At 43.8% G+C, this 144,179-nt stretch overlaps 4 protein-coding genes, 1 long non-coding RNA gene and 2 other non-coding genes across 14 annotated transcripts in view; 2 read left to right on the plus strand and 5 right to left on the minus strand.

Annotated features, from left to right (window-relative positions):
* Window positions 1-17,063: 17,063 nt before the first annotated feature.
* LOC139551743 (permeability factor 2-like) lies at window positions 17,064-18,211 on the minus strand. The gene is made up of 4 exons (XM_071363053.1): window positions 18,105-18,211; window positions 17,748-17,865; window positions 17,593-17,670; window positions 17,064-17,494 (listed from the first exon to the last, which is right to left on the minus strand). The coding sequence occupies exons 1-4, from the start codon at window positions 18,169-18,171 to the stop codon at window positions 17,407-17,409; spliced, it is 351 nt and encodes a 116-aa protein (XP_071219154.1). The 5' UTR covers window positions 18,172-18,211; the 3' UTR covers window positions 17,064-17,406.
* Window positions 18,212-21,544: 3,333 nt separating this feature from the next.
* LOC139551740 (large ribosomal subunit protein eL37-like) lies at window positions 21,545-30,444 on the minus strand. Its single transcript, XM_071363049.1, has 4 exons — window positions 30,102-30,444; window positions 29,267-29,402; window positions 24,210-24,294; window positions 21,545-21,656 (listed from the first exon to the last, which is right to left on the minus strand). Exons 1-4 carry the CDS (start codon window positions 30,102-30,104, stop codon window positions 21,587-21,589), a joined length of 294 nt encoding a protein of 97 aa, XP_071219150.1. The 5' UTR covers window positions 30,105-30,444; the 3' UTR covers window positions 21,545-21,586.
* Window positions 28,312-28,390, minus strand: LOC139552920 (small nucleolar RNA SNORD72). Its single transcript, XR_011670579.1, has one exon. It is a non-coding gene; the product is annotated as a small nucleolar RNA SNORD72 (small nucleolar RNA).
* On the minus strand, window positions 29,476-29,554 carry LOC139552919 (small nucleolar RNA SNORD72). The gene has a single exon (XR_011670578.1). It is a non-coding gene; the product is annotated as a small nucleolar RNA SNORD72 (small nucleolar RNA).
* Window positions 30,445-43,909: 13,465 nt separating the features above from the next.
* On the plus strand, window positions 43,910-64,815 carry LOC139551731 (alpha-2,8-sialyltransferase 8E-like). 5 transcript variants are annotated; one of them, XM_071363031.1, is made up of 10 exons: window positions 43,910-44,739; window positions 49,704-49,814; window positions 50,748-50,855; window positions 51,201-51,296; window positions 58,905-58,997; window positions 60,249-60,335; window positions 61,127-61,271; window positions 61,451-61,563; window positions 61,740-61,832; window positions 62,178-64,815. In XM_071363031.1, the coding sequence occupies exons 1-10, from the start codon at window positions 44,594-44,596 to the stop codon at window positions 62,638-62,640; spliced, it is 1,455 nt and encodes a 484-aa protein (XP_071219132.1). In that variant the 5' UTR covers window positions 43,910-44,593; the 3' UTR covers window positions 62,641-64,815. The 5 variants fall into 5 exon arrangements, with proteins under 5 accessions (XP_071219132.1, XP_071219134.1, XP_071219135.1 ...); XM_071363033.1 differs by lacking the exon at window positions 51,201-51,296; XM_071363034.1 differs by lacking the exon at window positions 49,704-49,814 and having other exon boundaries at window positions 43,914-44,739.
* A 3,447-nt stretch (window positions 64,816-68,262) lies between these two features.
* On the plus strand, window positions 68,263-90,333 carry LOC139551744 (uncharacterized). The gene is made up of 3 exons (XR_011670312.1): window positions 68,263-69,134; window positions 89,122-89,312; window positions 90,212-90,333. It is a non-coding gene; the product is annotated as an uncharacterized lncRNA (long non-coding RNA).
* A 47,960-nt stretch (window positions 90,334-138,293) lies between these two features.
* LOC139551733 (E3 ubiquitin-protein ligase ARK2C-like) overlaps window positions 138,294-144,179 on the minus strand; it is a 16,418-nt gene continuing 10,532 nt past the window's right edge. For 2 of the 4 annotated variants that reach the window (XM_071363037.1, XM_071363039.1), the window contains 5 exons: window positions 143,688-143,820; window positions 143,276-143,380; window positions 142,982-143,077; window positions 142,510-142,613; window positions 138,294-142,282 (listed from right to left, as the gene is read on the minus strand). In XM_071363037.1, the coding sequence (XP_071219138.1) occupies window positions 142,165-142,282; window positions 142,510-142,613; window positions 142,982-143,077; window positions 143,276-143,380; window positions 143,688-143,820 (556 nt within the window). In that variant the 3' untranslated portion in view covers window positions 138,294-142,164. The remainder of the gene's footprint in view (window positions 142,283-142,509; window positions 142,614-142,981; window positions 143,078-143,275; window positions 143,381-143,687; window positions 143,821-144,179) is intronic. The other 2 variants (XM_071363040.1, XM_071363038.1) reach the window with 2 other exon arrangements.

Raw genomic sequence — 144,179 nt, forward strand, 5'->3', positions numbered from 1 at the left:
TGCTTTGGCAAAGTGGGTGGGGTTATATCCTGCCTGTTTGGCCCTGTCCGGGGGTATCATCGGACGGGGTCACAGTGTCTCCTGACCCCTCCTGTCTCAGCCTCCAGTATTTATGCTGCAGTAGTTTGTGTCGGGGGGCTCGGGTCAGTCTGTTATATCTGGAGTATTTCTCCTGTCTTATCCGGTGTCCTGTGTGAATTTAAGTATGCTCTCTCTAATTCTCTCTTTCTTTCTTTCTTTCTCTCTCTCGGAGGACCATGCCTCAGGACTACCTGGCCTGATGACTCCTTGCTGTCCCCAGTCCACCTGGCCGTGCTGCTGCTCCAGTTTCAACTGTTTTGCCTGCGGCTATAGAACCCTGACCTGTTCACCGGACGTGCTACCTGTCACAGACCTGCTGTTTTCAACTCTCTAGAGACAGCAGGAGCGGTAGAGATACTCTCAATGACCGGCTATGAAAAGCCAACTGACATTTACTCCTGTTGCACCCTCGACAACTACTGTGATTATTATTATTTGGCCATGCTGGTCATTTATGAACATTTGAACATCTTGGCCATGTTCTCTATTAATCTCCACCCGGCACAGCCAGAAGAGGACTGGCCGCCCCTCATAGCCTGGTTCCTCTGTAGGTTTCTTCCTAGGTTTTGGCCTTTCTAGGGAGTTTTTCCTAGCCTCCGTGCTTCTACACCTGCATTGCTTGCTGTTTGGGGTTTTAGGCTGGGTTTCTGTACAGCACTTTGAGATATCAGCCGATCTAAGAAGGGCTATATAAATACATTTGATTTGATTTGAAATTTGATTTGACTTAGTTTTACTAGCATTTGGAGGCCACGGAAGGAGTGTTGTATGGCATTCAAGCTCGTTTGGAGGTTAGTTAGCAGAATGGTGTATACAGAATGGTGTCGTCTCCGAAGAGGTGGTTCAGATAATCACCAGCAGCAAGAGCGACATCATTGATATATACAGAGAAGAGAGTCGGCCCGAGAATTGAACCCTGTGGCACAGCCAATGGAGACTGCCAGAGGTCCGGACAACAGGCCCTCCGATTTGACACACTGAACTCTATTTAAGAAGTAGTTGGTGAACCAGGCGAGGCAGTCATTTGAGAAGCCAAGGCTATTGAGTCTGCCGATAAGAATGCGGTGATTGACTGAGTTGAAAGCCTTGGCCAGGTCGATGAAGACGGCTGCACAGTACTGTCTTTTATCGATGGCGGTTATGATATTGTTTAGGACCTTGAGCGTGGCTGAGGTGCACCCATGACCAGCTCGGAAACCAGATTGCATAGTGCAGAAGGTACGGTGGGATTCGAAATGGACGGTGATCTGTTTATTAACTTTGCTTTTGAAGATGATAGAAAGGCAGGGTAGGATGGATATAGGTCTATAACAGTTTGGGTCTAGAGTGTCTCCCCCTTTGAAGAGGGGGATGACCACGGCAGCTTTCTAATCTTTGGAGATCTCAGACGATACGAAAGAGAGATTGAATAGGCTAATAATAGGGGTTGCAACAATTTTGCCGGATCATTTTAGAAAGAGAGGGTCCAGATTGTCTAGCCCAGCTGATTTGTAGGGATCCAGATTTTGCAGTTCTTTCAGAACATCATGTCTAGATTTGGGTGAAGGAGAAGCGGGGGGGTTTGGGCAAGTTGCTGCAAGGGGTGCTGAGATGTTGGCCAGGGTAGGGGTAGCCAGATGGAAAGCATGGCCAGCCGTGGAAAAATGCTTATTGAAATGATCGATTATCGTAGATTTATCGGTGGTGACAGTGTTTCCTATCCTCAGTGCAGTGGGCAGCTGGGAGGAAGTGCTCTAATTCTCCATGGACTTTACAGTGTCCCAAAACTTTTTGGAATTAGTGCTACAGGAAGCAAATTTCTGTTTGAAAAAGCTAGCCTTAGCTTTCCTAACTGACTGAGTATATTGGTTCCTGACTTCCCTGAAAAGTTGCATATCGCGGGGGCTATTCGATGCTAATGCAGAACGCCACAGGATGTTTTGTGCTGGTCAAGGGCAGTCAAGTCTGGGGTGAACCATCTGTTCTTAGTTCTACATTTGTTGAATGGGGCATGCTTATTTAAAATGGAGAGGAAAGCACTTTTGAAGAGCATCCAGGCATCCTCTACTGACGGGATGAGGTCAATATCCTTCCAGGATACCCGGGCCAGGTCGATTAGAAAGGCCTGCTCGCTGAAGTGTTTTAGGGAGCGTTTGACAGTGATGAGGGGGGGTCGTTTGACCGCGGTCCCAGTACGCATGCAGGCAATGAGGCAGTGATCGCTGAGATCCTGGTTGAAGACAGCAGAGGTGTATTTAGAGGGCAGGTTGGTCAGGATGATATCTAAGGATTTAGGGTTGTACCTGGTAGGTTCCTTGATAATTTGTGTGAGATTGAGGGAATCTAGCTTAGATTGTAGGACGGTCGAGGTGTTAAGCATGTCCCAGTTTAGGTCACCTAACAGTACGAGCTCTGAAGATAGATGGGGGGGCGATCAATTCACATATGGTGTCCAGGGCACAACTGGGGGCTGAGGGGGTCTACAGCAAGCGGCAACGGTGAGAGATTTGTTTATGGAAAGGTGGATTTTTAAAAGTAGAAGCTTGAATTGTTTGGGCACAGACCTGGATAGTATGACAGATCTATGCAGGCCATCTCTGCAGTAGATTGCAACTCCGCCCCCTTTGGCAGTTCTATCTTGTCGGAAAATGTTAGAGTTAGGGATGGAAATTTCAGGATTTTTGGTGGCCTTCCTAAGCCAGGATTCAGACACGGCTAGGACATCCAGGTTGGCGGAGTGTGCTAAAGCAGTGAATAAAACAAACTTAGAGAGGCGGCTTCTAATGTTAACATGCATGAAACCAATGCTTTTACAGTTACAGAAGTCAACAAATGAGAGCGCCTGGGGAATGGGAGTGATGCTGGGGGAAAAGGGTTAATGTCTACATCACCAGAGGAACAAAGGAGGAGTAGGATAAGAGTACGGCTAAAAGCTAAAATAACTGGTCGTCTAGTGCGCTCGGAAAAGAGAGTAAAAGGAGCAGGTTTCTGGCCGCGGAAACATAGATTCAAGGCACAATGTACATACAAGGGTATGGTAGGATGTGAGTACAGTGGAGGTAATTCTAGGCATTGAGTGACGATGAGAGAGGTTTTGTCTCTAGAGGCACCATTTAAGCCAGGTGCGGTCACCGCATGTGAGGGGGGTGGAACATAAGGGCTAGCTAAGGCATATTGAGCAGGGCTGGAGGCTCTACAGTGAAATAAGACAAAAATTACTAACCAAAACAGCAATAGACAAGGCATATTGACATAGATGGGACTTCATCAACTCCAGGTGTGCTGTCCAGAGGAGGTTGGTTGCACCTTATTTGTGGAGAACGACTCATGGTAGTGACAGGACCGGAATTAGTGGAATGGGCTCAAATACATCAAACACATGGTTTCCAGGTGTTTGATGGCATTCTATTTGCTCCGTTCCAGCCATTATTATAAGCCGTTCTTGCCTCTGCTGCCTCCTTTGGTGCTGTCATGTGCCTTTTTCTAAGGAGTGGCTTCTGTCTGGCCACTCTCCCATAAAGCGCAGTTTGGTGAAGTGCTGTAGAGCCTGTTGTCCTTCTGGCAGGTCTCAGCCAAGTTCTGTCAGAGTGGTCATTGGGTTATTGGTCACCACCCTGACAAAGGTCCTTCTTGCCCGGTTGCTCAGTTTGGTCGAACGGCCAGCTCTAGGCAGAGAGCTGGGTAGTTCCATATTTTTTTCAATTTCCCAATGATGGAGACCACTGTGCTCAAAGAAACTTTCAACACTCTAGAAATTGTTTTATTCGTGATCAAAAATATGCAAAAATATAAAAAATCAGACAGGTGGCAAATACTTTTTCACAGCACTGTATATGCCTTGTCACAATTCTATCTCGGAGAGCTATGCACTGTTCCTTGGACTTGATGGTATATTAACATGTAAAGTGTTGGTCCCATTTTTCATGGGCTGAAATAAAAGATCCCAGAAAATGTCCATAACGCACAAAAAGCTTATTTCTCTCACATTTTGTGCACACATTTGTTTTCATCCTTGTTAGTTAGCATTTCTCATTTGCCAAGATAATCCATCCACCTGACAGGTGTGGCATATCAAAAAACAGATTAAACAGCAGACCACATGTAACCACGCCAGCCTGGCTTCTTCACCTGCGGGATCATCTGAGGAGGGGGAGGGGGGTGCTGTGGAGTATTTCTGCCTTTAATAAAGCACTTTTGGGGGGAAAAACTCATTCTGATTGGCTGGGACTGGCTCCCAAGTGGGTGGACCCATGCCCTTCCAGGCCCAAACATGGCTGTGCCCCTGAACAGTCTTGTGAAATCCATAGATTAGGGCCGAATTTCTTTCTATGAACTCAGTAAAATCTTTAAAATTGTGTTTATATTTTTGTTCAGTATAGTTTCTGCTGTCAACAGTGGGACCTTATATAGACACGTGTGTTTCTTTCTAAATCATGTCCAAACAATTGACTTGGCCACAGGTGGACTCCAGTCAAGTTGTAGCGATATCTTAAGGATGATCAAAGGAAATTGGATGTACCTGATCTCAATTTGGAGTGCCATAGCAAAGTTGTGTGAATATTTACACTACCGTTCAAAAGTTTGGGGTCACTTAGAAATGTCCTTGTTTTTGAAAGAAGGCCTGCTTCCCGGAGTCACCTCTTCATTGTTGACGTCAAGACTGGTGTTTTGCGGGTACTATTTAATGAAGCTGCCAGTTGAGGACTTGTGAGCCGTCTGTTTCTCAAACTAGACACTCTAATGTACTTGTCCTCTTGCTCAGTTGTGCACCGGGGCCTCCCACTCCTCTTTCTATTCTGGTTAGAGACAGTTTGCACTGTTCTGTGAAGGGAGTAGTATACAGCGTTGTATGAGATCTTCCATTTCTTGGCAATTTCTCGCATAGAATAGCCTTCTTTTCTCAGAACAAAGATGGACTGACGAGTTTCGGAAGAAAATTCTTTGTTTCTGGCCATTTTGAGCCTGTAATCGAACCCACAAATGCTGATGCTCCAGATACTCAACTAGTCTAAAGAAGACCAGTTTTATTGCTTCTTTAATCAGAACAACAGTTTTCAGCTGTGCTAACATAATTGCAAAAGGTTTTTTTTAATGACCAATTAGCATTTTAAAATGATAAACTTGGATTAGCTAACACAATGTGCCATTCACATGTCGATCTGGAATAGTTGCTTATAATGGGCCTCTGTACGCCTATGTAGATATTCCAGTAAACATCAGATGTTTCCAGCTACAATAGTCATTTACAACATTAACAATGTCTACACTGTATTTCTGATCAATTTTATGTTATTTTAATGGACAAAACAATTGTTTTTCTTTCAAAAACAAGGACATTTCTAAGTGACCCCAAACTTTTGAACGGTAGTGTATGTAAATGAGATATTTCTGTATTTAATTTTCAATACATTTGCAAGCATTTCTAAAAACATGTTTTCACTTTGTCATCAGGGGGTATTGTGTGTAAATGGGTGAAAGAAAAAAATCGATTTAATCCATTTTGATTTCAGGCTGTAACACAACAAAATGTGGAATACGTCTAGGGGTATGAATACTTTCTGAAGGCACTTTAATTGGAGTATATTAATGTTGTAGATTAGACAATATATTGTGTTTCTTAAACAGAGGGGCAGATGGAGCCAAGTAGTTAGTGGCTAGTCTTGCAAATGTATTTTGTGTGATGAGTAATTTGTGTAGGTAGGAAGCATACGTACTGGCCCAGACAATATTGCAGTAAATAAGATATGGGTAAATTAAGCTGTAGTACAGAGTTAGGAAGCAAGCCTGATGAACCAAACCACACATTCTTCTGATGATATCAATGGACTTCATCACTTTGCGGCAGACAAAGTGAATATGATCTTTTCAGGACAACTTTTCATCAACTAGAACACAGAGGAATCTAGTGGATGAAACCTGGTCCATTTCATTCCCACTAATTGAGATTCTGGCTCTTTTAAAATATGTATTTGTTTTACAATATTTCCTATTCTTAGCAGTGAATGCAATGAAGTTAGATTTTTTTTTAAACACTTTAAAGATAATTTGTTCATCTGGAACCATTCAGAAAATTTGGCCATGCCTGAGTTGGCTTTATTGATTATTGAATCGAAATTCTTGTGTGATAAAATCAAGTTGGTATCATAGGCAAAACAGCAAGGTCATTGATATAGATTAGAAATAACAAAGGTTCAAGGATCGAACCCCGTGGAATGCCACAGGATACACCACATGAACAAAAGTATGTGGACATGTAGCGGCCTCTATATGTATCACAGGAGAATCAAGAAATGAAGAGTGACACGGCTGTCTTTTTGGTTTTATGTCGATCTGGAATAGTATTATGAAAAGATAGGACAGGAACACATTAGTCTCCAATGCAAGTTGTTCTACACAGGAGCATGAAGAAACGTAAAACACATCTCCTGTCTCACATCCCCAATACATTGCTAGGTGCTTTCAGTGTTGACAGTATTAAAATACAAACAGGTTACAACATGAAAACGCCTTTATCCCATTCAGGCCTTAGAGGGCTAAAACTACATCTCCCATAATGCAACGCTAGCATCAGTCGGCAACTCAGCTAAACGTTTGCATCACAGAAAGGCATGCTAGCTAGCAACAGCAATATTTTTTAGCACTCTGTAAACTATATCAATAACAATAAAACTGTGAAAGTTACATGTTTCAATAGTCTCACACTCCCTTATAACAATATCTACCACATTAACCTTGATGTTTTATTTATTTCACGTTATGGACTTCTACAAAGGAGTAATCCACAACACTTTCCTTTCTCTCAATGTTTTTTCGGACTAACATGCTGACCAGACTGGACACGTCGCGTGCGCGAGTGTCGCAAAATTAATTTAGAAATCCATGTTATTCAATTATTGCACCCACACTGCTCGCGCACGCCAACGATCGCGCTGCAAGTCCTGCCTCTCCCATCTCCTCATTGGTTTATAGAAGCAGGTACCCACGTGGGTGATTGAAAGACGAACTACAATGAAAGTTTAGATGCGATCACCATATAAGTTAAACGATGAAAATGCCTTGAAGGAGTAGAGATGACTAGAAACGATTCCGTTGGCCGTTTTATGTGTGGATTAATTGTTGGAGTAGCGGTCCTTGTGCATTTCAGGTAAAATAACAACTCAATGTTTATATCCCAGGACAAATTATCTAGCAACAGCACGCTAGCTAAATAGGACAAATTAATGTTAGCTAGCAAGTGCAAGCTAACTAGCTAAATTGCCATACATGTTTAATGCTTTTTGACCTGTCCCCAAATTAATGTCATTGGTTCAGAGCTTGTTTTGATATTTTAACCTGCGTGTCGTGATCGCGTTTGGTGTGGGTGGACAAAATAAATGTATGCACGATGGCGCACGCGCGCAGCCGGTTTGGGTTCCGTGTGAGGAGAACGGGACTTACTGGTAGTACCAGGGTGTTAGTAGGTGACGTAAGCACCCAGATTAAATAAAATACATTTAATGAAATGAAACCCGAAGATGTTAACATCATTCAGCTACTGTAGCTGCCTACTTAACATCAACAGGCAGCACTAATTAAAAATAGATACCAACAATTAAAAATAGATACCAAAAGTAAAGTTCCTGGCGATCATAGCGATCTGACTCCCCCATTTTCTCTGAACTTGGAATATTCCTGTTCGCGGGCTTGGGCCACTGACCCTTAACCTAGTTGTTCTGCGTTGTGTACTATTCTAATAATTTGAAGTTTGATGGAATACCGATTTTAACTCTCCTACAGACACGTGTTTGTCAAACATCTCAATCCAAAATCATGGGCCTTAATATGGAGTTTGTTTCCACCGTTTGCTGCTATAACAGCCTCCACTCTTCTGGGAAGGCTTTCCACTAGATGTTGAAACATTGCTGCAGGGACTTGCTTCCATTCAGCCACGAGCATACGTGATGTTGGGCGATTAGGCCTTGCTCGCAGTCGGCATTCCAATTCATCCCAAAGGTGTTCGATGGGGTTGAGGTCACGGCTCTGTGCAGGCAAGTCAAGTTCTTCCACACCGATCTCGACAAACCATTTCTGTATGGACCTCGTTTTGTGCACCGGGGCATTGTCATGCTAAAAGAGGAAAAGGCTTTCACTTAACTGTTGCCACAAAGTTGGAAGCACAGAATCGTCTAGAACATGCCTGGGCAAAGGCCGGCATACGGCCCCCGACCTGGTTCAATACGGTCCGCGGAATCATGCTCAGATCACATAAAGAATTTGCAATAGTAAAGTTTTTTTTAATGTATTTGTTATTCAAATTAAAAGCCCAACGAATACTCACCTTTTTGTAATGATTTAACTCCCACCGCTTGTGGGACATTTTTTTTTGAAGGCACGTATAAATAACAACGAGGACAGACAGTGACTGACAGGCTGACACACACGTCACAGTTACAAATAGTAGCTAGCTAGAAATTGAGTTTTTCAAAGATTTAAAAGAAAAGGAAAGTAGACAATTGAATGTAGGGCGTTCCAGCAAGAGTGGACATCGAAATATTTATTTATTGAGGTATCAGGGAAAGCTGTGTGCTTAGCGTGCAAAGAGAGCATCGCTGTCTTGAACGGCCACAACTTGTCCCGACACTTCCAGACTAAGCATGCAGAGAAATGTAGGAATATGTCTTCTGAGTAGAGGGCAAGTGCATCGAAAGAGTTGCTTTCTCAGGTGCAATAGCAGCAAGGACTTTTCACAAAGCTGTATTCAACAAACAACGGAATTGTGAGAGCTAGCTACTGTATGTACTATCCCACAAAATTGCTAAACATAGCAAGCCATTCGCTGAGGGCGAATTCATGAAAGAATGTTTAATTGACATGCGGCAATACTTTCCCCCGACAAGAAAGATCTGTTTGAAAATGTTTCCCTGTCAAGACAAACAGTGACACGGCATGTGGAGGACATCGCAGAGAATATGGAACAACAGTTGAAAGACAAGGTAAAGGATTTGACCTATTTCTCCTTGGCCCTGGATGAGAGCAGTGATGCACGTGACACGGCGCAGTTGTTAATATTCTTACGAGGCATAACCCCAGACTTTGAAATTACGGAGGAGCTTGCTTCAGTGCAGTCAGTGCACAACCACAGGGAAAGATTTATTGGAGGAGGTTAATAAGTGTGTGGCAAAGCTGGGACTGAGTTTTGAGTTTATCCAGTGTGACCACTGATGGGTGCCCAAACTTGGCAGGGAAAAACATTTGCCTTTTGAAAAGGATACAAGATCAAGTAGCTGAGCTGAACCCAGATCAGAAAATTATTGTATTAATTGTATTATTCATAATTAATTGTATTATTCATCAGGAGGTGCTCTGTAAATGTGTTCTGAAAATAGCCATGTTGTGGATACAGTCACTGAAGTGGTAAACTTCATAAGAGCAAAATATTTCAACCACAGGCAGTTTGTCTCACTGTTGGAAGAGACAGCGTCGGGTAATGCAGATCTCCCCTACCACACAAACGTGAGATGCCTGAGTTTGGGGAAGGCGCTTAAAAAGGCGTGGCACCTGAAGTCGGAGATTGCTGAGTTTTTGCAAATAAAAGGAAAATATGGAAAATGTGGATTTCCCTCAACTGCAAGATAAATAATGGTTGGCTGATTTTGCCTTCCCTATGGACATCATGGCCCCCATGAATGAACTGAATTCCAAACTACAAGGGAAGGGCCTTTTTGCATATCAGATGTACAGCCTTGTCAAAGCCTTCAAGGGAAAAGTACTCCTCCTGACCCGGCAAGTAGAAGCCAACAATCTCACCCGCCTCCCGACACTACTAGTCTGTTCCCTATCAGATGACCAGCGGGAGAAGTATGGAGTTTTGAGCGGTGAGTTTTCTCGTCATTTTGAGGATTTCAAAGTGTTGTAAAATGACATGCTGTTGGTTTCCTCTCCTTTCACTTTCAATGTGGATAACGCTCCCACTGACCTGCAACTTGAGCTTATCGATCTTCAGTCGGATGCAGTGTTTGGAGAACTATTCAAAACAATGTCACTGACGAGTTTCTATGCATCTCTCGATGAACAAAACCTTCCAAAGATTAGGAGTCATGCTCAGAAGATGTTTGTACTGTTTGGGTCAAGCTATGTATGTGAACAGACATTTTCAGTGATGAAATAGAACAAGTCAAGGCACAGACTCTCACGTCAGCAATCCTGTGGTCAGAAACTATACCTGACTTCACTGCTCTTGTCAATGCCCATCAGAGACTTCACTCCTCACACTGATTGAGTAGTTTAAATGTAATGTTGAGCTCTCTCTTTTTCTTATGTTTTTTTGTCCTTGGTGCTGAATGCACAGTGTACTTTTCCCTCCTATAACTATTCACACCCCCAAAGTCAATACTTTGTAGAGCCACCTTTTTGCAGCAATTACAGCTGCATGTCTCTTGGAGTATGTCTCTATTAGCTTGGCACATCTAGCCACTGGGATTTTTTCCCATTCTTCAAGGCAAAACTGCTCCAGCTCCTTCAAGTTGGATGGGTTCCGCTGGTGTACAGCAATCTTTAAGTCATACTACAGATTATCATTTGGATTGAGGTCTGGGCTTTGACTAGGCCATTCCACGACATTTAAATATTTCCCCTTAAACCACTTCAGTGTTGCATCCGCAGTATGCTGGGGGCTTATTGTCCAGCTTGAAGGTGAACCTCCATCCCAGTCTCAAATCTCTGGAAGACTGAAACAGGTTTCCCTCGAGAATTTCCCTGTATTTAGCACCATCCATCATTCCTTCAAATCTGACCAGTTTCCCAGTCGCTGCCGATGGAAAAACAGCACGATGCTGCCACCACCATGCTTCACTGTGAGGATGGTGTTCTCAGGGTGATGAGAGGTGTTGTGTTTGCGCCAGACATGGCGTTTTCCTTGATGGCCAAAAAGCTCAATTTTAGTCTCATCTGACCAGAGTACCTTCTTCTATATGTTTGGGGAGTCTCCCACATGCCTTTTGGTGAACACCAAACATGTTTGCTTATTTTTTTCTGGACACTCTTCTGTAAAGCCCAGCTCTGTGGATTGTACGGCTTAAAGTGGTCCTATGGACAGATAGTCCAATCTCTGCTGTGGAGCTTTGCAGCTCCTTCAGGGTTATCTTTGGTCTCTTTTTTTGTTGCCTCTGATTAATACCCTCCTTGCCTGGTCCGTGAGTTTTGGTGGGCGGCCCTCTCTTAGCAGGTTTGTTGTGGTGCCATATTCTTTCCATTTTTTAGTAATGGATTTAATGGTGCTCTGGGATGTTCAAAGTTTCTAATATTTTTTATAACCCGACCCTGATCTGTACTTCTCCACAACTTTGTACCTGACCTGTTTGGAGAGTTCCTTGGTCTTCATGGTGCCGCTTGCTTGGTGGTGCCCCTTGCTTAGTGGTGTTGCAGACTCTGGGGCCCTTCAGAACAGGTGTATATGTACTGAGGTCATATGGCAGATCATGTGACACTTAGATTGCACACAGGTGGACTTTATTTAACTAACTATGTGACTTCTGAAGGTAATTGGTTGCACCAGATCTTATTTAGGGCTTCATAGCAAAGGGGGTGAATACATATGCACGCACCACTTTTCCGTAAAACAAATGTATACGTTTTTTTGAAACAAGTTATTTTTTTCATTTCACTTTACCAATTTGGACTATTTTTGTGTATGTCCATTACATGAAATCCAAATAAAAATCAATTTCAATTACAGTTTGTAATGCAACAAAATAGGAAAAACTCCAAGGGGGTGAATACTTTTGCAAGGTACTCTATGTAGCTAGCTAGCTAGCTAGCTAGGGATAGCATGCTAGCTGGCAAATCTTTATTGACGTTTATCAACTCCACTTTGAAATTCCCACACCCTTCGTTATTCTTCAGAGGTGGAACATAAACTAAGAATCAGTAGCTAGGTTTCTATACAGTTGGCGACAGATTATCATGCGAATATTCTAAAATATGCACATTTTCCCAACATTGGTGTTTCCACCGAACTCACTTGTTGCCGATTAAAACTCATTGCGTGATGACGTAGTGCACACATTTTATTTTTTGCTTAAGTTTTCATGTATCAAATAAAAATTGTTCAATGTGTTGCCATTGCATTTTCAACTCTACCGATAGTTTTGTCAAAGACTGTTGTGTTAAATAGCAAATGTGCCTACTCTGGTCTTGGCATGTGCACTCTAGCCAACAGTTTGCAGATACAGTGCGGGTAGGCTGTGCAGGGGTTGGTGTTTGACAGCAACTTGGAATCGAAGGATCACCGGAACCACAGTGTAATCAGTGGGATCTCTTATATAAAGCACTTAAAATAAAATGTATTATTATGATTATTATAATGTGTTTGTTTGTTTCTGATGATACTGGAGAGGTCTGTGTACAGAGAGCTAATAATGTACCTGTCACGCCCTGACCTGAGATATCTGGGTTTTTTTAATATTTTGGTTAGGTCAGGGTGTGACTAGGGTGGATTACGCTAGTTTTTGTATTGTCTAGGGGTTTTGTATTGTCTGGGGTTTTTGTATTGTCTGGGGTTTTTGTATTGTCTAGGGGTTTTGTATTGTCTGGGTTTTTTGTATGTCTAGGGTTTTGTAGGTATTTGTATGTTTATGGTGGCCTGATATGGTCCCAATCAGAGGCAGCTGTTTATCATTGTCTCTGATTGGGGATCATATTTAGGTAGCCATTTCCCCTTTGGTGTTTGTGGGTTCTTATTCTATGTTTAGTTGCCTGTCTGCACTATTTCATATAGCTTCACGTTTCATTCGTTTTGTTGTTTTGTTAGTTTGTTCAGTGTTCTTTATTTATTAAAGAAGAATGTACGCATACCACGCTGCACCTTGGTCCGATCTTTATGACAAACGTGACAGTACCATGCTAGGGAGGTGAAGACATTTTCCTGCCCCCCATGTCAGAACGAATCTCAGCCTTAACTAGTCATAACTAGTGCTTATAATTCTTCTATATATTTATATACAGTAGAGATTATGTTTTAACATTGTGAGGTTTCTAGCTGAAGATGGTTGAAGGCACCAGAGTTATAGCCTCTCACTTTGCCAGAAATTCACACGATCTACCACACAGTCCTTTTTGTTTTGTTTTGCCAGTGTTAGAGTGTTGTAATGTTTTCAAAGTTGAATGGTCATTCAATAAACTATGTACGTTAACTGTGTAATTGACTATTTTTTACAGTGTAATATGTTTGTTGTAGGCTACGTAATACGATTTTTGAGGTGTTGGACAAGAGTAAATATTAAGTTTATTAGTGCTGTTTTATAGCAGTACAAAATGCTAATTCTGGTAAATAGACAGTCACGCAAAATATATATATATTTTTCTGTCATACATAAAGCATTCCTTTAAAATGAGCACTTTTTCGGGATCATAAATCCGGAAGTCGGCTTGATATAAACACCGTGGGTCAGTGCGGGAACTGCAGGTATCAATGGACTAACCAATGGCAGGCACCAATGGGTGGTTCCTGATGTCAAGGAACTCCCACATCAAGAAACTGCCCGGATTGCGGTCTGCAATTACACCATATTGTGTTTACTTATCAGGCTAACATTTATTGGGATGAGTCGTGTCCTGGAGGCAGCACTAGGCGATTTCCGCTAGATAGGCGAGTTGCAATGTCAAAATTGGCTATATTGTAAAAATTCATGAAAACAAAAAGCTTTTTGGTATTCATTTAAACCCTGTAACTATTTTAAAGTCACCATTTGCCTCATGGTGAAATCCCTGATTGATTTCCTTCCTCTCCAGCAACTGAGTTAAGAAGGATGCCTGTATCTTTTGTAGTGACTGGGGCTATTGATACACCATCCAAAGTGTAATTAATAACTTCACCAGGCTCAAAGGGATATTCAATGTCTGCTTTGTTTTTGTTCTTCTTTGCTAGGCCCTGGAAAACCTCCCTGGCCTTTGTGGTTGAATCTGTGTTTGACATTCACTGCTCAACTGAGGGACCTTTCAGATTATTCTATGTGTGGGGTACAGAGAGGATGTAGTCATTATAAAATCATGTTAAACACTGTTATTGCACACAGAGTGCGTCCATGCATTTTATTATGTGACTTGTTCAGCATTTAGGCTTGTCCTATCAATGGGGTTGAATACTTATTTACTCAAGACATTCCAGATTTAATTTTGTATTAATTTGTAAACATGTTGAAAAACATAATTCCAATTTGACATTATGGGGTATTGTGTGTAGGCCAGTGACAAAACAATCTATATTTAATCCATTTTAAATTCAGGCTTGAATACTTTCTGAAGACACTGAATACTAACAGCATAATAACTGGTTACAAAGTGGCGGAAATGTCCTTTAACATTACTACTGGGAGTAGAGTCATACCATTACTCCATTCAATTATCAGATATTCTTATAATAGAATGGCCATATCTATTGTCCACAAAATGACATGGACAAACACATTATATGTGCATTCATTATCTATGGCCACAAAATGACATGTACAAACACATTATATGTGCATTCATTTCAAGAAGAAGAAAAAAACATCTAGAAAGTGATAACTTTCAAATATAAAAGTGTTATAGTATTTTGACAACATTGTTTTAGTAGGCCTAGTGCACTTTTAGAAAAAGAGCTCGATAAATACTCATTCAATGGCAAACATCAACCAGCTTACAATACATGACAAATAACAACATTTACTAACATTACTAGTGATTAACACGGAATAAAAATATAAATGCAACAATTTCAAAGATTTAACAGAGTGACAGATCATAGAAGTAAATTAGTCAATTTAAATAAATAAATGAAGCCCTAATCTATGAATGTACAGCCAAACACGATGGGGATTCCCAGGGAGCCAGGCCGGTTTTGCTTTTGTTATAGAGGAATTTCCCATTTCTTAGAAATCTCACGTCTGAGAGTAAGAATGTGTGGCGTGAGAAAGTTACTCCTGTTTTTCTGTCCAACATGATCCATGCCTAGCCAGTGGCTGGTCTAGTGCTGCCGCCCCCGGACTTCATATGCCTCTGAAGGCAGCGGTTCGATCCCTGGTCTTGCACTCATTTTCTGTGCCAAATCCCTCTCATCTGTCTACCATACATGTTTAGGAACAACTGATCTAGGGGCCCTCTCAGCAGACTTGGGGGTGATGTTCAGTCCCCATATTTTTATATATATTTTTTCCCCCCTCCATGATATTACCAATGGGGACACCTGGGGATTTCCCAGAGGGGTAATAACACTGAGAGCATCCTGGAAAGGTTCATGATTTTAGAATTGTGTCAGACAAGAGGAAAGGGTATTTTCTTTAAGTCAAGATTTGGAGTGCTTTCTTTCCTCTAGTCCAATGAGGAAGTGTGATATATTCTGACCTGAGGATGTGACTGAGGACTGTCTGTCCCACAAGGTCACAGATTTCCCTTGTTGACAAAATAAACTCTCCCAAGTTAGGAGTAAAGTTTTCCATCACCACCACACACAGTTTGTGCTGAGTTATTTCCTGTTTATGATCCAGACTACACTATGCCTAAAACAGTTGCATTCAGAGTACTGATAACTATTGTACTAATAACAATCAAACTTTGGAAAACAGTGTTATACTTTAAGAAAATCCTCTGTGCGTTATTGTGGTGGTGCGTGTAACATGTACAGGTTTGATGACAAATCCAACTTCAACAGCAGTTTAAACAAGTAGATTAATGAGATGGTTGTCTTCATAATTATTATGTATCAGTAGATCAAAAAATGAGTCACTTGATTGAATCAGGCTGTTGATTGTGGCCCGTGGAATGTTGTCCCACTCATCTTCAATGGCTGTGCGAAGTTGCTCGATATTGGCGGGAACTGGAAAATGCAGTCGTAAACGTCAATCAAGAGCATCCAAAACATGCTCAATGGGTGACATGTCTGGTGAGTATGCAGGCCATTGAAGAATTGGAACATACATTTTCAGCTTCCAAGAATTGTGTACAGATCTTTGCAACATGGGGCCGTGCATTATCGTGCTGAAACAGGAGGTGATGGCGGCAGATGAATGGTACCAGAATGAGCCTCAGGATCTCGTCACGGTATCTCTGTGCATTCATTTTCTGTAGCTTATACCTGCCCATACCATAATCCCACCACCACCATGGGGCACTCTGTTCACACTGTTGACATCAGCAAAACGCTAGCCCACACAACGCCACACAATGCCTGGTAGTTGAAACTGGGATTCATCCACGAAGTGGCCATCGAAGGTGAGCATTTGCCCACTGAAGTCGGTAGTTTGGTGCAGAAATTCTTAGGTTGTGCAAACCCACAGTTTTATCAGCTGTAAGGGTGGCTCGTCTCAGACCATCCCGCAGGTGAAAAAGCCGGATGTGGAGGTCCTGGGCTGGCATGGTTACACGTGGTCTGCAGTTGTGAGGCCGGTTGGACGTACTTTCAAATTCTCTAAAATGATTTGAGGCGGCTTATGGTAGAGAAATTAACATAAAATATTCTGGCAACAGCTCTAGTGGCCATTCCTGCAGTCAGCATGCCAATTGCACGCTCCCTCAAAATTGAGACATCTGTGGCATTGTGTTATGTGACAAAACTGCTCATTTTAGAGTGGCCTTTTATTGTTCCCAGCACAAGGTGCACCTGTGTAATGATTGTGCTGTTTAATCACAGATTTCCCTTGTTAACAAAATAATCTCCCCCAAGTTAGGAGTTAAGTTTTCCATCACCACCACACACAGTTTGTGCTTAGTTATTTCCTATTTCCTGCTGTTTAATCAGCTTCTTGATATGCCACACCTGTCAGGTGGATGGATTGTCATGGAAAAGGAGAAATGCTCACTAACAGGGATGAAAAATGTTTGCTCAAAATTTGAGAGAAATACGTTTTTTGTGCATTTGGAAATATTTGGGAATCTTTTATTTCAGCTCATGAAACATGGTACCAAGACTTTACGTTGCATTTATATTGCTGTTCAGTATAGAACTATACAACTTTCTATCTATAGGATTAATGCAAGTACACAACAGCTGTTATGATATGGGTGATTTGTAACAGATTTATTGCCCCAGAGCAAGAGCGTGCTTCATTATTTTCTGAAGTGAGGCTAAACATAGACACATAAATAAAGTAATGATATAACTCACACAAACATTCACTGCCATAAACACATTTAAAACACATGTCCATAAACAATCGTGAGAACCATTGAGGTAAGTCTCTGTGACAACATCTTGGCCGTTCTCCTGTTTACATGGGAATGGAACGCATGGACACATTGTGTACTATGAGTGTCCAGAACGTATTCCGGGAAGGAACCACCTCCACTCCCAGTCTCCAGCTCGACCAATACACACTTGTAGGTGTGAGGCTTTCATCTATTTTCTAATTCTGTACCAACTCTGGGATTATAATTATTTTTGTTTTTCCTTCCCAGTCCTCCTTTTCGCTTCTGTTGCTCCCTCCAGTCTGAAATGCAAGTAAGGAACTTTTACTTTAGGAAAAAAATGGTCTATTGGAAGTTACATTGAGGAAAGGTTTGATGGGGAAATTGTTTAACCTTTTTCTCATCAGGAATCGTTTTCCTAGCTTGGCCTCTGGGTTCAGACATTTTTTCTTACCATTCTTCATTGTGGCACTACAAAAAATATATATATATTTTTAGTCTCACTTCCATACTATTTGAGTGTAAATACAATTATTTGTAATACTCACATCATTTCTGTCTTTGCACAGAATACAGAATTTGGGTACACCTCTAACTTCTGGATGCGCTTTATCATCACAGACTGCAGTAGTTTTCCCCTGCATAGACATTTCTCAGATCTTCCACCTATTGATTTGAAGGAACAGCAGATAAGATATAGTGCTATTACAACAAAAACTAAAGGTAATTGTTATTACTAGCTTTCAACATCTGAATCTGCTATTGACTTATCAAGTTATCCACATCGACACTGAAAAATGTGCCTATGATACATATTAAATAACATAATGGTAAGAATGTATTAAATTAACATATAAAATGGGATATATAGAAAAGCCCTCTTACAATTGAAGAAGGCTACTTACCAGGGGAATGAGCAAGTCCAGCTCCGAAGACTGTGACACAAAGCAGGATGAAAGTTGCTGTCTTCATGTTTGTTTGAAGTGTGTGCTGCTGCTGAGAGCAGGTCAGATGTCTTTTATGAGTGGCTAGTGGTTTCACTTTCCATTTTAAGCTCAACTAATGACCTCTATACAATCAGTTTTCTTCCACATCCTGCAGGGAAATCCCCAGCAAATAGCAACATTTCCTTTTTTTAAAATAATGTCAGCTCTGTGGCTGTCCAGTTCATTTCCATTGATTGAAGCAGTCAGAAAGAGGGGATGAAGCAGTTTATGCCAACAACAAATCTAAACATGTTCAACCCAATGCTGCAAAACATGGTTACATAGAGCAAGGGTTTTCAAACCTCTTCTCAGGGACTCCCAGCCATCCCATATATTTGAACTACCCCGCTCTAGCACAAGTGATTCAACTTGTCATCAATCCCTGGGGCTACAATAAAATTGTGAAACATCTGTGGGTCCAAGAGGAGAGGTTTGAAAACCACTGTTGGATTCTAGCTTGAAATATACTTATTCATGTTACCATACAAGAAGTTATTGATTACTTTACATGTATAAGGAATGTTAGGGGTCAAGAGAACTCAGGATAAGACCCAGATGCAGACAGGTAGAGTCACAGATGTTTATTGACCGAAACAGGAGGCAGGCAGAAGACAATAGTACGCAAGTATAAACACCATGGGACCGCGCAGCCGTCATACCGCTCAGGAAGGAGACGCGTTCTGTCTCCTAGAGATGAATGTACTTTGGTGCGAAAAGTGCAAATCAATCCAAGAACAACAGCAAAGGACCTTGTGAAGATGCTGGAGGAAACAGGTACAAAAGTATCTATATCCACAGTAAAACGAGTCATATATCGACATAACCTGAAAGGCCACTCAGCAAGGAAGAAGCAACTGCTCCAAAACCGCCATAAAAAAGCCAGACTACGGTTTGCATGGGGACAAAGATTGTACATTTTGGAGAAATGTCATCTGGTCTGATGAAACAAAAATAGAACTGTTACTGACCATTGTTATGTTTGGAGGAAAAAGAGGGAGGCTTGCAAGCCAAAGAACACCATCCCAACAGTCAGGGTCAGGCCTACAAACCTGACTCAGTTACACCAGCTCTGTCAGGAGAAATGGGCCAAAATTCACCCAACTTATTGTGGGAAACTTGTGGAAGGCTACCCGAAATGTTTGACCCAATTTAAACAATTTAAAGGCAATGCTGCTAAATACAAATTGAGTGTATGTAAACTTCTGACCCACTGGGAATGTGATGAAAGAAATAAAAGCTGAAATAAATCATTATCTCTACTATTATAATGACATTTGACATTCTTAAAATAAAGTGGTGATCCTAACTGACCTAAGACAGGGAATTTTTACTAGGATTAAATGTCAGGAATTGTGAAAAACTGAGTTTAAATGTATTTGGCTAAGGTGTATGTAAACTTCCGACTTCAACTGTATGTACTATTCTTCTGCGTTTAACAATGTTCAAAGTTTACCCCCGAATCCAACAACTCTTATCAAATGTGCAGCTAAGATTGTTAAAGAGTTCATGGATGGTTAATGTAACACTGAAGAAATGGAGAAGACAACTTTAACCAACAGCACATTTATTGACGTGAACCCAAAGTGTGTCTAGGATGAGCTGGAGGCAGCCACTGCAGCACGCCTGGACTTGCACATTTGTGGCCTGCTGGAGGTCATTTTGCAGGGCTCTGGCAGTGCACCTCCTTGCACAAAGGCGGAGGTAGCGGTCCTGCTGCTGGGTTGTTGCCCTCCTACGGCCTCCTGATGTACTGGCCTGTCTCCTGGTAGCGCCTCCATGCTCTGGACACTACGCTGACAGACACAGCAAACCTTTTTGCCACAGCTCGCATTGATGTGCCATCCTGGATGAACTGCACTACCTGAGCCACTTGTGTGGGTTGTAGACTCCGTCTCATGCTACCACTAGAGTGAGAGCACCGCCAGCATTCAAAAGTGACCAAAACATCAGCCAGGAAGCATAGGAACTGAGAAGTGGTCTGTGGTCACCACCTGCAGAATCACTCCTTTTTTGGGGGTGTCTTGCTAATTGCCTATAATTTCCACCTTTTGTCTATTCCATTTGCACAACAGCATGTGAAATTTATTGTCAATCAGTGTTGCTTCCTAAGTGGACAGTTTGATTTCATAGAAGTGTGATTGACTTAGAGTTACATTGTGTTGTTTAAGTGTTCCCTTTATTTTTTTGAGCAGTGTATATCCCTCTCATCTGTCTACCATACATGTTTAAGAACAACTGATCTAGGGGCCCTCTCAGCAGACTTGGGGGTGATGTTCAGTCCCCATATTATTATTTTTATTAATTTTTTGGGCCCCCATATTACCAAGGGGGACACCTGGGAATTTCCCAGAGGGGTAATAACACAGACCATCCTTGAAGGTTCATGATTTTAGAATTGTGTCAGACAAGAGGAAAGGGTATTTTCAAGTCAAGATTTGGAGTGCTTTCTTTCCTCTAGTCCAGCTTTTCTTAAAGTATGGGTCGAGACCCAAAGTCGGTCGCGGACTTGTTAATGGTGGGTCGCGATGTGTCAGAGTAAATGTATAATGCACAACAAAGTTGATATCTGTTAAAATATGTTATTGTTGAATATGTATGTTCCCGAGGGAGGCAAAGGGCAACAGTCTAGTATCAGTTCATGATAAGAAAGACCAGTTGCTGAGGAATCAGGACCATGAGGGATGTGGAGTTCAACTCGAGATAAGGTCAACAGATGAAGAGAAGACATTGCTGGGAGGGGGGGCCAGAGACCCACCCCGAAGTCCATCCGATTATAGCCCTCACACATTTCCACACCTTTGAGGGTCCTAGATTTAGGCAGGGCCATGACAATACCAGTAAGATGAACCTACAGTGTTTCGGACTAACAGAGAACAATGTCTATCTTAGACATACAAGAAGATAACTATGCCTTGTCGGAAGGTATATATATGGGCTTGTATGTTGTCTTTGCAGCTGCATGACCCAGTGGGTGAATAAACTTGGTTTGAGTTTTACTCTATTCAGAACCTAACACCACGGACGGAGCACTTGATTCAGTAATACATATTTGTTCTATTATTGCCATCTCAATCTTGATTGTACACTGCACCACCGAAACATCTTTACATAACCTTTTGAGAATTCTGTGGGGTGGGATTATGTCTCATCCATACCATTTCTATGGCTGTTTTGGGCAATGTCAAGAGCTGATCAAAAACAGTGGTACTGAATGCTTGCACTAACTTAAAAACCTGACAGAAACACTTAATTTGTCTCTTCATTTAAAATCCAGGTAGAATAAATAACAAGATTCAATTTGGAATTGTTAAAGAGTTCATGGATGGTTAATGTAACACTGAAGAAACGGAGAAGACAACTTTAACCAACAGCACATTTATTGACGTGAACCCATAGTGTGTCTAGGACGAGCTGGAGGCAGCCACTGCAGCACGCCTGGGCTTGGGGGTGGTCCCTTCCCGGAATCCATTCCTGAAAAGGATGAGAAAAGAAAATAAGACATCTGTACATCACATAGAAGACTCAAATAGTAACCTTATTGCTCACCTACGCTATTATGCAACTTTTCATTCAGTCACTAAGAGTCTCTTTACCAGGTCGTGGTGCTATTTGTACCCAGCCCTGTGGAAGTCTGTTGGATGCATGTACACAACCACTGAACAAACTAAGTAATAGATGGCAATAAGCAGACATAGCAGAATAAATTGTTTTATATGGGACCTAGGTCACAACTGATGGCAGAGTGACGCTCGCCTCAGTTCAGTGATTAATATGTTTTTACTAAGACATTTACTTGTTGTCAAACTAATTTCCTCAAGCATTATTTCCAAGCAACAGCTTTAACGGAGCACAGGCTGATAGTGGCTTATTGGGCTACACAACCAGACAGGAGCAAAGAGTGATTCACACATAGCAGAGTAGTGTTGCACGGTCTACTGAAACTTCCGTACTTTTTCGATACGAGAACATGAAAAACGGTTCGGTGCTAGAATTTGTTACTTTCGGTACTTCTTTCAGATGTGTCGCATGTCATAAGGATTGAGAGGATCAAGTCTGTCTGGTAATTTGTCTGAATGTTCTCAAGGGGGCAGTAGTAAGCTAGCCAGGCTACTTGCACATGCAGCTGACAAAGTGCAAGCTACTTATTAAGAAGCAAGCGAGAGAGAAAAATGCATGGCTTCTAACAAAAACATACCTCCACGCCATCAGTTTGTTGACAAGACTTGGGAATACTTTGCTCATATTAAATAGTTTTTCCTCTACTCAATACCCCATAATGACAAAAATAGCACACATATGACAAAAAACAGAAATAGTATAATAGTCAGAGTCCTTTAGGTGCCTTTTGGCAAACTCCAAGTGGGCTGTCACATGCCTTTTACTGAGGAGTGGCTTCCGTCTGGCCACTCTAACAAAGGCTTGATTGGTGGAGTGCTGCAGAGATGGTTGTCCTTCTGGAAGGTTCTCCCATCTCCACAGAGGAACTCCAGAGCTGTCAGAGTGACCATCAGGCTCTTGGTCACCTCACCTCTCTGACCAAGGCCCTTCTACCCCGATTGCTCCAAACTTCTTCCATTTAAGAATGTAGGAGGCTAGTGATCTTGGGGACCCTCAACGCTGCAGACATTTTTTGGTACCCTTACCCAGATCTGTTCCTCGAGCTCCACGGACAATTCCTTCGACCTCATGGCTTGGTTTTAGCTCTGACATGCACAGTCAACTGTGGGACCTTATATAGACAGGTTTGTGCCTTTCCAAATCATGTGTAATTAATTACATTTACCACAGGTGGACTCCAATTAAGTTGTAGAAACATCAAGGATTATCAATAGAAACAGGATGCACGAGCTCAATTTAGAGTATCATAGCAAAACGTCTGAATACCTTTGTAAATAAGGTATTTAAAAAATACAAATACCTGTTTTCAGTTAGTCATTATTGGGTATTGTATGTAGATTGCTGAGGATTTTTTATTTATTTAACCCAATTTAAAAGGCTGTAATGTAACAAAATGTGGGAAAAGTCAAGGGGTCTGAATACTTTCCGAAGGCACTTTATATTCAGCATGACATTCATGTGAGCGTTATAATAGAATTATAACCAAAAAGTCATTTGAGTTGCACTCATAACTATGACAGCAATATATTTAGACTGCCAGCCAGCAACCCTGGGTGGAGCATTGTACCCTGAGAGTTGAAATGCACTCTGGGAATCGTAGTACGCTGTGTTAAATCCATTGTATTTCTATGGCGTGAAGACTATTGCAATAAAGAAGCTTCAGAAATGAACTTATAAAAACAATACATTCAATTATTTAGCTGTAATTAAAAAGCATAGGTCAACCGGATATTATGGCTATAGCCATAATCTATAGATGAACAAATTAAATGTGTATCAAATTACATTTGAATTCAGTTGACATAACAGTAAAATGATTTTGTATGCCGAGTCCTAGATTTGGTTTTGCATAAGGAAAATGTAAGTTATTCAATAGGGTGTTTTATTTTTTTGATAGAAATTGAATATAGAACAGAAGAGGTTCTATTTGTTATTTTATTTGTTCTACCAGATAACATATTGCGCAAAAAAATGTGAAGCCCAGTGGTTGTTTTGTGACTAGCTAACTCTTTCTGCCATGGTATCGAGTATCGTGATACTAAACCTGGTATCGAAGTTAAAAATTCTGGTACCGTGACAACACTACAGCAGAGCATCAACCACCACAAATGTACTCTCATTTTAAAATGACCTGCATGTCCTTCACATTTGATTAACTCAGGCCCATGAGACCCACAATCCTGCAGGTTTACATTTTTCCCTGCACTAATGTTACCGATTGGCTGGAGTGCACCATGGTCGCCACCTTCAGTGGACAAGAAACAGGAGAAAACTCTTTGAAAAAGGGGAGAGCGTCCCACCTGAACTTGGCAAAAAACATTTTGCCATGTGCCCTACCAGACAACCCTGGCTTTTCAATGGCAAATATCAGCAGGACTGTATACCTTGGCTTTACACTGTGCTCACCTGAATCTGCGGTAGACAACCCTCAGATGTCTCAGGCGACCGGTCCCAGTGGTGCTCCTCCTCTTGGCCTTAGCGCTCCAGTTGTCTACAGAAAGAGACGACAGGTCAATACACACAAAGGGAAACTGCAGAAAGAAATATCACAAAGCAGGATCAATGGCTATCATCAGCGAACATTCCAAAAATATCCTTCACTTAATTTGCAGATCCTTGACAATAGAGCACCATTGAATTAGTGGAAGCCAAGACTTCAGGGCAGGCCTGGTTTTAGCTATACGTGTTAGTCTCGTAAGGGACAATTATAGCATTTTAGTAAACCCTAACTCTTTTCCCAATCTTGACCTAATTCTCCTAGCCTGCCACGAGTCATTTTTCTTTTTTTGGACTGCATATGTACAGTTGAAGTCGGAAGTTTACATACACTTAGGTTGGAGTCATTAAAACTAGGTTTTCAACCACTCCACAAATTTCTTGTTAACAAACTATAGTTTTGGCAAGTCGGTTAGGACATCTACTTTGTGCATTAATTTTTCCAACATTTGTATATGGACAGATTATTTCACTTACAATTTACTGTATCACAATTCCAGTGGGTCAGAAGTTTATATACACTAAGTTGACTGTGCCTTTAAACAGCTTGGAAAATTCTAGAAAATTATGTCATGGCTTTAGAAACTTCTGATTGGCTAATTGACATAATTTGAGTCAATTGGAGGTGTACCTGTGGATGTATTTCAAGGCCTACCTTCAAACTCAGTGCATCTTTGCTTGACATCATGAGAAAATCTAAAGAAATCGGCCAAGACCTCATAAAAAAAATTGGAGACCTCCACAAGTGGCCACACTACAAACTGACTGTTACTTTTGATTTCCACATGTCTGTGGAACTTGCTCAGTTTATGTCTCAGTTGTTGAATCGTATGTTCATACAAATATTTACACATGTTAAGTTTTCTGAAAATAAACACAGTTGACAGTGAGGACGTTTCTTTTTTTTGCTGAGTTTAACTATTAAGTTGGGTCCAGCCCAAAGCTTGCACTAGCGAACTTTCAACACTGTATAAAATATTCTGGGCCCTCAGAGTTTCAGGCTATTTACACAAGGGATAAGAAGCAGTGCTGACTAGGGCAGGAGCTGAGTACCGGCACCTCAAATGTTCTACTGCTTGAGCTCCTGTTCCTCATATTGAATATTAGCTCAAAAGTATTGTGGAGCTCTTGCACCGGTACTCAAAATGAGTACCGGAACCTATTTCTGTCCAAGTCCAGCATTGATAAGAAGTATGACGTTTCCACTGGATCAGAGCATGACATTTTTCGATTTCACGCAGAGTGGTAAGCTGGAAAGATTTTTCAAATATATTGAGGAACTATTGTCATTCTCAATTTCTTTGTTTGCGGTGAAGAAAACATTACTTTGAGAAGCTCTCCAGGCCATTAGTGGTGTTGCGTTAAGCCAATTAGAATTACCTACAGATCCCCCAAATGTGCACAGTTATATGCCTGCATTTGCACGCAGACCAGGTAGCCTATAAGCCTACTTCTGAGTGCTCGTCCTTAACAGGCTCCAAACAAAAGACAATGGCTAAATTGACAAAATTCATAAATGGAATGAAATAAACCAAAACTTATTGCATTGCAGCATAGGTTGTGCACTCTTCAAATAATGTGTCCACTCAGACAATGAGAAAGGGGAACATCTGGGAGGAGCATGGCTATGTGGTACAAGAGCTCAATATGGCCTCTGCTTGCCTATGGAGGCTTCGCTTTTGCATCACACCCTCCAGCCTCTGGAAAAAAAAACATTGGCCGACCAACAGCCTAATGACCAAACAATCGACCAATTGGGGTCAGCCCTACCAAATGGCAACATTTATAAGCCTACATTTGCGCGCAGGTCAGATAGCCTAGGCCTAGTTCTATGCGTAATCAGGTGCGTGTCCTTACTCAAGATTGACAGGAGTGCTCCAAAACAAAAGACAATGAACAAATTGACAACTCGTAAATGGAATGAAATCAACCAAAACGTGTTCCTCACAAGAGTAGACTAGGTTGTGCGCTCTGCAAACAACATATCCACTCCTACAATGACAATGGTAAAACTAATAATAATATAGTGAATGCATTAACAGAAGTTACCATAACTAAAACATTGTAGATAAGAAATTATGGAAATGAACAGTATATGTACTACTGGTGTGCCGCCTTCGCAACGGAATAGTCCACTCAGACAGGTGTGAATCAGACAGATGTCTTGTGTGCACTAACATACATATACACTGCCCCAAAAAATTAAAGGGAACACTTAAACAACACAATGTAACTCCAAGTCAATCACACTTCTGTGAAATCAAACTGTCCACTTAGGAAGCAACACTGATTGACAATAAATTTCACATGCTGTTGTGTAAATGGAATAGACAAAAGGTGGAAATTATAGGCAATTAGCAAGACACCCCCAATAAAGGAATGGTTCTGCAGGTGGTGACCACAGACCACTTCTCAGTTCCTATGCTTCCTGGCTGATGTTTTGGTCACTTTTGAATGCTGGCGGTGCTCTCACTCTAGTGGTAGCATGAGACGGAGTCTACAACCCACACAAGTGGCTCAGGTAGTGCAGCTCACCCAGGATGGCACATCAATGCGAGCTGTGGCAAGAAGGTTTGCTGTGTCTGTCAGCGTAGTGTCCAAAGCATGGAGGCGCTACCAGGAGACAGGCCAGTACATCAGGAGACGTGGAGGAGGCCGTAGGAGGGCAACAACCCAGCAACAGGACCACTACCTCCGCCTTTGTGCAAGAAGGAGCACTGCCAGAGCCCTGCAAAATGACCTCCAGCAGGCCACAAATGCGCATGTGCCTGCTCAAACGGTCAGAAACAGACTCCATGAGGGTGGTTTGAGGGCCCGACGTCCACAGGTGGGGGTTGTGCTTACAGCCCAACACCGTGCAGAACGTTTGGCATTTGCCAGAGAACACCAAGAGTGGCAAATTCGCCACTGGCGCCCTGTGCTCTTCACAGATGAAAGCAGGTTCACACTGAGCACATGTGACAGACGTGAAAGTCTGGAGACGCCGTGGAGAACGTTCTGCTGCCTACAACATCCTCCAGCATGACCAGTTTGGCGGTGGGTCAGTCATGGTGTGGGGTGGCATTTCTTTGGGGGGGCCGCACAGCCCTCCATGGGCTCGCCAGAGGTAGCCTGACTGCCATTAGTTACCGAGATGAGATCCTCAGACCCCTTGTGAGACCATATGCTGGTGCGGTTGGCCCTGGGTTCCTCCTAATGCAAGACAATGCTAGACCTCATGTGGCTGGAGTGTGTCAGCAGTTCCTGCAAGAGGAAGGCATTGATGCTATGGACTGGCCCGCCCGTTCCCCAGACCTGAATCCAATTGAGCACATCTGGGACATCATGTCCCGCTCCATCCACCAACGCCACGTTGCACCACAGACTGTCCAGGAGTTGGCGGATGCTTTAGTCCAGGTCTGGGAGGAGATCCCTCAGGAGACCATTCGCCTCCTCATCAGGAGCATGCCCAGGCGTTGTAGGGAGGTCATACAGGCACGTGGAGGCCACACACACTACTGAGCCTCATTTTGACTTGTTTTAAGGACATTACATCAAAGTTGGATCAGCCTGTAGTGTGGTTTTCCACTTTATTTTGAGTGTGACTCCAAATCCAGACCTTCATGGGTTGATAAATTTGATTTCCATTGATAATTTGTGTGATTTTGTTGTCAGCACATCCAACTATGTAAAGAAAAAAGTATTTAATAAGAATAGTTTATTCATTCAGATCTAGGATGTGTTATTTTAGTGTTCCCTTTATTTTTTTGAGCAGTGTATATATATATAACAAGATCTTTGAAAATTAACAATTCATCGAAATAATAGCCAGACAGTCGGGAGAATCAAATTCCCAAAATGATGCATTCAGGAGTATTTTTGTCACGGCATGCAGCCTCCATTGATTTTGTTATGTTCGAATCACCCAGATAGCACAAGCCACTATGATACAAACCCTGGGACAACAGATGTGGGGACAAAAAAAAATCTTTGCCTAATTTGTCATCCAATGTGCATGCATGGAGAGTTGGGGGTCTTGTCTCAGTCACAAAGTAAGAATCACTGAAATTCATATGTTCAGACATTTGTATTGAAAACATCATTGACAAGACACTGGGTGATAAACACGAACTGACTCATGCTGCACTGTCAAACAATCAAAAACAAGTCACCAAGGCAAGCAGTAAAGCAAACAAAGTGAAAGACAAGGCAGCGACAAACCTCAGTATTCAATATTGAGACAGAATACCCACAGGTCTGTGACATCTTGGTGATAATATAGTAGCGATGTGCCGTTCGTAAACCATGAATTATCTTTGAACGACTTTACTGACACGACTAATACTCGCCTCTCCGGCTCAGGAGACAAACTGTATCGTGTGCTCATGGAAAAATAGATCATGTATAAAGAAAAACGCATGTTTAGAACTGATAATTGATTGCATGGTGAAAGAATGAATGCTATTGATTGATTATTGAGTGCTAGATGACACAGCTTTGTAAAAACCAGAACATGCCTCTGCTCAACACTTGAACATGAGAATTAATCATGGGGGGTTGCTGCAGTTCGCAAACGATATTGTGCTAATCTCCCTGTCAAGCCGACGGCCTTCCGCCGGACACAACTAGACCTTGTTTCAAAGCTATCAATAAATAATCGTATTTGTATTAGTAGCCTCAAAGCACAGTTTTATAAGTCTCAGTCACAAATGACAGCTACAATAAGCCCCTATGGAGAACGAGAGGTGTGTAGAATCCTGATTCTTTCCAGTTTTTAGTTCATTGTTAGCAGTTAGGGGTCCTGCGTGCTCTGGGCATTACTGAATCAAATGAACGAAATGAGTTGAAAGATTTGTTCTTTTGCCTGAACGAGTTGAAAAGATCTGGAGTCAAGTAAAAAGTACCGAACATCCCATCACTACAATACAGCAGTTTCAATTAATGGATAAACTGAATTATCGATCTCAAAGAATGGCATGGGCACTTACAACTTCTCTTGCGCTTCTCGGGGTAGCCACACTTCCCGCAGGACGACTTCTGCAGATGGTAAGCCTTGGAACCGCAGCGACGGCATAGAGCATGAGTCTTATTACGCCGCTTTCCGAAGGACGATGTCCCCTTCGTCTGAAACACACAAGGACCAAAATTTAGCCAAATAGATCGTTGTCATTCGGTTTGAATGCATGGAGAGGTTGGGATCTTGTCTCAGTCAATAAGTAATAATCACTGAAATTCATATGTTCAGACATTTGTATTGAAAACATCATTGACAAGACAACGGCCCATGGATAATTCATAGGAGAGAATGAGTTATTTGTTATACATCTGATTGCATGTTTAGGTAATTAAGCTGCACTACTAACGTTTCTATCCAACTTCCTGGTAACTTCGCTAGCTAGCTAGCGGTAACGTTAGCTAGTTAGCTAGCTAGACAAGTGGCATAATAGACTAACACTTCCAACTAGCAACATTTCACCAAAACAACTCATACCTAGTTAATTGGAGGGAATTAGCTACACAAAGAAAAGCGAGGATGTTGTAGTTTGTAGAGTGGCTTATTTACCTTGAGCAAACTAGCTAGCTAACCCCAAAACATACACAACAGACCAATGCCTCCATTGCTAGATAACGTTAGTTAACGAACGTTAGTTAGCCAAGTTGTTTACCGGCTTTTCTACACCATCTAACGTTTCACCAAAAACAATATCAGTGAGAACCCATTATCATTGATTATAAGTCGTAAACCACTACGATTTCTTAAAAAATAAAATTATAAATAAATAGATGTTGTAAGATCCATCTCTGACAAATTTTTTCACTCACCATTTTCTTACTGTGGGTGGGTGGAAAGAGACCGGAAAAGGCCTTGGTGTTGCGGTAAATCAGAACCGAGGTTGTTCCGGTGTAACAGTAAAATAATCCCCTTTAATTAGGACAAGCATTTCACTCCATGAGTAGCCTACTAAGTAGCCCGCTACCAACTAAGGGTGTAAACATTCATTTATGTACAAAAAAAACGACTAACTGTTGTTTTATTTATGACTGGCAGGGCCTGTTTGAATACTTTAAAATGCATAATTCCTTCTCTGCCTTCACCCATCAAATCATGTTGGATCAGTGATTACTCCAAAGAATGGAAGGATATAATTGAAAAGTATTCTATCTTGGCTACTTCCATAGCTTGCTTCTGAAATGGATATGAATGCACCGGTTTCTTCCTTAGCCTATCAAGATAATGCATTCACAACGTTTCAATGAGTCTATACAAGGCCTAGGCCCACCACATGAACACCATCAAAAATATGCTTTCAAAGACTTTACACAGGTAGAGTTGCATCCAAGACAATCAATTTCAATGTGTCAATCAGTCATATTTTTTTATTTAACTAGGCAAGTCAGTCAAGAACAAATTCTTATTTACAATGATGGCCTACACCGGAAAAACCCAGACAACACTGGACCAATTGTGTGCCGCCCTATGGGACTCCCAATCACTGCCTGTTGTGATACAGCCTGGATTCAAACCAGGGTATCTGTAGTGACACCTCTAGCACTGAGATGCAGTGCCTTAGACCGCTGCGCCACTCGGGAGCCCAGTCATACTATTATCATCTGCTACATTGGCTGCATTTACAGAGGCAGCACAATTCTGATCTTTTTGTCATTAACTGGTCTTTTGACCAATCAGATCAGCTCTGAAAAGGTCTGATGTGAAAATATCTGATGTGATTGGTCAAAAGACCAATTAGTGGAAAAAGATCAGATTTGGGCTGCCTGTGTAAATGCATTGCTTTTGAGTGTAATATTATTTTTAGCCACAAGATGTTAACATTCAGCTGCTGGTGGCTAAGGGACAATGATCTAAAGCAGCTTCATCTCCTGTCTGTTTTCTTTCATCTGAAACCAACTTCATTAAATAACTGTGCAGTTTAAGCTCGTTCCTGCTTGGTAGCCGACATATTGCTATTCCCAGATTTGTAAAGAGGAAGGTGTGAGGACAAGGACAGGAATCCACTTTAGACAAATTGAGATGGACTCACTGAGGATGAGGATGTGATGTGGACTATGAGTTGACTTTATTTCGTCTATTCAAGTTTTTCATTCGCAATTTAAAAAAATATATTTCTAACTTTTATACATTGTATACATATGAAGGGCCACAGGTAGTCTAGTGGTTAAGAGCGTTACGCCAGTAATCAAAAAGGTCACTGGTTCAAATCCCTGAGCCATCTTGGTGTAAAATCCGCTGACGTACCCTAGCAAGGCACTTACCCCTAATTGTTCCAGGGTTGCCGTCAATAATGACTGACCACACTCTCAGGGTGAGTTGGGATTTGCAAAAAACACATTTCCATTTCACACTTGTACTTGCAGTAAAAAAGGGCACATATAAGCACCCCTATTTGACATTATGTTCCCCAGAGAATAAACAGAATAAACATGTATCCTGGAAGGCCCAGTGAAGTCAAAATTCTGTTTTTCTGTTTTGTATTGTACAACAGCTAATGAAACATTGTAAAAGTGTGATTTTTTTATCAGTGTTATTTCCTGATAGTTGCTGGTTGAAAATACAATTTACACAGGACCTTCTAATCAGGAGGCTTTGCATGGGTGGACTTTTGGTTTGCCTGGTGACATCACCAGGCGGTATAGTTTAATAGACCAATAACAGAGAGTTCCAAACCTCTCTGCCAATAACATCTAGTTTTCAGGTTACATATCCCTCCCATTAGGTCCCTCCAATTAGGTCCCTCACTCAGACCACTCCCAGACAGTCCTAGCAAAATTATTGCTTGAGAAAGCTATTTTTGTTGCTTTTTGACCATTTTAATGGAAAACTATTGCAGTAAGTTACTTAACTGTTACCCAGAAATGATTTGATTGAACCCCTGGACACTTCCCCCACTGGGTACAGACATCAATTCAACATCTATTCCACATTGGTTCAACGCAACTTCATTGAAATGATGTGAAAACAACGTTGATTCAACCAATATGTGCCCAGTGGGCCCGTTTTACACTGTGTATTTAAATACTGTATCACCAACAGTTCATTCTAATATTTCTACTACTGTACATTGTATTTTAGTGACACTGTTTATACACACACACCACATATTTACAGTTGAAGTCGCTAGTTTACATACACCACATTTAAACTCGGTTTTTCACAACATTTAATCCTAGTAAAAATTCCCTGTCTTAGTGTCACGACTTCCGCCGAAGTCGGCCCTTCTCCTTGTTCGGGTGGTGTTCGGCGGTCGACGTCACCGGCTTTCTAGTCACCATCGATCTATTTTTCAGTTTCGTTTTGTTTTGTCTGTTTATACACACTTGGTTTCAATTCCCCTATCATGTTCCCTATTTAACCCTCTGGCTTTCATTTCTGTTTTGTCCGTGATTGTTTGTGCGTTAGGTGTTGTGATGACTACGTGTGTGTTTATGATTATTTCCATTTGTGGAACTTCTGCATATATTTTGAGTAAAACACTGTGGTTTCACTCAACACCTGTGTCCTGCGCTTGACTCCGATACTTCTCCGCACACAACCCTGACAGAATCACGGACCATCTTCAAATGGAGTCAGCAGGCGCCGCCAGCCCTTCTCTCCCAGTAGGAGAGCAGGTTCAGCAGCACGCGAACATGTTGCATAGTTTAGGGACAGCCATGGATCGCGTGCTGCAAACAATGGACAGATGGGAGAGAGGAGGTCTCCCAGTAAATCATACCCCAGCACCTCCACCCGCACCTCTACCTACACCACCGTCCATCCCTCCATCGTATGGACCCAGTGGGATTCGGCTCTCGCTCCCAGGAGCATACGACGGAACAGCAGCCGGGTGCCAGGGGTTTCTCCTACAGCTGGAGCTCTACCTGGCCTCTGTTCATCCGTCCCCTTCGGGACACGAGAGGGTGGGCGCCCTCATCTCCTGTCTGACTGGTAAAACCCTGGAGTGGGCCAACGCCATCTGGGGAAGAGAAGGATCTACCCGGGATAACTATGATGACTTCTCTCGCCGCTTCCGGGCAGTCTTTGATCATCCACCTGAAGGGAGAGCGGCGGGAGAGCGATTATTCCATCTAAGACAGGGGATGAGGAGCGCTCAAGAATTCGCCCTGGACTTCCGTACTCTGGCCGCTGGTGCGGGATGGAATGAGCGGGCCCTGATCGATCATTACAGGTGTAGTCTACGAGAAGACGTTCGTAGGGAGCTAGCCTGCAGGGACACCACTCTCAACCTGGACCAGCTGGTGGATTTATCTATCCGGCTGGATAACCTGTTGGCCTCCCGCGGGCGTCTAGATCGGGGTCCGCCCATTCCATTACCCAGCTCCTTGGATCCAACCCCTATGGAGTTGGGAGGGGCTGATAGGAGGGAGACCGGAGGGGGAACCACTCCATGTACCAGCTGTGGACGCAGAGGGCACACTGCTGTCCGGTGCTGGGGTGTTTCTCCTGGAAGTCGAGGTAGCAGGCTGGTGGGTCGTCTCAGGTGAGTAGGCACAGAACTCACCCAGAGCCTTCTGTTGCCCTCATGTGGTTACCTATAGAATTTCCTGAGTTTTCCCCGCATCCCCAGCATAAGGCGCTAGTAGATTCAGGCGCAGCTGGGAACTTTATTGACCGCTCTTTGGCTCATAGCTTAGGGATTCCTATTATTCCTGTTGATGTTCCCTTCCCTGTACATGCCTTAGATAGTCGTCCTTTGGGGTCGGGGCTGGTTGGGGAGGTCACAGCGCCCATCGCTATGAGAACGCAGGGGGATCACGAGGAGAGAATTAGTCTCTTCCTGATCGACTCTCCTGCGTTTCCTGTTGTGTTGGGTCTTCCCTGGTTGGCCTCTCATGATCCGATTATTTCGTGGCAACAGAGGGCTCTCAAGGGATGGTCCTGTCAGTGTTCAGGGAGGTGTGTAGGTGTTTCCTTAGGTGCCACTACGGTGGAAAGTCCAAACCCGGTTTCCACCATGCACATTCCTCCCGAATATGCCGATTTGGCACTCGCCTTCTGTAAAAAGAAGGCGACTCAATTACCACCCCATCGACCGGGGGATTGTGCGATAGATCTCTTGGTAGACGCTAAACTTCCCAGGAGTCACGTGTATCCTCTGTCACAGGAGGAGACGGTGGCTATGGAGACATATGTCACCGAATCTCTGGGACAGGGATACATTCGGCCTTCCATCTCACCTGTCTCCTCGAGTTTCTTTTTTGTGAAGAAGAAGGATGGAGGTTTGCGCCCGTGTATTGATTATCGCGGATTAAATAAGATCACGGTAAAATACAGTTACCCGCTACCACTTATAGCCAGTATGACCGAGTCATTACACGGGGCTCGCTTCTTCACAAAATTGGACCTCAGGAGCGCTTACAACCTGGTGCGTATCAAGGGGGGAGATGAGTGGAAGACAGCATTTAGCACCACTTCTGGGCATTATGAGTACCGAGTCATGCCGTACGGGTTAATGAATGCTCCATCAGTCTTCCAATCCTTTGTGGATGAGATCTTCAGGGACCTGCACGGGCAGGGTGTAGTGGTGTATATAGATGACATTCTAATATACTCCGCTACACGCGCCGAGCATGTGTCCCTAGTGCGCAGGGTGCTTGGTCGACTGTTGGAGCATGACCTGTACGTCAAGGCGGAGAAATGTCTGTTCTTCCAACAGTCCATCTCCTTCCTAGGGTACCGCTTTTCAGCGTCAGGGGTAGAGATGGAGAATGACCGCATGTCGGCCGTGCGTAATTGGCCAACTCCAACCACGGTAAAGGAAGTGCAGCGGTTTTTAGGGTTTGCCAACTACTACCGGAGATTTATCCGGGGTTTTGGTCAGGTAGCGGCTCCCATTACCTCACTGCTGAAGGGAGGACCGGTGCGACTGCAGTGGACAGCTGGGGCGGACCGGGCGTTTGGTCACCTGAAGGCTCTGTTTACCTCAGCTCCCGTGCTGGCTCATCCTGATCCTTCCTTAGCATTCATAGTCGAGGTGGACGCGTCCGAGGCAGGGATAGGGGCTGTGCTGTCTCAGAGCTCGGGTACGCCACTAAAACTCCGCCCCTGTGCGTTCTTTTCGAAGAAGCTCAGCCCGGCGGAGCGAAACTATGATGTGGGGAACCGGGAGTTGCTGGCTGTTGTCATGGCTCTGAAAGCGTGGAGACATTGGCTTGAGGGGGCTAGACACCCTTTTCTCATTTGGACTGACCACCGCAATCTGGAGTACATCCGGGCGGCGAGGAGAATGAACCCTCGCCAGGCAAGGTGGGCCATGTTTTTCACCCGTTTTGATTTCACCCTTTCCTACAAACCAGGTTCCCAGAACGTTAAGGCAGACGCACTGTCCCGGCTGTATGATACAGAGGAGAGGTCCTCAGATCCCACTCCCATAATTCCAGCTTCTCGCCTGGTGGCACCGGTGGTATGGGAGGTGGACGCGGACATCGAACGGGCGTCACGTTCAGAGCCCATTCCACCTGACTGTCCAGCTGGGCGTATGTACGTTCCGTTTGATGTCCGCGATCGTTTGATCTGTTGGGCTCATACGTCACCCTCCTCTGGTCATCCTGGTATCGGTCGGACGGTGCGCTGCCTTGCTGGGAAGTACTGGTGGCCCACTTTAGCTAAGGACGTGAGGGTTTATGTTTCCTCCTGTTCGGTATGTGCACAGTGCAAGGCACCTAGACATCTGCCCAGAGGGAAATTACAACCCCTTCCCGTTCCACAACGACCGTGGTCACACCTATCGGTCGATTTTGTGACGGATCTTCCCCCGTCGCAGGGTAAAACCACGATCCTGGTAGTTGTGGATCGGTTTTCTAAGTCCTGCCGTCTCCTTCCTTTGCCCGGTCTCCCTACGGCTCTACAAACTGCGGAGGCTCTGTTCACCCACGTATTCCGGCACTACGGGGTGCCTGAGGATATAGTTTCTGATCGGGGTCCCCAATTTACGTCTAGAGTCTGGAGGGCGTTTATGGAACGCCTGGGGATCTCGGTCAGCCTTACCTCAGGTTTCCACCCCGAGAGCAACGGGCAGGTGGAAAGAGTCAACCAGGATGTGGGTAGGTTTCTGAGGTCCTATTGCCAGGACCGGCCGGGGGAGTGGGCAGCTTACATCCCCTGGGCGTAGATGGCCCAAAACTCCCTCCGCCACTCCTCTACCAACCTATCACCATTTCAGTGTGTGCTAGGTTACCAGCCGGTCCTGGCACCATGGCATCAGAGCCAGATTGAGGCTCCTGCGGTGGATGAATGGTTTCGGCACTCAGAGGAGACTTGGAACGCTGCCCATGTGCGGTTACAGCGGGCCATCAGGAGACAAAAGGCGAGTGCCGACCGCCACCGCAGTGAGGCCCCGGTGTATGCACCGGGGGATCGGGTCTGGCTCTCGACCCGAAACCTACCCCTTCACCTGCCCTGCCGGAAGCTGGGTCCGCGGTTTGTGGGGCCATTCAAAGTCCTGAGGAGACTGAACGAGGGTTGTTATAGGTTACAACTCCCCCCTGATTACCGTATTAATCCCTCGTTCCATGTGTCTCTCCTCAGGCCGGTGGTGGCTGGTCCGCTCCAGCAGTCTGAGGTGCTGGAGGTCCCTCCGCCCCCTCTTGACATCGAGGGGGTCCCGGCGTATATCGTAAGGGCCATCATGGATTCTAGACGTCGGGCGAGGGGCCTTCAGTACCTCGTGGAGTGGGAGGGGTACGGTCCGGAGGGGAGATGCTGGGTACCGGTGGAGGACATTCTAGATCCGTCCATGTTACAGGAGTTTCACCGTCTCCACCCGGATCGCCCTGCACCTCGCCCTCCGGGTCGTCCCCGAGGCCGGTGTCGTCGCGCTGCTGGAGCTGCGCGTCAGGGGAGGGGTACTGTCACGACTTCCGCCGAAGTCGGCCCTTCTCCTTGTTCGGGTGGTGTTCGGCGGTCGACGTCACCGGCTTTCTAGTCACCATCGATCTATTTTTCAGTTTCGTTTTGTTTTGTCTGTTTATACACACCTGGTTTCAATTCCCCCATCATGTTCCCTATTTAACCCTCTGGCTTTTATTTCTGTTTTGTCCGTGATTGTTTGTGCGTTAGGTGTTGTGATGATTACGTGTGTGTTTATGATTATTTCCATTTGTGGAACTTCTGCATATATTTTGAGTAAAACACTGTGGTTTCACTCAACACCTGTGTCCTGCGCTTGACTCCGATACTTCTCCGCACACAACCCTGACACTTAGGTCAGTTAGGATCACCACTTTATTTTAAGAATGAGAAATGTCAGAATAATAGTAGATAGAGAGAATTATTTCTTTCAGCTTTTATTTCTTTCATCACATTCCCAGTCAGAAGTTTACATACACTCAATTAGTATTTGGTAGCATTGCCTTTAAATTGTTTAATTTGGGTCAAACTTCCACAAGCTTCCCACAATAAGTTGGGTGAATTTTGGCCCATTCCTCCTGACAGAGCTGGTGTAACTGAGTCAGGTTTGTAGGCCTCCTTGCTCACACATGCTTTTTCAGTTCTGCCCACAACATTTCTATGGGATTGAGGTCAGGGCTTTGTGATGGCCACTCCAATACCTTGACTTTGTTGTCCTTAAGCCATTTTACCAATATATCCACATAATTTTCCTGCCTCATGATGCCATATATTTTGTGAAGTGCACCAGTCCCTGGTGAATGCTGCCACCCCTGGTGAATGCTGCCACCCCTGTGCTTCACGTGGGATGGTATTCTTCAGCTTGCAAGCCTCCCCCTTTTTCCTCAACACAATGATGGATATTATGGTCAAACAGTTCTATTTTTGTTTCATCAGACCAGAGGACATGTCTCCAAAAAGTACAATCTTTGTCCCCATGTGCAGTTGCAAACCGTAGTCTGGCTTTTTTATGGCGTTTTTGGAGCAGTGGCTTCTTCCTTGCTGAGCGGCCTTTCAGGTTATGTCGATCTATGGCTTCTTGCCATAGATCATCACTGGAGGCTTCGTGCCATGGATCATCACTGGCTTCTTGCCATGGATCATCACTGGAGGCTTCGTGCCATGGATAATCACTGGAGGCTTCTTGCCATGGATCATCACTGGAGGCTTCTTGCCATGGATCATCGCTGGAGGCTTCATGCCATGGATCATCGCTGGAGGCTTCGTGCCATGGATCATCACTGGAGGCTTCGTGCCATGGATCATCACTGGAGGCTTCGTGCCATGGATCATCACTGGAGGCTTCGTGCCATGGATCAAAACTGGAGGCTTCGTGCCATGGATCATCACTGGAGGCTTCGTGCCATGGATCGTCGCTGGAGGCTCCGGACTGGGGATCGTCGCTGGAGGCTCCGGACTGGGAATCGTCTCTGGAGGCTCCGGACTGGGGATCGTCGCTGGAGGCGCCGGACTGAAGGAAGTCACTGGAATGGAGAGAAACACAGGAGGCTTCGTGCCATGGATCATCACTGGAGGCTTCTTGCCATAGATCATCACTGGAGGCTTCGTGCCATGGATCATCACTGGAGGCTTCTTGCCATGGATCATCACTGGAGGCTTCGTGCCATGGATCATCCCTGGAAGCTTCTTGCCATGGATCATCACTGGAGGCTTCGTGCCATGGATCATCGCTGGAGGCTTCGTGCCATGGATCATCACTGGAGGCTTCTTACCATGGATCATCACTGGAGGCTTCGTGCCATGGATCATCACTGGAGGTTTCGTGCCATGGATCATCATTGGAGGCTTCTTACCATGGATCATCACAGGAGGCTTCGTGCCATGGATCATCACTGGAGGCTTCGTGCCATGGATCATCACTGGAGGTTTCGTGCCATGGATCATCACTGGAGGCTTCGTGCCATGGATCGTCGCTGGAGGCTCCGGACTGGGGATCGTCGCTGGAGGCTCCGGAGTGGGGATCGACGCCGGAGGCTCCGGACTTGGGATCATCGCCGGAGGCTCCGGACTGGGGATCGTCTCTGGAGGCTCCGGACTGGGGATTGTCGCTGGCGGCTCCGGACTGAAGGGCGTCACTGGAGTGGAGAGACACACAGGAGGCTTCGTGCCATGGATCATCACTGGAGGCTTTGCGCCATGGATCATCACTGGATGCTTCGTGCCATGGATCATCACTGGAGGCTTCTTGCCATGGATCATCACTGGAGGCTTCGTGCCATGGATCATCACTGGAGGCTTCTTGCCATGGATCATCACTGGAGGCTTCTTGCCATGGATCATCACTGGTGGCTTCTTGCCATGGATCATCACTGGAAGCTTCCTACCATGGATCATCACTGGAGGCTTCGTGCCATTGATCATCACTGGAGGCTTCGTGCCATGGATCATCACTGGTGGCTTCTTGCCATGGATCATCACTGGAAGCTTCCTACCATGGATCATCACTGGAGGCTTCGTGCCATGGATCATCACTGGAGGCTTCGTGCCATTGATCATCACTGGAGGCTTCGTGCCATGGATCGTCGCTGGAGGCTCCAGGCTGGGGATCAAAACTGGAGGCTTCGTGCCATGGATCATCACTGGAGGCTTCGTGCCATGGATCGTCGCTGGAGGCTCCGGACCGGGGATCGTCGCTGGAGGCTCCGGACTGGGGATCGTCGCTGGAGGCTCCGGACTGGGGTTCGTCTCTGGAGGCTCCGGACTGGGGATCGTCGCTGGAGGCGCCGGACTGAAGGAAGTCACTGGAATGGAGAGAAACACAGGAGGCTTCGTGCCATGGATCATCACTGGAGTCTTCTTGCCATAGATCATCACTGGAGGCTTCGTGCCATGGATCATCACTGGAGGCTTCTTGCCATGGATCATCACTGGAGGCTTCGTGCCATGGATCATCCCTGGAAGCTTCTTGCCATGGATCATCACTGTAGGCTTCGTGCCATGGATCATCGCTGGAGGCTTCGTGCCATGGATCATCACTGGAGGCTTCTTACCATGGATCATCACTGGAGGCTTCGTGCCATGGATCATCACTGGAGGCTTCGTGCCATGGATCATCATTGGAGGCTTCTTACCATGGATCATCACAGGAGGCTTCGTGCCATGGATCATCACTGGAGGCTTCGTGCCATGGATCATCACTGGAGGTTTCGTGCCATGGATCATCACTGGAGGCTTCGTGCCATGGATCGTCGCTGGAGGCTCCGGACTGGGGATCGTCGCTGGAGGCTCCGGACTGGGGATTGACGCTGGAGGCTCCGGAGTGGGGATCGACGCTGGAGGCTCCGGACTGGGGATCGTTGCTGGAGGCTCCGGACTGGGGATCGTTTCTGGAGGCTCCGGACTGGGGATCGTCTCTGGAGGCTCCGGACTGGGGATCGTCGCTGGCGGCTCCGGACTGAAGGGCATCACTGGAGTGGAGAGACACACAGGAGGCTTCTTGCCATGGATCATCACTGGAGGCTTCTTGCCATGGATCATCACTGGAGGCTTTGTGCCATGGATCATCACTGGAGGCTTCTTGCCATGGATCATCACTGGAGGCTTCTTGCCATGGATCATCACTGGTGGCTTCTTGCCATGGATCATCACTGGTGGCTTCTTACCATGGATCATCACTGGAGGCTTCGTGCCATGGATCATCACTGGAGGCTTCGTGCCATGGATCGTCGCTGGAGGCTCCGGACTGGGGATCGTCGCTGGAGGCTCCAGACTGGGGATCGACGCTGGAGGCTCCGGACTGGGGATCGTCGCTGGAGGCTCCGGACTGAAGGGCGTCACTGGAATGGAGAGACACACAGGAGGTTTTGCGCCATGGATCATCACTGGAGGCTTTGCGCCATGGATCATCACTGGAGGCTTTGCGCTATGGATCATCACTGGAGGCTTCGTGCCATGGATCATCACTGGAGGCTTCTTGCCATGGATCATCACTGGAGGCTTCGTTTCATGGATCATCACTGGAGGCTTCTTACCATGGATCATCACTGGAGGTTTCGTGCCATGGATCATCACTGGTGGCTTCGTGCCATGGATCATCACTGGAGGCTTCGTGCCATGTATCATCACTGGAGGCTTTGCGCCATGGATCATCACTGGAGGTTTTGCGCCATGGATCATCACTGGAGGCTTTGCGCCATGGATCATCACTGGAGGCTTCGTGCCATGGATCATCACTGGAGGCTTCTTGCCATGGATCATCACTGGAGGCTTCGTGCCATGGATCATCACTGGAGGCTTCTTACCATGGATCATCACTGGAGGCTTCGTGCCATGGATCATCACTGGTGGCTTCGTGCCATGGATCATCACTGGAGGCTTCTTACCATGGATCATCACTGGAGGCTTCGTGCCATGGATCATCACAGGAGGCTTCGTGCCATGGATCATTACTGGAGGCTTCGTGCCATGGATCATCACTGGAGGCTTCGTGCTATGGATCGTCGCTGGAGGCTCCGGGAGGCTCCGGACCGGGGATCGTCGCTGGAGGCTCCGGACCGGGGATCGTCGCTGGAGGCTCCGGACCGGGGATCGGCGCTGGAGGCTCCGGACTGGGGATTGACGCTGGAGGCTACGGACTGGGGATCGACGCTGGAGGCTACGGACTGGGGATCGGCGCTGGAGGCTCCGGACTGGGGATCGGCGCTGGAGGCTCCGGACTGGGGCTTGTCTCTGGAGGCTCCGGACTGGGGATCGTCGCTGGAGGCTCCGGACTGAAGGGCGTCACTGGAATGGAGAGACACACAGGAGGCTTCTTGCCATAGATCATCACTGGAGGCTTCGTGCCATGGATCATCACTGGAGGCTTCTTGCCATGGATCATCACTGGAGGCTTCTTGCCATGGATCATCACTGGAGGCTTCTTGACATGGATCATCACTGGAGGCTTCGTGCCATGTATCATCACTGGAGGCTTCGTGCCATGGATCATCACTGGAGGCTTCTTGCCATTGATCAGCACTGGTGGCTTCGTGCCATGGATCATCACTGGAGGCTTCTTGCCATGGATCATCACTTGAGTGGAGAGACACACAGGAGGCCTGGCTCTGGGAGCAGGCACAGGACTCACCAGGCTGAGGAGACATGCCGGAGGGTTAGGGCTTAGTACAGGCACAGGACTCACCAGGCTGGGGAGACATGCAGGAGGCCTCTTCCTTAGCCGAGGCACCGGATACACTGGGCCATGGAGGCGTACTGGCGGTCTCAAGCGCAGAGCTAGCACAACTCGTCCTGGCTGGATACCCCCTGTAGCCCGGCAAGTGCGGGGAGCTGGAACAGGCCGCACTGGGCTGTGCTGGCGAACCAGGGACACCGTGCGTAGGGCTGGCGCAGGATACCCCGGGCCGAGGAGACACACTGGAGGCCAGATGCGCTGAGCCGGCACCATCCCTCCTGGCTCGATGCCCACTCTTGCCCGGCCGATGTGAGGAGCTGCGATGTAGTGCACCGGGCTATGAGTGCGCACTGGGGACACCGTGCACTTCACCGCATAACATGGTGCCTGCCCGGTCACTCTCTCCCCACGGCAAACACGAGGAGTTGGCTCAGGTCTATGACCTGACTCCGCCAATCCCCCCGTGTGCCCCCCCAAAACATTTCTGTGGTTGCCTCCCGCGCACGCCTCCTCGAGCCAACTCCTCATAGCGTCGCCGCTCCGCCTTAGCTGCCTCCAGCTCCTCTTTAGGATGGCGATACTCTCCCGTCTGTGCCCAGGGTCCCTTGCCGTCCAGAATTTCCTCCCATGTCCAACTCTCCAACAAATGCTGCTCCTTCCTACCACGCTGCTTGGTCCTTTGGTGGTGGGTAGTTCTGTAACGCTCCTCTTCCTGTGAATGACTGGACCAAAGTGCAGCGTGAGACCTGTTCATGATATTTATTAAAATCAGAACACTATAACACAAAATAACAAAGAGGAAAGCGAACAGTTCTGCCTGGTAACTAACAAACCAGAAAACAACTACCCACAAAACACAGGTGGGAAAAGGCTACCTAAGTATGGTTCTCAATCAGAGACAACGATAGACAGCTGCCTCTGATTTTGAACCACACCCGGCCAAACACATAGAAATAGACAACATAGAACAAAAACATAGAATGCCCACCCCAACTCACGCCCTGGCCAACCAAAATAGAGACATAAAAAGGATCTCTAAGGTCAGGTCGTGACACCCCCCTAAATGTGGAGTATGAAATAATTTTTACATAACTAATTTTTGCTATCGTTCGTTTTTTACATCCGTTATTAGACAGTGGCAATGATGATGATTATGAACATGGTCTTTTGCCTGCTAATGCCTGCAATGCAGTGAAGAAAACGATGACAACAATAACGTCTAATGTAACTGGCCCCTCTCACAGTACAACTGGCCCCAGCTTGGCCCTCCCAGTTGAAATGGTCTACAACCACCACTGGCACCGTGGGCAGACAATTAAACCTGTCTGGAGGTGTCTATCTTGTCCTTAGAAGAAGGGAGTTGACCTTGGTTTTGGCTGACCGGAGATGAACCCAACAGGGAGAGAGAAGATACGAGTGATAGAGAAGCTAGAGATTTATAGAAGATATACGGTATATAGAGAGAGATAGAGAAGAGCGAGACACAGATAGATAGATAGATAGATAGATAGATAGATAGATAGATAGATAGATAGATAGATAGATAGATAGATAGATAGATAGATAGATAGATAGATAGATAGATAGATAGATAGATAGATAGATAGATAGATAGATAGATAGAGAGAGAGATAGAGAGAGAGAGCATCAGCGTCTATGGACCAGTCTGCTGTAATAGAAAGAAGAAACTGTTATTATCACCAAACTGTGCGTCACAATTAACGCCATTATGTTTGTCCTGAGAAAAGAGCGATTTCGTAGACTACACCATTCTTTTGACTATTTACGAATTACAGTCATGTTCTTTTTATGAGCTAGCCTATCCAGACCGCTTATGGAACACTGTTAACTGAGACTAGAATATCTGCATTGCCTGCCACTGTCTGTGGAGCCCTACGATCGAGCGCACCACCCAGTCGAGACAGCAACGCATGATCACAAAGAGATGTCAGGCATTTTTGAAGAAACATTTAATGTTTTCTGTACCATCATCAGCCTTGCAAAATACCAGAAGGTAGAAGATTTTTATTTTACAATTAATAATCAAATCACGGTCCGTCCGGAGTCGTAGCCTATTTCCATGCTTTCTATTTATAAGGAGGCAATGCTTCTCAACCAAGACCAATGAGATTTGTGCTGTGGCCGCAGCGAAGTAGATTTGTAAAAATACCGTAAATACATTTGGACAATTGTCTTCTCGAATGCTTTCACGGTAAACTTGTGTGATTGATTCTGAATGGTGCGGCGAGAGAAGGCTAATTCTGGGGTTTTTGGCACCAGCGGATGCTGCGCCGAAGAATGGGATACGCCGACCCTACGTCGGGTAGAGATTTACTCGGCAATAGGTCGCTTTGTTTTATATTCATTTGCGCATTTGGACTGGTTACACTTTTACAGCAGATTCTCTATGGAAAAAACTACATTAAAAGGTAAGCGATGTGAAATACAGTGCCTTCGGAAAGTATTCAGACCTCTTGACTTTTTCCACATTTTTTACCTTACAGCCTTATTCTAAAATGTATAAAATAGTGTTTTCCCCGTCATAAATCCACACACAATACCCCATAATGACAACGCAAAACACAGGTTTTTAGACAGTTTTACTAATTTATTTAAAAAAAATAAAACACTGAAATATCACAGTTTACATAAGTATTCAGACCCTTTATTCAGTACTTTGTTGAAGCACCTTTGGCAGCAATTACAGCTTTGAGCTTTCTTGGGTATGCCGCTACAAGCTTGGCACACCTGTATTTGGGGAGTTTCTCCCATTCTTCTCTGCAGATCCTCTCAAGCTTGGTTAGGTTGGATGGAGAGCGACGCTGCACAGCTATTTTCAGGTCTCTCCAAAGATGTTCGATCTGGTTCAAGTCCGGGCTCTGGCTGGGACACTCAAGGACATTCAGAGACTTGTCCCGAAGCCACTCCTGCATTGTCTTGGCTGTGTGCTTAGAGTAGTTGTCCTGTTTGAAGGCAAACCGTCGCCCCAGTATGAGGTCCTGAGCACTCTGGAGCAGGTTTTCATCAAGGATCTCTCTGTACTTTGCTCCCTTCATCTTTCCCTCGATCCTGACTAGTCTCTCAGTCCTTGCTGCTAAAAAACATCCCCACAGCATGATGCTGCCACCACCATGCTTCACCGTAGGGATGGTGCCAGGTTTCCTCCAGATGTGACGCTTGCCATTCAGGCCAAAGAGTTCAATCTTGGTTTCACCATAAAGGCCTGATTGGTGGAATGCTGCAGAGATGGTTGTCCCTCTGGAAGGTTCACCCATCTCCACAGAGGAACTCTAGAGCTCTGTCAGAGTGACCATCGGGTTCTTGGTCACCTCCCTGACCAAGGCCCTTCTCCCCCGACTGCTCAGTTTGGCCGGGAGGCCAGCTCTAGGAAGTCTTGGTGGTTCCAAACTTCTTCCATTTTAAAAATGATGGAGGCCACTGTGTTTTTGGGGACCTTCAATACTGCAGAAATGTGTTGGTACCCTTCCCCAGATCTGTGCCTCGACACAATCCTGTCTCGGAGCTCTACAGACAATTCCTTTGACCTCATGGCTTGGTCTTTGCTCTGACATGCACTGTCAACAGTGGAACCTTATATAGACAGGTGTGTGCCTTTCCAAATCATGTCCAATCAATTGAATTTACCACAGGTGGACTCCAATCACGTTGTAGAAACATCTCAAGGATGATCAATGGAAACAGGATGTACCTGAGCTCAACTTTGAGTCTCATTGCAAAGGGTTTGAATACTTATGTAAATATAAAAAAATACAAAAAATAACAACCTGTTTTCCCTTTGTCATTATGGGGTATTGTGTGCAGATTGTTGAGGAAAGAAAAGTATTTAATACATTTTAGAATAAGCCTGTAACTTAACAAAATGCTGAAGAAATCAAGGAGTCTGAATACTTTCTGAAGGCACTGTATATATCTTCCACAAATAGCCTATAGGCTCAAATCAAATAAATTGCCATTCATCTGAAGACTCAATTATTATCAATTGCATAATGTTGAAATGTAAGGGACGGCCTGACATTTTTTAAATGTTGTGAATTAAGTGGCTCTGTCATTGTTATAACTGCATTCATACTGTCGTCGTAACTCAGTGTAAATATGGGAGTAGTGGTTGTAGTAAATGCTGCATGGGAGGGGGAGGGGTGCGGGTTAAGCTTGAAAAAGAGCAAATCGGTCTTCCATTTTTCCAGTGGCATACAGCTGTTCATGGTGGTGTACTTCCTTCTTTTTAAAGTGCTTATTAGAATTTCAGTTTCTGTCTTATCTACAGATCATACATCATACATAAATAAGGCTTGGATATCTACTGATATCCTATCTGCTGACATCACACTTTTAAAAAACAACTCAAATCTATCGATGCAGTGTATTGTTCAGTATCTTTCACTTAATATTGATAATTCTACATGTTAATGTCGAAGGGGTTACTGTCCGATTCGATTGTCATTTAGCTACTGTACACTGTGGGCTTCAATGCACACACAGTCATGCTGCTGTTTCAGCATAATGCACTCCTAAGATGTTTCGTAACACCTCTGCAACAGTAATATCTCTATTAATAGGCACTCTACCTTTTCTCATGCAATCTGTTGTTGCTAATAGGACCCATAGTGATACATGCTATTATTAATCACTGGAAGGCTTTGACTTCTGCATTTGACTTCTGCAAGCCCACTGCTTGGGCTACTCTGAGAGGAAATCCTGTGGATTCATGGCATCCACTATCAAATATGTTATGGCTGAAATGGCAAGAATCCAGCCCCAGCAATACCTATATATATCTATCTATCTATCTATCCTGCCCAGCACTCCTAGCACTCTGACTGGGAAAGAGGGGAACGGGCTACAGTCACAGCGAAGCTACTGAGCCAGCCAGTGGGCAACAACGGCAGCCATTTTGCTACACAGTATCTGCACACCTCAGGAGAAAGAGAGCGAGAGAATGAGAGTGTGTTTGAGAGAAAGAGAGAGAGAGCGTGATGGAGAGAGTGAGTGTCTTAAAAATGATGTCACTGTGAGATATTCTTCCCCTCTTCCCCCCACATGCTGAAACCATGACAACAAGCTAAAGTTGTGAATGGGACCAACGGTCCAACCCCTCCCGACCTATGCTACCAAAACGTAGCCCAGTCAAACGCTGCCTAAGGACATGGGTCTCAATCTCATGAGATTCTCTTATGCCCCAAAGGATCTCAGTAAACTATCTCTTGCAAATGACCAGATTCTGTGGGTCTGGAAGAGACTGTACTACAGAAGACACTTAAACTACAATGCAATAATGCCAGTTGTTGAGAGCACTATCTGAGAATAACCAGCATGAAATACATGCACTTTAGTCCTCCATTACTCCAAGATTATTTTAGATTTATTTTTGCAGCTGTAGACAGAATTGGGTCGTGGACTGCCATTTTGATCTTTTTCGTTTTGCAGACTTTGTTTTACCCTCAATGATTTGGGTACACAGTCGTCTGATGATGTCACCATTTTCCAAAGAAGGTCCAGATTATGTTAGACCTTCAAGATAATTCAGGGTGACTATTCAGAGAGTGCACATGTCTGTTAAAAGACATAAGGCACATGTGCTTTGGAGTGGTGTGGTGCTTTTAGCATTCTGACACGTGATAAATCTCTCATTTTGAATTGCCACAGCGTGTATCATATAGCACAGCTGCAGTGACATTAACAAAACACCTCTTAAAGCTCTATGCCAGGGTAGAGATCCGCGAGGCTGTGAAATCACAGGGTAGAAAGGAAGAAGGGCTTATTAAATAATACGGTGACCCACTTTGGAGCAGTGCACATGATCTTCTCTCATCTCCACTTGACTCGGAGAGGGCGATGCCTAAAAATACCCGCAGCAGGCTGGGTAGGCTACAAGTGGCACCAAACAGAGATGATGTTAGAAATCCACTCAGAGATAACAACTAACTTGACTAGATCCATCGATATGTTTTTTTTTTGAGGGGGGGGGGGGCACAATTTTACATTTTTGGATTGAACTCTTGGTTATTATTTAGTTGAAGTAAAACTCCAAAACTGCACCCAGACCTTTAAAAAAAAAAGACTGTTTAGTTGAGCATTCCCGATTCTTGATTCAATTATATAATTGGAACCATAGCATCCGTAGCAGATTATTCTAAAACAAAGCTTAGCTATTAGTATGTTGATTGCCTGCCGACCTTCCCTTAGAGGAGAAAACACCAGGAGGACTGGGACAAATGTCTTCATAGATAATGGACCTGGGAACGTTGATAGTTGAATCTCCGTTGAGTAAGCACTTAAGAAACCTTCACCAGTCGAAATGATTATCCTGAGTGAGTAATGGACATCCTATTAGGATATTATTCATGTTCTACTCTCACAACCATAACTCTGCCTCTGCAGAGTTGCGTTCCACTCCAGACTATAGGCCTTAGAGTGCAATATGGACTGCTGCTAACTCAATCTAATTGGGTCCTTTTCTATTTCGCTGATTTATGTCGTTTGGAATTGTGGTGTAGAATTGAATGGAAGGTCAAAGACTTGTTTCCGCATAATATGATAGTATTGAAATTGACAGGCTGATAATACACGCTAAACAAATTTGACAGGAAGCAATATTGATTTATTGATCAACTCAACAGTAACGGAACAGTAGCTCTTTAATGCCTATAAATAGTCTGCAGAGTGACATCAGCCATATCAACACTGTGCCATGTGACATCAGTAATATTCATTTGGATAATACGGTGGATCAGATAGGTCAGGTTCAGTATTTTTAGAGAGCACATCAGCAGTTTCTTTGTTGGGAAAAGAAAGTGTCACCTTTTTTGAGACAGGGCATCCCTCTAGTTGGATGGTGTGCAGGTGTGCAGTGGCTGCACCCACTGGTTTCTTTAGGAGCATCATGAAGCAGATCCAGAAGCCTAAATCCATGTCCTGTTTTAGCGCACTCCATCCTGACTGCAACAGCCAGGGGCAGAGTGTCATTGAGATTTTTAAGTGGTTCTCTGAGAAGCCAAATGGACGCGCAGTATTGACATGAGGGTCAAAGTAGTGTTTGTTTCATCACATAATGTGTTTATGGAGAGGATTTATGTGCAAGATTATTTTCCAGTACACTGTAGTGATACACTTTGCTGTCCACAATGGTTTAATGGAACAAAGTCACAGGATTATTTGCACAATGGCATGAATGCTCAAATAGGTTTATTTCGATTCATATGTTTTTTTTATGCTTCAAATATGATGATTGAAATCAAACATGTCCCTTTTATACAAATACCATCTTTAAATTATATAATTTTAATTTCTTACAGGTTTGGATATTTGGTTGGGATATTTGGATTTGCCTCATGCAATTTTGACAAAATCTGTTCAATTCACTCATGTTACTCAGGGAGGAGATGGAATCTGTCCCATCCAGTAGGGGTCAGCGTCGTGGCCTGGGAGGGTACAGGTGCTATGCACCTCTCAACGGTGGCCTATATGCTGCTGTTGTCTGTAAACCGTTAAGTATCCCCTCAGTTTGTCTGTTCTCTATGTAACCCGTTAACCAGAATCATTTGGTTCTGATTTATAGAATGTGTTGTGGTTTTTTAGATTGTGCATGAGCATAATGTGCAATAATACCTTATAGGCTAATCTACCGAACTAAGATGTGCTGCATATTGGGCAAAACCCCCTAAAATGGTGAATGATTAGGGGTTTTAGTGAGACAACAACTGAGATTTGACCTGCTTGACCACAGTGAATGGTTTAAGCGAAGCATCTTTATTTCATGTCATAAACAGACGTAGCATATTTACACACTGTTTTAAAACCAAGTGTGTTTTCTGTCCCACTGCTCTTCAGCAGAGATAGAAGTGTGTGTCTGTTTTGCATGCCATTCTCAGATTTGAGGTATCCTTGCCAACCACACCAGATGGCCAGACCCATATACACTTCGTCATTCAGCTGTGTCTGAGCTTGGACTTATTTGTCCCCTTCAGATTTTTAGCTACGGTTTTTTGCTTGTATATTTTTTTCTCTCACAATGTAGCCTATCATCATTCTTTGGTGAGATTGAATATTTGACATACAAGGCACATTTGTCCATTTATTTATTTGCCCCGTCTTCTTTTTATACCCTACTAATTTAGATTTTTTTTTATGGGTGTTTTATTCATGACAAATGTATTACTGAGTTTCAATGTTCGTTTTACAATCTAGATTTGTTATCAACCATGGTGTTATTATCTAGGTTCATTCTAACCATGTTTGGCTTGGTTTGATTTGGTTTACTAAAGCCAAATGCTGATCCCTCTGTATGGTGTGGTGTGTCTCTGTGTGTGTTTGTGCATTGTGTATAAAAGTGTGTGTGTGTGTGTGTTTGACTGACTGTTAGTTCTCAGGTAATTAAAGCACAATAAATCCCAAATAAACTGCCTCATTTTCTTACTAGTGCGCAACAGTTTAGCCGACTCAAAGGAGACGAGACAGGAAATTGGACCGGTCCTGTAAATTTCTTGGATGATGGATCTCTGAAGCCTGCCAGGAATGGGAAGAAAAGGTACATTTCCAATGTGATTGACTGACTGTACAACACCCCTGTGAGAAAGAAAGAGAGATAGCGAGAGAGATAACTTGAGATTCCCTGCTGATAACCCAGCCCCCTGCATGTGTGGCCTGGGCCTTAGAAGCCTCCACTCGCAATGCATAACCAGTATAACCAACAAACTGCTGTACTAACTAACTAGTAAAGAGACGAAGTCAGCAACACACACATAACCATTTTGCTTCTGCTTGTTTTTGCATTTCTGAGGAATCCTAGTTGAGATGTTTGCAGGGGTGATGATGACACAGGAACCACTCACACTGACGTTTAACTCTAACTTACCTGTCTGCATGTTGACAGATGTTTCCGTCAGAATTTTCAGCCAGATTCACAGATCTCCGTAATAGTCACACCCTGCCTAGCCGATATTAAGAAGAAAAAAAAACGCTCTCAAAGGTAGGCCGGTCTGAAGGCATTTTAAGTACTTTTACAGAAACCCAAGAATGCCTCTTTCTTTTCCATTGGTCTGAAAGGATCAAACTCTCATATATTTTCAGTGGTGGTTGCACTGCAGATTTGCTCTTGCATGTTGTTTCATCCCTTCCACCCCCTGCCACCCCGTGACCCTCGAACCCCTCCCCCCCCTCCCCCCTGAGAAGCTGGTTGGACCACGGTTCTCCTGTTGATGCACTGGCTTCTCCTTGTACCGCTGTGTCTCATCCAGCACCCATTTCGCAAACGCCTTTCACCCTCAACCTGTGTGTTCATGCATTCTGCACAGCTCTGAGTGTATGTCATATACATAGTGGACACATCTCTCTGCTCCCCTATCTCCTCTTCTCACATCTGCATTGTATCTCTCTGCGACCGACCTGGATTACCTTTCCTTTTTGTTTTCCTCTCAAGAGAAGACAAAAATATGAAACATTTCCCAGTAGGTCTCTGGCTTCAGTGGGCTGAGGACCTAAAGTCAGTAGGCGTGATAACCCGCTGGTTATTAATAGGCACTCTTCCATCAGGCCATCCCTCGTGGATAGCAGAAAGCCAGTGTGGTACGGGCGATCAAAGGCGACATTCAGAGTCATCCTCTTTCTTCTCTATCTAGGCTACAGTGCTTATTAGGGGTTCATCATTAGAGGTAAACCAAAAGAAGCTAAGAAGCTAATTATTCAATGATAAAGGATAAGAGACATGCTGCTCTAGACCTTTTAAATATTTACAAGCCAATCCAAAATACACCGCATCATCAGGGGGATGTAGACAACCAGTTTCATTGGTCCTTACTAATTTTGATTTTTATCCCACCATCTCGTTCAAATGCATTTTTCTGTCATGTCGTCCATGTTGTCTTTTTGTGTTTTACCTCACCTCATTTGACTTTAACAGCCACATCAATCACGCTTACAACATTAATCCCCCTTTTCACCAACATTCTCCACCTCATCCTATCTCACTGAGATAGCATTTATTCTACAAATTCACTCACTGGCGTGGCACATTGTGAAGGCCGCCATCTTGGATTCAACTGAGCAACACCTCACCCAGCAGACAAAATTTGACACCTGACGTCATAATAACTTCATTTTTTGGTTGTAAACTGGCTTTCTGGTATAGTAGAGGGGACTTCATATAACCAGATTACAACCAGATAAAGGCGACATCAACACGTGATTGGAAATACATTTTGGGGTTGTTATCTTGTCGTATAGCCAGATTACAATCAGATTAAGACACATTTTATGGTTGCTAAAAAGATGTTTAGCCAATGGAACCAGTTTTGCCCGCTGGGCAGCCACTCTTTGCCCATCCAGTAGAGAGTAGGACTCAACATCACCTATTGGGTATCTACTTTAAAATATTTTCCAAATAGAAAGCACCTTCTCAATAGGTATCAGGTATTGGGAGCTTTTAGCTCTCCTCCTATCCTGGTGCCTCTGAGGCTATGCAGTTGGCTGTGGTCCTCAGGCAAGAATCCTCCTGCTCAGGCGCCAGATAGGGCAGCCTTTTCCAAAGCTGGTACGTGGATCAATAACATTATCCATTACAAGCCTATTTAAATACACCTCATGGGAGATTTGACTCCTCTGCCTTGCCTGAGAGGGAGGAAAAGATTTGGGTTAGATTCTGGTGCCGATGATGCTCTCAAAAGGGAGGAGAAGATGCAAAATGTTAGTCCAAAATCCTTTCTGCCCTGCTAAAATGTTCACCATGTTCTCACTTTCTTTAAGTTTCCTTCCCTTCAGATGTCATTGTGTTTTGTCTCAAATATTACACAATCACTACCACCATATCGATCTGATGTTGTTGTTGATTTTCTGTTTTTGGTTTTCTGTCACCATTTTCCTGTATAATGTTTCTTTATTGGTTTAATTATTTATTTCCTTGTCTGAAACCTCTTGTTAAGAAGATGTCCTAGCCTCGCAAGCATGTGAAGGTTGTATTTGTCCAATCGGGATTTTGTCAAATCACATCTGAATCATTCACTGAGCTGTACAATCTTATCGAATAGTTTGAATCTGAGTGAGAATGATGACTGTGTACAGTATGTACCTTATGATTATGTGTATGATTGTGCATGTATGTGGGTATGTATGTGTGTGCATGTCATACCAGATAAGGTAATAAATACAAATGTAGGACCAACAGATTTTCATGTGATCTTCCTTAGTTATATTTCTACATGCAAAGAGATCTGCAGATAAGGGATACTTTTATGGTTATTCCAGACAGGGCCTGATGAACTCAGGCTAACCAGCAAGCAAAATGTGGCACATGAAGTCTAAATGAAGTTATATTCTGGTTGTAAACTGGTTGAGAGTACGTCTTATAACAGGATTACAACCAACTGGTCTTTATTACAACTAGGTAAAGACATATTTTTCGTGACAAGACCAAGACGTCATGGGAAAGATGTCAGATAATAAGATTTTATAATTATATCCAGATAAAGAGGCTTACTTGGTTGCTAAAAAGACATGGGAAAAAGCTTCCTTATACAACCAGTATACAACATGAGGTAACACTTTACTGTAGGTGTCCTTATGCATGCATTCATAAAGCCTTTATAACAGATATATAACACATTATACAATTTGTCATAAGCTGTCATAAGTAGTTTTAAATATTTATGGGTCAAGGCATGAGAAGTTATAAAACCAGTTATAATGTGTGGTAAAAATGACTTTGTGTCCTGTTGTCATATACGCTAATGTCAACTGTTAATAACAACTGATATTACACAGTCTGCAAGACAACTTATGTTATATGTTGTTACATGCTACATTAGAGTCTACATGCCAGACGTTATAACAGGATGCTATGTAATTGACCAACCTCTGTGTCACATTATTACATTGAATGGAATGATGGGCGTCATAACAATGTCATATGCCCTTATAGAGTGTGCACAGACACCTTAAGTAAAGTGACATTAATTTGAGGTGTTAGAAAACAGTTACGAATGTGCTTATACCACAGGATGAGTTGAGAGTACCATAAAGCATTACCATTCAAAGGATCTCCAAGAAACATGGGTAAATGGGAGCACAGATTTTTTTTAATAAAAAAAAAAGCACACATTATAATGCCAACAACTTGTCCAAAATAACGTAAACATTGAAACGAAATGGAAGCAAAAATAATTTTCCAACAGAATCAGCGTTGCTGCGGCACAACAGGATATGTGACAGCTGTGGAAAAAGTCAGATGTGCAGGCTACAGTAACAATGACAGTGTGAGGACAGACTCTGGGAGACGAGAAGCAAGTACAGGGAGGCGTGGGAGCCGGACTAGCCGGCTGAGGCGTGGAAGCTTGACGAGCCGGCTGAGGTGTGGGAGCCTGACGAGCCAACTGAGGCGTGGGAGCCTGGCGAGCCGGCTGAGGCATAACGTGGGATGGGAGCCTGCCGAGCCAACCGAGGCAAGAAAACCTCTCGAGCCAGCTAAGGCATGGAAGCCTCGGTTCCTTCGGCAGGGGCATCCGGACCCGACGTCACCAACCCCCCCCCACAAAAAACCCTCCCTTCTAATATTGGTGTCTGAATTTTGTGAGGACAGACGCTGGGAGATGAGAAGCAAGTACAGGGAGAGAAGAAATAATGGATAAACAGACATGAAACAAAACAAGGACAGTGTCTGGACAAGGGGAACAAAATGACATTAATGCAAAGCTGCCATCAAGGCAAAGGGTGGCTACTTTGAAGAATAAAAAAAAAAGTTTTATTTGTGGGTTACTACGTGATTTCATATGTGTTATTTCATAGTTTCGATGTCTTCACTATTATTCTATAATGTAGAAAATATTAAAAATAAATAAACCCTGGAATGAGTAGGTGTGTCCAAACTTTTGACTGGTACTGTACATATAAATAGCATCAGTTATCCTCAGTGAACAAGTTTCAGATAGATACCATACATGGATACTATAGTATTATTCTATCACATCCAATATTCAGTGCTCTGAATACTATAACAGAGAGATATACATTTGGCTCATCGAGGGGGAAGGGTCAACTAGTCCTTGGGCTTTGTCCTTTGTTTTTGTACCATTTGCCATGCAACTCCAGGTTTCAGAGAGCACAGAAATTAGGGCCAAGCCTACAATATTGCAAAAAATGTGACAAAACAATTAACTTTTTGTGCTGAATACAAAGTGTTATGTTTGGGGCAAATCCAATACAACACATTACCGAGTACCACTCTCCATATTTTCAAGCGTAGTGGTGGCTGCATCATGTTATGAGAGTATGTTTGTCATCGTTAAGGACTGGGGAGTTTTTCAGGGGGAAAAAATAAACAGAATGGAGCTAAGCACAGGCAACATCCTAGAGAAAAACCTGGTCTAGTCTGCTTTCCAAAAGACACTGGGAGATGAATTAATCTTTCAGCAGGACAATGATAACCTAAAACACAAGGCCAAATCTACACTGGAGTTGCTTACCAAGAAGACAGTGAATGTTCCTGAATGGATGAGTTACAGTTTTGACTTAAATCCATTTGAAAATCTAATGGCAAGACCTGAAAATGGTTGTCAAGCAATGATCAACAACCAATTTGACGGCGCTAGAAGAATTTTGAAAATAATAATAGGCAAATGTTGCACAATCCAGGTGTGGAAATCTCTTAGAGACTTATCCAGGAAGTCTCGCAGCTGAAATCGCTGTCAAAGGTGCTTCTACAAAGTATTGACTCAGGGGTTTGAATAGTTATAAATGACATATTTCTGTATATTATTTTCAATACATTTGCAAACATTTCTAAAAAGTTTTGCTTTGTCATTGTGTGGTATTGTGTGTAGATGGGTGATATCCATTTTGGATTCAGGCTGTAACAACAAAATGTGGAATAAATCAAGGGGTTTGAATACTTTCTGAGTATGCAATTACTTTCTGAGAATGCAATTAACTTTTCATCTTAATACATGTTATTTAACTCAAGCTAACTAATGTTGTATTTATCTATGCTATTAGCTGTAGCTAGCTAGTTAGCTAAGTTTTCCACATGATGAGCCAAGAGCTCTTCTCCCATCTTATGTTTCTTTTACGCCTGCTACGTTAGGTTATGTTAATCCCCACCCTTCTTCTGATTTCAGCGATATGATTCGCTGACACAAGTTTGCGGATCCAATGACAAGTTATTGCGGTCTCTTGTGTCAGTGAATCATGTAGCTGAAATCGGAAGAAGGAGGGTGGGACTTACCAACATAAAAACACAGAAGCGAGAAGATCACCTCACAAAGCAATAGCAAAGAACATGGATAACGTTTGCTAGTTAGATTGAGTTAAAAAACATGTATTAAAAACATGCTCTGGAACTTTGCGACAACAAGGTATTTTTTAAACCTCCCGCTTTTGGGCTAGATGTGTGAATGTGTAGTTCATACATCCATAATCTATGAGCAAAATTTTTGTCTTCCCTCAATGAGTCACAAAAATCCCTCGTTTGAAAGCAACTGTTTTTCTGGAAGTTGTGCTGTGCCTTTTTCCCTACATTTTCCTCCACGTGGGCCAGCCCCCTACCAATTCGAGTTCTAGCCAATGAGCTTCAGCCCCTCACCATTTGAGTGACAAGTAGCAAGATGCGTACACAGCAGAGCGAGAGAGAGAGAAATGACGTGGTGCACATATCTGCACATATGTGACGAAGTACGCAATTTTCGGGGACCATTTTTGGCTCGTGAGCACTACTTTCGGGACTACTGGCTAAAAAGTATACAAAAGTACCGGAGAATCTCTTTAAGATTGAAAAGTAATTGCCTCTAAACTAAAGTATATATGAAAGAGAATGTATTGTGTGATGTGCTGCAAAGTAAGATTTATAATTCAGAATTCCCCAACTAGCTAGCTACGTTTAGTACCTCTAGCTCTAGCTAGCTATGCATTGATGGGGGCAGGCAGCACAGTGAGGCCTCTTTTGCTCATGTCGGCCACTAAGGGTATGAATACACATTGTTTGGACTGTGTAGAGCAGGGCTCTCCAACCCTGTTCCTAGTTACCTGACTGACTGACTAACTAGCTAGCTAGCTACCCATTTGTTTTGTAATATAGCTGCTGTCATTATTACTGTAGCCTGCACATCTTCTTTTTTTTCCCATCTGTCCCATTTTTCCACAGCAACATTGATTTTATTGTAAAATTATATTTGCTTCCATTTCGTTTCAACATTTTTGCTATTATAATATGTAATCTTTTAGTACATCTGTGCTCTCATTTGCCCATGTTTCTTGGAGATCCTTTAAATTGTAAAGTTTTATGATACTCTCAACTCATCCTGTGGTATAAGCACATTCACAACTGTTTTCTTTAATTAAATTAATGGAACTTTACTTAAGGTGTCTGTGCACACTCTTATAAGGGCATATGACATGGTTATGGCTCCCAATGTAACAATGTGACACAGAGGTTGGTAAATTACATCACACCCTTTTATAACATCTGGTATGTAGACTCTAATGTAGCAGGCATATGACATAAGTTGTCACCCAGACTGTATAATAGCAGTTGTTATTAACAGTTGACATGCTCTTTAATTACTTGTTACTTTTATTTCTTATTCTTATTTAAAAAAATAAAAAAATAAAAAAATTAAACTGTATTGTTGGTTAGGGGCTTGTAGTAAGTAAGCATTTCACTGTAAGGTCGCATGTGACTAATACAATTTGATTTGATTTGACATGAGAGCATAGGACAACAGAATGAACATTCATGTAAAACACCCATTACTGTATAACCGGTTTTACGCTGTGACTCATAACTATTGAAAACTACTTATGACAGCTTATGAATGCATACATGAGAACACCTACAGTAAAGTGTTACCCAACCGGACTATAATCACATAAAATACCAGTTTTGCCCCCTGTGCTGAGTCTGCCTTGTGCAGTGAGACAGCCGCAGTTACTCCCCATGTTCTCCATTGGCATCATACTGTGCAGCTGTGCGGTTCACTCTATCCAGCATACTGTACATGCCATACAACAGAGACAAACCTTATCTATGATAAAGGTTATGCAGTCTAGGTGCCCCTGCCATCAGGATTTAGTCATGTTTTCTCACAACTTACCACAAGATTTCTACCTCCCCCTTCCCCTTTCTCACTATGTATTTCATGCTATTTTTGTTGTTTGCAAACACAATTTTTTTGTTAAGAAGAATGTCCATGTTAATTGTTGTTCCCCGTGTGAAGTCAACGTTCCCATGTCAAGTCAAAATACATAATGAATGTTATCAGCAACAAGAAAATCTGAAAAAAAAACCCAGAAAAATTATGGTAGCTGGGGACTTAAAAGTGTCCAGGATACATATTGTGGATCCCCAAATCCATAGGAATGATATCACACCTGCCACTCACTCCATAACAATGTCTTCACGTTAAAGATTAATATTCATAATGTATTTTAAAGTAAAGCCACAATTGTATTGGAATAAAGTGTCCCACAATGTATAACATCTTTCCCCAACCCCACTGTGCTATGTGTTTTGTGTCCCAACCTCTTCCTTATTATTGTTGATTATTGTGTAGATCAGATCAGTGCAGCGTGACGCTGACTGTGACTATCCCTCCAGGTATCTGGACTCATACGATGGATCCTACGACTACAACTCCACTGCATGCAAAGAGCTCAGGCAGGAGATTATGGATGTCAAAGTCCTGACCATGTGAGTGTAATCGCCTGTGTTACACTCTTAGAAAAAAAGGTTCTATCTAGAACCTAAAATGGTTCTTTGGCTGTCCCCACAGGAGAACCCTTTGAAGAAATATTTTTGGCTCCGGGTAGAACCCTTTTGGGTTCCATGTAAAACCCTTTCCACAGAGGGTTCTACATGGAACCCAGAAGGGTTCTACCTGGAAACAAAAAGGGTTCTTCAAAGGGTTCTCCTGTGGGGACAGCCGAAGAACCCTTTTGGAACCCTTTTTTCATAGAGTGTACAAATGCAGTGATGGGCAACTATGATACTCGAGGTCCTATGTGCCTTACTGGTTTGTGTTCACTCTTTGAAATGTTGATATTAGATATTGGAGGAAGCAAAGTCTGTGCACTCAGTTCCAACATTCAGGCCCATCCCTTGTCCTATCAACAAACATTTAAATAATGATTTTATAATACAGCAGTAGGAAGCTATAGTGGGAGAAACAGACAAGGGCAAAGATAGATGAGAAAGTGGGCGAGACAGGCCTTGAACCTCTTTTGCCAGGGGGATGTACAGTGCTACCACTAGAACAGACTCTGGCACAGGCTTACATGTTCTTGAGGATGTTTGAGCTATTTATCACACCTGTAAGAGGTGCTTGCTGAGGGACAGTGTGCCAGGCCAGGCAGCAGACAGCGCGACAGACAACAACCACTTGGCTCCGCCAGCAGTTACAGTGCAGTGACTGACTCTCATTACACTACTGCCAGCCCTGGTAGTGCTTTCCCTCCCCGAGCAAATCACATTTTCCAATCATCGAGGGGGAATGTCAGTTCAAGGGGAGCTATTTAGATACCTTCTATTTCTGGCCATCGCCATCTTCTCCTCAAGACGGCGGACGCAAGGCGTCAGTCAGAGGGAGTGCCTGGGCGCAATGCTAAATCCATTGCCACAGCTTCCAGTGCCATTCTCATGTTACACCTCAGCGCGTGTTTAATATTCACATTACAGAGCAGAGTGCTGCAGTGTCATCTCTGTGGTTTTTGTAGCTCCATACAGCCCCCTCCCCGTTTTGAAATATTAAAAAATTGTATCTATCCGTGAAGTTTTCAACCCCCTCATTGTGAGACAGCAGGGATTTTTTTGTGGCCCCCACCCCAATAAATCGGCAGTATATGCAGTATAGGACCATAGGGTATAGGGCTTATTCTTAAACATGCATGGACTCTTCTCTTGTCTGTCTCGGTTTTATGTGGGGTTTCCCTGCCCATCTGCCAGGGTGAAGACGTCGGAGCTGTTTGAGAGATGGAGGAACCTGCAGGTGTGCAAGTGGCAGCAGAACATGGTGGAGACCAACAACTTCAAGTGAGCTTCTAACTGACCTTTAACTTGAACGCATCACAGAGATGGCGTTTCAGGTCACCGTTTTTGCAGTCACGCTGTACATCTCAAAATATATTATTGAGGTTCACGAGACCTTAAACACTTCTTTAGGCATTGTGATATCCGATCATCTGCAGAGCGCGAATGCAAAACAGGAGACTTGGAATGCCACCAGTCTATTAGCACGAGCCTGTTCAGAGGAGCCATTAGTGCTCTTCTATCATATGTAACCGATGTGAAATGGCTATCTAGTTAGTGGTGGTGCGCGCTAATAGCCTTTCAATCGGTGACGTCACATGCTCTGAGACCTTGAAGTAGTGGTTCCCCTTGCTCTGCAAGAGCCGCGGCTTTTGTGGAGCGATGGGTAACGATGCTCCATGGGTGACTGTTGTTGATGTGTGCAGAGGGTCCCTGGTTCGCGCCCGGTTGGGGCGAGGGGACGGACGTAAAGTTAAACTGTTACAGCTAATCACACACATTAGCCTCCCTCTCTTCTGTGGTACTCCCACTCGGTATCGACCATCTCTAACTAGTGTGACTCTGCCCCTATAGTACCAGTCACATTGCTTAGATGTCTCTCTGTATATCAGGGCATCTTTATTATGTGACTAACCAGACTCATAGAGAGATGTTCTACTGCAGGTTTGCAACGTTCTAGTCCTCAGGGACCAGGGCTGCAGTGTTGCTCGTTTTTCGCAACACCCTTGTTCTACTACAGTTTTCTTGGGGGGGGTCTGACAGTAACTCTTCCCTTCTATTGTTCTCTCCAATAGGATGTCTCTGTCGCGGTGTTGTAACGCACCCTCCTTCCTGTTCACGACCAAGAGGAACACTCCAGCAGGCACCAAGCTGAGGTATGAGGTGGACACCAGTGGCATCCTGCCCATCAGTACTGAGGTCTTCAAGATGTTTCCTGACGTGAGTGTTCCAATTATAACAATATACAGTATATCACCCTGTACAACTGACTACCTGTCATCCATGTGTCCTATGCTATGTACCCTACCTCGTACCCTAAGGTGACGGAACTCCACTTTCTCTGGTTATAAAACGGTACCCAATATTTCTGTTTGACTCTGGTTCTGTTTCATTGAAAGGACATGCCGTACTCCAAGTCTCAGTTTAAGAAATGTGCAGTTGTCGGAAACGGAGGAATCATCAAGAACAGCAAATGTGGGAAGGATATTGACTCCGCAGATTTCGTGTTTAGGTACACATCATCTTTATTCTGTCGTGCTACAAACATTCCCAAGCATCACGCTCGGGCTGAGTTATTTTCGACTGCAGATATCAAATGGCAAGATACACTATATAATTACGTTCGCTCTGCTCAGACCTTCTCAGAATCTGCATTGGATAATGTAAATAATTCTCCTTCCTTCAAAGATGCAACATACCACCCATCAACGAGAAGTACTCGGCTGATGTAGGCGCCAAAACGGATCTGGTGACGATTAATCCAAGTATTATAACGGAGAGGTACTGTACGGCTATGTCAACAAAAAACGTGTACTCCCACTGGGCACACACTGGTTGAATCAACTTTGTTTCCACGTCATTTCAATGAAATTACGTTGAACCAATGTGGAATAGACGTTGAATTGACATCTGTGCCCAGGCACGCACACACACACACCATCTAGACCTGAAATCCATTAACGGCAGCAGATACAATGGGCGGGCACTGCACTTAGTCAAATGTAATGTTGTGGCACAGAGCTGCAGCACGTCTGCTCCTTGCAAACACACACGCACACACCAACACACTTACACCTCCTCCCTCTTTATACACACTCTAATCCCTCTCCTCTCCTCCACCACCAGATTCCAGAAGCTAGAGAAGTGGCGGCGACCATTTTACGAGGTTCTTCAGAACTACGAGAACTCGTCAGTGGTCCTACCCGCCTTCTACAACACGCGTAACACTGACGTCTCCTTCCGGGTCAAGTACATGCTGGACGACTTTGACTCCCAGAGGGGTGTGTTCTTCTTCCACCCCCAGTACCTGCTCAACGTCCAGCGCTTCTGGACTGTCCAGGGTGTCCGCGCCAAACGCCTCAGCAGCGGCCTGATGCTAGTCACCGCCGCCATGGAACTGTGCGAGGAGGTCCACCTCTATGGCTTCTGGGCGTTTCCCATGAACCCCTCGGGCATTTTCATCACGCACCATTACTATGACAACGTCAAGCCCCGCCCCGGGTTCCACGCCATGCCCCACGAGATCTTTAACTTCATGCACATGCACACGCGAGGTATCCTCAATGTACACTCAGGACCTTGCACATGATCGTGCACCGGAGCCACGCCCACACTGTAATGCATCGTGGGAAGTCACCATTTACTCCTGTTTTTGTCTCGGTTCTTAATTTATCATCATTTTGCATATCTTAATTTAGATACAATGGTTTTCTTACAGTTGACGAGAGATGGCCTTTTGAGCTCACACCGTATATTTGTGCTTTTTACACTAGCTCCATGTGTTGAAGGCTGCTTGCTTTTATGCCAACACTATAATTTATCTTGATGTGTTTCTTACTCTCTTGCTGAATAAGCAACTCCAATGGCCGCTGGTATCTCTGATTCTGTAGGTTGCTTGTTCTAATGTGAAGTGATCTTTCCTAGTGATGTCGTTTCTGTGAAATCTTAGTGGCTCGGTGGTACTGCTGTACAGAGGTTTGAACTTGACATGTTGCACAACTATTTACACTGAAATAAGGCCACTCTGTGTGTCCCTCTCTTCCTCCTGTACTTTCTCTTTGCCGCTTCCTGTGTTATGATCCCCCCCCCCCCCCCCCGTGCTCTCTTTCTCAGACACTCTGTAGGTGTGGCAGCTTTTATTTATGTCCGTGTAAAAATCCTGAACACTATTGACGTTGAGCGAATCCAAAAGAAAATGTTCAAAGATCCAACTGTTTAACCTTCAGTTGTCCAGCTACATTCAACTGTTTTATATGGGTAAATATTTCTTATAAAACACTGTTAACACTCTTGACCTGAGAGGACCTTTTTCACAGGTCCACTTCCTTCTGTACAACTAACTAGCCAAACACCGGAAGACATCCTTGGATATTTCTGATGTGAAATGGTTGTGTTTTATTTGCTTGCTGTTTTTGGACAAAGGTGAGATGATTCATATTTTATAATTACCACCACCATAGTAGGCCACATAGTCAGAAAAACACTAGTTATTGGGCACTGTTGACCAATCTGATTTCCCTCTGTCATCCATGTCTTAAAACCATGCTGCCTTACGATATAAATGTACAAATCCTCTCTCAGATATGCAGTTCACCCCTGAATTGTGTATCTAATGGACGTTCGTATCAAACAAACTCCTTTTCCCACTGTCTGCTGACTCACCTTAATAACCATGACGAGAAGAGGTTCACTTCTGCTGTTGAAATGACGAAATATAATATAATTCCTGTAAGATATAATGCTATTTGTATACTCATGTGATGCCGTGCATGATTCTACTATAATCTCTGTTCTGTGTGTGCCCGCCACCAACACATGTTTACAACCATCAGCTTCTGCTAAAGCTCACGGATCATTGGGAGAGATGAGTTTAATTCGAATGATATTACGTTTATCATCAATTGCACACAAGGCCCAACCGAAACTTGACTTTCGCTTTTAACCCGACCCTTCTGGATCGGAGAGGTGCAGGGGGCGGCCACATTGGGTACCCAGGGAGCTGTTGTTGTGGGGGGTTAACTGCCTTGCTCAAGGGCAGAACAACCTTTTGGTTACTGACCCAATTCACTTACCGCTAGGCTACCTGAAACCTTATATCAACCTTGAATGGATTTTAAAAGAGGACTGATCGACAGAGGCACTTTTTTTTTTTTTTCAGATGATGGAAAGGAATTACTAATATCGCTTCCTTTTGAAATGATATGATTTTTGTCATCAGTATTATCACCGCATCGTGTCATTTCCCTTTTTGCAATGTGACAAAGTTGTAACCTTGGAAAGCATCATGAATCTCAGCCTTGGAATGCTGTATGTTTGTTTCTAGTAGTATTTGTGGTGTTTAACTGTGCCAGAGTGGAGGAACATGACTGAACTGGAAACATAGGATCATTCTTCTGTACATGCTGTGCAATGCCTTTTGATTTTCGTAACGCCCCAAATTCCCATGATCTTCCATGATCACTCCTAAAGTCTTTGGAGGATTGTTTCTTGGGCTTGTAATTCACAGTCACGCGGGTTGTGTGTAAAAGACACAATGCACAAAATAAGTTATCCGTATGAGCATATTCAAGTTTAGGTCTCAGAATCACAAAAGGTCATCATTTTATAGAGTCAAAAAGAACTAGGTTGAAGAATCAGTCCGAAAATGAAAGGATGGCATTATTAGAGCTTGGATGGAATTATTACAGTTTGAACAAGTGATATGAAACCTACATTCTGGGTCATTCTTTATATTGTGTTTGTAAATAAACATGTTTGGATTTTCTGCTTGTCCTGATCATTTACTTTCTATATATAGATGTCTGATCTACGAAGAAATGTGGATTTGGGTCAGGCATACAACAACCAATCATTTTAGTCCAAACTATACCCACCAATCACCACACAACCCAACAAATCTACTGTACTAACACTGCAAGTGAGAAATTCAGAATAGCACTGCATGGAATTGAATACATTACAGTATTTGGATACTTTTTCAAGTGAGTGAAATTGAACATGACAGGAAAATGCAATATTTCCCAATGAATGACAGTGAATTCAATCTTGTCATCTGAAGTCAAGTATTTTGTCTGCAGCTAATGAGTAAATCGGGGCCATGTTCATTCGGGGACACAACAGAAAGCGTTTCAAAATGTTTTGCAACAGAAACGGAAAATGACAGTCAGTCTTCTTCCGTTTGGTGACTAATGACCACAACCCTATATATGGATGGACCACAACCACATGACCAATTTACCGTCTCGTTTCAGGTCAGCTGGCCTCTGGTTTGTCTGCTCCAATTAGCTCCTTAAGCAAAGCTACTGTCAGCGCCTCAATAATTAAACAGACGGCAGTGTCAGTGTCCTATCCGCTCACTGAATCACTTAAGCAAGGCTGCTACTGCTGCTCTGCAGCCCCTTGAGCCCCTTGAATCCCACTGAGTCACCAGATACCATAGCTTGTATAGGTGAAATAGTAGTACACCCACATTCTCCTGTCATGGCAGTGAAATCTGAGAAAGACCATGTCACTATATATGAGGTATTGGGACCCCAACACAGGTATCATGTATAAAGTAATGTTGGATACATAACACAGATAAATCAATTAAACTCATAGGTGATGTGATAGAATGCAAGCTAAGCACAGGCAAATCCTAGAGGAAAACCTGGTTCAGTCTGATTTACACCAGACACTGGGAGATGAATTCACCTAAAACACAAAGCCAAAGCAAAAGCCAACACAAAGCTAGCAATGATCAACAACCAATTGACAGAGCTTGAAGAATTTTGAAAAATAATTATTGGCAAATGTTGCACAATCCAGGTGTGGAAAGCTCTTAGAGAATTACCCAGAAAGTATCCAGATAGACTCACCGCTGTAATCCCTGCCAAAGGGGATTATAAAATATATTGACTCAGGGCTGTGAAAGATATATTCTTTTTTATTTATTTTTTTAACATTTTTACAAATGTACAAATGTTTCTTACACGGACATTAAAGTATTTTGTGTAGATCGTTGACAAAAAATTGCAATTAAATCAATTTTAATCTCACTTTGTGGCAAAAGTCAAGGTGTAAGAATACTTTCTGAGGGCCTAATGCATTTCACAGGCCTAGCATCTGGGCGCTAAGTCAGAAACTTTTAACCATGCTGAAACCGCTGGACCGTCAGAACCACTAATGGATGTTCAAATGTACCTGGTAGGCCTAAAAAATGTGTCAAAAACATTTCTTGTGCAGCAAGAAAGCATATTTGAACGTGTGTATTTCAGTTTTTCCACACAGGTCTTATATAGGCTACACAATGTATCAAGCTCTGTATAGTCTTCAACGGTAAATTTCTGCCCAAAACACACAAAAGCGCAGGCAGCAGGAGTCACAGCAGTGTTCCCTCAGAATTGATTCAACACAATCAACATGTCTGAATCCTCACCAAGTAAACATAAATGACTGTATCTCTCCCCTTACAGTACCGTTCACAGCACCTCTGTTTTCACTTGTTCTAATCAAGTCCAAATTCAATTCCCGCTGAATGATGTTCTCAAGCTTATTTAACGAGGTGACATGGTCTATAAAGAGAGCAGCGTATTGGTGATTGACCTCATGAAGATTCTGAGAAGTCAGCATGGTTAACAAGAGAAAGAACAGGGGGAAAAATGAAGACATGGGGTAGAGATACAGGTGAGCAGTGAGCACATCCAGGTCGGCAGATGCAGGTGAGCAGTGAGCACATCCAGGTCTGCGGATGCAGGTTGTCACAATGATTATGACGATCAGCAGGTGAGAAGGTATGGATGAAGAGGTAAGTCGTGAAACAAACAATCTCTTTCTTACCTGCTTGTCATGTGATTGGGTATGACGCTTTCTTACGATATAGGCCTACTTGGGGTTGTATTCAAGTGCTAAAATGAGTTAAGATGTGTTCCGATATGTAGCTATTTTTAGATATGCCCTTCTGGTTAACCGCTCAGACAAGACTTGACTATTTGCAGTCATTTGTGTATTGGGTATCAGAGAGTTGATGATAGAGATATGAAAAGTTATATGCCAGAACTCTTCCCCCCTTTCCAATCCCCTTCCTTAAGACCACCTCCCCCTGAGCGCCTCGTGCCTAGATGATCAGGTATCAGGTGCAGATATGTATACATTTGCACATGAATTTGATTACAAAATAATAAATGATCTGAGGTTCCCGTTCTCCTAAAACCTCTCGTCATGAGGTTTTGCTGTACTTTCCATTTGTTTTGCATTCATAGAACAAGGGATATCAACGTACACTACAGTACTAATGGCGATAAGAATTTTATTGAGGATTAGATTATGTATTTCTTTGCCTGTATCCTTGAGTATATATACCACACCTCCTCGTGCCTTATTGCTTAATTATAACACTTTGCTTTATAAGGCATTATGCAACTTGGGCATAATACTCTACGGTTGGCGATATAGATGTTTATGAACAGCTCATAAGGTGTTATTAAATGAGCTTATAATGCATTATAAGGGGTGTTACCCGAAAATACAAAGGGTTGTTAATTAGCATGAAATGCTGTTTCCTTTAGTAAAAAAACAAAAACACATCTGGATTTATACGAGCTGGATTGATTTTAAGTTTTACTTTTACTTTATGGTCGATGGTTGTCAGATACTGTAAGTGTTATTGAGATTCTAGGACATTATATTTTTACATTCCTGCTGATGTATCTTACATACAGTACATACAAACATATCCTAATAAAATGAAACATCCCTATTCTGAACACAGACGTAACTATTTGCTAACAAAGTGGATCAATAGCAGCAGCAACACAAGATAATAATTTATTTGGACAACATGCAAGCTCTGGGCATAAACCTTGGAGCTGGACTCTTAGTTTGTGACTGTAGACTAGCTGCAGGTTTCAGAAGGCCTTGGGACCAATATGAGTTCAATACACACTAGTATGCTCAATCGTGTCCTGCAGTTGTACATGATCATGGATGATATGTGTCCAGGCGTGTTAGGAGGTGATGAGTTGTGTGTGTGTTAGTGTGTGTATGTGTGTGCAAGCGTATCTGTGCGTGTGCGCTTGTGTGTGCGCCTCGGTAAAATCGTGACGCACCTGGCCCGTGAAGCGATCCTGACATGATGAATAATGGAGAACACCGCGCGGGGCAAAGAGGATCTCGGCAAGGCAACCTTTTCCACAAGGCTTTCTCCTGTGGGTCACATGATTCCCGTGGGGCCAGTCATTTTTCATGAGCAGAGCGTGTCGGCGGCCCTGCCCCAGGAGGAGTGCTCCTGGCCAGGCAGAGCTCCATGTGGCCCCAGCCTCCTCCTCAAGCACATCCACACACCTGACAGCCGGCCTGTCCAGTCTAGTGTACCCAGGGGCCCCAACACGGCTCGCTGCCACAGGTCAAATTAATTGTCTGACAGCTCTCGAAACTCAAGGAAGCTCTTATGAAACTGAAGGCCAGGAAAGCGGATGAATAAAAGATGCAGAGGAACGGAGGAAACTGAAGAGGTTGATGACAACGTGGAGGAAAAGGAGCCAAAACCGAAAGGTAAAAGCAAGTTTGATACCAACAGAGACGCCAAGCCAAACGGGGAGAAGAGCCCAGAGGAGTGATTTGAGAGTCAGAGGAGGCACCAGAGGAAGGGAGAGAAAAAAATGGGGAAAGCCACAATAAGGTAAAAGAGAAGAAAAAAAATAAGACAAAGAAAGAAAGCAGGCGATGAAGAGGGGGATGACGAGCAGAACAATAATGACACCACCAAAACCAAACCCAAGAAGAAATCCAAAGAAGAGGACATGACTGATGGAGAAGTTAAAGAAGAGAAGAGGAGAGGAGGAGATGGGGTCCAAAGACAAGAAGTCCAAAGATGGAGGGAAGAAGGGATGAGGAGCCCCTCTTGGAAGATCAGGAGGGAGAAGAAGAAGAAAAAAACATGAAGAAGCAGAAGAAGAAGGGATCGGCTGAAAGAAAGAAAAGACCAAGGCCAAGCAGGTGGACTATGCTGCCACAATGAGCTGATGACCTGCCACATGAACTCATCCGATGGCTATGAGGTTAAGTACCACAGCTGGGGCAAGACAGTATCTCTACATAGTTCAGGTAAGTCTGTAAGGTACTCTAGTTCTAAGCTGCTATCACTCACTGCGATCACTCACACTCACAATCACTGGCCACTTTAATAAATGGATCACCAGTCACTTTATACAATAATGCCACTTTGATAATGTTTACGTATATCTTACATTACTCATATCACATGTATATACTGTATTTTATACCATCTATTGCACCTCGCCTACGCGAGCGTCCAGCCATATACTTACATGTACATATTCTCATTCACCCCTTTAGATTTGTGTGTGTTAGGTAGTTGTTGGGGAATTGTTAGATTACTTGTTGGATATTACTGCACTGTCGGAACTAGAAGCACAAGTATTTCGCTACACTCGCATTAACATCTGCTAACCATGTGTATGTGACAAATAAAATTTGATTTGATTCGCTGTATTCTGAAGTGGGGCTGAGTTGTATTTCTTAAGCCAAGCTGGGCTCTACTGTGTTGTTGTAGGGCCTGTCTGGGGATCCCTCTGTGATTGTCCCTGGATGAAAGCTCAGTGTGTTCCACATGAATGGAGCCCAACAGAGACTTAGAGGCAGACAGGTGCTTGGAGCCCGGCAGGGGCCAGGGCCTAGGTCCAGGGTTAGGAGGAAAGGTTGGCGTAGAACTGGGGCTATGCAGGGGACAGGAACAAGGACTGAGACCAGGCGCACACACAGACACAGACAGACACAGACACACACAGACACACACACACACACACACACACACACACACACACACACACACACACACACACACACACACACACACACACACACACACACACACACACACACACACACACACACACACACACACACACACACACACACCAGAAGTAGAACTCTATCTTCTACACATCTAATCAGGTTCATCAGGTCATACCATTATCACATCTCTTTTTTTACTAATGTATTAGGTCTGATTATGTCAGGTCTCTCTCTGTGATCAGGTTTCATCGTCTCTCTTTCCCAGGTTGCTCTGTCTGATCAAGTTTTTTTTAGGACTCACTTTCTCTCAGGTATTTCTCTCCCACTCTCTCTCTCTCTCTCTCTCTCTCTCTCGTTCTCTCTCTCTGTCTCTCTCTCTCTCTCGTTCTCTCTCTCTCGTTCTCTCTCTCTCTCTCTCTCTCTCTCTGTCTCTCTCTGTCTCTCTCTGTCTCTCTCTGTCTCTCTCTGTCTCTCTCTGTCTCTCTCTCTCTCTCTTTCTCTCTCTCTCTCTCTCTCTCTCTCTCTCTCTCTCTCTCTCTCTCTCTCTCTCTCTCTCTCTCTCTCTCTCTCTCTCTCTCTCTCACACTCACACTCACACAAATCAAATCGTATGTCACCTACACTGAATACAACAGGTGTAGACTTTATTGTGAAATGCTTACCTACGAGTCCTTTCCCAACAATGCAGAGTTAAAAAGCAAGACAACGTGCTAATAAAAATAGAAAATAGTAAGACAATAAATAACAATAACAAGGCTAAGGAGTACCGGTGCTGGGTCAATGTGCAGGGGTACAAGGTAGTTAGATAAAATGCATAGCCATGGGAAGTAGGGTTGATGAAGGTGCTGCAGATGTTCAAGATGTGCTCAATGGTGCAGCTGTAAAACCTTTTGAAGATCTGAGGCGCCACGCCAAATCTTTTCAACCTCCTGAGGGGGGAGATGGCTTTCGCCCCTTCTTCACGACTGTGCTGGTATGACGCACGCACGCACGCACACCCCCCCCCCCTTCTCTGGGATAGTTTTCTCACTTTTCTTTATATTTTACTGAACCTAATGAACTGCTCCTCCATGGACTCGTATCAACTCTTAGGGCTGAGGCAGTGCTGGGGTCCTCCATCCAGAGGAATAGAACAAGGCCCCATTTTGTATCATTTATGAGGCTGTACAATCAAAGTACCCAATGTCATGCAGTATTTACCAGTGACTTCTATTTACAGCTCCTCGTGTTTACCCTGTACATACATTATTAACCATGACCTGCATGTTACATAATTCTGCTGACTGGCTAGAGGGTTTGACCTAAACCCCTTGGTTACATTACCCATTTACTATGTCCTGTACCATCAGTTATTAATGGTGTAGAATAGAAAGAACCCTAATGAAGCCTGCTAAAGGAAGAAGACCCATTGCAGGACATAATATTCCAAAGAAAGTCCTTTGGAGCCTATAACACTACAGGTTCATATTGTTTGCATAAAAAAAGAGCAATGAAATGTAATCACACCAAATTCAAGTCATTATAGAAAGCACTTACACTGAGTTACAGCTTAAGCAGCAAAACCAACAAATCTACTAAATGAAACCTACTTTAGTCACACACATAAACACAAAGTGACAACAGATAAACGTATCTACAGTGACAGCAGACATGTGTCAACTCCCCCCCCCCCCCTCAGACAGACGGGTGTGGTACAAACAAACAAAGCCATATGATACGGATGAGTGCTGAGTGTTCATCTTCCTCCCTGTCTGTTTCATGGTCAGTCAGAGAGAGAGAGAGAGAGAGAGAGAGAGAGAGAGAGAGAGAGAGAGAGAGAGAGAGAGAGAGAGAGAGAGAGAGAGAGAGAGAGAGAGAGAGAGAGAGAGAGAGAGAGAGAGAGATGCACATAAATCCAGCTCTGAAATGAAAAAGAGTCTCAGTTGGCTTGGAGCCAGGCATTGATTCACTCACGGCAGATTCGCTCCCTGGAAGCCCTCTATGGAAGGAAACGTAATGCTCCTAACTGTGCCATCTCTCAATGATTGAATCCTGCCAGTTCTTATGATCTGACTTTTACCCTAGAGATGGATCAGGCCCAATGTTCAGCTGATGCATATATCATATGTCAGCTTTGTAGTATTACTGAAAATAAATACTGGAATATATAACTTACTATAATGAACTACTGACTCACAAAGGGTCAGGGTTATAAAAGGACACACCCCCAATCATGTTCCATATAATCGTATAAACATAATATTGAACTCAAAATGCTCTGTCAATATGTTTTATATTTAGTATTCATTTATTCATATTATTGAATGAGATACGTATATTGTAATTCAGTGACACCTTTCAAGGTATGTATGGCATATGTTTTTAATCCTAATTCATGAACGTACAATGCATGTTTGGGTGTTGCAAATGGGATGTACAATGTGGAATTTGGGCAGAAAATAATGTTTTCTTTGCCAATTGTTAACCCTTTGCATTTCATTCTAATTCTCCAGCACAGAAAATAGGTATTTTTATCTACCTAAGGATGATTATTTATTACAGTATAATTACTTCCTTTGTTGTGTTGCATTGCGGGTATGAGGGCTGTACAGGAGTGCATTCCTGTAACTTTAAACTCACGAGCCTCATATAAACTGACGAAGCGATGCTGTTCTGTCAACTATCAAATCAGTACAATTGTCACAAAAAGCTACTGATCAAATCAAATCAAGTTTATTTTATATAGCCCTTCGTACATCAGCTAATATCTCGAAGTGCTGTACAGAAACCCAGCCTAAAAACCCAAACAGCAAGCAATGCAGGTGTAGAAGCACGGTGGCTAGGAAAAACTCCCTAGAAAGGCCAAAACCTAGGAAGAAACCTAGAGAGGAACCAGGCTATGAGGGGTGGCCAGTCCTCTTCTGGCTGTGCCGGGTGGAGATTATAACAGAACATGGCCAAGATGTTCAAATGTTCATAAATGACCAGCATGGTCAAATAATAATCAGGAGTAGCACGTCCGGTGGACAGGTCAGGGTTCCATAGCCGCAGGCAGAACAGTTGAAACTGGAACAGCAGCAAGGCCAGGTGGACTGGGGACAGCAAGGAGTCATCATGCCCGGTAGTCCTGACGCATGGTTCTAGGGCTCAGGTCCTCCGAGAGAGAGAAAGAAAGAGAGAAGGAGAGAAATAGAGAGAGCATACTTAAATTCACACAGGACACCGGATAAGACAGGAGAAGTACTCCAGATATAACCAACTGACCCTAGCCCCCCGACACATAAACTACTGCAGCATAAATACTGGAGGCTGAGACAGGAGGGGTCAGGAGACACTGTGACCCCATCCGATGATACCCCCGGACAGGGCCAAACAGGAAGGATATAACCCCACCCACTTTGCCAAAGCACAGCCCCCGCACCACTAGAGGGATATCTTCAACCACCAACTTACAATCCTGAGACAAGGCCGAGTATAGCCCACAAAGATCTCCACCACAGCACAAACCAAGGGGGGGTGCCAACCCAGACAGGAAGATCACGTCAGTGACTCAACCCACTCAAGTGACGCACCCCTCCTAGGGACGGCATGAAAGAGCACCAGTAAGCCAGTGACTCAGCCCCTGTAATAGGGTTAGAGGCAGAGAATCCCAGTGGCGAGAGGGGAACCGGCCAGGCAGAGACAGCAAGGGCGGTTCGTTGCTCCAGAGCCTTTCCGTTCACCTTCACACTCCTGGGCCAGACTACACTCAATCATATGACCTACTGAAGAGATAAGTCTGATCACGTTAGCTGGCCTCATAACGTTTACCAGGAGGTAATGGAAATGATATTGCTTGATGGATATGATCCATAACGAGAGGAGGCTAATCTCCTAATGCATTTGATGGAGGCCTGGCTAGAGTACAGAATGCATTCTTCTATACAGCTACATAATGGACACGCAGCGTATCTGGAGCGAGGAGGAACTACGTGACATGGCCGGTCTTCTTTTCAATTAGAGCAAATGAAAAAAGACCACGATGTCATTTCTATATAACACACTTCATCTGTGTTGGTAATATGAGGACCTGCACAGGGACTGTTATCATGCAAGTCGCAGGCTCTCTTTATCACTACACACCCATGGGCACGCAGATAGAGTTACACATATACAATATACTGTCCCTAATCTATAGTACACTTGGCTACACCTTGTCATTCAACCTGACATTCAGGTCATTCTCCCCTTCACATAAGACACATTGACTCAGTATGTAACATATGATATACACAGATGTACATACAGTAGATACTGTATACATAAATACATATGATTTTTTTACACTATATATACAAGAGTATGTGGACACCCCTTCAAATTTGTGGAGTCGGCTATTTCTGCCACAAATTGAGCACACAACCATGCAATCTCCACTGACAAACATTGGCAGTAGAATGGCCTTACTGAAGAGCTCAGTGACTTTTAATGTTGCACCGTCATGGGATGCCACCTTGCCAACAAGTTGGTTGGTGAAATTTTTGCCCTGCTAGAGCTGCCCCGGTTAACTGTACGTGCTGTTATTGTGAAGTGAAAACGTCTAGGAGCAACAACAACTCGGCCGCAAAGTGGTAGGCCACACAAGCGCTGAAGCGCGTAGCGTGTAAAAATCACCGGCCCTCGGTTGCAACACTCAATAGCAAGTTCCAAATTGCCTCTGCAAGCAACGTCAGCACAAGAACTGTTCGTCGGGAGCTTCATGAAATGGGTTTCCATGGCCGAGTAGCCACACACAAGCCTAAGATCACCATGCGCAATGCCAAGCGTCGGCTGGAGTGGAGTAAAGCTCGCCGCCATTGGACTCTTGAGCAGTGGAAACGTATTCTATGGAGTGATGAATCACGCTTCACCATATGGCAGTCTGACAGATGAATCTGGGTTGAGGATGCCAGGAAAATGCTACCTACCCCAATGCATAGTGCCAACTGTAAAGTTTGGTGGAGGAGGAATAATGGCCTGGGGCTGTTTTTCATGGTTCAGGCTAGGCCCCTTAGTTTCAGTGAAGGGAAATCTTAGCGCCACAGCATACAATGACATTCTTGTCAATTCTGTGCTTCAAACTTTGTGGCAACATTTTGGGGAAGGCCCTTTCCTGTTTCAGCAGGACAATGCCCCCGTGCACAAAGCGAGGTCCATACAGAAATCGTTTGTCGAGATCGGTGTGGAAGAACTTGATTGGCCTGCACAGAGCCATGACCTCAACCCCATCAAACACCTTTAGGATGAATTGGAACGCCGACTGCGAGCCAGGCCTAATCGCCCAACATCAGTGCCCGACGTCAGTAATGCTCTTGTGGCTGAATGGAAGCAAGTCCCCGCAGAAATGTTCCTACATCTAGTGGAAAGCCTTCCCAGAAGAGGGGAGGCTGTTATAGCGGCAAATGGGAGACCAACTCTATATTAATGCCCATGATATTGGAATGAGATGTTCGACGAGCAGGTGTCCACATACTTTTGGTCATGTAGTGTGCAGTATATGTCCAAATGTCAATATGTAATTAATTACAAATAGTTGTGACATATAGCTTTAATTATCATTACCATCATTACTACCGAGGATGAGTAAAGTTTCACCTTACTCAGATATAGCCTTTATATGTCCTACTTGTAATACGGAATGATCAATTAACATTTGCATCATGACACATGTAAGTGGTGGCCCTAGTTTTGAACAGGTCTGTGGGATTGGAACAATCAAGGCAGAGAGAAATGCAACATTTTGGAATTCTAATGGAATTGTGGGGATAACTGCTCAAATGGCATGAATTCCAAAGTTTGAGTTGGGGTTGATTTGTTCGGTCAATGTCAGTCCGCCATTTATTTTGAAGGTTCATTTTAGACACAGACAGGGCGAACTTGTTGGACAGTCATTTAGTGGCGGAAATGTTATTGATGCATTTTGCCCCTTTAATTAGGGAGGGCAGCCTTGGAATTGTCACATAGATTTGAATATTGACCATAATTGCCAAAAGGGGAGCATTGAGAGATATGTGTGTCAATGACAATGGCAGGTATATTCTCCATTGTTGGAGTCTATCGTATCTGATTCACCACCTTCCACAGAGACACTAGCCATCTGTCACTGTCAGAGGAGGGGGTAGCCTCATGCCAAAACCCCAGACTGGCTCTGGTCAGGTGTCCGATTCTACCACCCTGTGACAGAGACAACATATTAGGCCTCTATCCGAAGCCCACTGAATCAGATACTGAATAGTATTGTCTTTCAGGTAACACCTAATTTGATCGTTCTTATGACATTTATATGCAGTGGCATAAATATGACATAAGACTTGTTATGAGGTGTCATGTCCAATACATTCAAGTTCACTCATGCCAAAGAAAGTGTTACCATTGATATTTAAGAGAGGACAACAGCATATTGGGATTCTGCCACTCTACCAATCTGGCATGAGACCATCATTGTGCCACACACTAAGCTGATCTATCAGAAGCTCTAATTTACCAGATCTATCTTTATCCCTATTTATCTTGTAGCCCGTCTCTCCCCTTTTGCTCATACTATCTATCTCTTCTCACGTTACGGAAGCCGAACGGCATTTGAAAAAAAAATGAAGACAGACGTGTTCCAGATCAGAACACACAACGTGGGGCCATCGAAGAAGCTGAGGTACGGTATGACAATGGCATCACGGTGGCAGAAACCACTAGTTTAATTCAATGAAGACTACATTATAATAATTTCAGCATACTCACTGTACTGCAGTCTCAGACTGAGCTGAGACTGCCTGTGGGGTATTTCCTCGGAAATGCCACTGAGTGTTAAGCACCATCTGTTCTTTGGGGGTTGTGATGGTGCTAGAGATGGGATCTGGGTCACATCCCCAGTCCTAAAAAGGGAAGATTCATAGATGACGTCTGAGTGACTGCAACACACTGGGTGTTGGTAATAGCCTAGATCTATCTTTTGAGGAGTGAATATAATATATTTTTTTAAACATCTGCATTGCTGCAGGTCATCTGAAAATCTACAAGTGCGAAATACAAGCGGTTTCAATCTAGACCATCATTATCCAGTTCAATGTGTTTTGAAATTAGCTTACTGTAGAAGAATGTGCCAGGGCTAACTGTCAGTTAACCACCACCTAAATTAATAGGCCTAGAATTTCTGATAACGTAGGGTAGTTTATTTAAACTCTAAATTGCTACTTTGGGCGACATTTTATCTCTGCAAAATTTTATAGCTACGCAATAATAACTTAAGGCCAAGGCTACGAAGGACTGGTCTTGTGTTCTTTCATGATGTGACGTCTGTGAGAGTCAAGCACTTTGCCGCGGATTTCTTTACACCTCTAAAAAAAACAAAATCGCTGCATGGACAATAAGTTTAAAGATCATTCAAACGAGTGGCGTGTGGTAACGCAAAGCGGCTTCTGCACAACTGTACAGGAGTCAAGTTTTGCCTCTTCTTCCCAGCCGAGCGCAGGATCACACTACCAAGCGGAGCTCTTCACAAGTTCAACGACCCGACCGCTGCAATTGACTTCATCAACAAGAACTTGAAGGAAACTGCTCCCCCAGACTGACTGCAGCAACGAGATTGATATGTAGCCTTTCTGCAGTGCAGTGTTTTCATAGGTAGCCTCCTGTTATTTTATTTGCATTATACATACATTTTCCTCATTGTTCGCTGAAATAGTAAGCCTCTATTCATATAATATATAATTCTATTTATTTTGTCATTGTTTTGTTTTGTTATTTTTTCTTGTATGTCAGGTTCTGCTTACATTTAAAAAGCTACATTCATTTCCTTTCTTTCCAAAGTATGACTCATCAACCTAATTTTCTAGGGCAGTCGACAGGGAGTACACTTCCATTTTCTTTTTTTTTAGGGGTGGATCAGCTTTAATATTGCGGGAAAATTGTTGCTTCCATCAATGTAATTGTCTGCATCATTTCCAATCCCCAATATATTTTTGGGGTAAATATATATATATACATAGATACATACAGTACATACCTATATATATATATGTATACATAAACATTCATACGTATACACATACACAGTTGTAGTCGGAAGTTTACACACACCTTAGCCAAATACATTTAAACTCAGTTTTTCACAATTCCTGACATTTAATCCTAGTAAGATTAGGTCAGTTAGGATCACAACTTTATTTTACGAATGTGAAATGTCAGAATAATATCAGAGAGAATTATTTATTTCAGGTTTTATTTCTTTCATCACATTCCCAGTGGGTCAGAAGTGTACATACACTCAATTAGTATTTGATAGCATTGCCTTTAATTGGTCTAACTTGGGTCAAACGTTTCGAGTATCCTTCCACAAGCTTCCCACAATAAGTTGGGTGAATTTTGGCCCATTCCTCCTGACAGAGCTGGTGTAACTGAGTCAGGTTTGTAGGCCTCCTTGATTGCACACGCTTTTTCAGTTCTGCCCACAAAAAATATAGGATTGAGGTCAGGGCTTTGTTATGGCCACTCCAATACCTTGACTTTGTTGTCCTTAAGCCATTTTACCACAACTTTGGAAGTATGCTTGGGGTTATTGTCCATTTGGAAGACCCATTTGCGACCAAGCTTTAACTTCCTGACTGATGTCTTGAGATGTTGCTTCAATATATCCACATCATTTTCCTGCCTCATGATGCCATCTATTTTGTGAAGTGATGCTGATGCTGCCACCCCCGTGCTTCACGGTTGGAAAAGTGTTCTTCGGCTTGCAAGCCTCCCCCTTTTTCCTCCAAACATAACGATGGACATTTTGGCAAACAGTTCTATTTCTGTTTCATCAGACCAGAGGACATTTCTCCAAAAAGTACGATCTTTGTCCCCATGTGCAGTTGCAAACTGTAGTCTGGCTTTTTTTATGGCGGTTTTGGAGCAGTGGCTTCTTCCTTGCTGAGCGGTCTTTCAGGTTATGTCGATATAGGACTTGTTTTACTGTGGATATAGTCAATTTTGTACCTGTTTCCTCCAGCATCTTCACAAGGTCCTTTGCTGTTGTTCTTGGATTGATTTGCACTTTTTGCACCAAAGTACGTTAATCTCTAGGAGACCGAACGCGTCTCCTTCCTGAGTGGTATGACGGCTGCGTTGATCCCATGGTGTTTATACTTGCGTACTATTGTTGTACAGATGAACATGGTACCTTCAGGCGTTTGGAAATTGCTCCCAAGGATGAACCAGACTTGTGGAGGTCTAAAATTGTTTTCTGAGGTCTTGGCTGATTTCTTTTGATTTTCACATGATGTCAAGCAAAGAGGCACTGAGTTTGAAGGTAGGCCTTGAAATATATCCACAGGTACACCTCCAACTGACTCAAATGATGTCAATTAGCCTATCAGAAGCTTCTAAAGCCATGACATCATCTTCTGGAATTTTCCAAGCTGTTTAAAGGCACAGTCAACTTAGTGTATGTAAACTTCTGACCCACTGGAATTGTGATACAGTGAATTATAAGTGAAATAATCTGTCTGTAAACAATTGTTGGAAAAGTTACTTGTGTCATGCAAAAAGTAGATGTCCTAACCGACTTGCCAAAACTATAGTTTGTTAATAACAAGAAATTTGTGGACTGATTGAAAAACGAGTTTTAATGACTCCAACCTAAGTGTATGTAAACTTCCGACTTCAGCTGTATACATACATACATACTTTAAAAAAAATAGATCTTTATTATTCCCCGCAAACCCTACCACCCCTCCCCCAATTGGAGTAAACTAATAAACAATAACACTTAGGCTTCTACCTTCAGTTTATACATCTTATACACATTTTACAGACACAATCTATTTTACAATAGTTATATTTTGTTTGTTTTTAGTCCTTCCTCTATTTCTGATGTCCATCCAGTTTGATTTCTATTTGTAACTGCTATTTCACAACATTTCTGAACCTATATACATTTTACAGACCCGTATGTTATACATTGGTTATCTTGTTATTAGTCCCACCCTTCAGCTCCATTCAACCCATCCCATCTATCTCTTAACACCATCCATTTTGGATTTCTATTTGCCGTATTTATTCAACTGTGCTGTGATGCTTCCCAAAAGTACTGAACTTTTCTATTCTCATAGCTTCTACAGATTGTAAATTAAAAATATTTTTTTTTGCTAAAATAATAATTATATTATTGATTGATTGAATATGACTTTTCAAATCACCCAGTATTGCTATCTGCAGCGTTAGTTCTAGGTAAATGTTGCAATTCTTCAGCCATTCCTGGACCAGTGACCAAAAACGAGCTACATATAGACAGTACCAAAATAAATGATCTAATGACTCTGCCTCCTCACAGCAAAATCTGCAGAGCTGGGAAGATTGTATCCCCATATATACAGTGGGGAGAACAAGTATTTGATACACTGCCGATTTTGCAGGTTTTCCTACTTACAAAGCATGTAGAGGTCTGTCATTTTTATCATAGGTACACTTCAACTGTGAGAGACGGAATCTAAAACAAAAGTCCAGAAAATCACATTGTATGATTTTTAAGTAATTAATTTGCATTTTATTGCATGACATAAGTATTTGATCACCTACCAACCAGTAAGAATTCCGGCTCTCACAGACCTGTTAGTTTTTCTTTAAGAAGCCCTCCTGTTCTCCACTCATTACCTGTATTAACTGCACCTGTTTGAACTCGTTACCTGTATAAAAGACACCTGTCCACACACTCAATCAAACAGACTCCAACCTCTCCACAATGGCCAAGACCAGAGAGCTGTGTAAGGACATCAGGGATAAATTGTAGACCTGTACAAGGCTGGGATGGGCTACAGGACAATAGGCAAGCAGCTTGGTGAGAAGGCAACAACTGTTGGCACAATTATTAGAAAATGGAAGAAGTTCAAGATGACGGTCAATCACCCTCGGTCTGGGGCTCCATGCAAGATCTCACCTCGTGGGGCATCAATGATCATGAGGAATGTGAGGGATCAGCCCAGAACTACACGGCAGGACCTGGTCAATGACCTGAAGAGAGCTGGGACCACAGTCTCAAAGAAAACCATTAGTAACACACTACGCCGTCATGGATTAAAATCCTGCAGCGCACGCAAGGTCCCCCTGCTCAAGCCAGCGCATGTCCAGGCCCGTCTGCAGTTTGCCAATGACCATCTGGATGATCCAGAGGAGGAATGGGAGAAGGTCATGTGGTCTGATGAGACAAAAATAGAGCTTTTTGCTCTAAACTCCACTCGCCGTGTTTGGAGGAATAGAAGGATGAGTACAACCCCAAGAACACCATCCCAACCGTGAAGCATGGAGGTGGAAACATCATTCTTTGGGGATGCTTTTCTGCAAAGGGGACAGGACGACTGCACCGTATTGAGGGGAGGATGGATGGGGCCATGTATCGCGAGATCTACACCAACAACCTCCTTCCCTCAGTAAGAGCATTGAAGATGGGTCGTGGCTGGGTCTTCCAGCATGACAACGACCCGAAACACACAGCCAGGGCAACTAAGGAGTGGCTCCGTAAGAAGCATCTCAAGGTCCTGGAGTGGCCTAGCCAGTCTCCAGACCTGAACCCAATAGAAAATCTTTGGAGGGAGCCGAAAGTCCGTATTGCCCAGCGACAGCCCCGAAACCTGAAGGATCTGGAGAAGGTCTGTATGGAGGAGTGGGCCAAAATCCCTGCTGCAGTGTGTGCAAACCTGGTCAAGAACTACAGGAAACGTATGATCTCTGTAATTGCAAACTAAGGTTTCTGTACCAAATATTAAGTTCTGCTTTTCTGATGTATCAAATACTTATGTCATGCAATAAAATGCAAATTAATTACTTAAAAATCATACAATGTGATTTTCTGGATTTTTGTTTTAGATTCTGTCTCTCACAGTTGAAGTGTACCTATGATAAAAATTACAGACCTCTACATGCTTTGTAAGTAGGAAAACCTGCAAAATCATCAGTGTATCAAATACTTGTTCTCCCCACTGTATATATACCATTCTATTGGTTGCAAGAATTTTGTATAATAATTTAAATTGAAAAATGTGTAGTTTTGAATCCGGCGTTGTTTGCGTGTCAATTCATAAACCATGTGCCGTGGAATAGGTACATCGAAAATCTCTTCCCAACTATTTTGCAATTTATATGGCACAGCTGTCAATTTTTTGGTCCTTAAATTAAATTGGTATATGTTTTTATTTATCACAATTTTCTTTAACCATTAATGGTCTTTAATGCAGGTTCGACAGACAAGTTCCTTACTTTTCCCCCCTTCCACTTGCCTCTTCCATTTTTGTGGTAATGCTGCAATTAGTTGGTTGTAATTTTGGGTAGAGCAGACGTTTCCATATGTCTGTGTTAGCTGCATGTGTCATATAACTCCAGCAGTCCTATTTATGAAATAATTTACAAAAATACCTTTAAAAAAAAAATAATAATCGAAAAATACATTTAGTTTGAGTTTAGCCACAATATTTGTTGTATTATTTGTTCTGTCTTTTCAGGTGGATTAAACTGAAATTGCAACCAACTTTCTAAGGCTTGTTTACAAAATAATGATATTTTGGAGATTATTTCCTTTTCAAACAACCGAAAGTGAGCAGTTGTAATCTGAGTAAAGGGAAAAAGGCCATTCTTGAACATGGGGTGAGACATTCCTACCAATTTACTAGAGAACCATTTTGGATTTAAGTATAACTTTTGGATGACTGATGCCTGTAGTGCGAGGTCTATTGATTCATATTTAATAATTTCTGCCCTCCGAATTCATATTTGTTATATAAATGGGCCCTTTTAACTTTGTCTGGCTTGCCGTTCCAAATAAAATTGAATATTTTTTGTTCATATAATTTAAAAAGGAGGTCATTAGGTGTAGGCGAAACCATAAGCAAATAGTTAAACTGGGATATGACTAAAGAGTTAATCAGGGTGATTTTTCCACAAATAGACAGGTATTTTCCTTTCCATTGTAGCAAGATCTTATCTATTTTTGCTAACTTTCTATAAAAATGTATTGGAGTGAGATCATTTCTTTCTTTCGGGATTTGTATACCGAGTATGTCCACATCCCCGTCAGACCATTTTATTGATAAACTACACAGTAATGTAAAACTGGAATTCTTTAGTGATCCAATACGTAGTATAGTACACTTATCATAATTTGGTTTAAATACAGAGAAGTTAGCAAAAGTTAGCAAAAGTATCTAGATCCTCTATGAGGCTGTGGAGGGATTCTAATTGTGGTTTTAAAAGAAAACATGAATCATCAGCGTACAATGACACCTTTGTTTTTAAGCCACGGATTTCGAATCTCTTAATGTTATTGTTGGATCTAATTTTAACAGCTGACATTTCGATGGCAATAATAAATAGATATGCCGATAGTGGACAACCTTGTTTTACTCCTTTTGACAGTTTAAAACTTTCTGAGATGTAGCCATTATTTACTATTTTACACCTAGTGTTACTATACATAACTTTAACCCATTTTATAAGTGATTCACTTACATTTTCTAGTTGGAACTGTAAAGGTTTGAACCAACCAGTCAAATATAGTAGAGTACTTAATCATCTTCACCATCTGGGAACACAGATTTCTTTCTTACAAGAGACCCATCTGAGAATTTCAGATCACTTTAGATTGCGAAAAGGCTGGGTAGGTCAACTTTATCTCTCCACTTCTCAAAATAAAATCAAGGCGAGCTGCAATTCTGATACATAAATCGGTGCACTTTGTTTCTTCCAATGTTATTTCAGATGCCAATATTATTGTACCTGACAGAATCTATAATACTCCATTGATCCTTGCCAATGTCTATGCGCTTTATATCTTCACTTCCAGATATGACCTCACACTTATTAATCTTGGGAGGTGATTTTAATTGCTGGCTTAATCCTACTTAGCACACATTCTAAGTCTGCTAAGGCTATCCAAACTTTTCTTGAAGAATTTGCCGTTACAGACACCTGGAGTTTTTTCAATCCAACTAGTAGGGAATATTCATTTTTCTCCCATGTCCATCACACTTATACCCACATTGACTACTTCTTCTTAGACAACAGACTTCTTTCATTTGTATGCTCATGCTCATACAATTCCATTGTCATATCTGATCACGCCCCTCTGACTTTAGAGCTATCAGTTGGTGGTGGGACTGAGCCTTGTGTACCTTGACATTTTAATAGACGCTTGCTGGCTGATTAAAGTTGTCAACTTTCTGACTGCTCAGATTTATGTTTTTATAGCTACTAACAACACCCCCGACGTTTCAGCATCTGTTCTGTGGGAGACTTTTAAGGCCTTCATTAGAGGTCAAATCCTTTCATACGCTAGTATTTTACAGTTAGCCAGTACTTACGCTACTTCACCATTCCCAAATGTGTACAGGGATTGACTCTACAAACTGAATTCAATACCTTGTCAACAGGCCAAATTGAGGAACTGTAGGTTAAGTCGCGACATACTCACTATGAGTATGGTAACAAGGCAAGTAAATTGCTTTCTCATCAACTTTGCCAGTCTTCCTCTACTCAAAAAGATTCTCAAATTCAAACACCTACAGGCGCAACAATAGATCCCCAGCTAATAAATAACCAGTTTAAGGACTTCTATGCCTCTTTATACACTTCAGAACAGTCTGCTGACCCCTCTGCTCTTGATACATTTTTTAATACGTGAACTGTCCCAACAATTGATTCAGTCTCCAAGCTTCAATTGGTGGGACCTATCACCATGGAAGAGATTTCAGAGTCAGCACCTCGCTGTATATAGCTTCAGCACATATCAAAGCTGCAGGATATGGGTTAAATCTAGACTTGGTTTCCTCTATCGTAATCGCTCCTCTTTCACCCCAGATGCCAAACTAACCCTGATTCAGATGACCATCCTACCCATGCTAGATTACGGAGATGTGATTTATAGATCGGCTAAAGGTTCTTTACCATTCGGCCATCAAATTTGCCACCAATGCTCCTTATAGGACACATCACTGTACTCTATGCTCCTTTGTAAAGTGGTCATCTCTGTGTACCCGTCACAAAACCCACTGGTTGATACTTATTTATAAAACCCTCTTTGGCCTCACTCACCCATATCTGAGATACCTACTGCAGCCCTCGTCCTCCACATACAACACCCATTCTGCCAGTCGCATTCTGTTTAAGGTCCCCAAAGCACACATCCCTGGGTCGCTCCTCTTTTCAGTTCACTGCAAAAAACACTCAAATTGGAAAGTTTTATCTCCATCTCTTCATTCAAAGACTCAATCATGGACACTCTTACTGACAGTTGTGGCTGCTTCGCGTGATGTATTGCTGTCTCTACCTTCTTGCCCTTCGTGCTGTTGTCTGTGCCCAATAATGTTTGTACCATGTTTTGTGCTGCTACCATGTTGTGCTGCTGCCATGTAGTGTTGCTACCATGCTGTGTTGTCGTGTGTTGCTGTCATGCTATGTTGTTGTCTTAGGTCTCTCTTTATGTAGTGTTGTAGTGTCTCTCTTGTCATGATTCTTTTTTTTATTTGTAAATTTTTAATCCCAGCCCCCGTCCCCGCAGGACGCCTTTTGCCTTTTGGTAGGTCGTCATTGTAAATTTGTTCTTAACTGACTAAATGTTAAATTAAATTAAATTAAAACAAGTCAAATCTGAAAAAGACCAAGCTTTTTCCTTTAAATGTGGCAGCTCGTAACTACCCATTACACATATTGGCTTTCAGAGTAGTTTTCAACAAACTTACATACTTGGGGGTACATGTCACAGACACATTTGATAACCTTTTTTAGGCTAACTTTACTCCTCTCCTTACTCTGGTGGAGAAAGATTTTGAATGATGATCATTGCTCCCCCTATCATTAACTGGTCGAATTAATTCGGTTAAAATGAATACCCTAAATTCTCCGACCTCTTTCAATGCATACCTATTTTTATTCGATGGGATTATCTCAGACTTCATCTGGAATTTAAAAAAAATCCAAGGATCCGCAAGGTGTTCCTGCAAAGGCCTAAACCCTTAGGGGACGTGGCCCTAACTAATTTCCAGTTCTATTATTGGGCCGCCAACTTCCATGTAATTCAGTACTGGATCCGTGCAGATAACTCACAAATCATTCCAGCATGGTTGAAGATAGAATCTCCCTCATGTATGCCATCCTCACTGGCTGCTTTGGCACATTCCCCTATTCATTCTGCTACTTCAAGTTATACCAAAAACATTTGAGTAAAAACCACTCTCAAGATCTGGAACCAGTTTAGACGTCACTTTGATTTGCAAACCTAAATCAAGGTAAAAAAATGAAAATAAAACCAAAATGAAGGGCACCTCTACTCATAATTACGTTTTCCATCCATCCCTAGTAGATGGAGCCCTCTCCATGTGGTTCAGCCTTGGCAGCAAATCATTCAATGATTTGAATATTGACGGCACTTTTGCATCGTTCCAACAACTCCGAATAGTCATTTCTTTAGATATCTACACATACGTAGCTTTGTCCTTGACATGACCTCTCAATTCCCTGGGCCCTCCCACTGATGCATTTTTCACACCATCCCCAACAGTAAAAGGTATTATTTATTATAGCTATGATCAAATTTACCCTCTTCACAATCAATCCTTCATTCGCAGCTTTAAAACGTTTATGGGAACAGGATCTGGGTGATGAGTTTAATAATGACACATGGGAAGATATTCTGTACCGTGTCCACTCTTCTATTTGTGCCAAACATGGTTTGATCCAATGCAAAATCCTCCACCGCACTCACTGGACTGAACGCAGGCTTTCTAACATCTATCCTGATGTCGACCCTGTTTGCGACAGATGTCGGCAAGCTCCTGCTTCCTTAATACATATGTTTTGGTCCTTCTCTTCTCTACATAACTACTGGTCTGCAATCTTTGATAACATATCTAAACTATTACAAGTGCCTTTTGCTCCTACTGCCATAACATCATTATTTGGGGTAATACCTGATACTATAACACTACCAAAACACACATCTGACTTTGTAGCCTTTGTGAGTTTGTTGGTGAGAAGGTTGACTTGACTTCTGTTGAAATCGCCCTCGCCTCCAGCTGTTTGCTTAGAAATTCTAGGGTCAGTAAGGAGGCCTGCGTCTTGTGACCGTAGCGTACGTGTAGGTATGTGCGGCAGGACCAATTCGTAAAGATAGGTAGGAGCAAGCCCATGTAATGCTTTGTAGGTTAGCAGTAAAACCTTGAAATCAGCCCAGCTCTAGGCTATCATTCCCAAATCCAGCTATAATATTGTGAGTATTATTGTTGTTTTTAGAAGTTCAGTGCCATTTCAGTCATTAGGTAAATGTAGAATGCATTCTCCACAGTAGAAAGGAATTGTTTTAAAATAGCCTGCAAATAGCCTAAGCTTCCACCATTTTCAGTGTTGAAATGGTGTGCAAATGTCCCCCCTTTGTGCCGTTTTGAAGCTACAAAAAGCTATTTTCTCTCAGCTCAACGGCAAAATGTGTAGATTTGCATGAAACTAGCTTTAAAACTGCAAAAATATCAAGCAGCTCCATTGGGAAATGTGTAGAATTGCAGGAAATTGGTTTAAAATTCTAAAATTGTCACGCCCTGATCTGTTTCACCTGTCTTTGTGCTTGTCTCCTCCCCCCTCCAGGTGTCGCCCATCTTCCCCATTATCCCCTGTGTACTTATACCTGTGTTTTCAGTTTGTATGTCGCCAGTTCGTCTTGTTTATTCAAGCTTAACAGGGTTTGTCCTGTCAGCGCCTGTCTTTTCCCAGCCTCTCTTTTTCTCGCCCTCCTGGTTTTTGACCCGTGCCTGTCCTGACCCTGAACCCGCCTGACCACTCTGCCTGATTCTGCCTGCCATCTAAAAACCTGTTTTTGCATTGTCATTATGTGGTATTGTGTGTAGATTGAGGATTTTAAAAATGTAATCAACTTAAGAATAAGGCTGTAAGGTAACAAAATGTGGAAAAAGGGAAGGGGTCTGAATACTTTCCAAATGCACAGTGCATGTGGACACCCCTTCAAATTTGTGGATTCGGCTATTTCAGTAACACCCGTTGCTGACAGTTGTATAAAATCGAGCACACAGCCATGTAATCTCCATAGACAAACATTGCCAGTAGAATGGCCTTACTGAAGAGCTCAGTGACTTTCAACATGGCAACGTCCTAGGATGCAACCTTTCCAACAAGGCAGTTCATCAACTTTCTGCCCTGCTAGAGCTGCCCCAGGCAAATGTAAGTGCTGTTATTATGAAGTGGAAATGTCTAAGAGCCGGCAAGTGGTACGCCACACAAGCTCATAAAATGAGACATCCGAGTGCTGAAGCGTGTAATGTGTAAAAATCATCTGTCCTCGGTTGCAACACTCACTACCAAGTTCGAAACTACCTCTGGAAGCAACATCAGCACAATAACTGTTCGTCGGGAGCTTCATGAAATGGGTTTCCATGGCCGAGCAGCCACACACAAGCCTAAGATCACCATGCACAATGCCATTGGACTCTGGAGCAGTGGAAACACCTTCTCTGGATGTAATCACACAAAGCGTCCATTTTCAAGATAGCATGCATAGGTCGTCGCAGGAGATCTTCACAATTGTAATAATCTACGCAGACTCTCGAACGGCATTGATCACTTGCACCATGTACTTTCAATATAATCTCACCTGCAACTCAATGTTAGGAAGGTGTTCTTAATGTTTTGTACACTCAGTGTAGGTTGTAATCTCATTGATCAAATCAAATCAAACCTTATTTGTCACATGCGACGAATACAACAAGTGTAAACCTTACCGTGAAATACTTACTTTTACAAGCCCTTAACCAACAGTGCAGTTCAAGAAGAGTTAAGAAAATATTTACCAAATTAACTAAAGTAGATAATAATAAAAAGTAACACAATAACATAACAATAACGAGGTTATATACAGGGCGTACCGGTACCGAGTCAGTGTGCGGGGGTACAGGTTAGAGGTAATTTGTAGGTAGGAGCGATGTGACTATGCATCGATAATAAACAGCGAGTAGCAACAGTGTACAAAACAAATGGAGGGGGGGGTTCAATGTAATCAATCAATCAAATGTATTTATAAAGCCCTTTTTACATCAGCCGATGTCAACGTCTCAACCAAATATTACCCACGATAAAATGACATGGGGTGCCCAGTGGGATCGTGGCAAAATTGTAGCTAGTAGTTGCAAGATTTTTTGCAATTGTTTTGGTGTTTCTTTTAACAATAACGTCATGTGTAGGTGTCAGAGTATCAGAAGCCCTAATTGTCAAATGAGGAGTTGTTACCCCCAATAGCTGACTGCCACTGTGTCCCCAGGATTGAACACGACAACACAGGTGGCTTGAATGCCAGCTGGTTCCTGGACTGGGTCGTGGTCACCGACATGAACCGTCCGCACCCGAGGTTCTACTTTCAACCTGCAACAACTGTCTGAGCCGAGAGGAGGGGGACAAGGCTGTATGTCAGAGATCTGCTGGGCAGCCTCAACCCCATGGGCATCCCCAAATGTAGGTCGATCTGGAAAGCACACCTTTACACACAGTACAGGACGCACATCCAAACGACATAGAATATAGAAGGCGACACTGCATGAGGCCCATGGTTCAGAAACACTCGAATCAATTGCACTGAACACGCATACAGTATAAGCTGCAAAGTATAGGGCAACTGAAACACAGATTTGCATCATTTAGGAGCTACACAGCCAACTTGATTGGTAGTTAATGCACACGTCATGTTCTTAAAGGTAAGTTACTCTGCCTACTGTTGCTTGTGGGTAAGGTGCCTCATGGAGCCTAATCGTCTGGTAAGCCTTATACTCCTCTTGTTACCACGTGACCTTCATCTTACATCTCATTATCAGACAGCGAGAGGAGGACGCAGGGTGCATGTGTCTTGTGGCCAAACGTGACCACCGGTAGTGGACACATATCATGCCTCCGCTCGCGCCTACTTTTCCAGTGTATTCAAGACTGGAGGAGGGGTCAAAGTAGACCCGTTATTCCGAACCAGACAGTTGTCATGGGACCAGACACACCCTGACAGGCACACTTACACACACCTGTAGTCAACCTATTAATATTTCACCTGGAAACTGGATTATTGGGATTAGAGGAACTCTGCCTGATGTCTATTGCGAGAGAAGGGGAGGAGATGCACACACTCGCACAAGGCACGAGACTTGACAGGAATTAAAGAGAGGTTAGAGGTTACGGTAGAATGTAAGTTTCGTTTCAGTGACAATGATTGCATAGCATGAAAAGTACCATGATGGCTGTGTCTATGCCCCATGTGAAATATCCCGAACAGACCATAACCAGTTCATGAATGTCCTATCCTGTTTGATATTTTGTGAATGTACAGGGAATGTATAAATACAGTAATTGTGTTCACCTCTGCCGAGAAGGGCAGTGGGTCAGATGGCGACGTCTTCCTGAATATCTTTGGAGACCATGGTGACACAGGTGAGATAAGACAATCTTCGTGTTCCACATCTCAAGCGTTAGTTGTTCACTGAGTCAGCTGTGAGAATACAAGCACTGCACTGTAGCTGATCTTTCTGTCATTAGCTGTTTGACTTCATTCTATATCATTCTAAATTCTATATTGTTTCATTTAACATCATCAAAGAGGAGAGGTGGCTAGCCAGTGACAAAGATAACTTTTTGCTGAGAAGTATTTTGGTCTGTAATAAATCCCTTTAGTGGGGAAAAACTCATTCTGATTGGCTGGGCCCCTGCCCAGTCATGTGAAATCCATAGGTTAGGGCTTAATGAATTCATTTCAATTGACTGATTTCCTTATATGAACTGAAATTGTTGCATGTTGCGTTTATATTTTTGTTCAGTATAAAAGGGGGCGTGTGAACACTTGCAATTTCTTTCAACATGGAGCAGGATAGACGGCAAGGGAGAGGAAGAAATCAAAGAGCTTGTGGACAAGGGGCCCGTCAGAGAGGTGGTCATGGTGTAACGGCTTTCTTCCTGGGATGAAGGAGAGGACCAAAACGCAGCGCGGCTAGTGTTCATCATGTTTAATAAAGAATAAGAACGAGAACACTACAAGCTACAAAACAATAAATGTGAAAACCGAAAACGGTCCTATCTGGTGCAGAACACAAAGACAGAAAACAATCACCCACAAACCAATAGTGCAAACAGGCTACCTTAATATGGTTCCCAATCAGAGACAATGACAAACACCTGCCTCTGATTGAGAACCATATTAGGCCAAACAACAAACCCAACATAGAAACACAAAACATAGAATGCCCACCCAGCTCACGTCCTGACCAACTAAACAAAGACTAAACAAAGGAAATAAGGTCAGGAACGTGACACATGGGCCCCATCAAAGAGGTAAAAGAGGTCAGAGGCCTTATCATGGCAGAGGTCCTTAAAATGTGTTCACCCCAATCTGGAAAGATCAACTGTCAACTCGATTATGAGAACATTTCGCCAAGAAAACCGGTAAGTCTGCAGGATATGCACTATATTTAAAATGTTTGCCAATTCGCAGACACTCTTATCCAGAGCAACTCGGGTTAAGTGTCTTGCTCAAGGGCACATCGACAGAGCCTTGTAGGCTCAGGTTACTGGCCCAACCCTCTAACCACTAGGCTACCTGCCTCCCCGCTATCCTTTACCATTACATGTTCATTAAATTACATATCGTAATGCATGTAAACTCACAAAACATGTTACAGTAGTCTTACACTATGATATATTGACAGTATACTCTGTTCTACCGTCAGAATTGACAGAAGACCCCGTGGCCGTTTGTGGCATCCATCATCCTACCAACAATCACCTGCCTTTTGAAGAGGCACCAGGTATTTATGAAAAACATTTACCTGGTGCCTTTTGAAACAACGACCAGGTGAGAAAACTGCGGACCGAGTATGTTCAGGTGTAGCGCTATATACTGTATTACTGTTACTATTTGATGCACATGCTACTTAACAATTTCATATTGGAACTACACTGTAAAAATAACTAACCAAAATATATTTTTTAGAAGGAGATGGTGCTTGATGCTGCTGTGAACCATCACAAGTATATCTTTGTTGGTTGAAGTCCGCTTCATCATTCACAACAATACACAATCTAAAAGTAAAATGATGGAATAAAGAAATATGTAAATATTAGGACGAGCAATGTTGGAGTGGCATAGACAAAAATACAGTGGAATAGAATACAGTATATACATATGAAGCATATGAACATATAAAGCATTGTGTTTCTCAATGAAATTGGGCAGGACTGTCAAAATGAAGGGGTCACCTTTGTCATTGTGTGGGACAATTACAGTAGCTTTGATTGGACTGATCATGTCAACATCATACTTTCAAAATCTTAGCTAGCAATCCTCATCATGAATCAAGTTGACAATCTACTGGCAAATCCTTTTTAATCCTTGTCATATGAAGAGAAATTATACATAAAATGTATCGGTGCTCATCGGCCATTGGAAATAAGCATTACACAACAAGCTAGAAATCGCAAATGCAACAATGAGTGGTTTGGAAGGAATCAGTGGCTAAATGCAAGCATTGCAAAGCAATCAGTGGATTGCAAAGCTATTCAGTGGAGTGGCTGTGTGGTCCCATGTCTAAGATTAAGTGTCTTGTTTCCTAGTTTAAATCCTAAACATTCAACATTGGCTAGGCTGTCAATGAAGCATGAGTTGTGCCACGCTCAAAACAACTGTTAACTCGGGAACTGCAAAATCTGACTTTATTTAGTTAAAGAAAACTGGTAACTTGGGGAAAACGAGCTATAATTGGGAAAATACGTTTTGAACTTTCATCGGAACTCGGGCCTCTTTCTAGAGCTACAACCTGACGATCACTGACATCATCAGGATTCAACCTTTTTTTCCCAAAATCCCAGTTGTCTTGAAAGCACCGTAAATACAGAGAATGCCAGACTGATGACAAGGTTTGATGACAAAATGTGCCCACGAAGGACCTCCGCGCCACCTTCCTGTTCACGTGAGCACAGCACAACAAGGTGAGTCCAAAAATGTCTTGTATGCTGCTGCATAAATTATGTAATATGCCAGGGAGATATGTATAATGTAGCTAAGAAAGTAATACTAAGTGTATGTTGTGTAGTAAGCTGGTAGTAGCCCATGTGCCTATTTTCACCTCTTAACCAACTGTTCTGACTTGGTGGTGCACATGTAGCCTATAACCTGTTTTTTGAGAAATGTAATCATTGAATATTGTAAGAGCTTTCATTGTCTGCTTATATACCCCCTTTATTTATCATATGGTCTTGACTTGGTGTTCTGAATTCTGTCGCTGTACATTTCAAAGGTGCTGAACAAATAGTTATATTGACTACATCCATCCTAGCTCGCTCATTAATGTCTTAATCAAAATGACGGATTGCCTCTTATCTTCTTGTCCCCTTATGCCATAGTTTGTACATCTCAATTGTCAGTGGAAACCACATTTGTTAAAGCAAGTCAGCCATATCAGCTATATTTTTGAAAAAGGAAGTAAATGAGGCTGAATTAACTGTTTCACTGCCAGACAAGGCTCTGCTGATAGCCAAGGGCAGAAGTGGTAAGGTGTTGGGACAGCTTTATGTAGGCCCTAACAGTTCGTGGGCACCGTTATAGTGCAATTAATGTATTGTTTAATATTGTGCTGTGTACCGCCTTTGCTGGCATGCATCCCAATTTATTTATTACATTTTTTGCCACACCAAGATTTACAAGTTAAAATCGCAACTGAAGCAGACCAATGTCCAACTTGGATTCACCATGCCAAAAGGTTTTTCCTGCTGTGCATGATCAATGAGGACATTCCCTCTGATGTGGATGAGAATGTATGGCCAAATGCTCAAGCCAGGCTTGATGAAAATGAATGCATGCGAAACATTGTTTCAGACAGTAAACCTGTGTTGCAATTACATCTGAACAATGCATGAATGATTGTAGAGCAGTGGTCACCAACCGGTCGATCACGACTGGTCGAATCTTCAAGGCATTCCTAGTCGATCATCAAACATTTCTGTAGAAAAGCCAAAGATAAAGGCATAAAGGCTTGCACTCCTTTGTTTCCCGTATTGCGCTGTTGACGGTATGTGTAGTTGATTCAGAAGCCCTGCGCACCGGGTGGGCAAAGTGGTCCCATTTTGAACCAATTAATTTGTCTGCGGACAAGGAGATCTGTGGCTAAATCGAGTGTGCCTACTGTGGTGGCCAATCAGATAGCTCCTTCCACCAGCAAACACATCTGCACCAGAATCAATAAAGCAAGAGTAAAAAGTCTGGAAATCTGGACAATATAGAACAAATACAAAACTTAAAATATACCAGAGCTGTGTACTGGCAACTCTCCGTTATGGTTCAGAATGCTGCAAAATGACAGAAGCAGAGTTGAAAAAATGACACCTTCCACACAACTTCCCTCCGGAGAATCATGCACATCGTCGGGCCAAACACAATATCAAACACCAACCTCCTTAGACAAACGAAGCAGGAAGCCATGGATACCATGCTCAAGAGACACCGCTGGAGCTGGATTGGACACTTCCTTAGAAAGAGTACACTCCTAGGAAAAAAAGGTGCTATCTAGAACCTAAAAGGGTTCTTTGGCTGTTCCCACAGGAGAACCTTTTGAAGAACCCTTTTTGGTTCCAGGTAGAACCCTTTTTGGTTCCAGGTAGAACCATTTCCCCGGAGGGTTCTACATGGAATCCAAAAGAAACCTGAAGTCTTGTGTTAGCTCCCAGATCTAATATCTAGGCTTTAGCTCAGTGGGCTAACTTTGTTTTGAGTGGTTAATCTGCCTAATTTCTCCACAAACTGATGAGTTCCTGATCGAGGCGGTGCCGTTGGGGCTGGTGTGCAGGGTGCGTATCGGCCATGATGAGTAGGGCGGAGGTTGCGGCTGGTTCCTGGATAAGGTGTTGGTCAGGGAGGAGGGCCAACCAGAGTCAGTGGCCATAGAGTTCCCCTGTAACAGGAAAGTCAACCAACCAGCCAATCACATGATATCTTTAATAACATAATGGGAGCATGACCAACTAACTAACTTAAAATAATTAGAGGCAAAATGTAAAGGCAATGTTCTCGCGCTCCTCTGAGACTGCATTGACGGTAAACGCTGCATATGTCAGCTCAATCGGAAATGACCTTGACATTTAAATCGTGCTACAGCTCTGATCTTCAGCGCTACGGATTGAATCGAGCCCTTACCCAACATTTTTAACTGACATTTACCCAATTTATTGAAATGAACATTTCAGAGAGTTTGGAAAGTTACTTTCATGGGATACATGGACTAGTGCTATGCGACAGGGACTTTTTTCCCTGATAATGATTTTCATCTAATCACTCACGTCCCTCACTAGTAAAAGCAAAAGCACCAAACAGCCAATCACACAGTGTTTCACTAACAGCCGTACTGCCTCAGGGAAGACAGTCATCCGGACCGGCCACGCCCAGTCTGTCTCTAATGGCCGTTCTCCAATGGACACGCTTAAGCAGTTAGCCAGCTGATGGACCAGCATCCCATTACAATTTACAGTGTGTGTGTGTGTGTGTGTGTGTGTGTGTGTGTGTGTGTGTGTGTGTGTGTGTGTGTGTGTGTGTGTGTGTGTGTGTGTGTGTGTGTGTGTGTGTGTGTGTGTGTGTGTGTGTGTGTGTGTGTGTGTGTGTGTGTGTGTGTGTGTGTGTGTGTGTGTGTAAAAGAAATACAAGTAAAAGGCCTAAGAGGAGAAACCCACGCCTCATATTATTTTTAGATGTCAACTACCATATCTCGGTGGACAGGCAGCATCAAAGGGGCCAGCTCAGACTCCAAGGTGTTTGTCAAGCTGTACGGGAAGAAGGGCGACACCACAAGGATCCCCCTGGTGGTCTCCGACAACGACCTGAGTAACTACTATGAGACGGGGCAAACTGATATCTTCACTGTCGAGACCTACGACATCGTACAACTCTATTCTTTATGTTTTATAAACGTAGAAAATACAGATAGAATACACTATCAGAAACCTAGAAACGTAGATTACAGTCATCTTATTTATACCAACTTATTCCTACAGTATGCAATTATAGTGTATGTCTCAGGTTTTTGGAGTTGTATGGTGCCTTAAACATCAGAGTTGTGGGTTTGATTCCTGATTGGGTCTCACATACTGACAACGCTAACTGGATAAAAGCATCTATAATGACCATCAATCCCACCATGATTCTTACTTCCTGATTTCTCTCTGTAGATCCACCGTCTTCTGATTGGCCACAGTAACAAGGGTCTGGGTGCAGTTTGGTTCCTGGACATTGTTGCAGATCATTGTGCCAGTCCATGGATAGCAGTACAAGTTCCCCAGCCACCGCTGGCTCTGTAAGGAGGAGGCTGATGGGAAGATGGAGGTAGAGATCTACCCCAGCGAGACTCTGGACATCGAGAAACGTAACAGGACGTTTACTAGAGTTTATATTCTGAGACAACGCGTGCATTATACTGTACAGGGCAGTGGGTAGCCTAGTGGTTCGAGTGTTGGGCCAGTAAGGTTTCTAGTTTGAATCCCTGAGCCAAACAAGGTGAAAAATCGATTGAGCAAGTCACTTAACTCTAATTGCTCCAGGGTCACCGTTGATAATGGCCGACCCTGGCCATAACTTCACTCTCTGAGGGTGTCACAGGGGGAGTGGGATATGCAAAACACACATATTCCAATTCTCATATGCGTATTAACAGACTCGTGTGAAATGGGACAAATAAGCTTCACCCTTTACCCGCATGCTGTGCCAGAGAATTCTATTATATCATGTTAAAGTTAAATGAATATATTTACAGTGTGTATTTATTTTGGCCAGAGCAGAGGTAATATTTATACACACTAGGTGCTGTACTAGAGCTTTCAAATACACTGAGGCATTTGTATACACAATGTAGCTACCCAAGTTCTCTCAAGAACACCCAATGGAAAAAGTACAGGAATACCCAAAATGATAGAATACCTCCATGGGCACTGAATAAACCTGTAACCAAATGACTTCACTTGATAAATACAGTTCTGTCCTGCAAGTGATGAACTCCTACTTAGTGATGATGATGGATTGTGGTGCATTAGCCCACTCTCCATCATCCTGCCATTGTCTAATTGGTTAGTGACATGTTGCTCTGCCCTCTCGTTTGCAGTGATAAACTGCGAGATCACAGCGGTTACGGGGAACAGCGCGCGAAGGTGGCACCAACGTCAATGTGTTCTGTCAGATCTATGGAGAGGACGGCAAGACTGAGCTCATCTGCCTCGAGAGCCGCTCCTACGACTTTGAGCGCGGGACCACAGAGATATTTCAAGTCAGACACGGTCAGTGAACCAGTAGAAGTAGTCACATTCATTGGCTTCAAATTGTGGGAAGGAAAGTATTTTCCTTTTTGTGAATTAGTTGGATTCACAAAGAGCACAGCTGTCATTGGTTTTGAGAAGACTTAGCGTAAAATCAGGCATTCTGCCATGTTGTGGAGTGAAGAGGACAAATCTCTGAATAACCACCATTGGCCTGTCTTACAGTCTCTCACCCCTCAGATCGAGGCACTGAATGTGGGCAAATTATTCAAGATCTGCATCGGGTAGGACGGTTCTGGTATGGGCGACGGGTGGTTCCTTGAGACGGTGGACGTCAAGTGGCTCGCTATGGTGCAGAGAGAGGTGGCGAAGGAGAAGCCGAAGGATGACAAGAAGGAGGACGAGGAGCATGTGACAGAGCTCCAGGAGGTGGTGGAGAGCGTGACTTTTCCCTGTCAGCGCTGGCTGGCCCGTGACGAGGAGGATGGGGAGATCGTGGTGAAGCTCCTCCCAGAGGACTACTGAGACCTGGAGGGCTTATGTATACATCAACATCTACGGAGAGATCGTCGACAAGGGCCGAGCGGAGACTCAGGAAGTCCCAACAACCTGACCACATTTGAGAAAGGGCAGGTGAGACGTCTGTCAATATGATGATGATGGTGTCAATATCTGAGTCGCTGTTGAACTACAACCTCTTTCCCATTGACCTAGCTGTTTGACCTTTGTGCACGGTCCCCTGTTGTTACGAATCAAATAAATTAAAAAATGTAAACAATTATTGATCATTGAACAGGTACCTTTTTATTAACCTTTTATTTTTGCCTTTGAACTCTGACCTTTCCCGTGGTTCTCTGCGGGGTTCAGGAGGACGTATTCTCCATCCCGGGCCATCGATCTGGGCGTTCTTAAGAAGCTGAGGATTCGCCATGACAACAGCCAGCCTCATGCCGCCTGGTTCCTGGACTAGGTGGAGATGGTAGACAACAAAGACAACACCACGTACGGGAGGGGAGGAGGCAGGCACAGGATTACACAATAAGAGAGGATTATTAACCACTTTATTATACCATTTGAGATAATATTGCCTATTTTCTATTTTCTTATTACCACTTATCTACATTCTACACCATATGACACACCATTCATGCACATCTATATAGCTAGGAAGGTGATTTATAGATAAATAGCTGGTCCCAAAAAATATATGCATCTCTTCCAAGACTGTTTGTTTGAGAAAAGGTGTGGTTTTGCAGGATATAAAAAGGTCTGCCCATTGGTCTAAGAAAACAACTGCACAGCTCCCCTTGGTGGTCAGAAATGGTATTTATGGGGTTATTATCAAATCACAGACAGACAGGCAGATAGGCCTAGAACAGGGGTGGGCAAACTTTTTGACTCGAGGGCCACAATGGGTTCTAAAATTTGACAGAGGGGCCGGGCCAGGAGCATTTGGAGGGAGTGTTTGGGCCGGATATACTAAAGCATTAAATGTAGTGTGTGCAAACCTCATAGCACAGTAAGAACACTACAACCCAATTTATTAACTGTCTTTCAAATGTGAAAAATAGCCCTTATCAGTTAATAAATTTGTCTCAAGGAATATGCAAGATATGGCATTTACATACTATTTCGCAGATACCGGGATGAGGAAATGTAAATAGATTAAAATAACATACGCACTGTGATTTATCAAGATTGCGTCTGTTTTTAATAAGTTTCAATCGAAGGTGCAAAGTTAAAGAAATCAACATTTATTGAAAAATGGAATCACTTTCAACATTCAAAACATATTATTACACAACGAAATACTCAAGCTCAATAATATCTACTTGTGTTAAACTCCGCAAAATCATGGATGGATTGTCCTGACCGCGCGCTCTACAAACTCGCCACGGACTCGCCAAAATTAAAGTGAAATAAAGAGAAATACGCGCCACTCCAACAACGGTCAATGTGTTTTGAGTGCGCCATCTATTGGGGAAACGTGGGCATTGCAGGGAAAGGGGAAAAAAAGGAGGTTTTTACTATAATTTGGACAAGTTCGGCGGGCCGGATTAAAAAGCCTAACGGGCCGTATGTGGCCCGCGGGCCGTAGTTTGCCCATGTCTGGCCTAGAAGCCTGGCAGTCTAGGCTAGTGTGTAACGGCTTTCGTCGTTGGATGGAAGAGAGGAGGACCAAATCGCAGCGTGGTACGTTTCCATATTTATTGGAACACTTATAAACACGAACAAAACAATAAACAGAATGAAACCAACGACGCTACAGACCTGAACATGTGAACCTAGAGAAAACAAAGAACGCAATGAACAGGAACAATCACCCACAAACAAACAGTGAACACAGCCTACCTAAATATGGTTCCCAATCAGAGACAACGTAAAACACCTGCCTCTGATTGAGAACCATATCAGGCAAATCAGACACACCTAAACCAATGAGACACATAACAGAGACTACACCCACCCAGCTCACGTCCTGACCAACTAAACAAAGACTAAATAAAGGAAATAAGGTCAGGAACGTGACATAGTGGCAGACAGACAAAAACTGTGTTCTAGGTACTACTTCCCCTGTAAACGGTGGTTTGATGACATTTGATGACATTGATGAGGACGACTGACAGATCACCAGGGAGCTGGTCTCTGTGGACAAGGCCTTTTATGAAGAATGGTGATGATGAGGAGGAGGAGAAAGACTCCAGTTCAACACTCGTCCTGGAGCAGAAGGGTGATAAATACACACACCAGTGGCTAGAATTACAAATTGTTTGCTCCTGTTATTTTCAGAGCAATTTTCATAAGAAAAAATATGTTGTATGTTCTATTCCTTCTGGAAAATAACAGATGCAAACATCTAGGCCTAGTTACCCACATTTCATTAATCAGTAGTTATACAGTATATCATTTGATTGAATAATATCAACGCATTATACCATGAATACATTCTTATCTGATTTGGTTGATCTCTCTCTGTCAGCCATGTCCACCACCTTCACAATGAGGGTAAAGACTGGAGACAAGAAGTGTGCGGACACCGATGCCAACGCATTTGCTACCCTGTACGGCACAAAATAGACATTTTGATAATACACACGTTTGTGTCTGTGATCGTGTGCATTTGAGTATACTACTAACTGTGCCATTTACTGCTGTGTGTTTTCACAAGCAGTTATGTGATACGAATACATAAGACAGAGAGGTTTCATCCGACACGTTGGTGCGGTTAACCGAGAAGTGTGTCAAGAAGCAGTGCGGCTTGGCAGGGTCGTGTTTTGGTGCACACATGGCTCTCGACCTTCGCCTCTCCCGAGTTCGTACCGGAGTTGGAGTGATGGGACAAGACCGTAACTACCAATTAGATATCACGAAAATAGGGGAGAATGTTTTAAAAAAGGAGTAAAAATCCAAATGAAATTAAGACTGAGAGACCAACAGACAGACACACACACAGTCCAACAGGCTGGTTCCTTGACTGGGTAGAGGTTGACGCCCCGTCCCTGGGCCAGATGCTAAGGTTCCCCTGTGGTCGCTGGCTGGACAAGGGAGAGGAAGAACGACAACGGGGCCATTGTCAGGGACTTGTTCCCTGCAGACCTCCAGACTGATTTCGACAAACCATGTAAGAACCAACCTGCATCATGCTATACTTAGATAACCCATATTATAGCCTAATAGCCAGCATACCACAACCCTATACAGTTTTACTATCTTACATCATACCATATCAGGTCATATCAGCACACTGTACTTATTGTAGATAATCCATATCTTATAATCCATACCAGCCCAGTACCACCAGTGCCTACACCACGCACCAGGCTTCCTGTGCGTCTCCAGAGCCCTGTTCCTCCTCCACGCACTAGCCCTATGGTGCGTGTCTCCAGCCCATTACCACCAGTGCCTACACCACGCACCAAGCCTCCTGTGCATCTCCAGAGTCCTGTGCGTCCTGTTGCTGCTCCCCGCACTAGCCCTGAGATGCGTGTCCCCAGCCCGGTACCACCAGTGCCGGCACCACGCACTAGGCCTAATGTGCGTCTCCAGGGTCCAGTATGCCCTGTTCCTTCTCCCCGCACTAGCCTGAAGGTGCGTGTCCTTAGCCCGGTACCTCCAGTTCCGGCACCACGCACCAGGCATACCGTGTGCCTCAGCCGGCCAGAGCTGCCCGTCTGCCAAGCACCGTCAGAGCTGCCCGTCTGCCAAGCACCGTCAGAGCTGCCCGTCTGCCAAGCACCGTCAGAGCTGCCCGTCTGCCAAGCACCGTCAGAGCTGCCCGTCTGCCAAGCACCGTCAGAGCTGCCCGTCTGCCAAGCACCGTCAGAGCTGCCCGTCTGTCCCGAGCCGTCAGAGCTGCCCGTCTGTCCCGAGCCGCTAGAGCCGTCCGCCAGACAGGATCAGCCAGAGCCGTCCGCCAGACAGGATCAGCCAGAGCCGTCCGCCAGACAGGATCAGCCAGAGCCGTCCGCCAGACAGGATCAGCCAGAGCCGTCCGCCAGACAGGATCAGCCCGAGCCGTCCGCCAGACAGGATCAGCCCGAGCCGTCCGCCAGACAGGATCAGCCCGAGCCGTCCGCCAGACAGGATCAGCCCGAGCCGTCCGCCAGCCATGAGCAGCCAGAGCCGTCCGCCAGCCATGAGCAGCCCGAGCCGTCCGCCAGCCATGAGCAGCCCGAGCCGTCCGCCAGCCATGAGCAGCCCGAGCCGTCCGCCAGCCATGACTAGCCCGAGCCGTCCGCCAGCCATGAGCAGCCCGAGCCGTCCGCCAGCCATGAGCAGCCCGAGCCGTCCGCCAGCCATGAGCAGCCCGAGCCGTCCGCCAGCCATGAGCAGCCCGAGCCGTCCGCCAGCCATGAGCAGCCGGAGTCGCCAGCCAGCCATGAGCAGCCGGAGTCGCCAGCCAGCCATGAGCAGCCGGAGTCGCCAGCCAGCCATGAGCAGCCGGAGTCGCCAGCCAGCCATGAGCAGCCGGAGTCGCCAGCCAGCCATGAGCAGCCGGAGTCGCCAGCCAGCCATGAGCAGCCGGAGTCGCCAGCCAGCCATGAGCAGCCAGAGTCGCCAGCCAGCCAGGATCTTCCAAAGCCGCCAGTCAGCCAGGATCTACCAGAGCCACCAAAGCGGGTATTGACAATGGTGGAGTGGGGGCCACGTCCCGCACCCGAGCCGCCGCCATAATAAGGCCCACCCCGGACCCTCCCCTTCAATGTCAGGTTGTGCGGTCGGAGTCCGCACCTTTGGGGGGGGGGGGGGTACTGTCACACCCTGGCCTTAGTTATCTTTGTTTTCATTATTATTTTAGTTAGGTCAGGGTGTGACATGGGGAATGTATGTGTTTTGGTTTGTCTAGGGGTTTGTACGTTTAATGGGTCAGAGTCTTGTCTAGGTGTTTGTATGTCTATGGCTGCCTAGATTGGTTCTCAATTATAGGCAGCTGTGGTTTATTGTCTCTGATTGAGAGCCATATTTTAGGCAGCCATAGGCATTTGGGTTTTGTGGGTAATTGTCTATGTTGTACGTTTGTTGCTTGTGTGATGCACTTACGTCGTTAGCTTCACGGTCGTTTGTTGTTTTGTTAAGTTTGTTATCAGTGTTCGTTTCTTGTTTTTTCCTTCTCTAAATAAAAGAATGTATTTTGCACACGCTGCGCCTTGGTCCTCTCTCTCTCCGCAAGACGATCGTGACACAGGACCTTATCCTACCAACTACCATGCCATATCATACCCGTGTTTCCCCTCTGTCGCAGTTGTGCCGTACGAGATCAAAACCAGTGACCTGTTTGCAGCGGGTACAGACGCAGACGTGTTCACTGTGCTGTACGGTCGAGACGGGGTGTGCAGCCAGCAGAGGTCTCTCTGTGTCAACAAGAGGGAGCGGACCATGTAGTTTGAGAGGGGAGCTGAGGATATGTTCATCGTTGAGGTGAGACCACACTGTAGTCACCTATTAAAACACCGTATAGAGCAGACAGTTGAGTAAGGAATATATGGTTCTTTCATGAGGATGATGGTGATGATGAAGAGGATGACAATGTGGGGGATGATGCTCTTGATCCTCATGATGATGATGTTTCTGTAACACCATGCAGTTGGAGGACATGGGCGACGTCATAGAGAAGATCTATAGTGGTCATGACAACTGAGGGAGAAACGGAGGCTGGTGTCATTTAAAAAAGCTTAGGACTGCGGTTAGAGCAGACGACTGCTGAGGAAGAGAATACACAGTAGAAAGGCTACTTACTACGCTACAGATCTAGGATAAGCTTACCCTTCACAAATCCTAACCTTGACAATATGGGGGAAAATGCACAAAACTGATCTTAGTCCAGTGTCAAAGGTCAGAGCAATCCTACACCCGCCTTCAGTAAAAAGAGACGGATGACGTCATATTATAAATCAAAACAATACAATTTCTAGTCACAAGGTGGTGCTCTTCTCACGGAGAGACCTGGTGTGTTTTCAGTCACTCACGCATTGCTGCTCTGTGTCTCTCTAGGGGTCGGAGACTATCATCTTCTCTTGTGAGTGCTGGCTGGCCAAGTCAGAGGATGACGGAGAGACAGTGAGAGAATTAGTACCTTCTGACATCATAACGGAGAAACTACTACGAGACGGAACCCTGAAAGTCAACGAGATTGAGGTGGAAGATGCACTGGAGAGTACATACACACAAACGCAAGCGAACACATACGCACATGCACACACACACTGAGGAGGAAGGCTCGGTGGAAAGTACACACACATGCACACACATACACACCGGAGGCTGGCCATTACAGCAGAATGTGCCTTTTCGTTTGTCAGATTCTTTGTCTGCCTGCCGTCTTTGTCTGACAGGTAAATGATGTGGCAGTTCTCTGCTCGAAATTGATGTCTTTCTCCGCTGCAGTCACACAGTGTTGGGAATTTGTACCCATTTGGACACTTCAGCCCATTATTATGCTTTCTGTCTGTGGGTTATCTCAGTCTGTGTTTTATGTTATCTGTCCACCTACAATGTGTCTGTGACGACGGGGGGCGTTTACAACGCGGGCATGGATGCCAACGTTTTCCTCACCATCTACGGAGACCTGGGCGGCACGGGTGAACACAAACTCAGCAAGTCTGAGACAAACAGGAACAGGTTTGAGAGGGGAGCGGTAAGAGACAGAACAACACACCATATCCATGACTTCCTGTCATTTCTGTATATTATTTGTGCTTGAGTAGGTTTATTGGCTTTTGCATCACAACATAAAAGGTAGTGATGTTGTTATACAATAATTGTACAGTGATATTAAGGCAATATAGCAGGAAAATACTAATTCATGTGTCTTTCTGGGTCATTTTAACCACTAGGCTACCTGGGGCGGCAGGTATTGGGCCAGTAACCGAAAGGTTGCTAGATTGAATCCCTGAGCTGACAAGGTAATCTGCCCCTGAACAAGGCAGTTAACCCACTGTTCCCCGGTAGGTCGTCATTGTAAATAAGAATTTGTTCTTAACTGACTTGCCTAGTTAATAAAGGTTAAATAAAACATTTAAAAAATGATACTGCTTGTGTTGAATGTGCCTCCTATTTCTGGTGGATACATTCTCCAAAGAGGCGGTGGACCTGTACCAGGTGTTTAGAATTAAGATTCGCCATGACAACAGCATGGTGAGTGCTGATTGGTACCTGGACTACGTAGAGGTGGTTGATGAGGATCTGGAGGAGGTCTTAGTGTTCGATGTAGGAGCGCTAGTTGTCCAGGAAAAGAGAGGACAGATGCATCGAGAGAATGTTCTATGTCAAGGTACTACTGTGTTTGTGTGCCACAGTGTGTATACACCAATGTATGTGTGAACTATACTTCTACTAGGAAAATCAGCTAAGAACAAATTCTTATTTACAATGACGGCCTACCAAAAGACAAAAGGCCTCCTGCGGGGACAGGGACTGGGATTAAAAATAAAAAATAAATGCAATATAAATATAGGACAAAACACACATCACAAGAGAGTGTGTGTGTGTGTGTGTGTGTGTGTGTGTGTGTGTGTGTGTGTGTGTGTGTGTGTGTGTGTGTGTGTGTGTGTGTGTGTGTGTGTGTGTGTGTGTGTGTGTGTGTGTGTGTGTGTGTGTGCATGCATGCGTGTATGCCTGTGAGTGCGTACGCATGTGTGTGAGCACACAGAACCCTGACAAAGTGTGTGTGACCTGACCTGTGTATTCTCACAGGGTTATGAGGGGGAGAGGGAGACTTTCCAAGGCGGGAAGAAGAGCTCAGCCCTGATCATGAAGAGTGTAGACAGCAACATGAGCAAGAAGAGTAATACGAATGAGGACATCCAAAAGAAGAGCACCAATAAATGAACACAATACTGCCAATATAAACCCACACACACAAGCACATAAAGAGTTGTGAAAAAATACTGCATTTTCACCAGTTGCATACATTGCAATAAGCTGATTGAGCACTCCAGGGATAAGTATTTATTCACAGTACACTTTGTAGAGGCAGGGTTTGGAGAAACAACTGTACACACATATAAATACAGTCAAAACACATGACCTTGTGTCTTTGCGGTCATGCCATACCACTTCGCCATCTCAACAGGGGCAGAGAAGGATGCCAGTACCAGCAGCAGGGTCTATGTGGTCACCATGGGACCACACCACACCCAGACGGAGAGGCTGTGGCTGGACCTGCCTGGGGGGGAAGAGGTGCTTCGATTCTGGGTCTCTGGAGTCCTTCGAGTCGCATGGCGTTGATGTGGGAGAGATCAGGAAGGTGGAGGTATGGGTCACAGGACATTAAGCATACAGAATATTTATTTCCCAAAGAAAAGTGGTGGTGTACAAAATATACTGTAGATAAAGAAAGAAAATGCCCGCACACAGTTTAATGCTGCTAACAATGAGTGCTTTATTCCTGTACCATGTTACACAAACAGCGTTTAGACACAGAAGTCTTCATCGAGTGCAAGGGTCACAACACATATGCTGATGGATGTGGTTGCTCCATGCCCTCCCTATAGCTCAGACGGGGCCTCTCCTGAGAGCTGCTAGCTGGTTGATGAGCTAGCTGTTGCCATGCCAACCAAAGGGGTCAAATATGTTTTCCAGTGTAAGTGCTGGTTATGGAAACAGGATGAGCCTGAGCTCAATTTCGAGTCTTATAGAAAAGGGTCTGAATACTTATGTAAATAAGGTTTTTATTATTTTACACATTTGCAAAAATGTTAATCCATTTTAGAATAAGGATGTAACGTAACAAAATGTGGAAAATGGGAAAGGGTCATTTACAACTGCAACCTGGCCAAGATAAAGCAAAGCAGTGCGACACAAACAACACAGAGTTACACTTGGAATAAACAAACGTACAGTCAATAACACAATAGAACAGTCTATATACAGTGTGTGCAAATGAAGTAAAATTAGGGAGGTAAGGCAATAAATAGGCCATAGTGGCAAAATAATTACAATTTAGCAATTAAACACTGGAGTGATAGATGTGCAGAAGATGAATGTGCAAGTAGAGATACTGGGGTGCAAAGGAGCAACAACAAAAAATAACAATATGGGGATGAGGTAGTTGGGTGGGCTATTTACAGATGAGCTATGTACAGGTGCAATGATCTGTACGCTGCTCTGACAGCAGATGCTTAAAGTTAGTGAGGGAGATATGAGTCTCCAGCTTCAGTGATTTTTGCAATTTGTTCCAGTCATTGGCCCTGTTGTTCCCTCATATCCAAGCAATGCCTTGTATTACGCCTGGGAAGAAAGCACTTCAATTTGCTCAACTTGCCATTGGCTCAACCATTGACTGAACTTACCCCATGGCCATTGGCACAACATACCCCAAAACACAAATGTTTACTATATTAGCTCACTCAGCTACAAGGATGCACTTTCATGCTAGGTTTAGGACCTCATATTGAAGCTTATAGAGACCCCAACTGATGTATAGAACAATCTTAAAAGTATCTACTTTGGTTTAGATACAAGCATTGTGCTGACAAACGGTCTCGGAGCTTCTCAGAGGTGAAACTCCTCCTCCTTCAATCAGTGGTGAACCAGGTGGAACAAATCTTCCAGGCAATCAGGGCGTGCCAGCACCTGGCTCTGCTGTTGTCTTTAGACCGCAGTGAAAGGAGCATTTATAACACCACAAGACCAAGGAAACTTCATCTTTGTGATCAAGGTGACTGTGCAAGTCCAAGCCCTCCACAAAACTGTGAAAGACAGCCGGTAAGCGCCATATTAGCCATGCTTGGCTAGACTGCTAATGATACTCTGGAAAACACAGACTCTTAACTCTTAACTTTGATAGGACTTTTGCAGTGGTATTTATAACTTCAAATGTTGTTTGTGGGGTATAAAGGAAAAGTAAGAAGAGCCAAATTCATTGTTGACAAAGAACTTGTTTGAAATGGTTAAGTAATTTAAACTTTGTAGAAATCTTAGTAAACCAAGTTCTTAATTCAGTAACAAATGTATAGTCTAAAACAATTTTGGCAAAAAAATGAAAGATTTGTCTGTTTAAAACTACTGATTAGAAAATAAATGTAAATTTTTACTACAAAAAATATTTTGAATGTATTTGGCTAAAATGCAAATTTAGATAAAAATATACTGATTCTGCTCATTTGATTAAAAATGGTGGGTTTCTATTTTGGGAAACATTTGCTTAAGTGGAAACCTTGTATTTTATAATGGCAGAAATGTGTTTATCTGAGGTGAATGTGGATAATTTTGTGTATTTAATTAGGCTGTCAACTCAAATAATAACTTGTATTTGTCATCTCTTTTTTGAGGTTTTTCACCTGTTTACTGCCAACCAAAGAATGGTAAATAAAAGACAAACAACTGATTCCATGGCTGTTTATTGAGTGAAATCCAGTTAAAATCTTCATGTGGAGGGACTGTCCTTTTCAAGTGGGGAATTGCACAAGAAAGAGGTCAAAACTTGACAGTGAAAAACCGTGGCTCAAGACTGGAAAAGGACCAGAAAAGTGACCACACGTGTCCAGAGAGACAAGTAAAGACTGTTCCCGCCTGCTGCTGTGATTGAAATGGCTGATTCATTACTGGTGGAGCAGCTAAAGACCGCAAGGACATCAGCGAAGCGTCAGTTTTCCCGTCTGGCCAATAATGTGCTACGAATGCATACAATGATGTCAGAAGAGGAGCTCAGAGACAATTTTAGGAAGCTCACTGCAGAAGCTGGCAAAGTCCTGGAAGCCAACGATGATGTAGAGGGGCAATGTATTGAAGAAAACTCTGATGCAGAGGAGTTGAGCGAGCAGCAGAAGTCTGACTTGGTCAAAACAGCCAATGAGTGTGAGAAAAACTGCAAGAGCTAAAGGACCTCATACAAAAGACATTGTGGGCCAATTTCGGGGAATATGAACTGACACAAGCAATTACAACAGCAGAGTCGCAAGCAGAAAACGTGGGAGCTGTGGACCCAAGTAAAAACCCAGATGCATATCTCTTCATGCTCGGACAACTAGAGAAACTTGTGAAGGCTGCAAAGGAGGTGCATAAACATTGGAAGTGCTGGGCCCCCCCAGCAGAGCAACAACATTTCCAGAGTCGTATCAAAGACCTTGAAACTATCCTGCCAAATCTCACAATAAGACAAGCAGACTTTACAGGGGCACACGTTAGAGGAGAAACCAGCAGGTTGAGTACTACTTCAAACAGTTCTGTGGCCACACCAGCAATTAAATTAAAGCCTGCTGCCCTCCCAAAGTTTTCTGGCATCCGCCGAGAGTTTCACCGGTGGAAAAAAGACTGGGAAGCGCTCCAGATGCAGGGAGAACCTACTGGATCCAGAGAGGTTAAAAAGTTCCAACTTCTCGACAGTGTGGATGAGAAGACCATACGAGACCTTCACCTTACAACTTACACAACTGCTGAGGAGGTTTTCCGGGTCTTGGAGAACCGCTTTGGAAATAAGACAACTATAGCCCTTGAGATAGTAGAAGAGCTCCAAAGACTCCAAGCAGTTAAAGGTAACCAGCCCAGGAGGATTGTTGAGCTCATCCAATCTGTAGAAAAAGCCCTGGTCGATCTGAACGAGCTTGGCAAGACCGGTGCTATAAAGAACCCTCTTGTAACAAAGACAATAGAGAGTAAACTTCCTGATGGCCTGAAGAAGGAATGGCTTCTTCATGTAGCTGGCAAAGGTGATGAAGCTGAAGAAGACAAGCGATTTGACTACCTCCACAAGTTTCTTCAAGGTCAAGAAGCCATCTATGAGAAGCTGGACCAACTGAGAGAGGAGGAACCAAAACCGAAATCTTAACCTCGGCAAGCTCGAACCAGAACCTCCACCCAACTAAGCGACCAGGCTCAAGGATGTGTGGTCTGCGGAGACTGCAAGCATAAGAAAAGGCTATATTTCTGCCAAAAGTTTTGCACGCTTAAGCTGTCAGAGAAAAGAGATGCTGTCAGGAAGCTGGGAGCCTGCAAAAGATGCCTGGAGATTCACAAGGAAGGTGACTATTGTAAATCAGAGTTTCTGTGCAGGAGGCCAGACTGCATAGAACAGCGTGCTGCAGAACACCACTATTACCTCTGCCCGAGAGCTGGTACATCCAAAGGGAATGTCGTCCAGAGGTCCAATAACAGCAAAGTGGGAGGTGACACAAGAGAGCGTTATACCCAAGCCCAAGAAGAGTTCATTAAAAGTCTCTCACCTGAACTTGCAGAGAAGTGTTGCAATGCCTTTTGCAACACTATAGCCAGAACCTCTCTTGTGTCCAACCAACCCAGTCTTCTAGCAGAGAATGGAATAGTGGAGTGGCCAGTCATCATGATGCTCTTAGAGGTCACGGCCAATGCAGGACAAAAAGTTGGGACTTTGATCGACCTGGCATCGGATACAAACTATATAACTCATGATGCAGCTGATCGTTTGAACCTTAGAAGTGAAGCCATAACCCTTGTTGTCCATGGTGTGGGAGGAATGAAAGTTCAAGTCACCACAAAACGGTACCTCCTAAAGATCCGGGTCCGCACAGAGCAAGGCAATGTCAGATCCCACCAACTCCTCTGCTATGGTTTGGACAGCATTGCAGAGATTCACAAACATGTGACAGCCAAAAGACTCCAAAAATTATTTCCAGATGTCCCCCAAAATGAACTTGTTAGACCAAGACAGATACAGCTTTTGATAAGCCATAAGGAAGGGCGACTGGTCCCACAGAAAATACGCACCGTTGGGGACCTTGTACTATGGGATGGGCCATTGGGAAAGACAATTGCAGGGACACACCCTTGTCAGTTTGAAGAGGCTACAGTTACAGCACACCAGTCCAGAGCGCACTTCGCCAGATCCATGAGAACAGCAGCATTGATGTATGAAGAACATATCTGCGCCAAACCTACCATCAAGTCTTCTTATTCTGCTATTTCCACTCGGGATTTTATTGAGTGGTGGAGATGGGATAGCATTGGCGCCCCCTGCACCCCAAAATGTGGAGGATGTCGCTGCGGCAGTTGTCAACTTGGTGGCAAAGAAATGACTCTGGCTGAAGAAAGGGAGCTGGAAGTTGTTAAGGGTGGCCTGACTTATGTTGGTGCTGATGACCACAGTGATAGTCCACACTGGCATGCAAGGTATCCATGGCTCATTGACCCATCTACATTGCCAAACAACATAAAAGCAGTGGAGGCAACCTTTCTCAGAACAGAGAGACAGCTCGCCAAAGAACCGCAGTGGAAAAAAGCCTATGGTGCTCAAGTCCACGAAATGGTTGACCGCCGGGCTGCAAGAAAGCTGACCAAAGAGGATCTAACCAACTGGAATGGACCTGTCTGGTATATTAGTCATCTTATCGCACCCAACCCCCACTCTGTTACAACTCAGGTAAGACTTGTCTGGAACAGCAGTCAGAAGTACAAAGGCCAAAGTCTCAATGACCTTCTGATGAAAGGCCCTGACGTTCTCAATCCGATTCGAGCTGTCCTCCTCAAGTTCCGCCAAGGCTCCTACGCCGCTCTAGGAGACGTCAGAAAAATGTACAATTCTGTGTGGCTCGAGGAGAGGGAAGTCCATCTACACCGGTTCTTGTGGCGGGATTCAGAGGGCGATGAGGTGGAACAATACGCCATAACCAGAGTGAATATCGGGGACAAGCCAGCAGGGTGCATAGCACAACTGGCCATGAGGGAGACGGCTAACCTGCCTCAATTTAGCCACCTCACAGATGAATGCCAAGTATTACATGAGCACAGCTACGTCGATGACATCTTGACATCCCACAACTGCCGTGAAAAACTCGAAGTCATCACAAAGAATGTGGAGCTGATTCTAAAAGCAGGAGGGTTTGCACTGAAGCCTTGGGTCTTCTCAGGCCAAAATAAAGGAGAAAGAGAAAAGGCATCACCAAATATTGTTGTCCTGCCAAATCAGCTTAAGGAGGAAGACAACAAGGCGCTCGGTCTCGGCTACATTGTGGATGAAGACATGTTGCATGTCATGGTGAGGGTCAACTTCTCCAGGCGGAAGAAAAAGATGAGACTTGGGCAAGACTTACTGCTAGAAGAAGTACGAGCACAGACACCAGACCCGCTGACAAGACGTGAACTGCTGACTCAAGTTGCTGGTTTGTACGACCCAGTTGGCCTGACAACGCCATCAAAGCAAAGAGGGGCTATCTTGGTCCGAAGGGCATTCCAAGAGGCAAAACCAAAGTGCAGCATGGTCAAGGACACATGGGACCTTCCCCTGTCGGATGTGCTCCGCAAAGATGCAATTGGAATTTGAGGAGTACGTCCAGCTAAGCAAAGTAATGTTCCCAAGAGCTCTTACTCCACCAAAGGCAACAACTGAACCAGTCGCTGTCACTTTTTCAGATGACAGTGAAAGCTCCTATGGTGCTGTCCTCTACCTGCGGTGGAACTGCAACAAACAATTAACAATTCGACTAGTGGATTCAAAAGCAAAGCTGACCCCACTAGACCAGAAGGGGGATGCAGTCAAAGCGGAACTTTGCGGTGCAGTCTTTGCAAGCCGCCTGAAAAAGTACTTTGAACAGCATACCCAGATCCAGATAAAAAGGTGGTACCATTTGTTAGACAGTCAGACTGTTCTTGGAGCTATCCAGCGTGAAAGCTATGGATTTCAGACTTTCTTCGCTAATAGAATTGGAGAGATCCAAGAGAGCACACGGCTACAGGACTGGTGGTGGATCCCTGGACCACTCAACATAGCCGACATTATCACTCGAGGAGCTGGGCCAAAGGAACTTGATGCCCATTCAGAGTGGCAGCAAGGGCCAGAGTTTCTATATCTTCCAGAGAGCGAGTGGCCAATTATGTCGTCAAAAGATGTGTCTGTGACAGCTCGAGAGAGCATTAACAATATGCAAAAGAAGTCATTTGTGGCAGCACTCACCAGAGCCCAAGCGAAAAGAAGTCTTCCAAGTCTTGTGGGACGATTTCCTGCTGGTGCAGCTGTCCTAAACTTGGTGGATGAGAGGCGCTTTAGTAGCCTAAAGTGTCTAATCAAGACTGTTGCTTTTATCTGGAGAGCCGCCAAAAAGTTTAGATCTGCAACAAAGTCCATCGAGACCCCAAAGTGGGAGGCAATTCCCACAAAAGGAGTTATCACCGTCACAGAACGTCAAGAGGCAATAAGAGACATCTATCTTGCTGCTCAAGAGGGGGTGACGTTCCCAACTACCACTACGGACCGCTTGGTTGTGTACAGAGAGCCAGAATCTGGGTTACTAGTCTGCGGTGGGAGAATCCATGGCTTCAGGGAGGATGGCGCTGCAGTTCCCCTTCTGCCTTTCAATGCATGGGTCTCTACTTTATTGGCACGGGAGGCGCACGAGGAGGGTCATGAAGGTGTGGCTGCAACCCTGCTGAAAATGAGGAGGAAAGCCTGGGTCATCCAAGGAAGAAAAATTTCCCAAAAAGTAGTGGATAACTGCCTTTTCTGCAAAAAGTCAAGAGCAAGAAGGTGCGAACAGGTAATGGCTGACTTACCTGCTGAAAGAGCCACACCTGCAGCTCCGTTTGAGTTCACTACAGTCGACCTCTTCGGACCGTACCTTGTCAAAGATGACATCAAGAAACGGGTCTCAATGAAAGTGTGGGGTGTCGTCTTCAGCTGTATGGCCAGCAGGGCAATTCATGCAGACCTGGTCAACACAATGTCGACAGAGAGCTTCTTGATGGCTTACCAACGCTTTACTGCAATTAGAGGGCACCCAAGAAAGATCTGGTCCGACCCGGGGACAAACTTCATCGGCGCCAAACCTGTCCTAAGAGAGCTGTACCAGTTCCTGGATGCTCAGAATAGAACTTCAATAGAAGAGATGTCGGCTCAAAAAGGTACCAAATGGGAGTGGACAATTCACCCTGCTGACTCACCTCACCGCAATGGGGCTGCTGAAGCCGCTGTTCGCATTCTCAAGAAGGCACTGCAGAGCCTGGGCAACAACACTGGCCTTAGCTACAGCGAGCTTCAGACAACACTACAACTTGCTGCAAACCTTGCCAACGAATGCCCAATAGATGCCAGGGTGCAGAGCCATGAAGAAAGCGTGCAGTATGTGTCACCCAACACACTTCTCCTGGGCCGAGCCTCTCCAAGCGGTGAGATCAGAACATTTGACTTTACGAACTACCCTTACAAGAGACTCAGAGAGATGCAGAACCAGGTCAACAAGTTCTGGAGGTCTTGGAGCCAGCTTGCCGGCCCAAACTTATTTCTGAGAAGTAAATGGCACACTTCATATCGCAACGTTGCTGTCGGAGATATTGTCTGGTTGTGTGACCAAAATGCAATGAGGGGCCAATTCAAGCTAGGACGGGTGGTGAGTGTTAATCCAGATGCTAAGGGCATTGTTCGAGACGTGAACGTCAAAGTGGTCCAAAGCTCCTGCCTTCCTGTCACAAAACCCGCACTAAACCGGCCATCGGCCAAAGTCCTGAAAGAAGCTACGCAAACCACAGTCCTGCACAGAGATGTTCGACGCCTGGTTGTCTTGCTACCAGTTGAGGATCAAACTCGGAGCTGACCGGCAGTATGTAGGTACTGATTTACGATCTTTCCATCGGTTCCCGTGGGAGGTGTGCTGACAAACTGCCTGGGAGCTCCTCAGTGGTGAAACTCCTCCTCCTTCAATCAGTGGTGAACCAGGTGGAACAAATCTTCCAGGCAATCAGGGCGTGCCAGCACCTGGCTCTGCTGTTGTCTTTAGACCGCAGTGAAAGGAGCATTTATAACACCACAAGACCAAGGAAACTTCATCTTTGTGATCAAGGTGACTGTGCAAGTCCAAGCCCTCCACAAAACTGTGAAAGACAGCCGGTAAGCGCCATATTAGCCATGCTTGGCTAGACTGCTAATGATACTCTGGAAAACACAGACTCTTAACTCTTAACTTTGATAGGACTTTTGCAGTGGTATTTATAACTTCAAATGTTGTTTGTGGGGTATAAAGGAAAAGTAAGAAGAGCCAAATTCATTGTTGACAAAGAACTTGTTTGAAATGGTTAAGTAATTTAAACTTTGTAGAAATCTTAGTAAACCAAGTTCTTAATTCAGTAACAAATGTATAGTCTAAAGAAATTTTGGCTAAAAAATGAAAGATTTGTCTGTTTAAAACTACTGATTAGAAAATAAATGTAAATTTTTACTACAAAAAATATTTTGAATGTATTTGGCTAAAATGCAAATTTAGATAAAAATATACTGATTCTGCTCATTTGATTAAAAATGGTGGGTTTCTATTTTGGGAAACATTTGCTTAAGTGGAAACCTTGTATTTTATAATGGCAGAAATGTGTTTATCTGAGGTGAATGTGGATAATTTTGTGTATTTAATTAGGCTGTCAACTCAAATAATAACTTGTATTTGTCATCTCTTTTTTGAGGTTTTTCACCTGTTTACTGCCAACCAAAGAATGGTAAATAAAAGACAAACAACTGATTCCATGGCTGTTTATTGAGTGAAATCCAGTTAAAATCTTCATGTGGAGGGACTGTCCTTTTCAAGTGGGGAATTGCACAAGAAAGAGGTCAACTTGACAAGCATCATGATACTTCTAACACAATACATTCATTTGACTTGGTGAAAATCTGTTCTCTTCCTTCTTCCTTCACACTCCATGAAATGATGACCTCTCGCTAAATATTTGGTCACATGATTCATTTTTTGAATGGTTTCCTAGAATCAAGGGTGGCTCAACTTACCCCTCCCCTCAACTTACCCCACTCTCCCCTACAAGGAAATGTACTTTTTGTCACATTGATTAGTTTGGTTTGTCTGTTTGGTTTAACTGGCAGCATATGAATTGTTTAATTTGATTGATTCATAATTAATAATGATTCATTGACTGATTATTAATCATTGTCTGTCTGTTATTGTCAGATCATCTATGAGGTGACGGTGGTGACGGTGGTGACGGTGGTGACGGTAGATGTTCTGAATGCAAGAGCAGACACCCAGATCTACCTGTCTGGGTCACTACAGAGGGCATCTTGCTGCAGAACAATGAGGACAGGTACAGTGCCGCACACACACCTGACCCTGACCAAACACACACCTGACCAATTTCTCACACCTGACCAAACGTTCACAGGCAACCAAACACACTGATTAAATGCTATCAAACACAGCTGACCCAAAAGTTCACCCATATGACCAAATGTTCACACTTCAACAAATACATACATTTAACACACCCAAATAAACACACCCCAATTAGCCAACATAAAGTGGTTTTGAAACGACCAAACTGCAATTCTATTCCACATTCATCCACATAAAAAAACTATATTTGAATAGTTGTACTTACTGTAGTTCACAGTGCATGTGATGTGGACTAGCGGTGTGTTTACAGTTTTAAAAACTCTCCCATAAAGCATTGCGCTCACACTGGCTGTCTTTAGGATTGAGCGGGGTCAGGAGGACATGTTCACCCTGGAGTTCGATGACATTGCTCCCTTGGGGAAGATGAAGGCTCGTATCGACGGCTCTGGTTGCCAACCTGACTGGTTCCTGGATAAGGTCAGCACTGACAACATGTCACAGTTTACCGGCTCAATACAACACAGTCTTTGTCTTTGACCTTTCTGAGCAGTAATTGCTCCATGTTTACAGTAAGAATATAATACAGTACCATACAGTCAGTGGAGGCTCCTCATAGGAGGAAGGGGAGGACCATCCTACTCAGTGAATTTTGGGGGGGGGGGGGGAATAGTTAAACATAGATAAGTTATCCTTTTTAGATAAAACTATACTACACTGAACAAAAATATAAGTGCAACATGGAACAATTCTCTAATATTTTTCTGAGTTAGTTCATATAAAAAAAATCTGTCCATTGAAATACATTTATTAGGCCCTAATCTATGAATTTCACATGACTGAGAATACAGATATGCATCTGTTGATCACAGATACCTTAAAAAAAGGTAGGGGCGTGTATCGGAAAACCAGTCAGTATCTGGTGTGGCCACCATTTGCCTCATGCAGCGCGACACGACACATCTCCTTCACAGAGTTGATCAGGCTGTTGTTTATGGCCTATGGAATGTTGTCCCACTTCAATGGCTGTGCGAAGTTGCTGGATATTGGCGGGAACTGGATCATGCTGTCATACACATCGATACAGAGCATCCCAAGCCTGCTCAATGGGTGACATGTCTAGTGAGTATGCAGATCATGGAAGAACTGAGATATTTTCAGCTTCCAGGAATTGTGTACAGATCCTTGCGACAGAGGATTTTTGCGCCTGGTCAAAGACAGCTGTTGTGTTGTGCACTAAAGTCCACAAGCAAAGGGAAAAGGTGAGAGGAGGAGATGCGAGAAGGAATTATGCAACTAGCTAAAGTAGCGGACTAAACTCCACTCCATGGTGAAGGAAGTTTATGATTTCACCGAGAAAAGAGAACGAGAGACCAGGCTTTGTGGAATCTAGCTCCGACTACATAGATACACCCAAGTCAATACTTGATGAAATCATGAAACCCCTACCCTGTACCTATGTTTGTCCTCTGTAGTTGTGTTCCTTTCTCTGTTTGCTGAAATCCACACCTTTTCAATAAGGGTTAATCAAACACAACCGCCAACTTCTTGCTAATTTCTGATGGCAATTTAGTGCGTATGTGCATGGGTCTATTGAATAAATGCCCACGGCGAGGCGTGGTTTAATGTGACCACTCCCTCGAGTATGGTACAGCCGTGTACCATGCTGACCACACCGCTCGCGTTACGTGCCCGAGCATTGCAAAATACATTTACACATACATTATTCAATCATTGCATCCACACTGCTCGCACGTCTGCACAGCCAGGCGTGCGAGCAGTCCTGCCTCTCCCATCTCCTCATTGGTTTTTAGGAGCATATACCCACATGGGTGAACTGAGGTCCACACTCCAGTCCAGTTGGTGGTGGTAATGCACCTTAAAGTTGGTTGCCAACCGCCATATAAAGTCCAAAGAAGAAGACGACCGAAGGAAGAGAGATTACTAGACGGGAACTCGGTTTACCCTTTTATCTGTGGATTAATTGTCAGAGTAGAGGACCTTGTGCATTTCAGGTAAAAATAGCAACCCAATGTTTAGGAATCCAAGATGGCGTAGCAGTCGGACGTGTGTTGTCTTGTCTTGTCCCGTGTAAATAGTCTTCGTATTTTTCGTATACATTTCGTATATATTTTAATTTCACTTTCCATCTAGGAACTGAATATACATTCCTACATTCCGCCTCACCCAATGTGGTACGGACCTGCTATTTTTTATACTTTAGAACCGTAACCCCAATCAGAAGCTAGCCAGATAACTAGCTAGTAGTCAGTTAGCCACTGCTGCGGTCTTCACCCTTAACTCGGACACAGCCAGCTTCAATACCGGGCCAATACCTGCCAGTCTGCAAGCGCGATATCAACCCAGAGCATATAGGACTGCTTTTTCTCTACCACATCACCGGATTCCTGACACAAGCTCTGGACAATTACACCGTATCATCACAGCTAGCTAGCTGCAACCGAGTGGCTACTACTGGCTAACACCTCTGTCCCGAAGCAAGCACCAGTTAGCCTTGAGCTAGCCTCGAGCTAGGCCCATCTGCCGGCTAGCCGAAGAGGTCTACCAGCGAATTCTTGGGATACAATACCTCTTTTGCCAATTGGACTGGACCTTTTTTTGCCGACACAGAGCCTTGCCAATCCATCACAACTGGTCTAAATCAGCTACAAGCTAATTTAGCCATTTTTTTGCTGCTGCTAGTAGCTTTTACCTTCTGCACAGACATCAGCCCTGTTATTAGCCTGGATATTACTCACCAATTTACCAGCATCGGACTGTCTCTCGACAACAACGCCGGATTCCTGCCGTAATCCCTGAGCCACTACTTCTGATCCTCACAGCTAGCTTGCAGCTAGCGCAGCTAGCGCCACTGCCACGAAGCTAGCACCAGTTAGCAAACACAATTCTACAATTCACAACCTCTCTTTCGCCATCCGGCTTGGATTCTCTGTCGACACGACCACGTCTGAGCAGACCCCCTCCGTCTGAGCAGACCACCCCCCGGGCTACTAACTTTAAACGCCGCGTGCTAGCTTAGTGGAGGCCTCCCTGCTCCATCTACGGCTGCCCCCTGGACACTATGATCACTTGGCTACATAGCTGATGCATGCTTGACTGTCCATTAATTCACGGTACTCCATTCTGTTTATTTGTGTTTTATCTGTCGGCTCTGTGCTTTAACTCAGGATCTGTGTGTAGTTAATCCGACCCTCTCTGCCTAGTCGTCGCCATTTTTACCTGTTGTTGCTGTGTTAGACTAGCACCCTGTTATTGCTGCTGTTATCTTACCTGTTGTTTTAGCTAGCTCTCCCAATCAAGACCTGCAATCACTTTATGCCTTATTGTATGTCTCTCTCAAATATCAATATGCCTTGCATACTGTTGTTCAGGCTAGTTATCATTATCATTGTTTTGGTTTGCAATGGACTCTGTAGTTCCACTCTCCGTACCTCTGATACCTCCTTTGTCCCACCCCCCACACATGCGGTGACCTCACCCATTGAGACCAGCATGTCCAGAGATACAACCTCTCTTATCATCACCCAGTGCCTGGGCTTGCCTCCGCTGTACCCGCGCCCCACCATACCCCTGTCTGCACATTATGCCCAGAATCTACAGTGAGGGAAAAAAGTATTTGATCCCCTGCTGATTTTGTACGTTTGCCCACTGACAAAGAAATTATCAGTCTATAATTTTAATGGTAGGTTTATTTGAACAGTGAGAGACAGAATAACAACAAAAATATCCAGAAAAATGCATGTCAAAAATTTTATAAATTGATTTGCATTTTAATGAGGGAAATAAGTATTTGACCCCTTCTCAATCAAAAAAGATTTCTGGCTCCCAGGTGTCTTTCATACAGGTAACGAACGGAGATTAGGAGCACACTCTTAAAGGGAGTGCTCCTAATCTCAGTTTCTTACCTGTATAAAAGATACCTGTCCACAGAAGCAATCAATCAATCAGATTCCAAACTCTCCACCATGGCCAAGACCAAAGAGCTCTCCAAGGATGTCAGGGACAAGATTGTAGACCTACACAAGGCTGGAATTGGCTACAAGACCATCGCCAAGCAGCTTGGTGAGAAGGTGACAACAGTTTCTATGATTATTCGCAAATGGAAGAAACACAAAAGAACTGTCAATCTCCCTCAGCCTGGGGCTCCATGCAAGATCTCACCTCGTGGAGTTGCAATGATCATGAGAACGGTGAGGAATCAGCCCAGAACTACACAGGAGGATCTTGTCAATGATCTCAAGGCAGCTGGGACCATAGTCATCAAGAAAACAATTGGTAACACACTATGCCGTGAAGGACTGAAATCCTGCAGCGCCCGCAAGGTCCCCCTGCTCAAGAAAGCACATATACATGCCCGTCTGAAGTTTGCCAATGAACATCTGAATGATTCAGAGGACAACTGGGTGAACGGGTTGTGGTCAGATGAGACCAAAATGGAGTTCTTTGGCATCAACCCAACTTGCCGTGTTTGGAGGAGGAGGAATGCTGCCTATGACCCCAAGAAACCATCCCCACCGTCAAACATGGAGGTGGAAACATTATGCTTTGGGGGTGTTTTTCTGCTAAAGGGACAGGACAACTTCACCGCATCAAAGGGACGATGGACGGAGCCATGTACCGTCAAATCTTGGGTGAAAACCTCCTTCCCTCAGCCAGGGTATTGAAAATGGGTCGTGGATAGGTATTCCAGCATGACAATGACCCAAAACACACGGCCAAGGCAACAAAGGAGTGGCTCAAGAAGAAGCACATTAAGGTCCTGGAGTGGCCTAGCCAGTCTCCAGACCTTAATCCCATAGAAAATCTGTGGAGGGAGCTGAAGGTTCGAGTTGCCAAACGTCAGCCTCGAAACCTTAATGACTTGAAGAAGATCTGCAAAGAGGAGTGGGACAAAATCCCTCCTGAGATGTGTGCAAACCTGGTGGCCAACTACAAGAAACGTCTGACCTCTGTGATTGCCAACAAGGGTTTTGCCACCAAGTACTAAGTCATGTTTTGCAGAGGGGTCAAATACTTATTTCCCTCATTAAAATGCAAATCAATTCATAACATTTTTGACATGCGTTTTTCTGGATTTTTTTGTTGATATTCTGTCTCTCACTGTTCAAATAAACCTACCATTAAAATTATAGACTGATCATTTCTTTGTCAGTGGGCAAACGTACAAAATCAGCAGGGGATCAAATACTTTTTTCCCTCACTGTATTCTACCACGCCCATAAATCTGCTCCTTTTATTCTTTGTCCCCAACGCTCTAGGCGACCAGTTTTGATAGCCTTTAGCCGCACCCTCATCCTACTACTCCTCTGTTCCTCGGGTGATGTGGAGGTAAACCCAGGCCCTGCATGTCCCCAGTCACCCTCATTTGTTGACTTCTGTGATCGAAAAAGCCTTGGCCTCATGCATGTCAACATCAGAAGCCTCCTCCCTAAGTTTGCCTTACTCACCGCTTTAGCACACTCTGCCAACCCTGATGTCCTTGCCGTGTCCGAATCCTGGCTTAGGAAGGCCACCAAAAATTCTGAGATTTCCATACCCAACTATAACACTTTCCGTCAAGATAGAACTGCCAAAGGGGGAGGAGTTGCAATCTACTGCAGAGATAGCCTGCAAAGTTCTGTCATACTTTCCAGGTCTATGCCCAAACAGTTCGAACTTCTAATTTTAAAAATTAATCTCTCCAGAAATAAGTCTCTCACTGTTGCCGCCTGCTACCGACCCCCCTCAGCTCCCAGCTGTGCCCTGGACACCATCTGTGAATTGATCGCTCCCCATCTAGCTTCAGAGTTTGTTCTGTTAGGTGACCTAAACTGGGATATGCTTAACACCCCGGCAGTCCTACAATCCAAGCTTGATGCCCTCAATCTCACACAAATCATCAAGGAACCCACCAGGTACAACCCTAAATCCGTAAACATGGGCACCCTAATAGACATTATCCTGACCAACCTGCCCTCCAAATACACCTCTGCTGTCTTCAATCAAGATCTCAGCGATCACTGCCTCATTGCCTGTATCCGCCACGGGTCCGCGGTCAAACGACCACCCCTCATCACTGTCAAACGCTCCCTAAAACACTTCTGCGAGCAGGCCTTTCTAATCGACCTGGCCCGGGTACCCTGGAAGGATATTGACCTCATCCCGTCAGTTGAGGATGCCTGGTCATTCTTTAAATGTTACTTCCTCACCATATTAGACAAGCATGCTCCGTTCAAAAAATGCAGAACCAAGAACAGATATAGCCCTTGGTTCACTCCAGACCTGACTGCCCTCGACCAGCACAAAAACATCCTGTGGCGAACTGCAATAGCATCGAAGAGCCCCCGCGATATGCAACTGTTCAGGGAAGTCAGGAACCAATACACGCAGTCAGTCAGGAAAGCAAAGGCCAGCTTTTTCAAGCAGAAATTTGCATCCTGTAGCTCTAACTCCAAAAAGTTCTGGGATACTGTAAAGTCCATGGAGAACAAGAGCACCTCCTCCCAGCTGCCCACTGCACTGAGGCTAGGTAACACGGTCACCACCGATAAATCCGTGATAATCGAAGACTTCAACAAGCATTTCTCAATGGCTGGCCATGCCTTCCTCCTGGCGACTCCAACCTTGGCCAACAGCCCCGCCCCCCCCGCTGCTACTCGCCCAAGCCTCCCCAGCTTCTCCTTTACCCAAATCCAGATAGCAGATGTTCTGAAAGAGCTGGAAAACCTGGACCCATACAAATCAGCTGGGCTTGACAATCTGGACCCCCTATTTCTGAAACTGTCCGCCGCCATTGTCGCACCCCCTATTACTAGCCTGTTCAACCTCTCCTTCGTATCATCTGAGATCCCCAAGGATTGGAAAGCTGCCGCGGTCATCCCCCTCTTCAAAGGGGGAGACACCCTGGACCCAAACTGTTACAGACCTATATCCATCCTGCCCTGCCTATCTAAGGTCTTCAAAAGCCAAGTCAACAAACAGATCACTGACCATCTCGAATCCCACCGTACCTTCTCCGCTGTGCAATCCGGTTTCCGAGCCGGTCACGGGTGCACCTCAGCCACGCTTAAGGTACTAAACGATATCATAACCGCCATCGATAAAAGACATTACTGTGCAGCCGTCTTCATCGACCTGGCCAAGGCTTTCGACTCTGTCAATCACCATATTCTTATCGGCAGACTCAGTAGCCTCGGTTTTTCTAATGACTGCCTTGCCTGGTTCACCAACTACTTTGCAGACAGAGTTCAGTGTGTCAAATCGGAGGGCATGTTGTCCGGTCCTCTGGCAGTCTCTATGGGGGTACCACAGGGTTCAATTCTCGGGCCGACTCTTTTCTCTGTATACATCAATGATGTTGCTCTTGCTGCGGGCGATTCCCTGATCCACCTCTACGCAGACGACACCATTCTATATACTTCCGGCCCTTCCTTGGACACTGTGCTATCTAACCTCCAAACGAGCTTCAATGCCATACAACACTCCTTCCGTGGCCTCCAACTGCTCTTAAACGCTAGTAAAACCAAATGCATGCTTTTCAACCATTCGCTGCCTGCACCCGCACGCCCGACTAGCATCACCACCCTGGACGGTTCCGACCTAGAATATGTGGACATCTATAAGTACCTAGGTGTCTGGCTAGACTGCAAACTCTCCTTCCAGACTCATATCAAACATCTCCAATCCAAAATCAAATCAAGAATCGGCTTTCTATTCCGCAACAAAGCCTCCTTCACTCACGCCGCCAAACTTACCCTAGTAAAACTGACTATCCTACCGATCCTCGACTTCGGCGATGTCATCTACAAAATAGCTTCCAATACTCTACTCAGCAAACTGGATGCAGTTTATCACAGTGCCATTCGTTTTGTTACTAAAGCACCTTATACGACCCACCACTGCGACCTGTATGCCCTAGTCGGCTGGCCCTCGCTACATGTTCGTCGTCAGACCCACTGGCTCCAGGTCATCTACAAGGCTATGCTAGGTAAAGTGCCGCCTTATCTCAGTTCACTGGTCACGATGGCTACACCCACCCGCAGCACGCGCTCCAGCAGGTGTATCTCACTGATCATCCCTAAAGCCAAAACCTCATTTGGACGCCTTTCCTTCCAGTTCTCTGCTGCCTGCGACTGGAACGAATTGCAAAAATCTCTGAAGTTGGAGACTTTTATCTCCCTCAACAACTTTAAAAATCTGCTATCCGAGCAGCTAACCGATCGCTGCAGCTGTACATAGTCCATCTGTAAACTACCCACCCAATTTACCTACCTCACCCCCCATACTGCTTTTATTTATTTACTTTTCTGCTCTTTTGCACACCAGTATCTCTTCTTGCACATGATCATCTGATGATTTATCACTCCAGTGTTAATCTGCTAAATTGAAATTATTCGATTTATTGCCTACCTCATGCCTTTTGCACACATTGTATATAGATTCTCTTTTTGTCTACCATGTTATTGACTTGTTTATTGTTTACTCCATGTGTAACTCTGTGTTGTCTGTTCACACTGCTATGCTTTATCTTGGCCAGGTCGCAGTTGCAAATGAGAACTTGTTCTCAACTAGCCTACCTGGTTAAATAAAGGTAAAATAAAAAAAAAAAAAATATCCTGGGACAAATTAGCTAGCAACAGCAAGCTAAATTGCCATGAATGTTTAATGCTTTTCGACCTGTCCCCAAATTAATACAGTTGGTTCAGAGTTAGTTTTTGATATTTCAACCAGCTTGTCCTGATCACTTCTGGTGTGGGTTGACAAAATCAACATGTGCATGCCCGGTGTAGTCAGCATGGCAGGGCACTCCCGTTAGACCCATGGAATTAGCCTAACTTCCACTTTTTTGCCGTTTCAGTAAACGTTTTCGGCAGCCTCACGTGTCGATACTAACATACAGTGGGGAGAACAAGTAATTGATACACTGACGATTTTGCAGGTTTTCCTACTTACAAAGCATGTAGAGGTCTGTAATTTTTATCATAGGTACACTTCAACTGTGAGAGACGGAATCTAAAACAAAAATCCAGAAAATCACATTGTATGATTTTTAAGTAATTCATTTGCATTTTATTGCATGACATAAGTATTTGATACATCAGAAAAGCAGAACTTAATATTTGGTACAGAAACCTTTGTTTGCAATTACAGAGATCACACGTTTCCTGTAGTTCTTGACCAGGTTTGCACACACTGCAGCAGGGATTTTGGCCCACTCCTCCATACAGACCTTCTCCAGATCCTTCAGGTTTTGGGGCTGTCGCTGGGCAATACGGACTTTCAGCTCCCTCCAAAGATTTTCTATTGGGTTCAGGTCTGGAGACTGGCTAGGCCACCCCAGGACCTTGAGATGCTTCTTACGGAGCCACTCCTTAGTTGCCCTGGCTGTGTGTTTCGGGTCGTTGTCATGCTGGAAGACCCAGCCACGACCCATCTTCAATGCTCTTACTGAGGGAAGGAGGTTGTTGGCCAAGATCTCGCGATACATGGCCCCATCCATCCTCCCCTCAATACGGTGCAGTCGTCCTGTCCCCTTTGCAGAAAAGCATCCCCAAAGAATGATGTTTCCACCTCCATGCTTCACGGTTGGGATGGTGTTCTTGGGGTTGTACTCATCCTTCTTCCTCCAAACACGACGAGTGGAGTTTAGTCCAAAAAGCTCTATTTTTGTCTCATCAGACCACATGACCTTCTCCCATTCCCCCTCTGGATCATCCAGATGGTCATTGGCAAACTTCAGATGGGCCTGGACATGCGCTGGCTTGAGCAGGGAGACCTTGCGTGCGCTGCAGGATTTTAATCCATGACGGCGTAGTGTGTTACTAATCTTTGAGACTGTGGTCCCAGCTCTATTCAGGTCATTGACCAGGTCCTGCCGTGTAGTTCTGGGCTGATCCCTCACCTTCTTCATGATCATTGATGCCCCACGAGGTGAGATCTTGCATGGAGCCCCAGACCGAGGGTGATTGACCGTCATCTTGAACTTCTTCCCATTTTCTAATAATTGCGCCAACAGTTGTTGCCTTCTCACCAAGCTGCTTGCCTATTGTCCTGTAGCCCATCCCAGCCTTGTGCAGGTCTACAATGTTATCCCTGATTTCCTTACACAGCTCTCTGGTCTTGGCCATTGTGGAGAGGTTGGAGTCTGTTTGATTGAGTGTGTGGACAGGTGTCTTTTATACAGGTAACGAGTTCAAACAGGTGCAGTTATGAGTGGAGAACAGGAGGGCTTCTTAAAGAATTCTTACTGGTTGGTAGGTGATCAAATACTTATGTCATGCAATAAAATGCAAATTAATTACTTAAAAATCATACAATGTGATTTTCTGTATTTTTGTTTTAGATTCCGTCTCTCACAGTTGAAGTGTACCTATCATAAAAATTACAGATCTCTACATGCTTTTTAAGTAGGAAAATCAGCAAAATCGTCAGTGTATCTAATGCTTGTTCTCTCCACTACATGGCTGTCACAACAACATATATTTGCATGATCCTTATTCTGCCACTCTTAGTTTGTTACCCGACCTGCTAACACTGACAGTGAAGATAGTAAAGCTGTCTCGTTAAACTTACGTCAGTTTGTTTACCCCTAGCTTTTTTGTCAGTTAGCTGACGTCGTCGAGACGTTAATCCTGATCTAATTCGTTAGTCTTAGTAATGCCGCATAACTACTTCCAGTCTTTGCCTGCCCTTGAATGGTCTAGTTATTTATAAAAATGTATTCTTGTTGGCTTGGCTATATGTCCTGTCAATTTGCCTCCTACTGGCCCTCCAACACCACTTCCAGCAGCATCTGGTCTCCCATCCAGGGACCAACCCTGCTTAGCTACAGTGTCAAGCCAGTATAGCAGTGGGATGCAGGGTGGTATGCTATAAACATCTAATTTGTCAGAACTTTATTAACCTGGCATATTTTCTGTCCTGAGATACTAATAAATAATGAGATAGAAATACTTATTTTTTTACAATAATTTTATAGCCTACAAACGTCATCGGAGATTCAATTGACATGCTAAATTGCCATTTGAGAAGCCGAAATTAGCAAAAAGTCTGGTTGTATTTGATTAACGTTTATTGAAAAAGTATACATTTCAGTAAACAAAGAAAGGCACACAACTACAGAGGACAAACATAGGTACAAGGTAGCCATTTCATGATATTTTTTGGGAAGTATTGACCTTGGGCGAATCGATGTAGTCGGAGCTCGATTACACAAACCCTGGCCTCTGCTCCACTCTGTTGGTGAAGTTCATCATGAACGTCCTTCACAATGGAGTTGACTGTAGTCCGCTATGTGCATAGTGAGAATGTTGTATGTGACTGCTATGAAATTGAACTGTGTGTGGGTGATCAGGGGTGTATTCATTCCGCCGATTCTGTTGCAAAACATTTCACAAACGGAACTAACCGGGGAAGGACCTGGATTTGTCCAATAGAAACTCTGGTTTTCCTTGCAAAACAGAACATTTTGGAACTGTTTGGACTAATGATTACACCCCAGATCAGCTACGAGCAGGGGTATTCAACTTTTATTCTACGAGGTCCAGAGCCTTCTGGTTTTCTGTTCCGCATGATAATTAATTGCACACTGGTGTCCCGGGTCTAAATCAGGCCCTGATTAGAGGGGAGCAATACAAAAATGGAACTGGTTTCGAGGTCCAGAGTTGAGTTTTAAGGTACTCGGGCTGTGCCGACATGGCCATACTCATAATCGTATTCGTAAATTGACAGTTGATAATCGGATCAGATGATACTTGTGGTCGGAAAAAACGGAAGTGTTTTAATATGCCTAAATATATGTTGGCAAAATCCCTCCCTACACATTCTCACTTCAAAACAACTGCAGATTAGGAGCAGCGTGCGGAGGGGGTGTGTGTGTCTGTGTGTGTCTCTCCTCAACTTGCAGCGGGTAGCCAAGTTTGCTGTCACTCAGTCAGAGTGCACATCACATACAGGCAAGAGTGTGCAAAACGCTATTGAATGTGTCACTCACTGTCTGTCACCTTGATTTCTCCAATTTGTCTCTCAACCTGTGCACCTACATTATACATGTTCATTTGTAGGCTAGGTTGTAGCAGCCTCACGATGGATATAGGGCAAATTCAAGTATCATGTAGTAGCCTACATCTAGTGATGTTACACATGACCAAAAGTATGTGGACACCTGCTCGTTCAACTTCTCATTCCAAAATAATCAGCTTTGATATGGAGTTGGTCCACTCTTTGCTGCTATAACAGCCTCCACTCTTCTGGGAAGGCTTTCCACTAGATGTTGGAACTAGAGGTCGACCGATTATGATTTTGTAACGCCGGTACCGATTTATTGGAGGACCAAAAAAAGCCGATACCGATTAATCGGACGATTTTTATTTAAGAAAATATATAAATAAAAAAGTATATATATTTGTAACAATGACAACTACGACATTACTGATTTAACACTTTTATTGTAACTTAACATAATACATAAATAAAAATCTATTTAGTCTCAAATAAATAATGAAACATGTTCAATTTGGTTTAAATAATGCAAAAACACAGTGTTGGAGAAAGTAAAAGTGCAATATGTGCCATGTAAAAAAGCTAACGTTTAAGTTCCTTGCTCAGAACATATGAAAGCTGGTGGTTCCTTTTAACATGAGTCTTCAATATTCCCAGTTAAGAAGTTTTAGGTTGTAGTTATTATAGGACTATTTCTCTATACCATTTGTATTTCATATACCTTTGACTATTGGATGTTCTTATAGGCATTTTAGTATTGCCAGTCTAATCTCAGGAGTTGATAGGCTTGAAGTCATGAACAGCGCTGTGCTTCAAGCATTGTGAAGAGCTGCTGGCAAACACAGTAAAGTGCTGTTTGAATGAACGCTTACGAGCCTGCTGCTGCCTACCCCCGCTCAGTCAGACTGCTCTATCGAATATCAAATCATAGACTTAATTAGAATATAACAAACACACAGAAATATGAGCCTTAGGTCATTAATATGGTCAAATCCGGAAACTATAATTTTGAAAACAAAACTTTTATTCTTTCAGTGAAATACGGAACCGTTCCGTATTTTATCGAATGGGTGGCATCCCTAAGTCTAAATATTGCTGTTACATTGCACAACCTTCACTGTTATGTCATAATTATATAAAATTCTGGCAAATTAATTATGGTCTTTGTTAGGAAGAAATGGTCTTCACACAGTTCGCAACGAGCCAGGCGGCCCAAACTGCTGTCTATACCCTGACTCTGCTTGCACAGAACGCAAGAGAAGTGATACAATTTCCCTAGTTAATATTGCCTGCTAACATGAATTTCTTTTAACTAAATATGTAGGTTTAAAAATATATACTTGTGTATTGATTTTAAAGAAAGGCATTGATGTTTATGGTTAGGTACATTGGTTCAACGACAGTGCTTTCTTTGCGAATGCGCTTTTGTTAAATCATCACCCGTTTGTCGAAGTAGGCTGTGATTCGATGACAAATTAACAGGCACCGCATTGATTATTTGCAACGCAGGACAAGCTAGTTAAACTAGTAATATCCTCAACCATGTGTAGTTAACTAGTGATTATGTTAAGATTGATTGATTGTTTTTATAAGATAAGTTTAATGCTAGCTAGCAACCTACCTTGGGTCCTTGCTGCACTCGCGTAACAGGTGGTCAGCCTGCCACGCAGTCTCCTCGTGGAGTTCAATGTAATCAGACATAATCGCCATCCAAAAATGGCGATTACCGGTTGTTATGAAAACTTGAAATCTGCCCTAATTAATCTGCCTTGCCGATTAATCGGTTGACCTCTAGTTGGAGCATTGCTGCGGGGACTTGCTTCCATTCAGCCACGAGCATTAGTGAGGTCGGGTACTGATGTTGGGCGATTAGGCCTGGCTCGCAGTCGGCTTTCCAATTCATCCCAAAGGTGTTCGATGGGGTTGAGGTCAGGGCTCTGTGCAGGCCAGTCAAGTTCTTCCACACCAATCTCGACAAACAATTTCTGTATGGACCTCGCTTTGTGCACAGGGGTATTGTCATGCTGAAATAGAAAAGGACCTTCCCCAAACTGTTGCCACAAAGTTGGAAGCACAAAATCGTCTAGAATGTAATTGTATGCTGTAGCGTTAAGATTTCCCTTCACTGGAACTAACGGGCCTAGCCCAAACCATGAAAAACAGCCCCAGACCATTATTCCTCCTCCACCAAACTTTACAGTTGGCACTATGCATTCAGGCAGGTAGCATTCTCCTGGCATCCGCCAAACCCAGATTTGTCCGTCGGATGGCCAGATGGTGAAGCGTTATTCCATCACTCCGGAGAACGCGTTTCCAGCTATAGCAGAGCAGAAATTTGACAAACTGACTTGTTTGAAAGGTGGCATCCTATGACGGTGCCACGTTGAAAGTCACTGAGCTCTTTAGTACGGGCCATTCTATTGCCAATGTTTTTCGATTTTATACACCTGTCAGCAACGCATGTGGCTGAAATAGCTGAATCCACTAATTTAGCCATGTAGTGCACATTGACCTGCGTGAATGGAATATGAATGATAGTAACAGGTGTAATTAACTAAGTGGCCAACGCACGTGAGAGAGAAAGGGAGAGACATGGGTGAGGCATTGATGTCTGTAAGGGCTCGATTCAATCCGTATCGCTGAAGTTCAGCGCTATAGCGCGATTTACATTTTATAAGTAATTTCTGATTGAGCCGACATATGCAGCATTTGGGCGAATCGTGAATGCGGTCTCCACTAACGCAGGAACAATGCCTTTACATATGTATTTTTGTATTGAGCTGTAGCACAGGTCTTCAGTGCTACGGATTTAATCGAGCCCTAAGTCTTAGGTCACAGGGTTGCTCAATCTCCAACATCCCTCTGACTTTCTCTCTTACACACTTGCTCTCTCTCTCACACACACACACACACACACACACACACACTGATCTCTACCTGCAGGCGATAGGTCACTGCATAATTCAGCCATACACACCAGACAGACAGACACGCTCACACAGCTCTGCACGGTAGGGGTAAGAGTTCGTCTGGGGTGAGCTTCATTGAATGGCACGTGAGTGTATTGACCCATTTCAGTCAGTGTGGGGTTGGAGCAGGCAGGCTGCAGCTACTGGGCTGAATCTGTTCTCCCCAGACACAGACACAGGCTCGGTAATGAGCAATAGCAGAAGCACAATGCTTTATCCCAAAGGGGGACACTAAACATGTACTGTTTTATGTGGTGTCAAGGGGCTTGTGAATAACACAACACCGCAAAAAGACATTGGACAAAGTTGAATTGTATTGTATAACCCTGTCATGAAATATGACACACTCACCTTCCTTTATATTTTACGATGTGACGTCACAGGGGCATTGCTAATTGTCTCGATGTATTACCATACCAATTATTTGTGATATGTATTGGTTGTTGACAGAAGTAGTGCATGCACTAAGAATTGCAATACAACAATTCTGAACCACCCCCCTCACACACCTCCAGGAAACGTAACAGATTTTCTCCTACATTTTTGAGGTTTCTCAGTGAGACATAATTGTGTTCCAGTTCTATTTGATGGTCAATATTGAACTGGCGGATGGCTTCCCCCTGTCAGAACAATATGAACGCGGGCCCCAAATTCACTTCGATGCCAAGACCTTACCTTACCACAGGCATTTCCTATGCAGTAACAACACCCTCCATGTCTTTCCATATCACCCAGCCTGCCTGTAGACTAGCGAAACACGAGCAGTCAAGGCTCATACCCAGCCGTGTCGGTCTGTGGCTGGGCCATGTCCTTGGACTGACCCAGTAGCTGTACAGCATCCCAAACAGATGTGTGCTAACGTTATGGATTACACACACCGTGCCTGTTTATTCAAATGGCCACTGCAGTGAACTGGGCACACAGCCAGCATGCTAATCTGACTCAAATGAATATATTGATGGTAGTTGATGCAGGTTGGGCTACCAGAGCCTTGGGTTTTTACAGTAGGGTACTTTCTACAGTTACACCCTGTCCATGACAAGTGGTCCAACACACTGGGGGGAAGAGGGATATACTCATAATGCACAGTATTTACATATACTGTCAGGTCCATCATTATTTGCAGCCTTGATAAATATGAGCAAAAAGACTATAAAATGTATAATACAAATACTGAGCTATATTGTATGCTCCAAAAATGTGGGAAATTATTAGTTATTTTATACTAATACAATTGCCCAGAGACAAATATTTTGTTTAACAAGCAATGAAGAAAAATCTCAAAGAATTGGGGTCAAAATGATTGGCACCCCTGTTTTCAATATTCTAGCACTCTTCCCCTGCGAGGATAACGAGACTGAGCCTTTTTCTAAAATGTTTTATGTGAATGGAAAACACTTTGGGAGAGATCTTAGACCATTATTCCATACAGAATCTTTCCAGTTCCTTGATATCCTCTGTCTGCTCTCATGGACCGCCCTATTACATTCAAACCATTTTGTGGTTAATTAACAATTTCTTTGTGGATTTTTATTCATGCTTGGGGTTATTGTCTTGCTGGAAGATCCATTTGCTGCCAAGTATCGGCCTCCTGGCAGAGGAAACCATATTGAAAATCGGAAGAATATGCAGAAAAGTACCTCAGATCTACAGGTAAAATATGGTGGTGGATCTTTGATGTTACGGGGCTGTTTTGCTTCAACTATTCCTGGGGCTCTTGTTAAGGTCAACGGCATCATGAACTTTACCAAGTACCAGGACATTTCAGCAAAAAACCTAGTTTCCTCTGCCAGGAGGCTGATACTTGGCAGCAAGTGGATCTTCCAGCAAGACAATAACCCCGAGCATGAATCAAAATCCATAGAAATAAATGGTTAATTTACCACCAAATCTACATTTTTCAATGGCCATCCCAGTCTCCCGACTTGACCCATTGAAAACCTGTGGTTTGAATTGAAGAGGGCAGTCCAGAAGCGCAGATGAAGGATATCAAGGATCTGGAAAGATTCTGTATGGAAGAATGGTCTAAGATCTCTCCCAAAGTGTTTTCCAATCACATCAACAACAACAAAAATTAAAGGCTCAGTGGCGTTAACCTCGCAAAGAGTAATACTCTGTTAGAGTATTGAAAACAGGGGTGCCAACAATTTTAACCCCTATCTTTATGAGATCTTTTTTTTAAATTGCTTGTTAAACCAAATCTATTTCTCTGAGCAATTGTATTAGTATAAAATAATAAAATGTAAAAAAAAAATTGCATACAATATAGCTCAGTATTTTGTATTTATTTTATGCAGTCTTTTTTGCTTATATTTATCAAGGGTGCCAATAATTATGGACCTGACTGTATTTATATATTTGCATATGTATATTTTTTGCATTTTACCACTATGGATTATGGTTGATGTTTGTCTGGTGTTGTCCTACAGATAATGGACTTGTCCTTCAGATTAATCCTGTACACAGGTATTGCCTTATCCTGACAACAGAGTTGATTGATGCTTTATCCTGATAGAATTACACCAGTTGTAAAGGCATGGACTCCCATTCACTTCAATGTGCAAATCCACTTAAAAATGCACTCTAAATCTGTGAAAAGGTTGTTACATTGACAAGTTCAACCACCTTACCTCACGCCTAGTCAAATAAGGGTTAATAACTTTGACTAATTAATCATTTATGAATTAGATTTTACCACAGATTATCATGCATAACCTGACCACAGAGAATGTGTCGGAGTTCACCTGTGAGGAATGGCTGTCTAAGACCAAAGGGCCCAAGAGGACCATGATATGCGAGCTGGCTGCCGTGGTGGACGAGGAGGAGATGGTGGAGAGCACCACCTACATTATCCAGGTCAAGACCAGTGACATCGGAGGTGGCTCAGTCAGTCTGTGCACAGACAAACAACACATTCTACAGTCCTCATTAAAGGCCATCATGTTCATGTGACTGACCAGGGCCTGTATTCATAACGCATCTTAGAGTAAAACATACTGATCTAGGATCATTTTTGCCTTTTAGATTATAATAAATGGGCAGGGGGGGACCTGATCCTAGAAAAACAATCCTACTCCGAGTCACTTTATGAATACAGGCCCAGGTATCAATCTCCAGACAACATTATTCCACAGAACTAAAGCCTAGTCATTACTGTAGTTCCCCGAACCACATTTACATCAATCTTCTGTAATCACAGTGTCCCTCACTCTCTATCTTGCACTGCAAATCAACACCAATTTATTATACACTACCCCAGATCCAGCTTAAGTCCTGTTCCTAACTAGCTGAGATGTTTGTTACAGTATATCCTCCTGATTCACTTTATCTCTGTGGCACAGCGGAGCCTCTTTTCTGCTTGGAGGGACGTGACGCTGCAGCAGAGGTGGAATGCGACATTCCATTTAGACTCATATAGGCTAATGAATGAGATACTCCTCTGAAAGCTGTTGCCGGGCTTTGCTCCTTTGCCGTACAGTTTTCCACCGCAGAGGAGAGGCAGGCTGCTGATTGACACGATAGAGGAGCTAGGTGTTTGAGCTCACTTCAAAAAGCTCCTCGTTCTGCCCTTGGCTGCCAGTGTTACTGAAGACATGGCCCTCATCTTCCCGCCGAGCCCGTGTGTGTGTGGGGGGGATAATGAGCAGAGCTTTCACACACACCGCATCAGAGAAGCACAAACTGCGATTTCAACATTACACACACACACACACACACACACACACGCGCACACACAAGCACATAAGTTAAAGACATGTGAAGCACACACACACAAACATGCAAGCACATGAGTCACATGTGACTCAGAGGAAACAGGGATTTAATTTGATAAGGTAGTTGGTTAGTTGTTAATAGTGGACTATTTCAAAGGCAGTCTATGGAAGTAAATATTTTAGTGATTTTATACATTTTCAAGGATGTCTGACAGATGGTGAAGTGATGTCTTCAAAGGCAGAATGTTAGTGGCTAATGGGGAAGGTTTACAGAGACCTTTGGGGTGAAATTAGGTTTATATAATCTGTGTTATTGTCTGGCGACGGGGAATGGTTATTGGTGAATAGATTTTTATGAAGGCTGTACTTTCAGCTGATTTAAAAAGCAGGCATTTAGGTTTGTAAAAGTGTAACAAAGGGGATTCAGTTTGCATGGCCTTAAGCTCAGAGGGTTAACACAGTCTTGTGGTGCCCATGAGACCCGGGTTCGGAGCCCAGTCAGCCACAAAATCACTGCAGCTTTTCATAGAAGTTGGTGACTCTCCTCCCTCTCTCTCCACAGGTGCAGGCACTGACGTCAACGTGTGGATCATTGTGTTTAGGGAGAGCCGTGACACTGGGAACCTGGCTCTGAAATCCCAACATTTTGATCACAAGCGTGATCCGTTTCCCTGATGTGCTCCGCATCGGGGAGCTCTCCAAGGTCCGGGTGTGGCACGACAACTCAGGTCAGCCAATCAGTCATCAGGAATATGATGGCATGACCGGGAAGGGAGCCAATTGCAATCACAGTGAACAAGTCAAAATAAGAAACCTGCATACCTATTGGTTCTATCAAATCAAATGTTATTTGTCACATGCCTTGTAAACAACAAGTGTAGACGAACAGTGAAATGCTTATTTACGGGCCCTTCTCAACAAAGCAGAAAGAAAAAGAGGGAAATAATCGAAAAAGAATCACACAAGGAATAAACACACAACGAATAACGATAACTTGTCTATATACACAGGGCACCAGTACCGAGTCGATGTGCAGGGGTACGAGGTCATTGAGGTAGATATGTACATATACAGTAGGTAGGGATACTGTGACTAGGTAACAGGATAGATAAAACAGTAGCAGCAGCATATGTGATGAGTCAAAAGAGTTAGTACAAAAAGGGTCAATACAGATAGTTAAATAGTTAACCAATAGTTACCCGGACTAACTATTTAGAAGTCTTATGGCTTGGGGGTAGAAGCTGTTCACGGTCCTGTTGGTTCCAGACTTGGTGGATCGGTACCACTTGCCGTGCGGTAGCGGAGAGAACAGTCTGTGACTTGGGCGGCTGAAGTCTTTGACAATGTTTAGGGACTTCCTCTAAAACTTCCTGGTATAGAGGTGCTGGATGGCAGGGAGCTGTACGCCCCGTACCTAAATCTGCATTGTGTATTTATGCACCGACTGTGAACTAGGTCGTTTTTATGATATATTGTTTATCACGCCTGTCTATTTCATACCCTGTCAGTTGTTTCATACTCTACTGATATGTCATGATCAGGGCCTGCTCCAGGGTAGCACATAGAATACATCGATGTAAAAGATGAGGACCTGGACAAGACGTTCCGTTTCCCATGCGACCGCTCTTTGGCCAAGAATGAGGACGACGGTCAGATGAGGACGACGGTCAGATCACGAGGGAGTTGGCCTGCGCCAACAGCGGCATCCTCGACCTCAACGAGAAGACCTGTAAGATCAGTTGCACACAAGCCTGACTTCTCTTTAGTAGGGCCGAGCATTTCTCCTGGTAAGGCTATGCAGTCAGGAAGAATTCCTGGCTCTTGTCTTTACAGTGTTCCAATCAGATCATAATGAAATGACTGTAGTGTACTGTAATCTACTTGGAATCCTATCCTATTGCAATCCAGTCCTCACATAACCCCAGTTGCACATTTTTGTCCTAGTCTTCTAAGCCCTTGATTAGTTGAATCAGGTCTGCAACAAAAATGTCCAACATTGGGGTTATGCAAGGGCTGGACACTGACTGTACTAATGACCTACGTTTGCCTAATGGACTGTTCAAGAGAATTCGGTCCCCCCAGGGCCAAGCTAACGCATTGTGTCTGTACTTTTGTTTGAAAGAATATGCAATGATTACCACCACGGTGGACACAGACGACGCAGAGACCATCTGGATCGCACTGGAGGGGAAGAAGGGGCAGTCAAAATAAATTGTGACGGAGAACTCCCAAGAAAAAGAGGTTCTTGCGGTACGCTGCTCTTGGGCTTGTGTTTGTGTAAAGAATAAGCAGAAATGATTGGGTTGGAGGGTTTTTCTCTGTTAGGCCAGCCAGGCTTAGAATGATCTCACTTGGCACTAAGAGCTCTTTTACAGACTGATGAGTCAGGCCTCTACAACAGTGTACTCTGCTCTTATGGAATTCAATCACTAGTAGTAATAAACTCGTTAGACATCGCCAGGCATGAAAAGAGCTCATAAAATCGAATCCACACCTATTTGTTTCAGATCAAATTTTTGCAAAATGTATTTAATGAAGCTTGTAATATTCTTTACTGCTTTTCGCGCAATGGGTCTTATTTTCATTCAGAGGAAGTTCTCCAAGCAGCTGGGTGACATTGCTGGCATCTGCCTGGGCCACACTGCCAAGGATGGGAAGGAGGTGAAAGGAGAGGCATTCTGTGGAGGAGGTCGTCGTCATAGAGAAAGAGCTAAACAACAGGTGAATGACCCCTAGCCTGACCCCATGTACTGTATATCAACCATCTGGTGCTTATTCGGTAGGGTACAAAATCCTGCAGCTAGAAACATATTGTGTGGAAACTCACAAGTTCTCCATCTTGTGGAAGAGAGAATCACTCCTTTTCATATCCCTCCTGTCCCAGGATCCTATTAATCTGCAACGCACTGATCCCACTCTCCCTGAAGAGGGACGAGTTTGTGACCAAGACCATCGAGAGCTTCGCAAGCAAGGCCCGGAGACTGGTAACCATCAAGTACGATATCATCACGAGCAACGAGAAGGGGGTGGGCACCGATGCCAACGTCTTCATTAGCATCTATGGCTCCAACTGCTGCGGCGGAAGTTCCGCGACCTGTTTGAGCGTGGCAAGACGGACCGCTTCCTGCTGGAGTTGCTGGACTCAGTCCCAGCTGGACTGTGTGGAGGTCACCAACACGGCCAACGACATAACCATCTTCCTGTGTGGGAAGTGGCTGGACACCAAGAAAGTGAACTGCCAGATCTTCAGGGTCCTCTACCCAAAGTACTAAAGACCTCATATTGAGAGTTCTCCACTATATCAAACACTTACTATAAGCCTCGGGGCTCAATTGCACAGCCGAGCAGGAAAGGCCTCACAGTATGTTGGACCATTTCCAAGCATCTTCGTGATGGAGAGATGTAAACTAAGTGGAGTTTGGATGTGAGCAGCCATTTCATTTTCCCATGGACGTTTTTTATTGCTTCAACACAGTCATGCTCTCACGAACAGAAAATGTTTATATTTATTACTATATTTTTTGAATATGTCATAGTGTCTCTGTGTGTGTGTATGTATATATATATTGGACTTGTTGGACTCAATATATACTACGTGAGGAAATGGCCTGGACTTGATGGCTAAAACACAATAGTGTCAAAAGGTCAGGTAACATGATCGTGCCACAATTTTTAAGAACCTATTAGGGATGACATGTTGCAAATGAGTTTTGTAAGTGTATACAGTTTTGTACTGCTTATTCAAAACACTTGTTTCTGAAAACATATTTTTTAGATGCTTTGTCAGATGTGTTCAGCTGCAGGTGAGATTGATTACTTTGAAGGGAGCCTCGGAAAACAAATCAAAACATGATTGAGACATGATCTCCATCCTGATGATGTTGACATTCTCAATGAAAGTATTTTTTGAAAAACATTTAGAGGCATGGCTAGCTGGTCTTCTAGAGACAAGTTAGCCTCCACTCACGCACACCCATGATACACCTTCCATTTTATCAAATTTATTACAAAAAGAGCACATACAAAAAGGATAATATACAAGCCTTGAAATAAAATTGAAATTGAAATAAAAAATAAAGGAACAGTTTGGGTTTAGCGATGCAACTTTTTAAATCATTATTAGTAGTAATAAATAAAGTACAAAATTCCACCAAATGTGAATCTAACATTTTACACAATACGCTCATCCAGATCTTCATCAACACACTCATCATTAATGAGCTATTGCTTTAATATTAATGATAAATAGTTCTACTCTCCGATAAAATATCCTATATTGAAAAACATTGCGCAGTCACAGCTAAAACAGCAGATATCTCATACAAAGGTGGTGGTTGCCCTTTCACTGGCAGTTTTTGGGATATTTTCTCTTTTCTTCAGTTGTTTGTTTGTCAGATGCAAGCAGCAGCAAAATGAATTATTTTGTATTATTCTTAGTGTAATCTGCAAATATTTTCACCATATACTTATCTACCATCGAGAATATATATACATATATATCCAAACCTGAGAAAAACATGCATTTTTAGTTAGTTTGTGCTTTAAGAGATCCTCTGTTCTTGGTTTCCCTTGAGAGAGGATTGTGAAGGGAAACATTGGATGGGTTCCGAGTGACAGGGATGGACGGTCATGAAAAAAGAAAGGGAAAGGAAAGATGGGAATAATTAGTGTAGCGTCGATGAACACAGTGAAGCGTGCCTCTTTCTACAAAAGGTTTTGGTCAAATATTTCATACATTTTTTATAAAACAAAGTTATTTTAAAGGATGGATCTGATTAGGTACGATTTAGAGTTTAACTTTAAAAAAAAAAAGGAGAAAAACTGGTTTATGTTCAAATACTCCTAAATAGCTGCTTTCATTTCTCTCATAAGGTAACCACAGATCTATTTGGTTAGTGAAAGCATTAATATGCCAACCACGCCACCGGATGATCCCACACTTCACTTATGGGGGCTGACATATTTATTTCACCTTGCAGGTTGGTCAGTGGTGACCTTAAAGGGAGAAAGGAGGGAATAAGGGAGGAAAGACAACATTCTACACTATTTGGACATGGATTTTGGGTAAATGAGTGAGTGTGGTTTAAATCATACGGTAATATCTCTTGACACTAGAAGCGAGGCACTTGTTGGACTCAAAACGACATGTTTTTCTGGAAAAGAGGTAAGGAGAAATATCCCATGACAAAGACGAGAAGGAACATGCTTTGTAAACAGACAGGGTGGAAGGATGAGACGCAGGGAGCTGGAAATGACAGAGTATATAATAATGATGATAATACATCTATGTTCGTGAACTGTTATGCCAGTGAGAGGGTTCCCATGTTAAAACTAAGAGTGCAAAATGAGAAAAAGGAAAACAATTCAAATTAAAAACCATTTCACTTCATTGCAGTTTGTCCACTACGTCACAGCATAGGGGATAAGGGAAAATTGCATTGAATGGAATGTAACCAAGATATCCACAGCACCACATGAGAAGAGCAGGCTAGACAGCTCGGGACAGTAAACATAGCACAGCCGGCTCGGGGAGAGATCAAACAGCAGGGCTTTTTTTGTTTAATTTCTTCAGGAAAATTACAACTGCATGCGGAGCATTCCCATTTAAAACAACGCAAAAATGAGGTAAATCATTTTTTGTTGTTGTTTCTAAATAAATTGATTTAAATTGCAACAAAACAAAAACTATATAAAATTAAATATGTACCCATGATATCTACAGTTAGTAATAAATTATGATTGTTAAATACTTAAGGCATCTCAACTGACAACACCCTGTGTAAACTATCAAAACATCCCATAGAAAACTCCACTAAAAGGAGGAGGCAGTATCAACACTGGCAGTGCACAGGACAGTAAGGGTCTGTCCCAATCCTTCACAACTAAGTCCACAGGGCAATTACATTGTTCCTAATGCTTCAATACTGAGTCCACAATGCATATGACAGAGAGGTTTTTAAGGATTGGCACTGCTATGTAGTGTTTATGCACGTTGACTTAGACGTCACAGGGCAACAGACCAAAAGGAAAACATAAATTATCAACATTTAAATCCTTCTTTTTTTTCACAATAAAAGTGTTCTATGACCCTTATTTTGCCCCCCCCCCCCCCCCTCCTCTGTCCGTGTGCACTGTGGATACTGCCCCCATCACACAACATTCTACATTGTTGTTCTAGCAATACAGCATAGAAACCAGCATAGCAACAACGAGGGGAGATCTGTCACACAAAAACACAAGTTCAACAACTAAGCTCCTCCCTCGGTCCAAAACACTGCGTGTTTATATACCGAAATATACAGAAACCAACGCAAATGCAATACCAAAGAAAGAGGTTGTTGCTATATCTATCATCACGTGTGCTTGTTCTTTAGGCATTAAGGTAAACGTCACAATAGGATTCCATTTTGTTTGCCACCAAAAAGGGGCAGGATGAACACACGCTACAGGTCAGGGACAGCCGCTGACGTGGTGCTCAGTTCTTTTTTCTTTGTTAGTGTTGAGAAAGATAGTCACAGCTCAGATTAACTAAGTCATGCACAGACAACCCCCTCCCCTTGTAATTTTTTTTGTACGCTAACACAACAGCCCAAGCCAACATTGAAACATGCATTTCATTACACTGCTCAGCCATAACGCCTGCGCCAGGAGGGGATGGCACAGAGTCGCTGTTTCCAGGGCAGCTAACCCTCCTGCATACCCAGAATGCCCCACACCTCACCCAGTCACTGCAGTGCATGATGGGGGATTGGGTCTTACTACATTTCTTTTTTGCATTTTTTTTTTAAAGTCCTTATTTGGCTTTGTATTCTACAAGCACTCCAATCAAACCACCGTTAATCTAACTTCTATAACTTCTATATTCCCCTTTAACACACACTTGAACCCGCACTTTAAGTTTGTCACTCATGATCACGCATTGGTTAAATACACACTGAAACCCACACACTGGGGCGGAACACACACGTTAACCCGTGCTGCGGCAGGTCAAGCGATACCATAACTCATTTGGTGAAACACTCACTCACCTGTGTTATTTACTCAAACACACGCCAACCCAAGCATTGGGACAGGCCAACATGGCAGCGGTGAAATAGTCGTATTATGTCCCGACACTGATGACAGCATCAGTCCCAAGCAAATGTACAACTACTGTATTGCTGTGTCTGATACTGCTACTGTACTACCACAAATGATCTGTAGGCAAACATGGCGACAGGACTTTTACGTGATTGATTTAGATTCCTGTTGTGGCAGAATAAGCAAGGTGTGTGTGTGTGTGTGTGTGTGTGTGTGTGTGTGGCCGGCTGGCTGGCAAGTGGGGTAGTGTGTTAATCACTCAGTACATTAATGTCATGGCTTTAAGAACATGCTACAAAGACACAGGAAACAGGACACACACCTGCCTCCCCTACCTACAACAACACGACGGCAACAACACCCCACCTCCAGCAAGCAACTAGTAAACCCTGTGTGTGTGTGTGTGTGTGTGTGTGTGTGTGTGTGTGTGTGTGTGTGTGTGTGTGTGTGTGTGTGTGTGTGTGTGTGTGTGTGTGTGTGTGTGTGTGTGTGTATGTGTGTATGTGTGTGGTGTGTGTGTGTGTGTCTTTTTGCCGGGGATGTGCTTTTATTGAGAGAGAGAAAGAGAGAGAGAGGGACTCCATTCTCTCGTGCAGTAAGTAATCCTGGATTGGCTCAGTAAAGCGTGAGTCAGAGGGTGATGTCACATGACGTCTGGAGACATTTGGCAAGCACCCGTGTGAGGAGGGACCAGGGCCGGGGTGGATGGGAGCAGGAAACACACCAGGGTGATTGACAGCAGCCAGGCCGTCAGGCTTCACCCCCTGGGCCATCAGCTGTCAGGATGGAGCTGCGTCTCGATGTCCACGCGGCAGATTGGACACTTTCTGCTGGTCGCCAGCCACTGGTCCACACAGCCCTGGTGGAAGAGGTGCATGCATGGTAACCGCCTGGACGGGCGAGGGGAAGAAAAGGAGGAAGGTAAATCGTCTGGTCATCAATTCACATATATTGAAAGATAGAAATATACGGTATACACATCACACTGGTTCGGGATATTTGATATGCTCCCAAAGGTTATTGATTGACGAGACGCAGAAATGGACACAACAAATCACCTTTGGGAGCATATCAGTTGCAGCCTACTCATTATTCGGAGGGTCCTGACAGTCATTACCTGACATCCTCTGCGTCCTCCAGCATCGACAGGCAGATGGTACATTTCTCATCCACGTCAGTCTCCTCGTCTTTCTCACCAATCTTCATATCCAGAGGCTTCCTCTGTGGACCAATCGAATGACATATCCAGACTATAATCAAATGGGGTCATCAGTGCTCGAGAGTTTTTTTTTTTAAAGAGACAAAAGTCTTCAGAAGTAAGCGACATTGCTTTTTAACATATTTATTTTATTTTTTACTTGGATTGTATACAGCACCATAATCATACCACACAGAATGCTAACCTGTGCTTGTGTATCTATGACGAGTTTGTGTAGTTGAGGTGATTTGGAATCATGCTTTAGTGGTGAGGTACGCCTGTCTGAGACTTGTAAAGCCCACAGACCTTGAGGATGTCTTCTTGGTCTCAGACATTTGCAATATAGCTCCACTAGTGTGTATATTTGCAGCTGAAAGAACTGCCTCCTCACCTTCTTGTATTTGTGTGGGAAGGTGAATCTCTCTATGGTGGTCTGAACCGCTCCCCTACTGACACTTCCCAGCCTGTCTTCAAGCTGCAACAGCTCCTAGGGCACAGGAGAACAAGGCTTTAGACAGAACTTCACGAGGCATTTGCAATTACAAGTGCACTGCTAACGGGATATAGAACAGATAAGGCTTTGCCGTTAAAGCTAAATTGTTAAACATGTATAACACTAGTAACAACAGATATAGAACACAGTAAAACAGAATAGGGTAGGATACATCTAGAGATGGACGTTCACCTCGTAGCTCTCTCGTACAGCCGAAGCGTGGCGTGAGGGGTTGAGGCTTTGTAGAGCCAGCAGGTGTAGCTGGGGGTATGGATAGTTTCTGATCTCGTGCACAACCTGTCGAAAAACACACAAAACACTCCAGTCATTCACAGAACATCGGAAGATATGACCAAACATACAGCACGGGACAGAAGTCAAGCAAAAACCTAAACCTAAAAGAACAGCAAGACAGACGCCGAACAAAAGATGTAAACAGAGACAGACAGACAAACCACCGACATAGACCCCAAAACAGGCAGCACACAGTCTAAAGAAAAAGCTAAAGCAGAGATCTACAAAGACACTAAACAATAAAGATAGACATAAAAAAAAAAATACAACAAAGCAGAGACAGACAAAAACAGCCAAGTCATTGATGTACCACTTGAGCAGAAGTCGTGTTCCTGGGAAAGTGGTGCATTCTGGGGGATGCCGCCAGGTAATGCTGATAGTGCTGTGGAAGCTGCTGGAGCTGGTACTGATGGTGAGAGAGGCCAGCGTCCACACTGAGGTCCCTACGAACAGAGGGACAGTGAGCGACCTGGATTAACATCAACACAGAATATGAAGGCGTTTACAGACAGGCTGCGATAAATAGCAATTGAACCGCAAGAACATCGGCCTACTGTTAGGAGAGACCAGGTCCCCGGTTGTTGTCAGCTCGAATGTTGTCATTAAAACATTGTTTGATTGGTTGACAAGATTAACTCTGCTCATTGGTCAACCACGCACAGCGGCCGCTCAAGACTTCAGCTAATTTCATATTTTGGCACCTCGAGCACCGGGCTAGCAACGCAGTTCACGGTAGCGAACCGCTTCTGTAAAGTGACCGATGAACAATGATCAAATCAAACTTTATCGGTCGCGTACACAG

This window comes from Salvelinus alpinus, chromosome 24 (genome assembly GCF_045679555.1).
Source record: "Salvelinus alpinus chromosome 24, SLU_Salpinus.1, whole genome shotgun sequence".
Classification (NCBI taxonomy): Eukaryota; Metazoa; Chordata; class Actinopteri; order Salmoniformes; family Salmonidae; genus Salvelinus; species Salvelinus alpinus.

Bases quoted from the DNA above. Each gene is read 5' to 3' on its own strand.
- LOC139551743 (XM_071363053.1), bottom strand. From the start codon at position 18,171: ATGAAGACAGCAACTTTCATCCTGCTTTGTGTCACAGTCTTCGGAGCT. The intron at 17,866-18,104 runs GTAAGTAGCCTT...TCAAATCAATAG, and splicing joins TGGACTTGCTCATTCCCCTG to GTGGAAGATCTGAGAAATGT. The intron at 17,495-17,592 runs GTTAAACAATTT...TTCAGACTGGAG, and splicing joins CGATTCCTGATGAGAAAAAG to GGAGCAACAGAAGCGAAAAG.
- LOC139551740 (XM_071363049.1), bottom strand. The intron at 24,295-29,266 runs GTAAGTGCCCAT...CTCTTTCTGTAG, and splicing joins CGAGAAGCGCAAGAGAAGTT to ACAACTGGAGCGCTAAGGCC. The intron at 21,657-24,209 runs GTGAGCACAGTG...CATCCTTTTCAG, and splicing joins GTTGTCTACCGCAGATTCAG to GAATGGATTCCGGGAAGGGA.
- LOC139551731 (XM_071363031.1), top strand. From the start codon at position 44,594: ATGCTGCGCCGAAGAATGGGATACGCCGACCCTACGTCGGGTAGAGAT. The intron at 60,336-61,126 runs GTGAGCTTCTAA...TCTCTCCAATAG, and splicing joins GTGGAGACCAACAACTTCAA to GATGTCTCTGTCGCGGTGTT. The intron at 61,272-61,450 runs GTGAGTGTTCCA...TTTCATTGAAAG, and splicing joins TCTTCAAGATGTTTCCTGAC to GACATGCCGTACTCCAAGTC.